At 41.8% G+C, this 144,179-nt stretch overlaps 1 protein-coding gene across 2 annotated transcripts; it reads left to right on the forward strand.

The window, feature by feature from the left end:
• Window positions 1–1,691: 1,691 nt before the first annotated feature.
• Window positions 1,692–118,663, forward strand: LOC124798452 (adenylate kinase isoenzyme 1). Of its 2 annotated transcripts, XM_047261872.1 has the most exons (7): window positions 1,744–1,859; window positions 73,282–73,427; window positions 82,481–82,556; window positions 88,826–88,989; window positions 95,561–95,677; window positions 102,853–103,038; window positions 118,028–118,663. In XM_047261872.1, the coding sequence occupies exons 2-7, from the start codon at window positions 73,425–73,427 to the stop codon at window positions 118,103–118,105; spliced, it is 624 nt and encodes a 207-aa protein (XP_047117828.1). In that variant the 5' UTR covers window positions 1,744–1,859; window positions 73,282–73,424; the 3' UTR covers window positions 118,106–118,663. The 2 variants fall into 2 exon arrangements, with proteins under 2 accessions (XP_047117827.1, XP_047117828.1); XM_047261871.1 differs by lacking the exon at window positions 73,282–73,427 and having other exon boundaries at window positions 1,692–1,803.
• The last annotated feature ends 25,516 nt before the right edge of the window (window positions 118,664–144,179 follow it).

Genomic DNA, 144,179 nt, shown 5'->3' on the forward strand with positions numbered 1-144,179 from the left:
CATGTCTGTTCGCTATATTCAAACGTCCGTTTGCTACAGCTACATGTAACAAGGTACGTCCAGACGTACGTACCTGCTATCTGTTCTGCACAGGTTCCACATGTTATGCCTCTTACGTTCCGTTTTGGAAGTTTTGACTCTTCATTTCCTTCGTCGTAACATAGTTCTCACCCGATTATTTGTTGCTTTCATTTCTGCGAGAGGTCTGTGAGTCATCTCGCACTATTCATCACATTTACTTGCGACGGTAATATATTCTCACCACGTGACTCGTATTCTACAGTCAGTGTATACGACAATTGCCAAGACCACAGAAGGAGAGCAGACACGTCAATGACCGGATGGACAGTTCATAAATTTGCGAAAAAAATGGGTCACGAGAGAGATTTGAACACGAATCTCCCAAATTGCCGTTCAACACCGTGACCACAGAACCACGACATTGTGGTTATTGTATGTCGCTCGTTGTTGCCCGTCTTGAACTTGGACCGTTCTTTGTTTCTATTTCCCTTCTTTTTACACAGTTTAGTACACTTTCTTCCTGTTTTCATGCTTGATCTTTGTTCAGTTTTTTGCCGGTCTATCCACTGGGCCATTTTACCACTAAATCTGAAGGGGAGGGATGGGGACTTATCCTTGTAAGTAGCATATATTTGTTCATTTTTACACTCCAAAGGATGAGGTATTCCAAACTGAACGAAAAATAAAGAACACAGCGAGATGAAACTTCCTGGCAGATTAAAACTGTGTGCCGGACCGAGACTCGAACTCGGGACCTTTGCCTTTCGCGGGCAAGTGCTCTACCTGCTTTCTTCCAGGAGTGCTAGTTCTGCAAGGTTCGCAGGAGAGCTTCTGTGAAGTTTGGAAAGTAGGAGACGAGCTGTGAGGACGGGGCGTGAGTCGTGCTTGGGTAGCTCAGGTGGTAGAGCAATTGCCCACGAAAGGCAAATGTCCTGGGTTCGAGTCTCGGTCCGGCACATTAATCTGCCAGGAAGTTTCATATCAGCGCACACTCCGCTACAGAGTGAAAATCTCATTCTGGAAACACAGCGAGAGTTGAACTGGCGATCTATGGACTACCCCAGCTTACGATTCTACAATGTTAACGATTTAGCCATACAGCCAGATTACAAAACCGTCTTCAGTTTAGTAGATGAAGCCCTCGGAAACCTTCAAAGGCCTTTTTCCCCCTGTCAAATTGTGAAAAACTTCCGCCACTTTTAAAAAGTGGCCCGCTTGTGTTTCACTACGAAGCAGGAAACAGCGTCAGCCATTTTCACACTACGTGTCAACAGCACGACAATCAGAGTACAACAGTACAGAGACTGTGACTCCATACGATTGTTCAAATAAAAACTTCATAGATAAAGAATGATTAAGAAAAACGTTGATGGCTGTTAATACTTTAGAATACCTTAAAGTTTCATTTATGAGTAACTTGATACCTAATACGTAAATAGGACCTGCTTCTAAGAGCGTAACCATACCTGTGGTTGTTTGTTACGATGAACGAAGTATAGGTGACGTGAAACCCCTAGCCGTTAGAGTGCCCTCGTAGCACGCGCGGCACTCTCGCAAGAAGTTTCCTCGGGCGCCGCCAGAGTGCGGGCCGCTCGCTCGCCACCCCGTCGCTCAGCTGGCCGCGACCGGCCGGCGTCCGGCGTCAGACACAGGCTGGCACAGTGCTGGCGATGCGCCCCCCAGCGCCGCATGCGACCGCGCTCCCTGCTGCTCGTCTCCCTGCTGGCGCTCGGATCCAGCCCGGCGCCCTTCTTCGCACCTAACCCCCGCACCGGGCAGCAGGTCTGTCGCCTACCGTAGCCAGCGTCGCCGCAGCAGCCGAGCTCGCCCTCTCCCTGGTAAAACCCGCTATTCGCACATCTTCTTCTGTAACTCTGTCCGAGGTAGACTCCTTGCTATCAACAAACATTGTTAATTTTAGAGCAATAACTAGTAATACTTATCTTCATTTGCTTTTCCATTTTGTAGAAGTATTTAGATTCATAACAAACCTAAAAATTCGTAGAACTGTAAAGTGTTTTTCTCCATAGATAAGCTGTTCCTAACAAAATGCTGAAACTCTGTTCTTCTTTCTAACGTACACGTAACAACTTTAAGATATTTTTTACTGTACAGACGCCTTGGAGCCTAGTTCGTCTTATGCTCGTAAGTACAGTCCCATAAAAAATATCTTTATTAATTATTTTTGTGTGCTTTACACTCTAATACAATTTCAGATCGAGTCATAATGACACCTACTGTGCCCATCACTAAATGTTGCTGGTGAATCTTATGGCAAAGCTACTTCTTGCTCACTGTAAATAGAACACTACCATTGGAAGAAACCTTAATTATTAAGTCAAGAACGTGGAGAATAGGATACTTCTCATACGCTGAACTATGATTACATAAGCGCTTTCAGTGTGCATCTTCCCTTTTGAAGAAATTTTATGTCAGCATAGTTAAGGGAAACAATAGTTCGACTTATAACATGAGAATTAGATACTTCTTTCAGGTATTAATTTAGCTGAGTAATATCAAAAATGACTTAGCGACGGCGTTTTAGTTCTGATTGGGCGTAATATGACAGTTGTGATGCTGACTGGATTACACAGACCTTCACAAGCACTTTTCATTTAAAAAAAAAATGTGTGTGAAATCTTATGGGACTTAACTGCTAAGGTCATCAGTCCCTAAGCTCACACACTTCTTAACCTAAATTATCCTAAGGACAAACACACACACCCATGGCCGAAGGAGGACTCGAACCTCCGCCGGGACCAGCCGTTCATGTTGAAGCGTATGACGCTTGAAGAAAATGTTTATTAAAGTCAGCACCATTTTACACCGTTTAGGTGCTTCGCTGTATTTCGTTTAGTAAAAGTGCAGTAGGAGAACATTTGTACGTAAAACGTACCAGCTTCATTAAAACTCAACTAGGTGAGTGATTTGCGCATGCAGTTATAGTTTTCCAAATAAAACATGTAAGCTACGAAAAATCTCTATTTTTCAAACGGTGTTGGCCTTAAGACTACACTGTTAGCCTACTTAGCTAGTGACTGCGAAAGTCCTGAGGCCGAAGAGAAAATTAGTTTACAGCGCAGAAGATGATCTGACGGAGAGGGCGACTGTTTACCGACGACACAGTGGTGCACGGGAACGCGTCATCTGTGGGTGGCTGTAGAGGGGCTACAGGATGACTTGGACGGAATTTCTGTTTGATGTGATCAATGGCAGATTGCTCTAAATGTAGAAAAATGCTAGTTAATGCTGATGTATAGGAAAAACTATGATGTAATATTCAAAAACAGTGTTAGCGGTGTGCTGGTTGACACAGTCACAAAGACACAAAGTTAGTGACAGATAGGAAATGGAACGAGCATTCAAGGTCGATAGTAGGGAAGACGAATGGTCGACTCAGATTTATTGCGAGAATTCTAGAAAAGCGTTGCTCATCTTTAAAGGAAATACCGTGTAGAACACTGGTGTGGCCGACTCTTGAGTACTGCTATAGTGTTTGGGACTCACACCAGGTCGGACTACTGGAAGACATCGGTTCAGTTCAGAGGCATTGGTTACCAGCAGGTTCAATCAATACGCGATATTAAGGAAATGCTCCGTGAACTCAAGTGGAAATAGTTGGAGGAAAGGAAGCATTATTTTCACAATTCACTATCCGGCAGGGTTAGAGGCTGGCATTTGCGACAGACTTTAGAACGATCCTACTATCACCACAGAAACATTTATCACAAGGATTGGGAAGATAGCCAACGGCCTTGCCGCAGTGGTAATACCGGTTCCCATCATATCACTGAAGTTAAGCGCTGTCGGGCTGAGCACTTGGATGGATGACCATCCGGTCTGCCGAGCGCTGTTGGCAGCGAGGTGCAGTCAGCCCTTGTGAGGCAAACTGAGCAGCTACTTGACTGAGAAGTAGCGGCTCCGGTCTCGTAAACTGACACACGGCCGGGAGAGCGGTGTGCTGACCACATGCCCCTCCATATCCGCATCCAGTGACGCCCATGGGCTGCTAATGACACGGCGGCGGGTCAGTACCGTTGGGCCTTCATTGCCTGTTCGGGAGTAGTTTAGCTTATCGGGAATATAAGAGAAATAGGGGCTCGTACGAAGCTTACAGGCTGATTAGTAGTAGCTCAGGGTACCCTTAGACACGCACCGTATGGTGGCTTGCAGAGTAAGGACGAAGATGCAGATGTTCATCTAATAGATTACACGTCTATGCACCTCCACCCTGCACTGCACAACGGAATATTCCAGATACCTTCTTTTCTGATACATTTCAATTTACATGTAGTAGCCGCGCGGGATTAGCCGAGCGGTCTAGGCGCTGCAGTCAAGGACTGTGCGGCTGGTCCCGGCGGAGGTTCGAGTCCTCCCTCGGGCATGGGTGTGTGTGTCTGTCCTTAGGATAATTTAGGTTAAGTAGTGTGTAAGCTTAGGGACTGATGACCTTAGCAGTTAAGTCCCATAAGATGTCACACACATTTGAACATTTTTGAACTTGTAATATCGTTTGCTTGGCGACGCTTCTGTTGTACAGGCTGAGCTGAGACAGACCACAACATATATATCCAGAATGAGTAAATACACTGAATGACAAAGAAAAAGTGAAGAACGCAGAACGGGAGGAGCAAACGAAATGAAACTTTGTAGTTTTGAGAGAATATGTGATGTTATTTCAGTGTTTACAAGATCGAGTCTAATTTGCAAACAACTTTACAGAATTAAAGCATTTATCAGTATGACATTGCATCCCCTGTGCTCTGGATGCACCCAGATTGGGAAGCATGTCATAATGCCGTTGTAACCTCGCTGAGGCATGCTGCTCACAAATGTGGTAACTGGTCGATAATATCCTGGATACAGAAAGTGGCACACTGTTTATATTCCAGCTGGTCCCACAGATGTATTGCCGGGGACAGATCTGGGAATCTCACTGGTCACGGGAGTAACTCAACGACATGTGGACAGTTGACAGAGACACGTGAGGTATGCGGTCGAGCGTTGTCTTGCTGAAAAACGTCACTAATATACGGTCGCGGGAAAGGTGACACGTGACGACATAGGATCTTCGTATGCATCGCTGTGCCGTAAGAGTTCCCTCAGTCACTACCAGCCTTGACCTAAAGTCACAGCCGATGGCTCTCCGTACCCTAGCGCCAGGAATAACAGCGCTATGCCTCGCCAAAACATTGGAAGAATGGGACCTGTTCCCAGGTTACCACCATATTCACCGACGGTGGTCATCCGTTGTATGCAGAACCACGATTCGTCGCTGAATGCAATGCGATGTCATTCATCAACAGTCCATGCTTCCTGGTCAAGGCACCACCCCAAACGCAGCCGTTTGTATTGCGGTGTTGACGCACAGTACGCATGGGACTGGCTTCTGCTAGTGTCGACCAATGATGTGGGATATCGCAGATTGTTACAGGGAGTCCATTTCGTGTCCTTGGATGGCAGGCACTGTTGTGAAGGGATTAAGATGTGCTTGCAGCACAATACAACGATCATCCCTTGGGGTGGTCACACATGGTCGACCAGAACCTTGACAACAAATATGCCTGCCCTCACAGTCCAACATCGAGCCATTGTAACATCCGAATGCCCCTCAAATGTGGGTACTGCACGATATGACCAGCTTCCAAATGGAGATCAACAATGACGCCACTTTCAAACTCCATCACGTGTTGATAGCGCTGTCTCGCAGGAGTACGCGACAGCTCCGTATTTTTCACAGTGGTCACTCAACATGTGACTCTATATATCCTACCAGGCCTGGTAACAACACTAAACTCGAACAGCACTACTGCATTCTGGTTGCTGTTCTACCAGGAAGTTTCATGTCAGCGCACACTCCGCTGCACAGTGAAAATATCATTCTGGAAACATCCCCCAGGCTGTGGCTAAGACGTGTCTCTGCATTATCCTTTCCTCCAGGTGTGCTAGATCTGCAAGGTTTGCAGGAGAGCTTCTGTGAAGTTTGGAAGGTAGGACACGAGGTACTGGCAGAATTGAAGCTGTGAGGACGGGTCGTGAGTCGTGCTTGGATAGCTCATTTGGTTACCGGCTCGGTAGCTCAGCGTGTTCGGTCAGAGGGTTAGCTGCCCTCTGTAATAAAAAAAAATTGAGTTAATGGATCAACGATGAACTTGAACAAGTGATATAGGACGACCTCACCGAACAACTAGAACGAATAATATCGAACAAAATGAGATTTAAAAGAAAGTTGGTAGAGGACTTGCGCGCGAAAGGCATAGGCTCCGAGTTCGAATCTCGGTCCAGCAGATAGTTTTAGTCTGCCAGGAAGTTTCATATCATCGCACATTCCGCTGAAGAGTGAAAATTTCATTCATGAAACCGATGTGTTTTTTACTTTTGGATATATTTTTTTCAGTAACAAATGGAAACGACATTCTACGAGGACTTCTACTAAATGCATCGAACTGATCTAAAATTAATACACAAACCAGAATCGCGCTGCCAAGAGAAAATGTCTCACAAACGTCTGCTGTGCTGTACCAATTGTCAGATACGATTCGTGTCTTTATTATGAGGATTATAATAAAGTCGTCAAAATATTTACCTTTGATACCTGCTATAATCCGATTGGCAACAGACAATACTGCAAGCTGAATTCCGTCTTTAGTTACTGCACAACAGGTCCGTTTTTTAAGCCATTTCATGTCTTCAGGGAGTGGAGGGTGTTTCATTGTAGGCCTCTTGCTTTGTTTTTTCCCGCAGATAAAAGTCCAAGGTGCTAAGTCCGGTGCATGTACAGGCCTCTTTGTGTTTCCCAAACAACCGATTCAAAGTTCTCCAAATGTTCTGGTGAGAGTGAGTGTAATTATCGGTGCGAAATGGTGCAGCGTGGCAGACGTTTTCGTCACCCCTACTGCAGATAGCGGGACAATGGGTTGCAGATGTGCTACCTTATTACTTTTTAATCAACTAAGACATAATTTATGACTTTGAAGACTTCTTCCAAGGCTCTTTCCAATGCTGCAATCCCTTTAAAAAAATGTATCACAATTTAGCACTTACACAGGATGATTCTTTTCCACCGATGAGACGAGACGAGACAAAAAAGGTCTAATGGACTTATGTCCGGGAATGGATGGTTTCCTTGCTAGAGATCATTTATCCAATCATACTTCGTTACAGAGACTGCGGTCTAATAAGCGCTGTACCTTGCAGCCACAGTTACAGTCTGCGTGGTTTCCTCCTATTCCTCATATGTCATGACCTAGCGCCCTCTCCTGCCATAGTAATTGATAATATCGTGTCCGATTCATTTCTCTTGCTGACTCACCTTGTAGGGATGAGGTACAGCGTTTACACAATGGTTCCGTATTCGATTCGAGAGCTTGCCGACATTGTGTTTACTTACGGAAAAGCAAATGACAGCAGGCGGTGGGCAGTAACGTTGTATCAGGAGACCTATGCCCGCCGAGAACCGCTACAGTACTCAATGTTTGCAACAGTGTTTCGCCGTTTGTCTGAGACAGGGCCATTTCAGGAAGTAGAAAATCAGTGAGGATGTACCCGAAATATTCGGACACCAGACTCCTAGGAAAATGTGATTAACAGTGAGGAAGGCGATCGCGGTGTCAGTACCAGGCAGTTGGTCCGACAGTACCGTGTAAGCACACGACCGTCCGGAACATTCTCCATGACAATTGTTACTACCCTGCTTTGAGGCACATGGAAACTATTTTCAACACATACTGTAACTGTGCTTGCATGGTACAGCGCGTATGAGACCGCAGTCTCTGTAACAATGTACGATTGAATAAATTGTCCTTAGGATGGAAACCATGCATTTCCGGACGTAAGTTCATTATACCTCTTTTGTGCCGTATTCTCACAACGATCAATCCCTAGTGGAAAAAATCACCCTGAATACGTTAAAAGCTAGTTTCGAACCTCGTAAAATTCGTAAAATTGGAAATTTGTGGTAAGGTCTTATGGGACCAAACTGCTAAGATCATCGGTCCCTAAGCTTACACATTATTTAACCTAGCTTAAACTAACTTACGCTAAGGACGATACACACACAAACCCATGCCCGAGGGAGGATTCGAACCTCCGACGGGACAGGAGGGGGGAGGGAGGACCGAGCGGCTACCCTGCGCGGCGTAAAACTCTGGTTGTTGTCCACAATAACTTAGCGAAACCTTCTCATTAATATACATGTTTGATCGAAAGTATCCGGACTTCCCTGTGTTAAGCAGATGTCACAAGAGGATGACCTACCAGTGTAAAACGAGGCGGGGTTGTCGTGTGTTGTCAGTAGAGAAGCAATAACCTATGGAACTTCACTCCAGATCTCAGCACGCAATATCACTGTCACAAAACGGTTCAGAACACTGCTGCAGAAAAAAAAGACAAATTAAAACGGACGCAAAATCTCCAAGATTGACGATCTTTTACAGAAGCTCGAAATTTATCGCGAAGTTCAATGCGAGATGCTTATAATAGTTTCCCTGACGAAACGTTGTCTCGAAACCTGGCAGAAAATCCAAAGAGATTGTGGTCCGATGTGAAGTATCTTAGCGGTAATAGTAATAGCAATAGCAGTGGAGGTATTTTTGAAGACAGTGCTGCCAAAGCAGAGTCACTAAACACAGCATTCCGAAATGCCTTCATCAAAGAACACGAAGTAAATATTGCAAGGTTCGAATCAAGAAAGCTGCCAACATGAATAACGTACAAGCAGATATCCTCGGAGAAGTGAAGCAACTTAAATTACTTAACAAAAGCAAATCTTCCGGTCCAGACTGTATACCAGTTAGGTTCCTTTCAGAGTATGCTTATACAATAGCTCCATACTTAACAATCATATACAACCGTTCGCTCGACGAAAAATCAGTACCCAAAGCCTGGAAAGTTGCACAGATCACACCAATATTCAAGGAAGGTAGTAGGAGTAATCCATTGAATTATAGGCCCATATCGTCAATGTCGATATACAGCAGGATTTTTGAATATATAATGTGTTTGAGCATTACGAATTACCTCGAAGAGAGCCGCGCGGGATTAGCCGAGCGGTCTCAGGCGCTGCAGTCATGGACTGTGCGGCTGGTCCCGGCGGAGGTTCGAGTCCTCCCACGGGCATGGGTGTGTGTGTTTGTCCTTAGGATAATTTAGGTTAAGTAGTGTGTAAGCTTAGGGACCGATGACCTTAGCAGTTAAGTCCCATTAGATTTCACACGCATTTGAACATTTTTGAACCTCGAAGAGAACGGTCTATTGGCACATAGTCAACACGGATTTATAGAACATTGTTCTTGTGAAACACAACTAGCTCTTTACTCACATGAAGTGTTCAGCGCTATTGACAAGGGATTTCAAATTGATTCCATATTTCTATATTTCAGGAGGCTTTTGACACTGCACCACACAAGCGGCTTGTAGTGAAATTGTGCGCTTATGGAATATGGTCTGTTAAGTGACTAGATTCGTGATTTCCTGTCAGAGAGGTCACAGTTCGTAGTAACAGACGGAGAATTATCGAGTAAAACAGACGTGATCTTTGACGTTCCCCAAGGTAGTATTATAGGCCCTATACTGTTCCTTATCTATATAAACGATTTAGGAGACAATCTGAGCAGCCGTTTTAGGTTGTTTGCAGATGATGCTGTCAAATCTAAAGGCCGCAAATTCAACCAAATACCTAGGAATTACAATTACAAACAACTTAAATTGGAAGGGATACATAGAAAATGTACATGTAGATGTAGATGTTCTCTGGTTTCGGCTCTCGAGTAAGAAGTAGTTGCCATTCCTCCACAGACAGACACCTCAATAACGGTATCCCCCGCACAGTTCGAGCCGTCGTAAAGGCGAATCATGGATTCACCCCCTATTAATGTTCACCAACAGGTGTACGGATAATTTTTGTCAATATAGTGTATTTGATTTGATTTTTTGATTTGATTATATCAGCGAAGCAAAAACAGCATTGGTCAAGCCCGCTGCTGCCCGCACAAAATGGTTCAAATGGCTCTGAGCACTATGGGACTCAACTGCTGAGGTCATTAGTCCCCTAGAACTTAGAACTAGTTAAACCTAACTAACCTAAGGACATCACAAACACCCATGCCCGAGGCAGGATTCGAACCTGCGACCGTAGCGGTCTTGCGGTTCCAGACTGCAGCGCCTTTAACCGCACGGCCACTTAGGCCGGCCCCGCACAAAAACAGGGTTTATTGTGAGGGACCGCTCCTTGTATCTATAGTAAATCCAACCAATGTCCTTGAAGAATGTAAGGAGATCCTTTACCAGTGCTTTGCTAGACACAATGTCTTCAGGTCTGGTTGATCCAAATTATCTGTGTCTTTCAATCTCCAGTGACTCGCATTCGAAGATCAAATGTGATGCGGTTTTCTCGCCCACACCACGCATCCTACATTTGGGGTCTTCTTCTGTTATCCCCATTGTATGTAGGTGTTTTTTGAAATTCCCATGGCCTGTCAACAGTCTAACCATGAGTGTCATTTCTCTTCTGTTAAAGCCTAGGATTGAGAGATTTCTCTTAGAACATGGCGTCGCTTTTGGACCTTAGCCCAATATTCTACATGCTGTCTCCTTGTCCAGTCTTGTAGTTTTATTTTGGTCACCGCCTTGGTGATTGTCAGGACAGGTTCCCGTCCAATAAATGGTGTCATCGCCGCCATCCTGGCCAACCTATCGGCTTGCTCATTACCACTAATCCCTCAGTGACCAGGGACCCACAATAGGTTTACCCTATTGTTTTCCCCTAGCTCCGCAAGGACTTTATGGCATTCTGCTACGATCTTTGATCTTGTTGCACAGGCTGCCAGTGCTCTCAGGGCTGCTTGGCTGTCTGAATAAACCTCTGTAGCATCTCCGCAAATTCTCCTCCACACACTCCCTGATAGTAGATATTTCTGCTTGAAACACAGTGGCCATCTTCCCTAGAGAGACTGCACTCTCCAGCCTTGGCTGCACTCTGTATACCCCGGCCCTATCACCTTGGTCTGTTTTCGAACGTCAGTGAACCAGACTATGCCCCCAGTGTATTTACTCTTTCTGGATGTTTTTTTGGGGTGGTCTGTCTTAGCATTAGAGAGGCAGCACGAGCTGCAATAATACAGCAACGGGGAAATAGGGAACTAAAACATCTACGTCTTTTCCAAAGAAGAATGTCGTCATTCGCCGTAACAGATCTACGAAATCTGCGAAAAATGTGATTCTAAAGGTCCGGGCAGGGACTTGGACCACGGTCCTTCTGAATGCGACTCCGGCGTCTTACTTAAAGAAGCCACATTTCAAACCACCAACAATTTTTCGTGGTTGATTTTCGTTGTCATAAATCTTTTTTGAAAAACATTGTGATCGTAAAACTATTTCTTTACAACGTCCGCTATTGGAATTTGGGTCGTTTGGACACTTTCAGGAGGAATACAGCAAAATGTTTACGCTTCACCATATTTTAAAATTGAAGAATGCCTCATACCTATACATATTAAGACCGGTGAGCGACTGATCTTCGTTGATGAACATCACTGAAGATGCTGGAAAAAGTCACCGCTGAAACAGATGCAGCGCGGTACTCGACTTATTAAACTGTGAAACACGAGTAGCATCTCTTCCCGAGGGATAGCACAGTTGCGCTTTCAGTGTCTTGTTGTAGCTCCTCCAGCATGAGAGGATTATTTGAGTACACCCCCAGTTTGCCCCACAGGTAAAAATAACAAGGGGAGAAATCAGGCGATCGAGGTGGCCAGGAAATTGCACTGCCTCCGCTGATTGTCCTGTCCGTCTTGCTATGTCAGTGAAAAGGTACCTAATAAACTCCTTATCTTCGTCATATATTATCGAGGGCGTGATCCACGTACAGATCCACGTACAGGTTAAACAGCTTCTAGACATACGGGTTAGTATTAATATCTTGATGAAAGAATCGAGTTACGATGTGTACACCAGACATTGCGGACCAAACTTGACCTTATGCACCAGATCTCCAAAGAACAGGTGAGGACTTTCTGTTACACAACGGCGCGTTTTCTGAGGTTATAGATACCAGGACAGACAGAACCAGGCCTCACGTGAAGATATAAGCGTTGATTTCAATTCAGTCAGAAACCACGAGTAGAACTTAAGACGCCAAAGTTCGTTTCGACGCTTTAATTGATGTGTAACAGTAAATTTGTAAGGGTAGAGGTAATGTTTAGACACGGCGATCTCTTAATTCCCTCTTGCACAGATATATGACGTTGAGATTTCGTCGGACTTTGTTCCAGGTTTCCTTCATTCGAGCAATTTTTTCTGATGTTCGAACTCTTTTCGGATAGTTAGGGTTTTCATTCGCTACTACAGGCTGCTGCGCGGCATTTTGCCACGAAGTATTGCGTTTCAGACTTTACTGGAGCTTTTGCCAAAACACTTCCAGTTTTCAACTATAACGCAAACAGTTTCTGTTCCCTGATACCAGATTGATTTCAGTACGTTCGGCTTGCGTTAACGACATCAGCGTTAAGGCCACCTGTGAAGGGGAAAAGCTATGCTCAAGTGAAAGGGCCATTGTTTGTCTCGAATAATTCTCTATTATCTCTATTATTAGAGACTGAGCATAATCTCTATTTGACAGGAACGGAAAAAGAAAACATGAGGAGGGACAGACTGGGATTGAAGTTTGGTATTCCCGAAATATCTTAACCGTTCACGACAGTGGAGTTAACACCCAGCAGAAATAAAAAACTTAAGAGTTCCACTCCGCACAATGTCAGCAATTGCTGTCTGTTGGTGGAATACTCGCCTACTGATAATTATTCAATCTTACCAATAATAGATGCTTTTGCCGATGCAGCTGTGCTTTACCAAAAGAAAACAATTTCCTATTTAAAGTAAATCACACAATTAAAAGAAACCAATATTGCATTCAGCGAATATGTATTTCCTCACTTCGCGATAGTATTTCGTCTCACTCGATATAGAATGAAAGTAAATGAAACTTAATTTAGTTCCTTGTAGTGTTTTTAATTTCCGGAACTTAGGAACTAATCGAACTTCTCATTTCCGGTACAGTAACCAACGAGTTTACATTTCACAATAGTCAGAGATATTATCTTACAAGGAGAAAACAGCATAGAGAAAGAATAAGGAATGATGGCGCTACAGACCAAAGCGCACCATAGACGGTAAATAATATTGGGCAGTATTTCCTAATGCGTCATAATCTGTACGCCGAACCCACGGGAAATACGAGGGGATCTGTAACAATTGTAGTCTTGCCCGATATATCACAAATGCTCGGCTACGTCCAGGGCCAGACGGGAAATCGTTAGGTCAGTGGAAAGGTACCTAATAAACTCCTTATCTTCGTCATATATTATCGAGGGCGTGAGTCTATGTAAACACGCAGATACGAAAGATTAATGTTGTTTCGAATTGTAACTCGCACCCTGCTGGAGACGATAGCTGCAGCTTCTAAGACACGTACTGCCATGTGCTGTGATGTATACCATTGGGTCTGTATCTCCCGTTGGCCCCGACTGAATATGTACGGGTGAGATTGAGAGGTTGCGCAATAATATTGAGAACATCAAAAACTTGTGAAATATATTGCGCTGCCTCGAAATTTCGGCAGTATTGACAACATACTTAACAGTCTTTTGCGTGCTACACAGACCACAGCGGTTAGGTTAGCTTAGGTTCCTTATTGTACGGAAAATAAGTTCAAAACAAGATGATAGGGTATTATTATTATTATTAGAGTATATCGAAATGTATAAATCATTTCTGGCATTGTGGGATGTTAGGGCAGAAGTGTTCAGAATCAAGAATCATATGAGTTCTTGCCCAGAAAATACAGGGAAAGAAATGAAGGAAGATATTTTTAAAAAATTAATTAAGGCAAAGTTATGAATAAACGTATATGTGAGTATGTATCTCTGTCTACAAATTACTTATCCAATACAATTCTTTAGTGCACGTGTTATTGTACGACACATTTCCATAACTATGGCTCAATGCACTAAATTTCAAGTTTTCGAGAGAACTTTATCAAGGTGTCATAGCGCTGACTAGGTGAATCTGCGTCTCTCATTATGTTATTTTGTATCCTGATTATGGGGCATGGGCATCTGCAGACATGTGTTCAGACGGGAGGAGCGAATGTCACTCTATGGGGACGCCAATGTATGGGGAGGACCAGTTCCACAAATGTATCAAATGTTGGACCATCAGTGCACAGAAAGAGATGACAATGTTTTTATTCCGTTCAACCACAATTCTCTTAACAAGTTTTCGCGATGATCTTTGACGCTCTTCAAACAATTTTAAACTAACCTTTTTTCCGCTTGCAACAAAATAGAGCAATTACCGAAACAGCAGCGCCTTTATCGTCTAGAATTCCGAACGCAATATTACTGCAAAATATTATTGATAAAATAGTTCACAAAATTATTGAGCAGTAGGTAGAATGTCAATAGTGTTGCACAATAATTACGGCACAATTACAGCACAATTATTATTGTGCAATAATGTTGGCCATCCAGGGACCGCTTTATGCTGTACTTTGCTCTGAAGCCGGCGCCGCAATGTTTGATGTCCCATTAGCAGACTACTGTTTACGACTGATTCTTGTTCTTAATTTCTGTCGTGTGCACGCATCATTTGTTTTAAATAGAAAATGTCACAGTGCTTTAGTGAATAGTACGGCGTCAGGAAGGCATATTTCATACTTTTCTGTCCTCTTAAATCTTATTTGTTTCAGTAATATTACACATTTCTTCTCGTTAATGTAACTTTCTTTTTGTTGTACGTTTTGAAGAACCAAGAAGAGAAATATGCGATACGAAAAGGCTGCTTTCGTAATATAGCATTTTCCTTAACATGGACAGATGGAACTGATGCTCGGTCTATATCTTCCTCCCGAAAATATTTTGCTTTGTTTGGTCGATTTGCAATCTTTATTTCTTAGAGCGTTCACCTAGAGAGCTTTTCGAGTAGAGTTGATAAGAACTCTAATGTCAAATGACAGAAATAAAACCAATGCAGAAAAAGTAAACAGCGTAAACAAAATCCATGTACATAAAAGTAGATACCGCTTGAACGAGTCCACTTACGAATGAAATGTGATTCTTCTATACTTCAGACTATAATAAGAATTATTAGTAGGCCCTACACTCGTAAATGACACAATCTTTAATTTTTGAACAAAACTCATCCACCAGAAGCTGATGTTTGCGGCAACCATCATGACGGACGCCGGCTTCGCGTTTGGGATGTCATGACAACTCCCCTTATTATATCTACATGGTAAACAGTTAATGTCTATAGCAGAGAGCCAGCTTGAAACCAAGCAGCGAATGTTATGTAACACATAATACAATAAAATAGTGTTCGTGTTCAGTCGTTAGTAAAATAATGAAAATTAATCCGAACCCCGAAGGGGATATCCCGGCAAGTAAATGCCATACGATCATTTCATTTCATCGCCAAAACGCTCCAGAGAGCGACGTTGGCCGCGTTAGTGCACTTATCCTGTACCATTTCATTTCGTCTCCGCACCGATAGTGAGTGGTTAGCGTGACGGATTGCCGTCCTACGGGCCCGGGTTCGATTCCCCGCTGGATCGGAGATTTTCTCCGCTCAGCGACTGGGTGTTGTGTTGTCTTCATCACCATTTCATCCCTATGCGGCGCGCAGGTCGCCCAATGTGGGGTCGAATGTAATAAGACCTGCACCGAGGCGGCCGGACCTGCCCCGCAAGGGGCCTCCCGGCCAATGACGCCAAACACTCGTTTCCATTTCCATTTCACTTGTTTACACGTTACTGAGAACCGTGCGCGGTGGCACAGTGGTTAGCGCTCTGGACTTGCATTTGGGAGGGCGGCGGCTCAAGCCCCCACCGACCATCCAGGTTTATGTTTTCGATAATTTCCATAAATCTCTTAAGACAAATGCAGGGCGGCCGATTTCCTTCCTCATCCGTCCCTAATCTGGGCTTCGTCTCTAATATACTTCCCTCCTTCCATACTTTTCTGAGTTACCAGCAGTGATAACTAAAATCATTCACTGCTTGATTATTAGCGTTAGCTGTCAAAAGCCTAATAACAACCTTTTGCAGCGCGGACCGCTGCGAGACGCACATGAAGAGAGTCAATGGGATTCCGGGAGGTACCGACAGGGATTCAGAGCCCTGCCTACTCGGGCGCCGTGGTCAACTGAGCTAGAGTTCTCGGTTGAGCATCCATAACGCGAACAGTCCGATCGAGGTGGTCCGAAGGATTCTCGGTTGAGTTTAAATCAGGGAAGTTTGGTGGCCAGGGGATTGTGGTAAATACTATCTGTATTCTTCGAACAGCACACGTACAGTGCGAGCTGTGTGACACGTTGCATTGACCTGTTAGTAGATGACATCGTGCCGAGCCGGCCGCGGTGGCCTTCCGGCTCTAGGCGCTCAGTCCGGAACCGCGCAGCTGCTACGGTCGCAGGCTCGAATCCTGCCTCGGGCATGGATGTGTGTGATGTCCTTAGGTTAGTTAGGTTTAAGTAGTTCTAAGTTCTAAGGGACTAATGACCTCAGATGTTAAGTACCATAGTGCTCAGAGCCATTTTGAACCAGCCATCGTGCCGAGGAAAAACAGACTGCGTGTAAAGGTGGACATGGATCCCAAGGATAGATACTTACTTGTGTTGATCCATTGTGCCTTCCAAAATGACGACATCACCGAGGGTATACCCTCCGGCATGCACTCCTCCGACGATTGATGCAAGGTATTTGCTTTCAGACGTTTAATGCTATACACACCAATGACCATCTGTCCGAGGATAATAAAATCTTATTATCTAAAAAGGCCGCCTGTTGGCACTCAGTGGACGTCCAGTTGCGGTATTACCGTGCAAATTGCAGCCTTCGTTGCCGGTGAATAGCAGTCAGCAGGGGTCCGTGAACCAGTCGCCAGCTGCGGAGGTCCATACCCAACAGCGTTCGCTGAACGGTCGTTTGGTGACACTGTTGGTAGCCTCTTCGTTCATCTCGATGGTCAATTGCTCAACTGTTGCCCGTCTGTTCACCCGCACACATCTCCACAGCCGTCGTTCAGCCCTGTCATCTATGACCATGGTGCACTAGTTGCCTCGACGCCACTTTCTGATAGCGCCATTTTGCCGTCCACGATATACTTTAACTGCGGCGGCACTTGAATAGTTAACAGACTTACCCGTTTCGGGATAGCTTCCACCCTTAGCGCTGAAGCCAATGATCACGCTCTTTTGGACGTAGGATAAATCACTGTGTTTCTGCGTTACGACAACGACTGCACTTTTTGACGCGTCTCCCCGACACTCTTTAACACTCTCTACTGCTTGTGCCGCCACCTGCTGTATGTGAGCGGTTATTGCACGTTGACATCGAACATAGGCGGTGGTCGCATTAACGTGACTGGTCGTGTATGTACTCCAAAAGTCAGTGTACAGTACATGACAAAAAGAGCACCGTACCAACATTATCGATTTTCTTTCATATTTCATTAGTGAGAGAAAAAAGACTGCCTGCATGCCTCTGTAAGTGCCCTAATTTGTCTTATCTTATTCTCATCATCCTTACGCGAGATATACAGGGTGAGCCAAAACGCACTTGATGACTCTCGATCTCCCACCATAACCGAGTCCATTAACATTAGGTAGCAAATATGAGGTAGCCAAGGAGGTGGAAACGTGAGTTCTACTATGCCAAGACTGCTTGCTAGCTACAACAGGAAAACACAATTAATTAGCCGGAGTACAAAATAAGAAAGTATTTATTACTTAACTTTGTTGTAGTCCATGATTTGTTGGTTGACAATTATAGAAGACGCGACTAGACTAAACGTCTGTAGAATGACATGATTTAAAAGTCACAAATCTTGCAGTGACGAATTAATCTCTCGTAATATTGTATGTCGAATCCGGTGAATTTGAAGACTAACTTGGCTGTTCACATGACAGAACGTAGAATTGTTTATAACTGCCAACTTAGTACTGTTGACTTTACTATAGTACTATTACGAAACTTTACAACTGGGCTACAAGACTTGATGGCAGCAACGACTGAGCTGCAGACGATGAATGACTAACATCGGCGCTGGCTGACCACTGAGCGCGGCTACGAACTGTAGACTGGCAGCACTGCACTACTCTCCTGCTACACATGAAACGGCCTAGCGGCGCCTCGCGGAGAGCATAAGTACTGCGACTGGCTGTGTACAGTCGTTCTTCTATTCCGTTTATCGAGAGAATCGCATGCGGCGGATCGATCTCTCAGACGGCGGCATGGTCGTATGACTGACGACATCATAACACTAATTCACGGAGTAATGTAACCAAGATGTAAAACTCGACACACTTGCCTGCGATGACATGGTGTTTTACTGAAACCAAAAAGGTTGCAAAACTTGGCCGGCAGATGGCGCTAGACAGCGTGGTGCGGCTTTTCAAACTGCCAGCTTGACGGGTGTGACGTATGTCGATATGTCACAGAATCGCATCATCCCTAGCCGGCTGTATGGACCACCTCGTCACACGGATGCAGCGCCAACTAGATTTAGTGGACCACTGGACCCACAGGAACAAAATAACGGTCAATGCAGAGAAAACCAAAGTTATTGTCTTCACTCGTCGGAGACCCATCGTCAATGAACGCCTACGGATATCAGACCAGCCACTCCCCTGGGCAACAACTGTAAAATACCTCGGGGTGCATCTGGACGCCAAACTGCTGTATAGTCATCAAATTATGGAGAAGAAGACGTCTGGCCTCAAAATGCTGGGAACTCTCCTCCCATTTCTGAAGAGCTCGTACCTCAGCCAACGCACGAAACTCCATTTGTACCACGCCACAGTCGAACCATCTATTTTCTATGGATCGACCTCTTGGGGTACTACGTGTGCCACTAACTACAAGAAGTTATAGGTTGTACAAAGCAGATGCCTACGATGGATCACTGGAGCCCAATGGTGGATCCGGAATCATGATATTCATCAAGCCTTAAGCGAATCTTACCTCTCAGACAAGGTCAAGGAGAAGGCACGAACCTTATTTCGGAAGTTGGACATGATACGTGACAGTACACCACAACTCACCACAGTAAGTACGGTAGAACCCTTACGCAACCACAAATATAAAGTACCGAAGGCGATAGTATTTGAGCCTCCGTGAATGATATTCCATGGTAATTCTCCATACTTTAAGGACATAAAGTCCTTTAGCACTTCTACACGCATGTTTTCAAACACACACCAGAAGCAGCGAGTTAAAGGACCCTTCTGTGTGCCCAAACTACAGCTGAAAGAAGGATAAATAAATAAACAGAAAATTTTTACCCTTTCCATTCCCTACGGAAGTAAAAATCAACGAAGTTGATCAGACTTCAGCACCACACACACACACACACACACACACACACACACACACACACTAGCCGACTGGTAAACACCCGCTCGGAGATCCAACTACTATGCAGGCTTGCGCTCCACCCCATCATATTGTTGCACGTGGGAAAGACCTTTTGCGCACATTGTTTAGAGCGGACTGCGCAATGAACAGCCACTTACGTCATGCTCGGCCTCCCAAGATAACCAGATCTCAGTCCGTGCCGTTACTGATTGTGGGTTACCCGAAGTGGGAAATCTACCGCGATCGCCCGATGCCATTAGGAACGCTAAAAGACAACCACTGACCGCAGTTTCTCACTATACGTAATGATATGTTGCAGAATGCTGTTCACAATATTGTCCGTCGACTACAGGTAATGTTAGCGAGTGACGGCCGACATGTTGAACATGTGACTGGCCAATGTATGTTCATAAGAGCAGGAGGAAGAGATTAAACGAAAAGGTAATTTTGTACTTATGACTTGAGAACTACGAATCCATATACCGATGAGGGGAAAGGAGCGTTCCTGCCTGACATACTTTTAGCTGACGTGCAATTTTACTGTAACTAATTGCAGGCGTAAGCTCGAGACGTTAAACCTAATCTTCCTTCCTTCCTTACTGGCCTAAGATCTTAGCAATCATATACAACAGCTCACTTGACGAAAGGTCTGTTCCTAAAGACTGGAAAGTAGCACAGGTCACACCAGTATTCAAGAAAGTAAATACGAGTCACCCATTGAATTACAGACCCATATCACTGACCTCAATTTGCAGTAGGATTTTGGAGCATATACTGTACTCGCACATTATGAATCACCTTGAGGAAAATTACTTGTTGATACATAACTAACATGGATTCAGAAAATACCGTTCTTGTGCAACACAGCTAGCTCTTTATTCCCATGAAGTAATGAGTGCTGTCGACAAGGGATCTCAGATCGATTCCATATTTCTAGATTTCCAGAAGGCTTTTGATACCGCTCCTCACAAGCGACTGTTAATCAAATTACGTGCATATGGAGTATCGTCTTAGTTGTGTGACTGGATTCGTGATTTCCTCTCAGAGAGGTCATAGTTCGTAGTGATAGACGGTAAATCATCGAGTAGAACAGAAGTGGGATCTGGCGTTCCGCAAGGTAGTGTCCTAGGCCCTCTGCTGTTCCTGATTTACATAAATATAGGTGATAATCTGAACAGACCCCTTAGATTGTTTGCAGATGACACTGTAATTTACCGTCAAGTAAAATCATCAGACGATCAATTCCAATTACAAAATGATCTAGAGAGAATTTCTGTATCGTGCGAAAAGTGGAAATTGGCACTAAACAAAGAAAAGTGACGGAAGACATCGAAAAAGTGCAAATAAGGGCAGTTCGTTTCGTGTTATCGCGCAATAGGGGTGACAGTGTCACTAATATGATACGCGAGTTGGGGTGGCAGACACTGAAACAAAGGCGGTTTTCTTTGCGGCGAGATCTATTTACGAAATTTCAATCGCCAACTTTCTCTTCCAAATGCGAAAATATTTTGTTGACACGCACCTACGTAGGGAGAAATGATCATCATAATAAAATAAGAGAAATCAGAGCTCTAACGGAAAGATTTAGGTGTTCCTTTTTCCCACGCGCCATTCGAGAGTGGAATGGTAGAGAAGTAGTATGAAAATGGTTCTATGAACCCTCTGTCAGGCACTTAAGTATGACTTGCAGAGTAACCCATGTAGATGTAGAGGCAGACCTTCAGGCCCGTCTGCGTAAACTTTACATTTTCCTCAGCAAGCAACAACGCACTTAACTTTTTCCATATTACAGTAGAAACATGTAAAATTCTCGCAAGATGCGTATGCAGTGGTCTGGATATGGGCTTAGAAACAAAATTAGTTGCAGAAAATAAATTGTGTATACAACAAAAAGTGTGATTGCTGCAACGTTTTTCTCGACTGATGTAAGATCGATGTACACTGGGAACAAAATGAAAAAAGTATCCACATGCCACATTTTTATATCGTTGTAATACTACTTAAGGCCCAGTAAAAATATATCTAGTGTTTGTCATCCCTGAATGTTGATACTAGCCTAGTGTCTACCTTTATACAAGGTGTTTGCGAAAGAGCGTGCAAAAATGTAACAGGACATAGAAAATGCTCCACTGAAGAGTTTGATGTAGGGAACCTGAGGTCGGAGAAGCCAGTTTAAGGGGATATGGATGCAAACTTGTCCTCCGCTTTGTCTAGCGTTACTTTTTCCAGCTTGTTTACAGTTATATGGTACAAATTTACGTGTACTCTGCTGTTTATTTACATGTACGTTCTTTATTTATTGCAAGGAAACGTGAAGGACGAGCTTGATTACTAGGAAGTATTTCCTAGTCACTGGATTGGAAGGGGGGTCCTATTCCATGGCCTAAGAGGTCACCTGACCTGAATCCCCTTGATTATTTTTGTGAGGATATGTAAAGTCACCTGTGTATGAGGCCCCAATGGATACAAGGAGACGGAATCAGTTGCAGAATAATTGTAGCTGCCTGCGATGTTATTTGAAACACACCAGGAATATTTGTCATGGTGCGTCAGAATCTTGTTCACCGATGTCATGTTTGCATTGAGGTTGATAGCCGACAGTTTCAGCATATTTTGTAAGATACAGTGTACGAGACAAACGGTACATTCATTGTATCAGTGATGGTATTTGAAGTGGACTGTAACTAATGTAAGTAAGACAATACACAGTACTGTGGTTTTATTCCTATTATCTCATTAAGCTGGCTTCTCTACTCCACGTTCCATACCTCAAATTTCCCTGTTAACTTTTTGCACGCTCTTAAGGAAACTGCCTATATACTGCACGGCCTTCCTGGAGTTTTCAGCGTAAGGCAGACATATCATTATGGATAACAGGACAGAGACGGAAGTGCTCGGGAGACTGTTGCTAAGCGCATCTCTGCATCGACGCGACTGCATCAGCCGGCGGCCATGTGGATCAATATCATCCGTTTATAGGTCAGGGCTTCTGTCTGGGACACCAGCCGTCTGCCAACAAACCCCCATCCCCTTATTTATACAGCCACTAACAGCATGTATATTCTTCTCATATTTAAATTAGATACTTACTGGAAGCTGTTTGTTCGATAAATCACTGTGTTCCAAAACTTCTAGGAATAGGTATCTGACAACATAAAACAGAACGTCAGAATCTTTGTAGCCTTTCTAGTACTGTCTTGTTACGGGTTCTGACCGTACAACATTGTTGCTTCGGGGGTACATTGATCGTGTCGTGGCAAGTAAGTAAAGGAGCCGTTAAAAGAACGTCTCCTAAGGAACTATGTCCGCCTGCGAAGGAAATGCTGCCGGAAGAGGCTGCCTTTATTTGTAGGTCAGAGGTCGCGCATCGATTCTTGCCCGGGAACTCGACTCTGGGCCTCTGCAGAACAAGGCGGAGGGGTGACCTTCTCAAGAAACAGCGGTCTGCAGCCAAAGGAGCAGGACGCGACGGGCTGCTTCAGTCCGCCCACTTCTCTGGTTGAGGAGAAGTTCATGAAATGCGTCCGCAGTACTGCCACACCACTTTTAACATATATTATTTTAAGAAAAGAATAAGTGGCACTAAATAATGAAGCTAGAAAGTTAAAAAAATTTAGAATGTGCAGATATATCTCACATTCAAGTTATAAATCTCAAATTGACCAGGGCAATATTTTGGTCAAAACTGGCATTTTTACGAAAAATTTGAAGGTGACACATTTCCATCGAGCTATTTACAAGTTGTGAGTGGTGAATGTTTTGCAGATTTAAAGCTGTTGTTTTAGTTCTTCATTCGGTACAGTACCAGTAAACCCCCGATTCTTTAAGCAATCGAACTGCCACTTCCAAAACAGATTCAAATGCCCAATCTCTTTACTAATGAGTTAATATGTTAAGTATTTGTCGTTAAGCATGCAAACGAGAATATGTTTAGAAAAGGTTTGAAATTATGCTTAAAGTTTGTTGGAAGTCGTTAACTGCTCTCATTATGAAACACTGGACGAATATAGTCTGCGTAATTTGCGTTCCATTTTCAGCAAAAGTAGCTTTTCAAGCATATTAATGATTATGACGTCACACTACCAGAACTATGTGTCATAAAACGATATAATTTTGCAGCTACGTCCATCGATATATATAGATACTGTCTGCAAATTGTGTAGCAAATAGTTAGTACTACAGAAGTACGCAATTTAAACATGGTACCTTATGCTCAAGTTTTACTGCGCGCCATTTTAAGCAGAAGCTAGTTTTTCCGCACATCTAAATGTTCATGACGTCATATATCCTGATCTATGAATCGTAAATGATATAATTTTGCAGATACATTCAATGGTATATGTGGTTAGTGTCTGAATACTGTGCTGCGACTAGAGTTGGTAATGAAGAAGTAATAAATTAAAACATCGTGTCTGATGCTGAAAGTTTACTGAATGAAAAGCGAAAATGTAGTAAGCTCTAAACTTTCTTCCTCTCGTCATTTTTTTGGTAGTGTCAACGAGAAGTAGTTTCGTAAAGGTTTGAAATTATGTGTCGAGTTTGTTGGAAGTCGCTAAACGCTCTCATTCTCAAATACTATTGAATAAAGTTACACTGCCTCAATACAGACACACAGTTTCTAACTATAACATTCATCTTACTGTGATAAACTTTTAACATATGTGTATGCTTCGTAATGAATAGATTATGACAGCCCTTTAAATTTTTAAATTCGCGAATTACAGAACATCTCATTTTCGTTGCCCCTGGAAACGGTTAGCTATACGACTTGGAACTGGTTCTTCGTTGCGGGACAGTCCGTTAGTGATATACATGTTATAAACACCTTCTGTCTTGTGTTAAGCTAGTGATAATTCCTTAATAAAATCGTGATATCCCCGCCATGTCCTTTTTTCACAAACTGTTTTGTGCTCTCTTGAAAACAGGCGGTTTTTTTAAGTCCAAATAAGTCCAACACTCAGATTCCAATTTCGAGGGTAGGACAGGAACGTCTCTCTGTTTTCTTTGGAAGGTCCTTATAAAAAAAAGAAAAAAACATTTTCCATTGTCTTCATTTGAGTTATCAATGAAGTATCAAACTTGAATTTGTACGTATGTATGTGTGTCCCACTGCGACCAATAGGGGAGGGTGTTGTACCTCGAAACACCTCCCAGACTTGAGTTTGAAAATGTCTTCTTATTCCATTTTGAAATGATAGTATTGATTTCATGTGCGCTGCAGTAGTTTTCTGACATTAGCGGAATTACTCCGGAAATGTAAAGTTTTTCGAAATATGAAAAACTGTTCCAGGGTACAAGGGGGCCACGCACACAGGAACAAATTTTCTATTCAAATTTATAAGTGTTACAGCCGAGAAAATCTTGTCTACACAGTATTTAATATACTGTGTCTTACGTTATTATTCTGCTACCCACCAGTAATAATCAGTAGGTGAAATTAACTTAAGAGGTGGTATTATCGGAACCCAGTTAAAAGTTTAAAACATTTTTAAATAGCAGCAGAATTTTACTGCCCGTGGAATTCTGTGACAAGAATTAACAATATCCTCAAAATATGTTTAATACTACACTTAAATGTGTAGAACTTTTAATGTTTACAAACGCTGCACAAAAAACAAACTCATGCCCACAACGATAAAAACAGTGCAAAATGACGGAAACTGCTTACGGCGATCTCTGGTGCGCGGTAGCTTTCAAGTGGTTATAAAATCGGTCACTCGACTGAAACGTCGACTACGAAACATTATGTGTTCCTAGAGACGCTATCCTCCAGGTACAAATTTCTCCCCTGCTTTTATTATAACTGCCATTTGCGAAGCCGTCGAAGATGTAATGAGAAATATCCTTGATTAGTGGTGACTAGTTTCCCATATTTGTCCCATTTAATGCCAAATTGACGTTTTAATAAGTCGTCGCGGAATATAAAAGCAAACGATATTTCTTAGTGAACGACACTTGGAAAATTTGGAGATTTGTGGTAAGGTATTATGTGACCAAACTGCTGAGGGTCATCGGTCCCTAAGCTAACGCACTACTTAACCTAACTTAACGCTAAATGTAAATGTCGTGTGACTAGGGCCGCCCGTCTGGTAGACCGTGCGCCGGGTGCAAGTCTTTCGATTTGACGCCACCTCGGCGACTTGCGTGTGGATGGGGATGAAATGATGATGATTAGGACAACACAACACCCAGTCAAATGGTTCAAGTGGCTCTAAGCACTATGGGAGTTAACATCTGAGGTCATCAGTCCCCTAGACTTAGAACTACTTAAACCTAACTAATCTAAGGACATCACACACATCCATGCCCGAGGCAGGATTCGAAACTGCAACCGTAGCAGCAGCGCGGTTCCGGACTGAAGCGCCTAGAACCGCTCGTCCACCGAGGCCGGCAAACACCCAGCCCCTGAGCAGAGAAAATCTCTTAGCCAGCCGGGAATCGAACCCGGGCCCCTAGGATTGACATTCTGTCGCGCTGACCACTCAGCTACCGGGGACGGACAACTTACGCTAAGGACAACAGACACACCCATGCCCCCGAGGGAGGACTCGAGCCTCCGACAGGGGGGGGGGGGGGGAGGAGCCGCTCGGACTGTGACAAGGTAGGTACCTAATACCGCGTGGCTTCATAGCGCGGCGAAGGACACTTGATTGAACATCTATACCAGTCAAATATACACTGACGAGCCAAAACGTTATGACCACTGCCCACCTCGAGTTTGAAAGCCAACTAGTGACGTTCAGGTCACGTGACGCGCCAAAGAAAAGACTTAAGCGAAACAGGGAGGGGTGGGGAATAATTCTGGCTACGATACGGGCCGCAAATGGGAAAATCCGTTGACGTATGCGACTTTGAAATAGGGCAGATTATTATGGACCGTCTGTTGGAGACAGCGTCTCGAAAACGGCGAAGTTTGTTAGCTGTTCGCCTGCTCTCTTGATTATCTATGGAAAGTACACTGGTCTGGAAAACTTAAAAACGAAAATAAATTTCCTATAGATGTGTCACTGAAAGAAATACGCGGTGGGATGAACATTAATGATTCTTTTATTCAGGCCCGACAATTGTACTGATGCCACCGCGATTCATGATGGTACCGTGGTCATTACAAAAGGCGTGACATAGCTCCTAATAGGATGGGTTGTCACCACGGGCGCCAATGCATGCTCTGCTGTGTGCTCCCATTCTGCCCACGGGACTTCTTGTGGCAGGACGTTTCATTCCTCCACCAGCGCGGTTGAAAATTGTTCGATCGTCGTTGATGCGTGAGGACTTGCTGTAATACGTCTCCCCAACGCATCCCACACGTGCTATATGGGATTTATATCGGGATAATGGGCAAACAACTCCATTCGCCGAATATCCCCTCGTTCCAAGAGCTCTACCATTTGTGTAGTTGGGAGCAGTCGCTCACTGTCACCCATGCCGAAGGTACCCTGAAAAGGTGCACATGGAGGAGGAGTACAGTGTCACAGTAACATTGACCCGTGAGTGTACCGTGTTCAAACATTTGGAAGTCAGGACGCCCATGCAGGATTATTCCCGCAACGGCACAACACTTGGACTACCAAAACGACCACGCTCAAAAACCTTCCTCGGTGCAACACATACCGACATATGGTGGAGGGTGGCGACGCATAATGCACCCAGGAATGTCTCTGTTGATTGCTACGTTTCCGATCGCGGTAAGCGTGTCCTGTGGTATTAATGGGGTGATCTAGAACGCCAATCGAGGTGCGGCAGTATGACTGAGTATTTATCAAACTAGGTGCGTATACGTCCAAGTATCTAGGGAGAAGGGAGTGTCCACAGCATACTCAGCATTAAGGTGAAGGAGAAAGGGTATATCTTTGGTCCCCGAGAATTCTGAAACAAATCCTGGTATGTGTCAACGCTAACCTGATTGAGACTCCTAGGTCACGGTACGAAACACACCCACAGAAGGTTACAGAACTACCTTCGGCCAGAACTACACTCTCACACATCGTGGCTTAAGGGGAGGTTTACTATCTTTGGCCCGAAAAAGGCATGTTGCTTGAGAATCTTTTTCTCGGGTTGTGTTATAGATATAAATTTTGAATTTGGTCAAAATGTTTATTGATATTTCCTCTACAAATTAGATTTTTTTCGACCGGAAATGTCGAATAGCAAAGGCGGAATTGCCGTCGCGAGGAAACAAAATTTCGATGTAGACCTCCACGCGCGGTATGTCACAGGTCAGCCGGCTCGTCTGACATCAAAATTGAGCTGACGTTAGCGAAGTATATAAGATTCTTTAGGAGTTGTACCTCGCTTAAGTTATTTGGACCATAGGAAACAAAATGGCGGCCATTTGAAAAAATAGGGTTCTTTCCATCGATTTTTCGAATTCGTCGGCCAATGGTTGATGGATCGGAATAAAAGTGATTCAACTCCTAGACAATTTAGTTAGCTTCGTCGGAAACAAAGAATCGTGCCAATCGTTTCAGTAGATTTGAAGTTACCACACCGCGCGATAAGGAAACGTCATTTCGAGAAAAACGCGTTTGAAGTTTTGACTACATATAAATGCAATATTATGCAACGTACGTTCAATATGCTATTCCGGGTCCATAAACTAGTCCTTCCTCTTCCTCACAGAGGGCGTTCTGCTCGAACTGGTCCATCCTGCTCTGCTCCAGAGCCGCTCGTACGGCGGTTTTCGGCCGCTTGAATCAGGTGGTCGTCCGAATGCTTGGCGAACTGCGTCGAGTAGAGTCCCAGGGTGACGTCCATCGGTGTCATGTTCTTCAGAATTGCTGAATATTCTTCGTTGAAGCTGCTCACTGCCGGGAAAGTCGCAATCTCCACAGTCTTTGCACCAGAATGCAAATCCTTGGGGGCTAACTTCAAAACACACGCGTTCAAACTTTCATTTGAATTTTGTGTGTTTCCTCCCAAGCACCCGTACAATAACTCGTCCTCCAAAAGAAAAAAAAACTGGTGCGTGAAAAAGGCCGATTTCAGGCAGGTGAATTTTTTTGTTCAGCTGTGAATAACAAACATTTCCGTTCCGTATTGGGAAAAACTGTTTCAGGGGTGGATTCTAAACACTTTTATGGATCCAAAAATGCAATTAAAAAATCGATTTCTTCAATCAAAAGATAGTAAACCTCCCCTTAAAGGCCTCATAGGATCATCTTTGCGCTCTATGTTTTGAATCGTTCGAAAAGAGCCAAAATCGCGAAAGTTTGACCACACTGCATACTTCTTCGTTAGCTACCGTCCAGTTTCCATGTTTTTTATGCCTCTGAAGTAGTTCAATTTTGTGTCAATGTGGACAAGGTAATTTGGCGTGGTACTAGATTCGCAGTGTCGAGTGATTACGTGTAGTTACCTTCGTAAAATTCGCTCGGAATCTGGGTAAGATGTACATTCAGGTGACAATCACATGGACAGCGATATGCACATATACAGGTGGCGGTAATATCACGTACACAAGGTATAAAAGGGCAGTGCATTGGCGGAGCTGTCATTTGCACTTAGGTGATTCGTGTGGCAACGTTTCCGATGTGATTATGGCTGCACGACGGTAATTAACAGACTTCTAACGCGGAATGGTAGTTGGAGCTTGAAGCATGGGACATTCCATTTCGGAAATCGTTAGGGAATTCAGTAATCCGAGATCCACAGTGTTATGAGTGTGCGGAGAATACCAAATTTCAGGCATTAACTGTCACCATGGACAGTGGAGTGACTGACGTCTTCACTTAACGACCGAGAGCAACGGCGTTTACATTGAGGCATCAGTGCTAAAATACAAGCAATACTGCTTGAAATAACAGCAGAAATCAATGTCGGACGTACGACGAACGTACCCGTTAGAACAGTGCGGCGAAACTTGGCGTTAATGCGCTATGGCAGCAGACCACCTACGCTAGCGCCTTTGTTAACGGCATGACATCGCCTGCAGCGCCCCTCCTGGGCTCGTGACCATAGAGGTTGGACGGCAGACGACTGGAAAACTGTGGCCTGGTCAGACGAGTCCCGATTTCAGCTGGAAAAAGCTGATGGTATGGATGAAGTGTGACGCAGGCCCGACGAAGCCATGTACCCAAGTTTTCAAAAGGTATTGTGCAAGGCTGTTGGTGGCTCCATAAATGTCTGGGCAGTGTTTACTTGGAATGAACTGGGTTCTCTGGTCCAACTGGACCGATGATTGACCGGAAATTGCTATGTTCGGCTACTTGGAGACCATTTGCAGCCATTAATGGACTTCGTGTTCCCAAACAATGGATGACAATGCGCCATGTCACCGGGCCACCTTTATTCGCGATTGGTTTGAAGAACGTTCTAGACAATTCTAGCTAATGATTTGGCCACCAAGATGGCCCTACACGATGGGCTGGGGTGGCCGAACGGTTCTAGGCGCTACAGTCTGGAGCCGCGCGACCGCTACAGTCGCAAGTTCGAATCCTGCCTCGGCATGGATGTGTGTGATGTCCTTAGGTTAGTTAGGCTTAAGTAGTTCTAAGTTCTAGAGGCCTGATGACCTCAGAAGTTACGTCCCATTGTGCTCAGAGCCATCTGAACCATTTTTTTGGCGCTACACGAATCCCGTCGAACATTTATGCACAAAGTCCTGCACCAGCAGCACTTCCGTAATTATGGACGGCTATAGAGGCAGCACGGCTCAATATTTTTGCAAGGCACTTCTATTGACTTGTTGAGTCAGTGTCACGTCGAGTTGCTGCACTACTCCGGACAAAAGAAGGTCCTAAACGATATCAGGAAGTTTCCCATGACTTTTGTCACCTCTATGTACTTGCATTCACTGAGAGCAGGAATTCCTGCCGGGTTTGAAGCCGAATGTCACTGACAAGGCCTGATTCTAGTCTCCTGTACCTGTCGGTTAGCGTCTTTCTACAACCGCTCTTCCTACGCAGTGTTACGTCATTGCGAGAGATATACCATTCCTTATAGACACGTTGGGAATCCGCCTTGATACACCAACAAGTTGGACAACTTTATTCACGATGTGGTCACGGACACCTCGGATCACGATAGTTCCTTCTCTCATCCTCTCACGTATTCACGTCAACCCATCCTAGTGCTCTGATTCCATACAACCGACCGGCACACACACACCTATTCACTGACAAGATTTACGACGTCGGTGAGGTGTCGTATGAGCGCCTGGTACCAAAGCGACCAGCGCGCTCTTTTAAGAATATGATCAATATTTTTTGCTACGAATTTATTCTCGCTTCGGGCTACTTTGAACTATAGAACGATTTATTCATCTTTCAACTCTGAATTCATAAGTTATCCCTTTGTGATGTTCTGTCTTTCAGGTGATAAGGCTGAACTCTTTTAAGATTTGATCCCTATTGTGTAGGTCAACAAATTACAACACGCTGTTTCCATTCTCTTGAATCGAGAATTTGTGATGAAGAACGGAATATAAACTTCCACAAGAACAAGACGCATCTCTGACTTTTATGTATGACAGTGCAGGCGATGTTTCCGCGTTTGCCAATTCCACGTGAGGTTGCCCAGTCGTCTGCTGACCACGAGACATCGGATTACGAGGCTTCCTCTCGCACGTGCTTACATGTAACACACAATCCACTTAGCATAACTATTCGGATTGCAGCAACAGTTTCATATTAGTGCTAAGAGTTTAGAATCCTGTCGCTGTTGACATTAACGTCAAACTTGATCACGGTGTACCACGTGCAAATGAGTGTCATATAATAGACTACAAAATCCTTAATCATCCACTATTTTTAGACAGTAAGATTCTGCAAACATGACAGCATACCTCTCCATACTAAGATGACAAAGGACACGAATTTGTTATATCAAGGCTCCCACGCAACGCTAATGAACAATTTATGAATGTTTGTTGGTTAGCTTCTGTTCCAGATTGTATTTCGTTCGTAAAATATAGCACTCTACACCACAAAAGGAAATACAGACAGTCTTATATTTCTAGTGTTTTGCCTCTGAACGCTAATACGTGTATTTTTTGGATTCCGTACCTCACTCGGTAAAAACGGAACGCTTATCATTTTGTTGTCCGCCCGTGTATCTGTCTTTCTGTCCGACTGTTCAAAACCTTTTTTCTCAGGGACGGGTAGACATATCTATACTTTCTTGGCGGTGTAAAAAACTGAAATTCTAAGCGAAAGCAATCAAAAGATATGGCTATTTTTGTCACATATTTTGATATTCGCGAAATCACTCCTCAAAACCTATATGGGACTTCCCGTTGACCTAGAATCATGAAATTTGGCAAGAAGCAAGGTTTCACACGATAACCAAAGTAAAAATTACAAAAATTGTTAATTCTGAATTATATCACCAGAAAAAAATGTGGTATCAAACTGTCAGCCCCTTTATCTCAGGAACGCGTGGATGCGTCAAGTTAAAATCTATGTCACGTACTGAGGACTATGGTCTCTTGGCTGTGTATTAAATGTTAGCTTCTAAGTCAGTGGAATGTACGGATACGGTCATTTGTGTCACATATGTTGATACTTGCAAACCCAATCATCAAAACCTACATGGTACCTCCGATTGGTCTATAATCATGAAATTTCGCAAGAAGCAAGGTTTCACAATACGACTAAAGGAAAAAACGCAAAAATTGTGAATTTGTAATTACATCACACGAAAAATATTTTTATCAACTATCTACTTGTCCATCCGTACGTTAAGCCCCCTGTTTCTCAGGAACAGGTAGAAGTATCATTTTGAAACTTGTGTCATACTAAGGTCTATAATTCCTTTCCGGTGTAGTAAATGAAACCAAAAGATATGTCCATTCGTGTCACATATTTTGACAGTCGCAAACTCACCCATCAAAACTTGTAGGGTGCTTCCCGTTAACCTAGAATCACGAAATTTGGCAAGAAGTAAGATTTCACAGCAAAACTGAAGGAGAAGATCCGAAAATTGTTAATATATCACACGAAAAAATTTTTTGTCACTTGTTATCAGACTGTTTGTGTGTCTGTCCGTCTGTTAAGACCCTTTTTGTCAGGGAAGGGTATACATATCAAGTTGAAATTTATGTCACATAGAGGTCTCTGTTCTCTTGTCGGTAAAAGAAACGTAAGCTTCTGAGTTAATGGACGCAAAAGATACGGCCATTTATGTCACATATTTTGAAGGAAACTCACTCATCTAATCCTGTAGGATATTTCCCATTGGTCTAGAATCATGAAATTTGGCAAGAAGAAAGGTTTTACAGTACAAGTACACAGAAAAATCCGAAGCTTATTAATCTGTAATTAGATGACACGAAAAAATGTTTTTCCGTTTTTTATTCGAGTGTGTTTGATCTTCCGTCTATTAAGACCTCTTTTTCTCAGGAATGGATGGATTATCAAGTTCAGATTTATATCAAATGGCTCTGAGCACTATGGGACTCAACTGCTGTGGTTATCAGTCCCCTAGAACTTAGAACTACTTAAACCTAACTAACCTAAGGACGTCACACACACCCATGCCCGAGGCAGGATTCGAATCTGCGACCGTAGCAGCAGCGCGGCTCCGGACTGGAGCGCATATTTATATCATATACTTACGTCTACGGACCTTTGATGCTGTAAAAAATTGAAGCTTCTATCAGTGCAGTCAAAAGATACGCACTCATTAAAACTAAGTAACTACTAAATGTGACCCAGGACATTTACTGAAGCATAATGCAAGATCAAAAATTACATTCCCAACAATAACAAGATCGTTTGCTCCGCATAACCGGTTGAAAATAAATTCGGCGTTGCTACATCGGCAGTCTGAGAAGAAATCGACAAACTGAGCGAGGTGGCGCAGTGGTTAGACACAGGACTCGCATTCGGGAGGACGACGGTTCAATCCCACGTCCGGCCATCCTGATTTAGGTTTTCCGTGATTTCCCTAAATCACTCCAGGCAAATGCCGGGATAGTTCCTCTGAAAGGGCGCGGCCGACTTCCTTCCCCATCCTTCCCTAATCCGATGAGGCCGATGACCTCGCTGTCTGGTCTCTTTCTCCAAAAACAACAACAACAACATTAAAACCTATAGGGTACTTCCAGTTGGTCTACAATCATGAAATTTGGCAAGAACAAGATTTCGCAGTACAAGTAAAGGAAAAAAATAGGATTATTGTTAATTTTTAATTATATCACAGCAACAAATATTTCTTTTGTAAACTGTTATCCGGTTTGCAACACAATCTTCAGTGCGCGAGTCCTACTAGCACCTGGCGAGTTTTTTCGGAAAGACGTGCTTCATACACAGTGTTGGTGTTGACGGAATTAACAGCACGAAGGCCCATCGCGAAGGTTGTAGGCTTTTTTTGTTGCGAAGAAAGACTGCTATTTTTTATCTTTGAACGGCGTTCAACAGTTTACAAACAATGCCACCTGTATGTAGTAGTCTGTTTGAATAACGCGAGCAGTGTTTGGACCGAAGAGTGAAGTACAGTAAAAACATATCCGGCCGCCAGCGGCGGCGCTTCGTGACGTCCCATCAGGTGTTTACAACCTCCCCCTCTCAGAGCAAGCAGCTGTCTGCACGAGAAACAAGCAGGCGAGCGCACGGAGCGAGGGCCTTCGTTCTTACAGGATCTGGAGGCAGTTTAACTACCCTATGAAGCAAATACGGGAGCTTCCTCCGTCAATGTCACAAGAATTTTAACACCCTATGAGTCCCGTAGCATCATCTCTGGCAGTAGTCAGTATCTTAGTAGTGTGTGCTGCAAGGTGCACATTACCCCAAAAAAGGGCCCGCCCGGTTAGCCGAGCGGTCTAACGAACTGCTTTCCGTAGTGAGAAGGAGCGCCTGGTCCCCGGCACGAATCTGCCTGGTGGACTTCGGTCGAGGTCCGGTGAGCCGGCCAGTCTATGGGTGGTTTTTAGGCGGTTTTCCATCTGCCCCGGCGAATGCGGGCTGGTGCCCCTTATTCCGCCTCAGCTACACTATGTCGGCGATTGCTGCGCAGCCGGCCGGTGGGGCCGAGCGGTTCTAGGCGCTACAGTCTGGAACCGCGCGACCGCTACAGTAGCAGGTTCGAATCCTGCCTCGGGCATGGGTGTGTGTGATGCCTTAGGTTAGTTAGGTTTAAGTGGTTCTAAGTTCTAGGGGACTGATGACCTCAGAAGTTAAGTCCCATAGTGCACAGTGCCTCCCCCCCCATGAACCATGGACCTTGCCGTTGGTGGGGAGGCTTGCGTGCCTCAGCGATACAGATAGCCGTACCGTAGGTGCAACCACAACGGAGGGGTATCTGTTGAGAGGCCAGACAAACGTGTGGTTCCTGAAGAGGGGCAGCAGCCTTTTCAGTAGTTGCAAGGGCAACAGTCTGGATGATTGACTGATCTGGCCTTGTAACAATAACCAAAACGGCCTTGCTGTGCTGGTACTGCGAACGGCTGAAAGCAAGGGGAAACTACAGCCGTAATTTTTCCCGAGGGCATGCAGCTTTACTGTATGATTACATGATGATGGCGTCCTCTTGGGTAAAATATTCCGGAGGTAAAATAGTCCCCCATTCGGATCTCCGGGCGGGGACTACTCAAAAGGATGTCGTTATCAGGAGAAAGAAAACTGGCGTTCTACGGATCGGAGCGTGGAATGTCAGATCCCTTAATCGGGCAGGTAGGTTAGAAAATTTAAAAAGGGAAATGGATAGGTTGAAGTTAGATATAGTGGGAATTAGTGAAGTTCGGTGGCAGGAGGAACAAGACTTCTGGTCAGGTGACTACAGGGTTATAGACACAAAATCAAATAGGGGTAATGCAGGAGTAGGTTTAATAATGAATAGGAAAATAGGAATGCGGGTAAGCTACTACAAACAGCATAGTGAACGCATTATTGTGGCCAAGATAGATACGAAGCCCACGCCTACTACAGTAGTACAAGTTTATATGCCAACTAGCTCTGCAGATGACGAAGAAATTGAAGAAATGTATGATGAAATAAAAGAAATTATTCAGATTGTGAAGGGACACGAAAATTTAATAGTCATGGGTGACTGGAATTCGAGTGTAGGAAAAGGGAGAGAAGGAAACATAGTAGGTGAATATGGATTGGGGGACAGAAATGAAAGAGGAAGCCGCCTGGTCGAATTTTGCACAGAGCACAACATAATCATAACTAACACTTGGTTTAAGAATCATGAAAGAAGGTTGTATACATGGAAGAACCCTGGAGATACTAAAAGGTTTCAGATAGATTATATAATGGTAAGACAGAGATTTAGGAACCAGGTTTTAAATTGTAAGACATTTCCAGGGGCAGATGTGGACTCTGACCACAATCTATTGGTTATGACCTGTAGATTAAAACTGAAGAAACTGCAAAAAGGCGAGAATTTAAGGAGATGGGACCTGGATAAACTAAAAGAACCAGAGGTTGTACAGAGATTCAGGGAGAGCATAAGGGAGCAATTGACAGGAATGTGGGAAATAAATACAGTAGAAGAAGAATGCTTTGAGGGATGAAGTAGTGAAGGCAGCAGAGGATCAAGTAGGTAAAAAGACGAGGGCTAGTAGAAATCCTTGGGTAACAGAAGAAATATTGAATTTAATTGATGAAAGGAGAAAATATAAAAATGCAGTAAGTGAAACAGGCAAAAAGGAATATAAACGTCTCAAAAATGAGATCGACAGGAAGTGCAAAATGGCTAAACAGGGATGGCTAGAGGACAAATGTAAGGATGTAGAGGCCTATCTCACTAGGGGTAAGATAGATACCGCCTACAGGAAAATTAAAGAGACCTTTGGAGATAGGAGAACAACTTGTATGAATATCAAGAGCTCAGATGGAAACCCAGTTCTAAGCGAAGAAGGGAAAGCAGAAAGGTGGAAGGAGTATATAGAGGGTCTATACAAGGGCGATGTACTTGAGGACAATATTATGGAAATGGAAGAGGATGTAGATGAAGATGAAATGGGAGATATGATACTGCGTGAAGAGTTTGACAGAGCACTGAAAGACCTGAGTCGAAACAAGGCCCCCAGAGTAGACAATATTCCATTGGAACTACTGACGGCCGTGGGAGAGCCAGTCCTGACAAAACTCTACCATCTGGTGAGCAAGATGTATGAAACAGGCGAAATACCCTCAGACTTCAAGAAGAATATTATAATTCCAATCCCAAAGAAAGCAGGTGTTGACAGATGTGAAAATTACCGAACTATCAGCTTAATAAGTCACAGCTGCAAAATACTAACACGAATTCTTTACAGACGAATGGAAAAACTAGTAGAAGCCAACCTCGGGGAAGATCAGTTTGGATTCCGTAGAAACACTGGAACACGTGAGGCAATACTGACCTTACGACTTATCTTAGAAGAAAGATTAAGGAAAGGCAAACCTACGTTTCTAGCATTTGTAGACTTAGAGAAAGCTTTTGACAATGTTGACTGGAATACTCTCTTTCACATTTTAAAGGTGGCAGGGGTAAAATACAGGGAGCGAAAGGCTATTTACAATTTGTACAGAAACCAGATGGCAGTTATAAGAGTCGAGGGACATGAAAGGGAAGCAGTGGTTGGGAAGGGAGTAAGACAGGGTTGTAGCCTCTCCCCGATGTTGTTCAATCTGTATATTGAGCAAGCAGTAAAGGAAACAAAAGAAAAATTCGGAGTAGGTATTAAAATTCATGGAGAAGAAATAAAAACTTTGAGGTTCGCCGATGACATTGTAATTCTGTCAGAGACAGCAAAGGACTTGGAAGAGCAGTTGAATGGAATGGACAGTGTCTTGAAAGGAGGATATAGGATGAACATCAACAAAAGCAAAACAAGGATAATGGAATGTAGTCTAATTAAGTCGGGTGATGCTGAGGGAATTAGATTAGGAAATGAGGCACTTAAAGTAGTAAAGGAGTTTTGCTATTTGGGGAGCAAAATAACTGATGATGGCCGAAGTAGAGAGGATATAAAATGTAGGCTGGCAATGGCAAGGAAAGCGTTTCTGAAGAAGAGAAATTTGTTAACATCCAGTATTGATTTAAGTGTCAGGAAGTCATTTCTGAAAGTATTCGTATGGAGTGTAGCCATGTATGGAAGTGAAACATGGACGATAAATAGTTTGGACAAGAAGAGAATAGAAGCTTTCGAAATGTGGTGCTACAGAAGAATGCTGAAGATTAGATGGGTAGATCACATAACTAATGAGGAAGTATTGAATAGGATTGGGGAGAAGAGAAGTTTGTGGCACAACTTGACCAGAAGAAGGGATCGGTTGGTAGGACATGTTCTGAGGCATCAAGGGATCACCAATTTAGTATTGGAGGGCAGCGTGGAGGGTAAAAATCGTAGAGGGAGACCAAGAGATGAATACACTAAGCAGATTCAGAAGGATGTAGGTTGCAGTAGGTACTGGGAGATGAAAAAGCTTGCACAGGATAGAGTAGCATGGAGAGCTGCATCAAACCAGTCTCAGGACTGAAGACCACAACAACAACAACAGTGCTCAGAACCAATTGCTGTGCAAACAAGTTCTCCACGTACGCGTACACCACCATTATTCTACCACGCAAACATAGAGGTTACACTCCTCTGGTGTGAGACGTTCCCTGAGAGGGTCCACCGGGGGCCGAACCGCACAATAACCCTGGGTTCGGTGTGGGGCGGCGGAGGGGTGAAGTGGACTGCGGTAGTCGTCAGGGGGTTGTGGACCACTGCGGTTGCGGCGGGCACGGAGCCTCTTCGTCGTTTCTAGGTCCCTGGTTAACATACAATACAATACCCCAAAAGACGAAAACCTGGCCGGGCTGCTGAAAAAGAGGGAGGGGACGTAGTAATATTGTACATTTCAGTATTATTACAATTGGAGCGCTGTAACTTCATACGCGTATACCGGGTGTCTCTCTTAAGAGTCATCACGTGCGTTTTCACTGGTGTATCGGCAGTTTTTTGCAATTTTGTTTTTGCAATGTATAGCTGCAGTCGCTCCGAATCGATGCTCTTCATCCCGCCTTTCATGCTAAGCCGTGTCAACGAAAAATATTGGTTTGTTTGACGTTACACGCAAAATGATTTTTAAAGCAGGATTTTGCATGCCAGTTGAATAGAGCGGTCCCATGTCAGTGCAGTATGATATTCGTTTCAGTGATGCGTGTCAACACGACAGTATAACGCGAAGAACTTGTCGTGGTTCATGTACCTCCCTGCCTGCGCTGTGCGCTAACGCCATCCAGCAGCTGAAGTTTGGATTAGCCTTCGTGTTTTATAGTCTTGTTAATACATATCGCTAAACCGAATGTCGCGCTAGACTAATTTTGGATCGCTGTATCGAAGGGGCACATAAAATTTCGCTTGAAAAATCATTTTATTTGTAACGGGAAAGAAATCGATGTTTTCCGTTGACAGTGGGCGTCGCATAAAAGACATTACGACCAGTATTTTTTTGGGGTAGACTCCAGCTACAGACTGCAGTTTCAGATGATACTATGTGTCAGGAGTTAGTACGTAAAATACTCCTTTCTGTGTTCCCTGAAGTGTAAACAGCTGTACTTCTGTTGCTTCTTTGTATGCCAAGCACACGACAAGAATTCTTCCCAAAACGAATTATAGCACATTTCGCATTTACGTTCCTTAAAATCCTCAATTGCGTATTACTCGCTTTGGAAACATAGACAATATGACTAAATAAACAAAGGCAGCTATCAACACGATGAACACTGGAAGTCACTGCACATGGCGAGCGAGTCATTGGCTTTATTATCTTACACTCTCACTTAGCCAAACACGTACGTAAATTCATATTTTTGACTGGAACGTATTATCCCAGAAATAAATATAGCTCCAACCGCAGCTTCTGATAGAGCTCTTTTGGGAGTTTTTCCTTAGTTATAAGACAAACGCCACAACCGGATATCCCTTGCGCAATATTGCCAATCGGGAATCCCCCTACACTGCTGCTAGCTCGTTGAGATTTGGCTGAAAAGAGAAGAGCTGTATAAGGGTCGGATCTCATATAGCCAGCTCCACTTGTTAGGTAGGACACTGAAACAAATCTAATAAAATAAAACGGTACGGAGTGCCACAACACTAAATAGCGTGTTTGCTACTGTCTAGGCATTCTATTTCTGTGATTTAACCACGAATCTCCGGGATACAAAGAAGGCATTCCAGCTGTGGAGCGATTAGCAGACTGCCAGGACAGCCAGTAGTGAGCTGCGTCTTACTTCACTGCTAAGAGTATTCATCCTAGCAAGCGGATCATACCAAGTCGACTGTTTCTGTCGAAACTGTGAATCATAACTAACAAACAGAATGCAAAAGATAGTGCTGAAAAATTCAGTCGATTTCGGAAAGGTAGAAAATTTTAGTGACTGGGGTAAAACCACAAAGGGGGCCCCACAGGGTTCAATTTTGGAACCACTCCGATTTCTTGTATATGTAAATGGCCTTCCACTTAACATTCAGCAAGATTGGTACTTATTGCAGACAATACAAGTGTTATAATAAATAAAATTAGAGTGAAAGCAACAGAAGAGTTATTAACTGATATTTTCCAGAGAATTATTAAGTGGTTCTCTGAAAATGGACTCTCCCTAAATTATGAAAAAAACAGACTACATTCTATTCTGCACAACAAATAGTCATACCAACAATTGATGTAGCACATGAGCAGGAGTCAATAAGTAAGGTAGAATGCTCCAAACTTTTGGGCGTACATAACGACGAAAATTTGAACTGGAAGTATCATATTACTGAGCTTCTCAAACAATAAGTTCAGTTACTTTTGCTCTTCGTTTAATTGCTAATCTTGGAAACAAACGTATCAACCTCCTGAAATATTTTGTATATTTCCACTCAATAATGTCGTACTGAATAATTTTCTGGGGTAACTCATCACTTAGAAAGAAAGCATGATAGCACAAAAGCGAGCAGTAAGAATAATATTTGGTGTTCACCCACAGACGTCATGTAGGTACCTCTTCTGGGAGCTAGGCATTCTAACTGCGTCGTCACAATACATATTTCCGCTAGTGAGAATCCTCATAAATAATCTGTCACAATTTGAGAAGAACAGTGATGCACATTCCTACAACACCAGAGGGGAAAATGACCTTTATTACCCATTTTTTAAACTGTCATTGGCTCACAGAGGAGTTCAGTATGCAGTAATAAATTTTTTTTTGTTTATTTGCTCAATAACATAAAATGTCTGACAGGTAGCAAAGCAAATTTGAAATCGAATTTAAAATCATTTCTCCTGGACAGCTCCCTCTATTCCATTGATGAATTTTCACTTAAAAACTGGCAGAAAAAAATAGATAAAAGTTTGTTTCACTTGTAGTTCCATGAGCAGGAATAAAATGATAATATGTTTATTAATGTTAACAGTAATCATATGCATCCATATCGTGTAAACTAACTCGTTCAACATAATTTCGATTAAACAATTGCACACATGATACATTGAACATGTAACTAAATAACTTATTTTAAAACTAATTAAGGACGTTATTTGAACAGGCCGACACCAATTAGTTCTTTCCTTAAAAGTCTAAGTTCATCTATAACTGAGACAGGGACAGAAGCATCACAAGTAGTGTTAGGCTGACTAAAATATGGAGGGGCTAATCGTTCGCTCGTCCTAAGAGTGCTTTCGTGGATGCGGACCAGGTATGTACGGCCTCTTTCAACACGTCACCAAGTGCCATGTCAAATAATCGAGATTTACCACGAGCACATCAAACTTTCTTCTCCGTCCTCTGAAGGTAATCAAGGAAATAACGATCCTTTGGGTTCAAACAAGTTCAAGGAATGCATTTTAGTAACAAGCAACACTTTACTCACATAACTGAAGATTTCTTGATTTATCTACGTAATCACTTTCGTTATTTAAGTATTAATCGTATTTTTCCATTAGTTGTAGAGTATCCTGGTCGTACTCGGCTGCTGCAATCCAGAAAGTCAGATACTCATCTCATTCTTCACACAGGTTTCAGTTCCTATGTTTCCCGCTCAGGGGTTTTTGAGTTTCCTGAAATGGTGTCTTCCAAGACTTCCTTCTTACAATAATCTATGATGATTGGACGGACTTCCGGGACGAGTCTTGTTGTGCACCTTTTTTAGTCCACTGCTGAACAATTCACACCACTTTCTGTCCACTATAAATACAGGGTGTTTCAAAAAGGGCTCTACAACATTGAAATCCTTATAAATTAATTCATAAATCCTAAAGAGGTGATTGTAGTGTCAATTTGCAGAGAAATACATCAAGTTTTGTCTCGCTTAGTTAGCTAGTGCCGAATCGCACCGTAAGGAGCGCTAGCAGTAGTTGCGTTAAAGATGGCTGCCTTCAAATGTTTGTGAATTCCTAAGGGACCAAACTGCTGAGGTCATCGGTCCCTATATACACACTACTGAAACTAGGTTAAACTAACTTATGCTAAGAACAACACACACAAACACACCCATGCCCGAGGGAGGACTCGAACCTCTGGCGGGAGGGGCCGCGCAATCTGTGACATGGCGCCTCAAACCGAGCTGCCACTCTGCGCGGCATGGCTGCCTTCACTGGACCCGAGCGTGCTAGCTGTGTGTTTTGGTTTGAAGAATCGAAGTCGGCGACAACAGTTCTGCGTAATTTCCGTAACAAATACGGTAACGATCCTCCTAGTAGGCCTACAGTTTATGAATGGCATAAACATTTTGTAGAAACAGGGTGCTCGTTGGACATGGGAAATCATTAGGTTGTCCAAGCACATCTGATGACGTCGTTGAGCGACTGAGACAACGTTTTCTCAACAGCCTTACGAAATCGACCCGGCGTGCATCTCGCGGACTCCAAATCTCACATACGACTGTTTGGCGTGTGTTGAGAAACCGTTTGCATTTGAAACCGTTTGCATTTGAAACCGTACAGATTGACGATCGTACAAGCAATAAAGAACACTGATAAAATTGCTCTCAAGAACTTCTGTGCGGATATGTTAAATTACATGAGGATGAACATTTCTTGGACAAAATCATCTTTTCTGGCGAGTCGACTTTTCACTAAAGTGGTAAGGTTAACACACATAACTGTAGGATTTGAAGCAGTGAAAATCTACATCAAACATTGTAACATGTTCGTGATATCCCTAAACCGAGCGTTTTTGTGCATTGACCAAGAACAAAGGTACGGTCCCTTTTCTTTCCGTTAAAGAACAGTCAACGGGATAGTCTACCTGGTATGTTACAGCAATTTTTGATACCCCTGATCGATGAGGATGACCAAGAACGAAATGTTTACTTCACACAAGGTGGTGCACCACCCCACTGCTTGGCTGACGTCCGGGATTTTCTCAGTGACTGCTTTCCGGGTCAATAGATTGGCCATGATGCGCCAATTGCGTAGCCGCCACGTTCGCCAGACCTGACACCACTCGATTTTTTTAAATGGGGATTCATCAAGGATATCGTGCTTGTACCTCCTGTGCCGGCTTCTCAACCTGAACTTAGAGCAAGAATTTACGCCGCCACTGAGCAAGTTACACCTTCAATGTTACGGGGAGTTGAGGAAGAAATTGACTTCCGATGGGATGTGTGCAGAATAACCAACGTAAGCCACATACAACATCTTTTATTTAAGGTAAAAAAACCTGATGTGTTTCCCTATAAAATAGTACTAAACCCAATTCTATATATTCTTTCAATGGATTTATATGAATTTTTAAAGTTTTCAAGTCATTTCTGAAACACCCTGTAGAGCTGTCTGTAAATTCCATTGTAGGCATTTCACCACCAGCAGATGTAGTGCAAGACGTTCTCGAAAGCAGCTGTTTCCACCGGAATGCCTCTTGGTGCGTCGTGATTCATCAGAAACAAAGCTGTTATTCCAGTGATTCACGCCTCTGCGATGCAGCTCCACTTATCGCACGATGTGTTTGTCACAACGTGTAACACGACTTTCGACAGTGATGGAAACCGAATGTTTGTCCAGCTTGGCAGTGAATGCTGCCTCGTGTTCACTCATCCCTGTGAAATCCAAACAATCTGAGGAACCATTGAAGTTTTCTCATTACGTCATCTGGTCGTTGCAGAAACGTTCCGTTTGACAACACAGTGTGTTACGTCGTCGAGTATGCAGCATTTATCTCAGTAGGCATTCGGAACCCTGTAGCTGAAATAACAGGACGAAAATGTTCGGGCGCACGACGCCTCCAATTGTTGCCTCTCCACTATGCTGTAAAGAAGTACTCGTATATCGCCGAACGCACTTAATGTTTCCATTAGAGTCCACGTCAGTTATATCGAGATGACATTTTAAAAAATTAAACCAGCTCCACCTTTGTTCTACATGCAAGCACCATTTCCATTTCAATCACACTGCTTTTCTCATCATCCTATCTGTTAACTTTTCATTATTCATGGATAGTATATGGAAAACCGTACGCTCTATCAGTTAAGAATCGCTTCTCTAAACCAAAAACGAGAAACGTTTATAAATATTTCATTACAACTATTATTGAGGTAAATATTTTAAAGTTCCATGTCAAATGCTTGTTAATAATAAGCTCAATAAAGCAGCAATAATAAGTTAATTGTATTCATTCTTGAAACTTATAAGTGGTTGCCAGATTCTTAAATTAGAATATTGTAACAAACAAATGATCTAAGGTGGTTTCAGTATCTCACCCACAGTGTCACTTCCAGACAGCATTACGCAAACGTCGGGGGAATTCTGGTGATACGCTCTAGAAAGCGCTTTCACTATACTGACCACACCTCGCTCTCATCTAATTATTGATATATTCCTTTTATACTGTGTTGTCTCTAATAAATTACATGGAAGAGACGAAAATGTCTCTACTGTCAAAAACTGTTATAAGTGCCTCTACTGCGGTAGTGGTTCTCCCCATGTGCTTACACGAACCGTTTCAGAAATATAAAAAATAAAACCGGCGCGATATCTGAAAAGATTAGTAACACTATCTTATCACCATAGATACACCAAAATCGCAAAATGCACTTCGCTGTAGAACAAAAATATTTCTTGCAATAGTTCTTGTTGGCACGCTGAATGAACAGTTCAGCGTTTCGTCTTGTTACTGCCTTTGCAGGTGATTCGATACGTTACTAGGAGGCTCATAAATTGCTGATAATGACAAATAGCTTTTTAACGACTTTACAAAACGGAAGTAACAAAGGTTGTATTCCTTGATGTGAATTTTTTTTTAAGCACGAAGACGCACACAAAACATGTTCTATTCTTATACCGACAAAGTAGGATATTTGTTGCTACAGAGTCTAGGTTGTCCTTGTTTCATCAATACATTCCACATTACACGCTTCTAATCTCTAATTCCATATCTGGCCATAGTTCCACTCTTAGTTAGTCGACGAAATTAGGTTTCATGTGTCAGAAACTATTGAAAAATCTTCATTTCCTGATTGGACGGCCCTTTTTCAGTACGTCGAAGATAAATGGCTCCAAAGTCACTTTCAGATCGGCAAGTGTTTGCTGCTGCTCTCTACGCCATATGCCTCACGAGGCCTTCATCGATAATAATAATTACGTAAATGCACGGTAGGTATTGAAGTGGTTGTCTCCTCTGCTAACTTTACTTGCTTCAGAGCTCGTCAGAAAGCTGCACATCCGGTTGTACACGTTATGCAATCAACATGAAAGCACAGGCGGCACATGAGGATAATTAATTAAATTGTTTGTGTTTATATACACAATTACTACACGTACACTAATGAGATAGTGAAATAGCCATAGCTGTCTTGCTAGCGAGACAGCCCTTTTGTGTCTTGGTGGACGCAGTAGCTGAGTTTAACATATGACAGTGATCACATCACATCCCACACAATGTTCGCGTGAGTTGATCGATAGATTATCGAGAACAGGCGTATTTATCTCGCCGTCTCTAGAAATTTCGGCTTTTCACAGCTAATAGCTAAGCGCAAGATGGAGTCCTTGTTGGGTTCTATACACAAGAAGCGAGTGAATTAGACCCACCCCTACCCATAATTTAGCAGAGATGTCTATAGCAGATACTGTTCACGGCAATTGGAAAAGAATCCCACTCAAAAAGGAAACATCACTATCTTGACTTGGTCTGTTAAGGAGAAAAAAGCACAATAGCAGGATATCAGCCCCAGCAGTCGATCCTGCTCGAAAATTTGGTCCGTACTTCTGATAGAACGCTGTTATGACATTCTGAATGTACAGCTTGTCTTCGTGCGTGCCTGTTTTTTGTCACTGACTCCGCCCTGTGCAGCCACCTGCTGCCCTAGCGCCAAGCACTATACAGCAGGGCGAGAAACAGCGTCCTCCTGTTCACTTGGTGCTGAAGGCAAGGGAAGGTTAGTGGGGAGGAGAACACATCTGCCGAAAGTGTTTTGAAACATTGTTCGAGAACACGATGTTTCGTTTTTCGGGAAAAAAGGTTACGTAATGTGCCAACCTGATGTCCACTCACATTAATGTGACCACCTGTTAAAAGCATTAATATCCTCATTTTGCAGCGCAGAGGGAGTCGGTGAGGTTCTGGAAGGTGCCGACAGGGCCGGGGAGTCATGCCGAGTCCAGAGCCGCGGCAAGAAGCGACAGGTTTCGCGGCTGAGGATCCTTAGCACGGACAGCCCGATCGAGGTGGTCTCACAGATTCGCGATTGGGTTTAAATCCAGAAAGGTTGGTGGGCAGGGTAATACGGTAAACTCATCCTTGATGTCTCCGAACGACGCACACGCACTGCGAGCTGCGTGAAACGTTGCATTGTCTTGCTGGTAGAAGCCATTCTGCTGAGGAATACCAAACGGCATGAAGAGGTGGACACGGTCCTCAAGGATAAGTACACACATGTGTTGATCCATTGTGTATTCCAGAATGTCGAGATCACCCAGAGAATGCCACTGAAACAGTCTCCAGACCGTAAGGCTCTCTCCTCCGGCCTGGATCCTTCCGACAGATGTTGTAGAGTGTTTGCTTTAAGAAGCTTCGTGCCCGATGGGGCATAAAACGTGATTCATCTAAAAATTCCAACCTGTTACCGCTCAGTGGAACTTCATTTGCGGTGCTGGCATGCAAACTCCAGCCTTCGTCGTCAATAAACAGCAGTCAGCATGAGTGCACGAACCAGACGCCTTCTGCGGAGGCCCATATAAAGCAACGTTCGTTAAACAGACGTTGAGGTGACTGTTGGTAGACCCTTAGTGCACCTGGGCGGTCAGCTGCTCAGTAGTTGCACGTCTTTTTGCCCGTACTCATCTCCGCTGCCGTCATTCTCCTCTGTCATCTATTGCCCATGGTGCCTCAGTTGCCTCAGAGCCACTATTGTATAGCACCATTTTGCCATGCACGATATACTTTAACCACGGCAGCAGGCGAGCCGTTTCGGAAATGGTACCTCCTTTGGCCCGAAATCCAATGATCCTTTTGGATGTCAGATAAATCTCTCCGTTTCCGCACTATGACAACGACTGCACTTTATACTGCGCCCCCCCCCCCCCAACCTCCCCCCCCCCCCTCCCGTCTTCACAACACACTTTATATATCCTCCACTACTAGTTCTGCCACCTGCCGCCTGTGAGTGATTATTGCAGGTTAACGTCGAAAGTAGGAGACCATCACATTAATGCGACTGGAAGTGTATATGTTCAATTTTTTTTTAAATTTTTATTTATTTATTTATTTTTTGAGTCATCAATCTTCTTATTGGTTTGATGCAGCCTGCCACGAATTCCTCTTGTGTGCAAATCTTTTCATCTCAGAGTACCACTTGCAAACTATGTCCTCCATTATTAGCTGGATGTATTCCAATCCTCCCATCCTCTCCCACCCATCCAGTTGCAGCGCCTATACTCTTGTGTCCTACCTGCTCTCCATCTTCACACTCTCCACACCCTTGCCCAAGGTGGCTTCCGCCAACTCCCCCTTCCTGAAGATGTCCTCGTTCGATCCATATACCTCTCCTATCAGCTCTAATCCTCCCCTTTCTTTCCTACCTTCCCCCTTTTCCTCCAGGGCTCCCTCTCTCCTTCCTCACCTTCCTTTCTCTCTCCCCCCTCCTCTTTCCCAGTTCTCCTACTTCCTCCCTCCTCCCCAGGCTCTCACACCCGACCCTGCCCTCTCCCTTCCCCTCACCCTTCCTTTCTCCCATTGGCTTCTTCCCCCCTCCTTCCCCCCTGCCCATCTCCAGCACCCGGTGGCATCCCCGCTCCCCTCCCCCAAGTCTCCTCAGTGTGTTCAGTGCGCTGAAGATCATCATCAATGTGCTACAGTGTTCTCTTCGTCTAAGTGCGTCATTGTTCTTCTTCAGTGTGCTCCTTCGTTCGCGTGTGACACTGTTTGTCTACGTTTGTGTGCACTGCAGAACTTACATGTAAAACCTGTGCCTTCTGCCTTCGTTTCATTTCTATTGTATGTCTCCTATTTTTACCATTCATGTATGTCTGTTTTTCTGTCTCCATGTTCACTGTCTGTTTTTCTGTGGCTGAAGAGCAGCATAGATAGGCCGCTGCCGACATACCTTTTGTGAGGTATTAAAATAACAATAAAGAAAAAAAATTCCAATCTCTGACTATCTGTACAATTTTTGCTCTCTACAGTTTCTTCTAGTACCATGAAAGTCATTTCCTGTTGTCTTAATACATGACCTATGATCCTGTCCCTTCTCCTAGTCAGTGATTTCCACATATTCCTTTCCTCTCCGATTCTGCACAGGACCTCCTCATTCTTCATCTTATCAGTCCATCTAATTTTCAACATTCGTTTGTACCACCACATCTCAGAAGCTTCGATCCTCTTTTCTTTACCGGTTTTCTCACACTCCATGTTTCATACCATTCAATCTGTCCTTCAAACGTACATGCGGAGAAATTTTTTCCTCATATTAAGATCTATGTTTGTTACTGGCAGACTTCTCTTTGCCAGGAATGCCCTTTTTGCCAGAGCTAGTCTGCTTCTGATGTCCTCCTTGCTCCGTCCGTTATTTTGCTGCCTAGATAGTAGGCTTCCTTAACTTCATCTACTTCGAGACCATCAATCCTACATTATGCCTCAAAATCTAAATGAATAAATCCAAGCAACTGAAGAAATATTATGAAAATGATTTTAGATTTACAATGTAATCACGCCAGTCACGTTGAAGAATAACGCTGCTCCTTCACTTTAACAGTGTCAGCTTTTCAATCCAAATAAAATAACGCACAACAGCGATTTAATAATTAAATAGCGCTATGCAAGTTCTTTAATGACACATTCATTTCCATTAATTCGCAATGCATTTGTGAAGCGCAACGTAAAAGAGTTCAAAGTAAAGAGAGCTGTGAAACCAGTTACGGATTGGAAGCCGCGTAGCTTGACACAGTGGACAAAGTAATATCGCTTGTTGGTTCAACAACATTATGAACACGAATGTCTTGCTCCACTAAACAGTACTATGCACTCTGACATTAAGAGAGTGAAGTGGGGCGGTGCGAGTGATGAGCAACCAGCGCACGTGAAGTTTAAAAGCGGTACATTCAGAATGTGATAACTGCGTATTTCAGAATTATGGCTCGATTTTCACACAGGATCGATTGCTTGGACTGATATTTTGCTAGCAGATTTTTTCTCCTTAAAGTATGAAGTCAAGGTTGTGATTTTTCCTTGTCAGCTACCAAAACAGCAGCAAAATTAAGAGAACTACACTGAAGCGCCAAATAAAATGGTACAAGCATGCGTATTCAAATACAGAGATATGTAAACAGGCAGAATACGGCTCTGCGGTCAGCAACGCCTATATAAGACAGCAGGTGTCTGGCGCAGTTGTTAAATCGGTTACTGCTGGTACAGTGGCAGGTTATCAAGTTTTAAGTGAGTTTGAACGTGGTGCTACAGTCAGAGCACGAGCGCTGGGACACAGCATCTCCGAGGTAGCGGTCAAGTGGGGATTTTACCGTACGACCATTTCACGAGTTTACCGTGAATATCAGGAATCCTGTAAAACATCAAATCTCCAACATCGCTGCAGCCGGAAAAAGATCCTGCAAGAACGGGACCAACGCCAACCGAAGAGACTCAGTCGACGTAACGGAAGTGCAACCCTTCCGCAAATTGCTGCAGATTTTAATGCTGGACCATCAACAAGTGTCAGCGTGCGAAACATTAAACGGAGCATCGTCTATATGGGCTTTCGAAGCCGATGGCCTACTCGTGTACCCTTCTGATTGTACGACACAAAGCTTTACCTCTCACGTGGGCCCGTCGATGCCGATAATGTACTGTTGATGACTGAAAACCTGTTGCCTGGTCTGACGAATCTCTTTTCGGTTTGTATTGAGCGGATGGACGTGTACCGGTATGGACACAAGTTCATGAATCCATGAACCCTGCATGCAGCTGGGAACTATTCAAGCTGGTGGAGGCCTTGTAATGGTGTGGAGCGTCTGCAGTTGGAGTGATATGCGACCCCTGATACGTCTAGATAGTACTCTGACAGGTGACACGTGCGTAAGTATCCTGTCTGATCATCTGCATCCATTCATGTCCATTGTACATTCTGACGGACTTGGACAATTCCAGCAGGACAATGCGACACGCCACACGTCCAGAATTGCTACAGAATGGCTCCGGTGACACTCTTCTGAGTTTAAACATTTCCTCTGGGCACCAAACTCTCTAGACATGAACGTTATTCAACATATCTGGGATGCCTTGCAATGTGTTGTTCAGAAGAAATCTCCACCATCTCGAACTTTAACGGATTTATGGACAGCCCTGCAGAATTAATGGCGTCAGTTCCCTGCAGCGCTACTTCAGGCATTAGTCGAGTCCATGCCACGTCGTGTTTCAGCACTTCTGAGCGCTCGCGGGGCCTACACGATATTAAGCAGGTGTACCATTTTCTTTGACTCTGCAGTGTATATCCTGGTTCGCTCACCTCAGTTTGTAACAGAAGTCTTGGACATATTTTGAATCAAACATAATGACTCATCTGAAAAAGAATACAAACAACTTACGTTCCAAAGAAATCTACCGCGTGAAAAAACTCGCGTTCTTCACATGTGAGAGTTGTAAGAGCCATGGATTCGCTGTTTCTAGATTTTCGAAGACCTGTAGATTCCATACCTCAGCGATGCCATCAGACAACACGCCCGCTTGTGACTGGATTGAAAATTTTACACACAGATCACAAAACATTGCTCTCGTTGGAGAATAATCTACAAACACAGAAGCAATATCTGGTGTTTCTTAGGGTAGCATAATAGGATCTTCACGGCGAATGTATATATAACAGAAGTAGAGAACAGTATTAATTAGAGCAACATATTTTTCACAGAAGAGGCAGTTCTCTACAAGGAAGGGTTTTCCAATGAACAGTTTAGTAATACTCTACCAAACTTGAGAAAATGTCACGTTACTACAACAACTGGACATTACTTCTTACTGTAGAACATCATAAAGCTGTAACATTCATAAAGATCGGTAGGCAGTATCCATTGACCGCCAGAATGAGTCAGAATTGAACTCCGTTACATTATAAAAATGTAATCTATGAGAGTAACATTGAGTAACCTGGAACATACCAAACAATTTGAGTTTTTCTATGAAAGAGATTGCTTGAAAAACAATTCTTTGGTTCATGCAGAATACTACTCAAGTGTACAAAATGCGGTTATAAACTGACGTAAACAAATTATTATTATTTTTCCTTAAAGCGTTTATTAACAGTTCTGTCAAAAGCTGCAGTTATTTGTTAGGTGACTACTTTCGAACCGTTACAGGTTCATTTTCAAGCCTGGCAGACTAAGGCTACAAAAACAACACATAGTTGTCAGTAAACATTGAATACAAAATTAGTATTACAAGAAAAAGTTCAAATGTAACAGAAATTAATTATTTGAATACCAACATACGTGCACTGACAGTGGCTGATCTTAATAATAAACAATGAGTGGCAACACATGTTCTATAAATGTTAGCAGGATGAATGCCACAATCCACACATGCCTGTCTCTTGTTACAGTTGGCAGTGAACTTTGGTTTCTTTGAAAGCCAACTTTTCTTCATTGTTTGTGGGTGGCCTTACTTATGCTTCTTTGCCCAAAGAGCATCGCGTCTTGTTCTTGGTTGATCGTCTCGGTGTAGCCCGTTCGTCACCATCTTTATGGGGAATAGATCCCTGTCACAGGGTTCCTGTTCAATGTTTGATTTGGGGACTGAGTCAAGAAACTGAAAAATCTTCTTGGTCAATCTGTTCTCGTACATTCATTTGAGGTGAGCGTAAAATAGGACAGTCTTTTGCAGACTGTGTCTGTAATTTTTTCTATTTTGCCATAGACTTATGTGTTGAATATTTTGGTTGGCAGCCGTTGTAAATGGGTCTAATGACTGGCATAACGATTCTGCATTCTCTTTTTCTCCAGTTCTTCGACTTATATGTCTTTAGGTGTAGGGCTGCGGCTGCGGAAGCCTTTATTTGCATTCAGAGACAAGGTTTTAGCTGCATATATAGCTATTAACTTAGAATCATTTCATGATGGTGTACCTTAGTGTTTTGTGATTGGCATTTTTGTTGTAGCGCGTGCGCGATATTTGGTGGATTATTTCAAATCAAGCAAAGCAAAGCTTAACGTTCTGGCCCTCATGGGGCAGTTGGGACTAACCGACCACCGTGTCATGCTACGGCATTGACGTCATTGGACGCGGTATGGAGAGGCGCGGGGCCAGCCCAAAGCATTCCCGGCCATTGTCGGCTTTCTTGATCGTGGGGCCACTAGTTCTCATTCATGTAGCTTTTTACTTGGCTTGAGCCGGCCGTAGTGGTCGAGCGGTTCTAGGCGCTACAGTCTGGAACCGCGCGACCGCTACGGTCGCAGGTTCGAATCCTGCCTCGGGCATGGATGTGTGTGACGTCCTTAGGTTAGTTCGATTTAAGTAGTTCTAAGTTCTAGGGGCTGATGACCTCAGAAGTTAAGTCCCATAGTGCTCAGAGCCATTTGGACCATTTTTTTTTTACTTGGCTTGACTGTTTCAGGTTTACGCATTGATTCCTTAATTGTTTTCTTGTCCAGTGTGTGTTTCATAATTATTTCACCCAGGTACTTAAATTTTTCTACTTTGTTGGTATCTCTTTATTCCGTCTGGAGTTTTCTAGGAAGCCATCTGATTCATGTAAATTATTGTCCTTTTTTTTTCAAATGATATGATGTTTGCAAGCCAGTTTGTTCGGCGGTTTCCTTTAATTGTCGAATTTGAAGACTAGCATTTTCTACGTCGTTTGACAGAATAGCAATATCATCTGCAAAAGCTAGACAATCTACCATAATTCCCTTGGATTTAGCTCCCATTCTCATCGGGATATGGTCGGTTTCCATCAGTCTCGTTCGCCAGGTCCTTATGATTTTTCCAAGAACACTGTTAAAAGGCACTGAAAACACTGAAAACAGCCCATCGCCTTGTCTGATTCCTGTTTCGATAACTGCCAGCAGTTTAAGGTCAATCCCGAATTCATTAAGGATATCTCATCACATTATGGTCTATTGAGTCGCAGGCTTTCTTGAAGACCACAAAGACTGGCACGCACCTTTCGGACCTACCTTATGATGCTTTTGAGGTCATGGATCTGTTAGACTGTTCAGCTACCATTCCTGAGCTCCCCGTGGTACTCCCGTATTTGATGCTCGACTTGGACTTCTAAACGCTCCAGGATGATATGGCAGAGAATTTTGTAGGTTAGCGGTAGTACCCATATTCCTCCGTAGTAGTTGATGTTTTCCACGTTGCCTTTCTTGTCCAGTGGCTGGTTACGGCTACTTTCCCCATCTTCGGGTAGTGTTTCATAAATCCACGTTTTTTTTTTTTTTTTTTTTTTAATTTGCTGTTGCAATATTTGAATTGATCTGTGAGGTGCAGCATTTGACAGGAACCACTGAATCAGGTGTTACTCTAACACCAGTGCGGCATTACAAGCTGAGGCAGTGTTTCAGAACGCGCTACTTCCGCTGACTGCCTCTCGGCCGCCAGCTGCCTGGGTGGCGGCTGTAACCGGCTGAATTGGAATGTAATGCGTACATCCGGTGCGTCACACCCCGCCGTCACGCATTCAGTCACGGCACGGAAATGTCAATTCTCTGCAGTGTTTTTCAGCTACCTGCAGAGCAAACAGTACAGCTGATCGCTACGGAAATTCCTCATAAGGAGTTAACAGTAAGAATGCAGAATACAGGAATCCTAACCTCCATGCTCTCGACCGTTTAAGCCAAGGATCGCCAGGAATGGGACAGTGTAACGACAGCACACCAATAGCACGAACGGAGAGGTTAGCCAAGCGAATGTTGCCGAAGTTTCAGTGCACTAAAACAGCAACTACAAGAGGCAATAATAATGGTTCTGTCAGATTTTTTGTGTTGAAAATTATCTATTATACTTTGTCGTACCAACAACATTCCGACATATCTTAGTAAAAGCGATATTACGTGCCCCACATGTAATCGTATTCATTGTTATTGTATTTTCAAGATATTTAGTATTACTCCAGAATCTGATGCAGTTGTCCTCACCAGTGAGGGAGTCTAGACACTGTCACTTCTTGGCAGTTTAAAACTGTTAGTCAGACTGGTACGTGAATATAAAAACTTACCTGTCACAGATCAGATTCCGGATTCAAATCCCAGTCCGTCAGTTCCGAAACAGGTCACAGTCCATTGTAGAGTGAAAATTTCATTCTGAAATATCTACATATTATCGCCGGAGTCAGTTCCATAGCAGGTGGTAGATAACAGATGATGTTCAGAAAACTTTTTTAACTTTGCATTTAACATTTTTCCAGCTTGTTTGCTCTTCCTTTGGCATTTTATGTACTCAACAGTGTCATATTCGGAGACTCTCAGAAGCTATATCAAAATATTATCGAATACAATGTGATTCCATCAAGTCACGAACCTTAGTTTGTAAAATATCGGCATATTTCACGTGTAAGACTACTTCACGTAGCAGTTCACAGCTTATTAGTTTTTTTTTGTGATTGCTACCCCAGTTCTAAAATAAGGATCAGTGAAGTTTAAGTCCTCCTCTGACCATCCGAAGTCGGCTTTTTACGTAGTTTTCCTAGATCACTACAGACAAATTCCCTCCCAGGGGACACCGCCTTATAGCAGGCACCTTCACTGCCGGGCGGGAGGGTTTGGGAGGGTTTGCGGGCTTCGTTGAAGTCGAGAGCTATGCCGGCGATAGAATAGCTACTGGCAGGGTCACCCAAGCCGTATTGGTCTCGATAGAGGAGCCAGACAAAGTGTGTCCCACAAGATAGGGCAGGGATGGCTCTAGAGGCATAGTGAAGGTAGCTTCCATAGAGGAGTAAACCTCATACAAATCCTGGTCCTCCGGGTTGGGGATTCGGATGATGGTTCTGACCACTATGGGACTTAACTTCCGAGGTCATCAGTCCCCTAGAAATTAAAACTACTTAAACCTAACTAACCTAAGGACATCACACACATCCATACCCGAGGCAGGATTCGAACCTGCGACCGTAGTGGTCGTGCAGTTCCAGACTGTAGCGCCTAGAACCGCTCGGCTACCCCGGCCGGCTGGGAGTTGGGCATGGGGCTAATAACCCCATACTGTAAAAAAAAAGAATTTTATGGAAATTGAACAGAAGCCTCGGAAACTGGATGGAAAGCATGTATCACGATCCCGGCAAAGGAAACGGATAAAGGATCTAACAGTAGCATCATGGAATGTGAGGACAAATGGCAGAGGATAGAATTCCAAAGAAAATGATGAAAGGTGTGATCCATTCAGTTAGGCGAAAAGGGAGACCTAGAAGAAAATGGATCGACGAGGTAATAATTGATATCACCAGTATGGGAGTCCGAGGATGAAAAAGAGCAGCAAATAACTGAGAAGTGTGGAGGAAGATTGTTGAAGAAGCCAAGGCTTTCCCAGGGCTGTAGCGCTACTGAAGAAGAACTACAGACAAATTGTTGAGCTGAGCTGGTGATGACGTCTTAGTTGACGAGACGAGAAATTTAAGACTCCTTTCGAGACCCTGATAGAACAAGAAAAGCATTGCCTGCCAGTAACGTTCAATATCTTCTGTGTTGCAGCATTCATCCTGCCTTTGGAAAATGTTTTGCACTTCATTTTTCCGATATCACTCATCCCTCAGTTCTTCCACACAACAATGATCCGCAAGCCACCGTACGGTGTGTGGTGGTGCATGTACGGTAGGCTTACATTGTAAATGTTTCTCCTTAACTGTTACTTTTGTGGATGGTGAGCGGTAAGAAACGTTGTTAGTATCCTGAGTATGCACCAACTGATCATAAGCATCCGTATAGTCCTATGTATGTGATATTGAGCACTAGATGTCACGAGACATGGACCAGCTATTACAAATGGAGGCAGGGAGTTTTGTGCTGTTGGCAGAGAAACAGTAACTGTATAATGGATCGGTCAGCGGAGCTCATTGACTTCGTCCTTGGACTGGTCATGGGATCTCACCTGAGAAGCAGATCCATCAGTGTCATTTAACTCTTCTAAAGCTGTCCAGATCGACTGTTGGTGATGCGATTGTGAGGTGGAAACGCTAGGTAACAAAAAAATATGGCATGAAACCAGCAGAAGCAGTCACTCGTGTGCTCCAAAGAGGTACCAGCAGTCCAAGTGACTGACCTTAGGGAGTGGATTACAATGGTCGATGATGTTTGGTTTTGTTGAGCGCTCAACTCCGCGGTCATCAGCGCTCATACAAAGTCCCAATTTTTCACACAGTCCAATTTCTTTCCTCAGTCCGATTTAGGCACTGTCGCGAATGACGGTGATGAGGAAATGATGAGGAAAACACAAACGCCCAGTCCCCGGGCAGAAAATGGTCGAGCAGTTCCTCTTAAGCCACACATTTCTGTATTCAGTACTAAGCGACGATTGAGGTAGCGTAAGGAGTGACGTCACTGAACAATGGATGACTTGAAATGAGCGATGTGGAGTGATGAATACGGTATACCCTGTGGTAGTCTGATGTAACGGTTTGGATAACTTCGTGATTACGGCCAAGAGCTGCTGACAAAATTTATTTATTTAACAATCAGTTTCGGTGCACGGATCATCAGGTTCCTGTATATCAATTGAAAGAAAGTAGCATCGTAAGACTAAAGTGACACAATCCTGTCAATTGGTGTAGCTAATAAAGTGTCACATATTAACATAAAGCATTTAGAACAACATATTAAGCGATACAAAATTATTGCCGTCAGACAATAAAATCCATGAATTTGTCACTGAAAATGAAAGTACTTTAGTACAAAAGTTCAACAGAAGTGCTAATAAACTATAGTTGCGTGTCCCACTTTTTAATATAGGCTTACATGTTCCCTCAAGAGTCATTTTTTCAGATGTGTTAAGTAATTACCCTAGCTCTCTTTACTTCTTTCTTGTTCTCTTCATAGCTGCGAACATCTTGTACACATTTACAGTGTATAAGGTTTTCTCTGCATCTACAACTACGAGGGTGAGTCAAATGAAAACATTAAATTTTTAATAACAAATTTTAATTTCGCGCTGTTATCCTGTAAGTTGGTAACTGTGATACAAACATCGTGCAGAATGGCCTGTGGGTGGCAGCATAGTGCAGATGCACACATACCGTCGCAGTATCAGTACAAAGATAGCCGCCCCACTTGCGACTTGCATTGTGGAAGAACTGCGTTCTGTTATTCGGTTTTTGCATAGCGAAGGTGTGAAACCTATTGAAATTCATCGACAAATAAGGTTCAGTACGGTGATGCATGTGTGTCACAGCAACAAGTCTACGAAGTTCGCAAATGGTGTGACTTAAGTGGAAGATGCTCCTCGTCCAGGTCAGGCACAACGGGTTGTGACTCCACAGAACATTGCAGCAGTTGAAGCCATAGTGAAGGAAAACCGCCGAGTGACACTGAATGACACTGCAGCATGTTTACAGCTTAGTGATGGGTCGGCACACCATATTGTCCATGATATGCTGCAGTTTCACAGAGTGTCTGCAAGATGGGTGCCGCGGCAGCTGATTCCTGAAATGAGAGAACGACGTGTTGATGCTTGTGAAGAACTTCCTCGGCGCTTTGAACGAGAAGGTGATTGCTTCCTTGCAAGAATCGTTACTGGGGACGAAACCTGGGTTCACTTCCACCAACCGGAAACGAAGAGAGTGAGCAAGGAATGGCGCCATTCCTCATCACCAAAACCAAAGAAGTTTCGAACAGAACCATCAGCAGGGAAGATTATGTTGACTCTCTTTTGGGACGAAAAAGGCATCATTTTGGAGCATTACATGCCTAGAGGGACCATTGGCACCAGTGCATCACACACAGATCTCCTGAAAAATCATCTGCGGCCTGCAATCAAATCAAAGCGACGTGGATTGCTGTCAGCAGGTGTCCTTTTGCAACATGACAATGCAAGGCCCCACACTGCCCGTACAACAGTTGCAACAATCACAGACCTGCATTTTGAGTGTCTTCCTCATCCACCATACTCACCAGACCTTGCCGCAAGTGATTTCCATATGTCTGGACCACCCAAAGACGCAATGGGAGGAAAGAAGTTCCATTCTGATGAAGAGGTACGCCACGCGGTGAATGACTGGTTGCGTGGACTACCAAAAGAATTTTTTTCTAAAGGAATTTATGCACTTTGTAAGCGCTGGAGGACTTGCATTGAGCATGGGGGAGATTATGTTGAAAAGTGATACAGATTTGTACCACTTCTGCACTATAAATCATATTTAAAAAAATATTTAAGGTTTTCATTTGACTCACCCTCGTATAATCAAGGTATCTCATTTTTCTTTAATATCCATTTCGCAAGTAACTGTAAAACCAAAAGTGCATCTGAGGTAGCATTATTTTACCTTAATGCTAAAATATGGTGTCCATGAATTCCTCAAACAGGAAAACAACTACTTCGCAAATTTAAAACTATGTCTGTCATGTTATAAAATTTTGATAATAATATCAGATAACCTTATGGTACTTTTATATGATAATGAATTCAGTACTTTCGAAGATATGGGCACTTGCTGCCTTCTTTGAAGTCTGATTTTAAGGGCACCATTAAATTCAGTCCTAAACAGTGAGAAGTTATTTCGTCCAAAGTGAATTGCTTCAGGCATATTTTTAAGTGTCCAATGAAATTAAGCCCTAAGCAATGAATAACTGATTTGATCCAAATAATTCATCTCCTCCTCTACCAAATTGATATTCGCTTTCTCCTAGTAGAAGCACTAGACGTGTTCTTGTCATCTACCTATTCTTTTGAATAGACAAGATTCCTAGAAAATGACTTATTTTCATTTTTTTTAATTTCAACAATTAATTATTGCTAGTGTCTGGTCAGCGTACTTGTCTGTAATTGGGGATTTTTAGTACCCATTATTTGGTTCCTCATTTGTTTCTAATTCTAATGCACACACCCAAAAAAGTTTTGCATCACTCCAGTTCCCAGTACTCCTGAAGACAGACGTTGACGGTGGCTACTGTATCACAGACACAGTCCCTTTGACTGTTCAGACATGTCACTAAACCCGCCCAAAGATGAGCAGCGCCCATTAGACGGAGGGGGCCCGACAGCCGATCAGTTCCATTCATTCCACCAGGAAGGAGGTACACGGCTGGTGTTGTCCGTTGTTCAACCATGTATAGACAGTCAATACCGCGATTCGCTCGTATCCGCATTGTTACTTTGTGCCAGGAAGGGCTCTCATCAAGGGAAGTGTCCAGGCGTCTCGGAGTGAATCAAAGCGATGTTGTTCGGACATGGAGGAGATACAGAGAGACAGGAACCGTCGATGACATGCCTCGCTGAGGCCGCCCAAGGGCTACTACTGCATTGAATGACCACTACCTACGGATTATGGATTGGAGGAACCCTGGCAGCAACGCCACCATGTTGAACAATGCTTTTCGTGCAGCCATAGGACGTCGTCGTGTTACGACTCAAACTGTGCGCAATAGGCTGCATGATGCGCAACTTCACTCCCGACGTCCATGGCGAAGTCCATCTTTGCAACCACGACACCATACAGCACAGTACAGATGGGCCCAACAACATGGCGAATGGATATCTCAGGATTGGCATTACGTTCTCTTCGCCGATGAGTGTCGCATATGCCTTCAACCACACAATCGTCGGAGACGTGTTTGGAGACAACCCGGTCAGGCTGAATGCCTTACAAACACTGTCCAGCGAGTGCAGCATAGTGAAGGTTCCCTGCTGTTTTGGGGTGGCATTATGTGGGGCCGACGTACGCCGCTGGTGGTCATGAAAGCCGCTGTAACGGCTGTACGATACGTGAATGCCATCCTCCGACCGATAGTGCAACCATATCGGCAACGTATTGGCTTGGCATTCGTCTTCACGGACGACAATTCGCGCCCCCATCGTGCACATCTTGTGAATGACTTCCTTTAGGATAACGGCATCGGTCGACTAGAGTGGCCAGCATGTTCTCCAGATATGAAACCTATCGAACATACCTGGGATAGATTGAAAAGGGCTGTTTGTGGACGACGTGACCCACCAACACACCGGTCGTTTTGGCCGATCGGTTCTAGGCGCTTCAGTCCGGAACCGCGCTGCTGCTACAGTCGCAGGTTCGAATCCTGCCTCGGGCATGGATGTGTGTCATGTCCTTAGGTTAGTTAGATTTAAGTAGTTCTAAGTCTAGGGGACTGATGATCTCAGATGTTATGTCCCATAGTGCTTAGAGCCATTTGAACCACCAACCACTCTGAGGGATCTACGCCGAATCGCCGTTGAGGAGTGGGACAATGTGGACCAACAGTACCTTGATGAACTTGTGGATAGTATTCCATGACGAATACAGGCATGTATCAATGGAAGAGTACGTGCTACTGGGTATTAGAGGTACCGGTGTGTACAGCAGTCTGGACCACCACCTCTGAAGGCCTCGCTGTAAGGTGGTACAACATGGTTTTCATGAGCAATAAAAGGGCGGAAATGATGTTCACGATAATCTCTATTCGAATTTTCTGTATAGGTTCCGGAACTGTCGGAAACGAGTTGATGCGAAACTTTTTTTGATGTGTATATATACGAATTGGTATTTTTATGTGAGTGCTGATGGACCAAGTGGGCCCCTCAGCCAGCCGAAGGTCGTTTCCCAGTCAAACCCTTATCCACCTTATTCTGTGCTTTGTCACAAAGGAAGTCGAAGTTGGCGAGACGTTCACACGAAACTTCCCTGCTTCCTGATGGGGATTAACGAGGAAACTGAAATTACGACTGTCCTGGGTTGCACTACAATACTCTTTTTATCTAAGCTTCACAAGAAATCTAATGAAAATCGATAATGTTTCGGAACAGGCATGCCGGACTTTGAGCGACATCCTCGAGTTTCACGAGTAAGTTTCCAACGGTGGGGTGGGTATTTATAGTTCTCGTGGCCCGAAAACGTTAGAAATGTTGCGCTATGTCTCCCGTTGGAAAAGTTTCAAGATCTGAAAGAGACCACTGTAGAGATAGCCCATAGGCAGTTGTGCAACACTCAGCCCGAAAAATAGTAATCGTTTCCTAAATTTAGTTTTAATAGGTCAAGCCAGCCAAATTGCTTACTTCGCTTACAAGCACCTAGAGGAAACATTTTCCTCGTTTTTCGTATTGAGAAAGGCGGCTAATTAAGGTCTCTTATTGCAACATTTGCTTCTAGACAGAGTAATTCATCGATTGTTCCAAGATTATGAGCGAGCTAATAAAACTTTCTCGAAGAGTCCAGTGTCTTCTTCAGCATGTTACTCGGCTCATTGCAGAAACCGAGTGACGTAACTCAGTGATTAAGGCGCTGGACACGTAATCAGTAAGAGCAGAGTTCAAATCCCCAATCTCTGATTCGTCATTCATTTGTTTTGCGGTTTCCCTGAACAACTTCAGTTGAAAGCAGGAGTGTTTTCTTCATAAAAGATGCGTGCTATTGTAAGCACCTTTTTTTGTTCACCTCTGCTCCGTCCCTAATAATCGAATCGTGGACGAAAACTTAAATTTCAACAGTCCTTCGATGTCATGACGAACCCACAGAAACAATTCGTCACAGTAACAATTCTTCACAAAAGAACGAAGCTCTTTTGCATTCCATGTTTATTTATTTTTTTTCATTTTGCACTTAACTTCTTTAACTTGTTTATATTAATTGTCACTCTACATCAAACTCTGTGACTTAATTTCTACATTTAACGCTTTTCTTGATTGCCACCTTTGTTGGTGAACCCTTTGGGTATGACAGATACTTTAACTTATACGAGCACAGAGAAGAAGTAAGACTTTCAGCTTATACGAGTACACAGAAGGAGTATTTAGTAAATGAAATACGAGCTTACCGGAGTTCGAACCTGACTTTGGACTAAATTCAGAACTTAACTAACAGGCAGAACTTTGACGTTATTTTTTAACTGTAAAAATCTACAGATTTTAAGGTAATATTGGCAGTACCCCAAGTGACAATTATTGGAGGGCTATTATTTAAAGAACTGGGTGTTTCAAAATGGATATATGACTTTGAAAGTTTTGTAGCATGTATTACATTCAACTTACAGTTACAAATAATACATCAAATGAGAGAACAAGTCAAGCAATTTTGTTTGTGTATCTGTGGGCGAAAGGAAGGGTATGGAACGACCAAGAATGACTGAAGAACGCGTTGAATGAATGAGAGTATTTCACGTAGGAGGGTAGTAGTGAATTAGCAAGTCCAGTGACGTCTGCGTGGAAATTTTTAAGGAGATGCTTACAACTATGTCCTTATTGTTTGGAGCTGTTGCTATATCTCAAGTCTATAGATTAAGGTTTACGTACCAATTTGCAAACGAAATGTTGCTGCCTGGCGGTGAAGATCTTCTAGATCGTGTCGTCTTCGGTGATGAATCAAAGTTTCACCTAAGTGGAAGTGTGAACATATTTAATGTGTACATGTGGAGGTCAGCAAATCCCCATGGGATGGTAAAGCTGCAACGAGATTCTCCGCCTCACTGGCGTAACGCAACACGCGATTGGTTAAACGACGTTGTATCCAGCCGCTGGATTGGCTGCAAGGGGCCGGATGACACACAATCCTCCCTTTACACACAATATGACACCGTGCGAGTTTTACCTTTGGAAGTTCGTCAAGGATCATGTCTGTATGCCTCCGCTACCAGCTGATCTACCGGACTTTATAAACAGCGTTATTGCAACAATTACTCCAGACACATTGATCAAATTTTGGGAAGATCTCGCCTACTGATTCGATGTCTGACGAATGTTGCTCACAATGAACACTCATAAGAGAAACTGTTTGAGTTGCCTTTTCATTTGCTCTAATATTTATAATTTTAAATTGAATGTAATAAATGCTACAAAGACTTAGAACCCACATATTCATTCTGAAACAGCCTTTATATACAAGTGACTCAGTCGATAACCTCAGACGCTCCATGAGACAGTTCGCAGACGATGCTGCTGCAACGCTAGAAGACTGTGGTGAGATGGGGAAGATTGGCGATTGATCCAAGAGCCGGCAGTTGACCCTGAACATAAATATAAAATATGTCTTGTGCTTAAATAGGCGAAGAAATACGGTACTGTTTGATTACGTTATTGATGATAAATCATAGTAAATACCGACTACCATAAAATATCCAGGATTAACCGTCCGGAGTGACCTAAAATGGGATGATACAGACCTATTAACGGATCCGAAATACTATACAATGTAATAGGTGGGACTAGAGTGCAATTTTCCAGAAGCCTCTTAACAAATCTTTTTCCATTCTCATTATTTTCAACTGATCGCATATTTTCTTTCTGTTTCATACCACTCTGTTGCACTGGGTGACTAATATAAAATTTGTCTTGGCGTTTTCGACCAAAAATTGGTCTTAACATTTACAACGGCTGTTCAGTGTAGTGAAGAGAAGTTTTTGATGTGGATGACATGTATATGGCAATTCTCACGCTCGGACAGACTGGATGGGACCTAGCCTGAAGAATAAAAAACAACGGATCGAAAAGCCATAATGTCGCTTCATTCTGAGACTTTCGGCAGCACTAAATACCTACAGATAGATCAAAAGTTCTAACCGATTTTTTTGTCGTCAGTTTTCTAGCTGGTTTGATGCGGTCCTTCATGAATTCCGCTTCTGTTCCAACCTTTTCATCTCAGAGTGAAGCTTCTACCTTAAGTCGTCAAGGCTGGATGTACTCCTGTCTGTCTTCCTCTACAGTTTCTACCCTCTACAGCTCTCTGCAGCACCATGGAAGTTATTCTCTGATGACTCAACACATGTCATATTATCCTGTCCCTTCTTATTGTCAGTGTTTTCCATGTGTCTCTTTCTTCGCCGATTGTGCAGATAACCTTCCCATTCCTTATCTTGTCCGTCCACCTGATTTTCAACAGTCCTGTGTAGCATCACATCTCAAACGCTTCGATTCTCTTCTGTTACAGTTTTTCCACGGTCCTTGATTCACTACCATATAATCCTGTGCTCCAAACGTACATTCTCAGAAATTTCTTCCTTAAATTAAGGCCTATGTTCTTTTGGCCAAGAGAGCCATTTTTTCCACACTGGTCTTATGTCCTCCATGATTCGTTGCTACACTCATTTTTGCTGCTTTTCACTACCTTTTTCTTGTTCACGTTCACTCTCATTCAGTATTCTGCACTCATTAGATTGATCGTTCCATTCATCAGATCCTGTACTTCTTCTTCATTTTCACTGAAGATAGCAGTGTCACCAGCGAATCTTATCAATGATATCCTTTCATACTTAATTTTAATCCCACTCTTGAATCTTTTTATTTCCGTCATTACTTCCATGACGTATAGAGTGAACAGTAGAGGCAAAGACCACATCCCTGTCTTACACCTTATTTAATCTGAGCACTTCATTCTTCGTCTTCCAGCCTTATTGTTCTCTCTTTGTTCTTGTACGTATTGTATATTACCCGTCTTCCCCTATAGCTTAGTCAGATTTTTCTCATAATTTCGAACACCTTGCACCATTTTTCAGCGTCAAACGCTTTTTCCAGGTTGATAAATCCCGTGACTGTGTCTTAATTTTTCTTCACTCTTGCTTCCTTTACCAGTACGTCAGAACTGCCTGTCTGGTGCCTTTACTTTTCCGAAAATCAAACTGATTTTCACATAACAGGTCTCTAATTTTCTTTTCCATTCGTCTGTATATTGTTGTTGTCAGCAACTTGGGCGCACGGGCTGTTAAGCTCCTTGTGCGATAGTTCTCGCACTTGTGTGCTCTTGCTATCTTCGGAATCGGGTGGATAATATTTTTGGTAAGTTTGATAATGTCTCGACAGTCTCATTGGCTGTACACAGCAGCTTGAATGGTAGTTTTGTGGCCCCTTCCCCAAGTGAGTTTAGCAATTCTGATGGAATGTTATAGATCCCTTTTCCCTTATTTGATCTTATGTCTTCCATAAGTCTGATTCATAACGGAACAAATACAATAAAGATTCATAACCTTTTTTTACTATATTCTGCCACGACGATCTTTCAATTCCCACTTCTACAGCTAACCGGCGTCGTTATCTTGTCTGCCTTTCCTGTAGGCTATCTCTCGCTTGACCAAGGCTTACTCATTTCTGACCGATTAGTGACAGATTTCTAATGATCTCTTTGCTATTTAGAATAATTTGTCCCGTAGTGTAAAAGACGTTCCGCATCAATTGTATTTTGATGACTGTTATGGGGTGTGACAGGCTTCATAGATTTGCTCTAATATTGTAATCTGATACTATGTACCTCTGTCTCTTCTTCATTGTGTTTATCTTAATTTATCAATATTCAAACAGAGTTGCCACTAAGACAGATGATGATAGTACTGTGTAATTTGTTTTCCATTTCTTCCACTATGTTGCGGATAATTATTCCAGAGCGTAACTGGTATTTTTGTTTGACGCGTGGAATACTCTTACCAGTTTTGGCCTTCTAGCACTAAATCTAGAAAAATGTAAGTTAATGCCGACGAGTAAGAAAAACAAATCCGTAATGTTCGGTTACAGCATTAGTAGTGTCCTGTTTGACACAGTTACGTCGTTTAAATATCTTAGCGTAGCGTTGCAAAACGATATGAAATGGAACGAGGATGTGAGGATTGTGGTAGGAAAGGCGATTGGTCGACTTCGGTTTATTGGGAGAATTCTAAGAAAGTGTGGTTCATATGTAGATGAGGACGTATATAGGACACTAGTGCGGCCCGTTCTTGAGTACTGCTCGAGTGTTTGGAATCCGTACCAGGTCGGATTAAAGGAAGACATTAAAGCAATTCAGAGGCGGGCTGCTAGATTCGTTACTGGTAGGTTCGAACAACACTCAAGTGCTGCGGAGATGCTTCGGGAACTCAAATGGGAATACCTGGAAGGAAGACGACGTTCTCTTCGAGGTACACTATTGGAAAAAATTAGATGCAGAACGATTTTGTTGCCTCCAACATACATTGCGCGTAATGACCACGAAGATAAGATACGACGAGAAATTAGGGCTCATACGGAGGCATAAGGACAGTCGTTTCTGCCTCGTTCTATTTGCGAGTGGAACAGGAAAGGAAATGGCTAGTAGTGGTATGGGGTACTCTCCGCCAAGCGCCGTGAAGTTGATGTAGATGTATATGTAGGTGCTGAACCGCAGGGTTGTACATCTACATCTACATCTACGTGGTTACTCTGCTATTCTCAATGAAGTGCCTGGCAGATGGTTCAATGAACCACCTTCAAACTGTCTCTCTACCGTTCCACTCTCGAAAGACACGCGGGAAAAACGAGCACTTAATTTTTTCTGTGCGAGCCCTGATTTCTCTTATTTTATCGTGATGATGATTTCTCCCCATGTAGGTGGGCTAAAATGGCTCTGAGCACTATGAGACTTAACTTCTGAGGTCATCAGTCCCCTAGAACTTAGAACTACTTAAACCTAACTAACCCAGGGACAGCACACACATCCATGACCGAGGTAGGATTCGAACCTGCGACCGCAGCGGTCGCGTGGTTCCAGACTCTAGCGCCTAGAACCGCTCGGGCACACCGGCCGGCTGTAGGTGGGTGCAAACAGAATGTTTTCGCAATCGGAGGAGAAAAATGGTGATTGAAATTTCATGAGAAGATTGGATCGCAACGAAAAACGCCTTTGTTTTAATGATTGCCACTCCAATTCACGTATCATGTCTGTGACACTATCTCCCCTATTTCGCGATAATACAAAACGAGCTGCCCTTATTCGTACTTTTTCGATGTCATCCGTCAGTCCCACCTGATGTGGATGCCACACCGCACAGCAATACTCCAGAATAGGGCGAACAAGCGTAGTGTAAGCAGTCTCTTTAGTAGACCTGTTGCACCTTCTAAGTGTTCTGCCAATGAATAGCAGTCTTTGGTTTGCTCCGCCTTCAATATTATCCATGTGTTGGTTCCAATTTAGGTTATTTGTAATTGCAATCCCTAAGTATTTAGATGAATTTACAGCCCTCAGATTTGTGTGACTTATCGCGTAATCGAAATTTAGCTGATTTCTTTTAGTACTCGTGTGAATAACTTCACACTTTTCCTTATTCAGGGTCAATTGCCACTTTTCGCACCATACAGATATCTTATCTAAATCATTTTGCAAGTCGTTTTCATCATCTGATGACTTTACAAGACGGCAAATGACAGCATCATCTGCAAACAATCTAAGACGACTACTCAGAATGTCTCCTATGTCGTTAATATAGATCAGGAACAATGTATGTATGTACTATACTCGATTTCGAGGCCGTTTCTTTACCGCACGCTCTAATGAACGTAGGCTGCAGCGTGTTCCAAAGCGAAGCACCACACGCAGCTGCAGTTATTTTGACAGGACTTGTGTCAAAAATAACTTGTGAAAATTTCGCGAGCCGGCGGCGAATGTGACTTTCTAAAGTTGCTGCACGTAGTAAGGCCGGTGCAATCCCTTGGCGTGCTGCCTGCACCCTTCGCGCATTAGCGCGTTTAGTGGTGGCGCAAACAGGACTGTCGCAGTCACGTGCTCCGAGCCCGTCCCTAAAGGGCGTGAACGTGGAGCGGTCGGAAACAACTGAGTTTGCCGTCAGGCAGCGAAGCCCGCCGGCTGGCATTTGTCCAGGGTCGCCCTGTGACGTCACACTGCGGCTGCGGCGACCTGCGCAACACGCGCCGCGGCTGGCGAAGAAGCGCGCTGTGTTACACCGCGCTGCAGGTCACGCCCCCCCCCCCCAAAATTGGGAAACTTATGTTCCTTTCAAGTTATTTGTGATGAGGAAGATAGCGGACTGTAAAAAAACAACCAATAATAAAAAGTTCAGGAATACTTCAAAAATAAGGTGACTCGTAAACACGTTAGGAGATCACTAATGGACAAATTGGAATTGAAGCTTACGTAGCAATATAAGACCAATGCTCAAGGAAAAGTAAGGAGTGAATATTCGGATTTAAGGTGCTGCGACGACGAGAGATGGAATACAGTATCAGAACGGCGACGGAAGCTGAACTGTACCGCTTTCTCATTCTATTACATTCTCAGTTTTTTTTTCATACATATCCTCATTGCTTCTCGCTTTCCAAATCCCATTTCATACTTATAAGCCAATTTTTTTCGAATAATTCTTCTTCCATTCTTCTCGAAATTATTTAATTGCTTTGTTGTGTTTATGCAAGGCGTTCTGAGGAACATGAGCGCGTCAACCGTCTGCTGCACTCAGTCTTGTTGAAAAAGGTGATATGCAAGCTTCAAAAGAAGAGCAAAACATTGTAGTGCATTTTCTGACAGGAGTGCGGAAAGCAGAAATTCATCGAAGACTGGCACAAGCGAACAGAGAGCACGGCATGTGTGTTGCAATTCTGATGCTCAATCAGACCCCCGCGGCATCGGCTGCTATCGTAAATCGCCGGTCATAAATAATGACGGCATCGAACCAGCTGGGCAATGGCATTGTTAGTGTGGTTTGGCTTTCCAAGCCGGGCATCATCGGCCGACAACCTTCGTCATCCTGGGCCACATCTTTACACTTGTGCCATTCTTCGAAGATTTTCCACTAAGTGCACTTCTTCCGCTGTCATCAAACGCGCCACACCCTTTTGCTCTTCTTTTGAAGACTCCATTTCACTTATTCACCACGACTTACTGCAGTGGACAGTTGACGAGTGCACGTGCTATTTCCGTCGTCTCGTGTGAATGTATCTGTGCCCCTCTATAGTGGCGAGTTTGGGATCTCAGCTCTCTTATATGGACCAAATCTTCTTCCGCGGGAAATGAAATTACGATTATTTCAGCGGTTTTCATTTTGCCGTCTGTTTCTTTTGGAATGCTCCAAATAATCACCCTCTTAACACTGTACCCTAGATGTTTTGGAGCGCTGTAAGTGGTGTAATGGTACCAGACGGGCATATGACTCTCCACTATAACTCCATCTACATCTACATCTACGTAATTGCTCTTTAGTTCACAATTGAGTGCCTGGCAGAGGATTCATCGAACCACCTTTAAGCTATTTCCCTACCATTCCACTCCCGAACAGCTCGCGGGAAAAATGAACACTTAAATCTTTCCATGGGAGCTCTGACTTCTCTTATTTTACTATGATGATCATTTTTCCCTACATAGGTGGGCGCGAACAGAATACTTTAACACTTTGACGGGAAACATGGCGATTGAAATTTCATCAGAAGTCACTACCGCAGCGAAAAACGCCTTTGCTTTTTAATGACTGCCACCCCAATTGGTGTATCATATCCGTGGTACTCTCTCCCCTATTTCACCTTCTATGAACTTTTTCGATGTCCTCCGTCAGTTCTGTCTGATGCGGATCCCACACCGCACAGCAATACTCCAGAAGAGGGCGAACAAGCGTAGAGTAAGCAGTCTCTTTTGTAGTTGCATTTTCTATGTGTTCTGCCACGAAATCGCAGTCTTTGGTTTGTTTTCGTCACAACATTATCTATATGATGGTTCCAATTTAAGTCATTCGTAATTGTAGTCCCTAGGTATTTAGTTGAATTTACAGCATTTAGATTAGTGTTATTTATCACGTAACCGAAATTTAGCAGATTCTTTTTAGTGCCCATGTGGCGAGTTCACACTTTTCATGATTTTGAGTCAATTGCCACTTTTTGCACCATGCAGATATCTTATCTAAATCATTATGCAAGTCGTTTTGACCATTTTATGACTTTACAAGATGGTAGATGACAGTATCATCTGCAAACATTCCGACAGGACTGCCCACATTGTCTCCTAAATCGTTGGCCGGGCGGGGTAGCCGAGCGATCAGGGGCGCATTGTTCCCGTGTGTGTGTGTGGCGTCCTTAGCGTAAGTTAGTTTAAGTTAGATTAAGTAGTGTGTAAGCTTAGGAACCGATGACCCCAGCAGTTTGGTCCCATAACACCTTACCATAAATTTCCAAATTTTCTAAATCGTTTATGTAGGTCAGGAATAAGAGAGGGTCTATAACACTTCCTCGGGGAACGCCAGATATCACCTGTGTTGTTCTCGATGAGTTTCCGTCAGTTATTACGAACTATGACCTTTCTGACAGGAAATCACGAGTCACACAACTGAGAGGATACTCCATAGGCACATAGTTTAATTAGAAGCCGCTTTTGAGGAACTGTGTCAATAGCCTTTTGAAAAATCTCAAAATATGGAATCAGTTTGGCTTCCCCTGTCGATAGTGCCCATTATTTCGTGAGAATAAAGAGCTACTTGTGTTTCACATAAACTATATTTTCTGAATCAATGTTGTCTATTTCTCAATAAATCGTCTTCTTCGAGGTGATTCACAATGTTCTGACACGCCGTATATGTTTCAAAATCCTATCGACATTAGTGATATCGGTCTGTAGTTCAGTGGATTACTCCTATTACCTTTCTTGACTAGGCTGAGATAAGTCATGACATCGATGTGGTACGTATGTGCCACACGATTGTTTGGAATTAGCGCAGTAAGATAGCTCGATATTGATGTCCCGACAGAACGGCATAGGAAAGCTTGGATGTGTCCATGACCACACCGTGAGTGACACTGCCCGATTTGTTTACGCATCAACCCAGACTGACCAATGTATCTCCAAGGAATGGTGTACCACTCCCACCCACGTAACACGGCCTATGAACAGTGTTAGCAAGAAGATCCTAACCGACTGGGTCTGGAAACGAGTGTCACATTTGTCAATGACTGTCGGTTTCAGACCCGACAGTAGCTGCCGCTCTGTGTGATTGGAAATCCACCTCATTCAGTTTCCTAGCCAGCACCGCGAAGGGAACTGCATGCAATGCACAGTTAGACCAAGTGTAACTTTTTCTCCTACATCTTCACCTTGAGTATGCTGTGGACGCTCTCTTCTTCCAAAAGGACAGCTTCCGTGTTCACTGGGCTACACGCGTACGTGCCGTAATGGTTAATGCACTGGGCTCGCATTCTGGAGTACAACGGTTCATATCCCCGTCCGGCTATTCACATTTAGGTTGCCTGAGGTTCCCCTACATCGCTTAAACCAAATGAGTAGGTGGATCCTTTGCAAGGGCGCGGCTGATTTCCTTCCCTAATCTGAGCTTGTTCTCCGTCTGTAATAACCTCGTTTTTCGACTTCACGTAAGCAATAGTTTTGCTTCCTTTCTTACGAACACTCAAGTACCCTATCGTACCTCGACTGGTCCGACTACTCGTGATAGAAAATTCTGGGACTACTTGGAACAGCGGGTGAAACATAGCAGTGAGCACCTCTGCAGTTCGTTAGGACTACGGTATTTAATCATCTAGGAGTGACTTCAGCAGAGTATTGCATAACTGAAAGAACTTGTGGACTCTCTTTCTTGCCGGATTAAAGTCGTTATAAAAACTAGATGCTACGTTATCCAGTGTTAACGTGATGTTTCCTGGGGGTCAAGTGCGAGTAGTTTAACACCCATTCCGTAGCGAGTTTGTTAGAAACGGAAGCAAGAGTTCAGCATTGTAGTAAGGCAAAAAGTTGCATTTTTTACTTTAGTATAAGAGATTTAAATTTAATGCTTTTTTGTCGAGAACTGATATGTTGAGACGACGACTGTGTGAAAAACAAATGTTAATTTTTACAATAAAGTAAAAAACAGCAACTAGTCACTTTTATAATGTTAATTATAAGTAACCAATAGCGCCGTTATCGCTTTCGAACCGAGAAATTCATCTTCAGATGATTATTCATATTTAAAATTACATTACTCTGATTGTGGCAAAGGTTACTTTGGATGCTGGTGTCCTGCATCGAAAAACAACGTAAGAAAATGACTGTTTCATTGTCAACGGACCTATTAAAGATTTATAGTAGAATAAACAACTTCCTAAAATAAGAAGCGAATTAGGTTTGTGTTACTTACGTCGTATCTGCAGCATATTTTTATTGAACTGCTGACGAGGCAATATTTAACAATTTCCTGGACTATGAACACAGAAATAGTTCCATTCATAGGCCGATTTATAATAAAATAGTCCTTTTACTTCCATCATTTTTTGCTGTAGGCCACCATCACCCAGAAGCATTTGCCACAATCAGCGAACATCACGTGTACAGAATAATGTAATTTTCAATGTAAGAAGTCACCTAAAGAAACTGTCGCTTTGAAACTGCGTGAAATCTCCGCGCTGTACTATACCCGCGTAAGAGTCTCAGTTTAGCCGCGATTTTCTAGAAAGTGGTGTAGGTAACATGCAATGTAATTTGTCATGGCTTCCCACCCGAGACTACGGTGGTTCAGCCAACGATTTCGAAGATAATCTTAATGAATCGACGCGTAGGATGACCTCCTACAAGTTTTCTGCAAGTCTCTCGTAGACGTCCCTCAAACGAGTTCTTGTAGCGCAGTGGATTATTTAGAAGTTGCAAGCAGGCTACCTGTGATTGTAAGTGGACATGCGGATAGTTAATTAACTTGAAATAATAAGACAGCAATAACGCAGTAGTCTGAAACGAGTCATCTCAAAAAGTTGATAAATTTCGAGAGCATGGGAAAACCGACTACCACATGAGAACAGGCTTCGAGTACATCGTCGTCGACTAGCTAGATTGGCTCGAGGCCGAAATATCTTGCTCACATCGTAAAACTTCGTAGCTCTTCGTACACCTTCAGTAATTTAACAATATTCACTTGTCTACTGCATTAACTGAATTACTGAATAGTGACGTTATGGTGTTAAAGCCCTGATGACGCGTAGGCTCCTGCTATTGTTTGCTATGCCAAAAGTGGACTCCAGTAACAAATATTTAGCAAAGAAAATTTTGAGTTTTGCGCCGGAACGCTTGTCGTTCCCTTACGTATTGACCACCAAAAAAGATTCACTCTCATTGCTCGCTTACTTTTCCTCACTGCCATGGTTCACTACCACGCTATGTGGTTCAATCGTCCTTTGTCGAAACCAGCTACTTACTCGCTGCTGTCGTATTCTGCAGCGCTGCTGAAGGCAGCGAATTACTCCTGCAATCTGCCGAGTTCTCGTGAATCTAAAATTTAGAAGATAAATAATTTCAGTACAGGAGGAACCTGACAGACGTTAACTGCCCTATTTATACCTAATAAATAACATTATAAAATGCCTGGTTGCCATTGTAAGAATTATCCTGTATGTGTCTTTAATTTGTTTACTTGTTAGTCAGACGGTGAATTTCGACGTTGTCAGTTCAGGCCTGAGTACAAGAATAATAGTTGTTACTGAGGTTGCAGCAGCAGACCCAGCGAATGGAGATGACGTCGTAGCAACTTCGCGTGACGTGGTAACAGGTAAGTTGCAGTACAACTAAACAGTCATAGGCGTGAGGGAGACGAGCGGTCACAGACCGTCGAAGAACGCCGTCCCCGGGTCCGAAAGCAGAGCACAACGGAGGCAGCTGACGACGGCCAAGGCTGCGGCCGACACCGCTGCAAATATAGCAGGCGCTGTTTTTATTTAAGCCGGGCCCGGAGCGGAGCAGAGATTGCGGACCTGCCGCACCGCAGAACGCAGCACGGCACATCATTCCGCCAAGAGCCGCAGTGAGCAGTCGCCGTCGCACAGCCACCAGCAGAGCGCAGGGTAGCCCCAGCAGCCCGCAGCCATGGTGAGTACCGGCCGCCACGCGACCGCCACAGCTCGGCTGGTGTCGACATCGTACCGCACTGGTAACTGGTACGCAACAGACAACACGCCTACTCTCCCTAAACACTAATACTTTGGGATCACCATCAGCGGTCGAGCTTAACCCTACATCCGCTCTGTGTCGCGACTACTACCCGCCTGTGTAATGCTCACTGTGGATCTGTTCGACAGTTTTCCTGCATTGCCACCTTGCCAGTAGATGCCCTATAACTACTACACCGATCTGTAGAACTCATTCTTAGATTAATTTTCCTGCAAGTTGTTGGTAATTAGTACACAAAACACCCACAAACCAAGTCTTTCAAATTTTATAATAACTGTCTCAGCAGACCTGATAACATATAATAGCTAGCTGTATGATCTGTTTCGATCTTTTATGACCATCTTCAGTTCATGCCGTTGATATTATTATATAAATAATTCTTCTAAATTATATTTACACGTGCCATCAGCTACACGCTGATGAGATTAAGACGTCTGAAAATATCAACAATTATGTCTTATTTTGGCCCCAAAGTGCAAAACCCATCATACAGCTTATTATTGCATGTGGTCAGTATCACTAAATTCTATTCTGAAAACATTTTCAAGTTGAATTTGATAAAAAAAGTTGTTGATAAATATCGCCATACACCGGTTTAGCTGCAGACAGCAACAATTATTTCACACGTACATGTACAGTCGGTGCCAGATGTACCCGAACATACATCTCTAATTGGACATGTGTTGAAATTCTTGGCGCAGGAAAATAAAGTTAATATGGTCCAAAACAAACGTTTCTGTACGTTATAGGAAACTGTCGTTCAATGTTACATCCTTCCTACGAAAATAAGGCATTATCACAACGAAAGTTGCTGGTTCTTGTACAAAGCTTCACGTAACTTTGTCTAGTGCCTGGCATTACACAAAAAATAAATAATTTCACTTGTCTTAATTGTCCTACTTCGGAAACTATGATAATAATTACACTGACTCTTTTTAGCCTTATGTTCCACAAAACTTTTGCTTTAAACTTACGTTTCGGCTAGTAGCTTATTTCATAGTATCTGTAAAATAACTTTATGCTTACTTCGTGTGAAAATAAAGTTTTTTTGGAGCGTATTACAAAGGAAATACCAACTCTGAATAATTTATTCAACCTTCTATTACTAAATAAACGCTTTTTTCGCTTAATTTTATAGTCTGTTTGCTGCCTGAAGTTAAATGCTTAGTACATAAAAATTTTGTTGTGAAGAATACAAATAATACTCGATTGAAATCGAATTGTCACAGCACATCTTTCCAGCGTGGTGAAAAATGTGATTAAATTGTGCGAAAATTCAGAACCAGTGAAATTTAAAATGGTTCCAAGGTCGCAATTATGTCCATATGTGAGACTGCCTACCGTTATGTTTATAAAATTAAAACTACGTTACTTTATAAGCTGCATTTCTTGGGACGCTAATTAACTACCTAACCATTTCCGAATTGTGGCCAGTATTATCGCTAGTGTTTCTTTTTATTTCGCTCAAAAATAAAATTAACAAAATATCCAAACACTAAACATTTGTTCCACATTGAAAAACAATAACTCTCAGCCAGTCGGGGAAACCAATCAGAGATATATTGAAGTAATAGCAGGTATGCAGGAATCTCAGAGCATTCGCAAATTTTTCGATCGCTGTGTTAGACTGAACTCGCCACGACCCCTACGACCTTTGGTGTTTGGTTTCCCACGTAACGGCGCTGCCGTGCCAGTTGCGGAGGACGGAAATAACGCTGACTCTACGTCTGTTTCTCCTGTCTTCTGTAAACTGTTACCTTATCATCCGATAAGCGTGATGAGTCTGTTATCGAGTAATTCGCGACACACGTACCACTATAATCAGTAAACAATCGTGACACGTGCTTGTCATGTGTACTGTATTCATGAAACAAAACAGTCAATCAGTCTGGCTTCAAAAGAAAACAAAATAGAGAAAAGAATAAGTTCAATCAATTGCAAATAAATAATTACTCTTAATGTAGTACTAGAAGTCGAACCATTGACACTAAGAACTAAAGTAACTGGACATGAAACTGCATTTTTTATGTCTAAAGAAAAACAATATGTTGGTATCTTCTCTGTGATCGAAGATAAAATACGAACAACAACCTTGTAGCGCTAATTTAATTGTTTAAATAAATGAGAAATAACAAGATTCTACTCTTACCTCCCATGCTAGATCCGTGTAATTCAGGATTCCAGTACTTGGACAGTCACTTGTAGGATGCACATTAAACTAAATAAATTGAAAATGTTGCATTTCTTCGAAATTTCTCTCAGTTTTATTGTAAGTTCAATGATAATAAACATGAACTTCATAAACTGTGGTTTAAATGAGACTCGGCGGATTTCGATTAATTCTTTTCCCTAAATTCTAGCGGTTTGATCTTGTGGTGTTAGAAAGTACAGACAAAGCTAGTTAATAGAAGTTAATAGAGTGAATAATTACACAGGAATATGCCATTTGGCAGTACGGCGTTCACATAGACAATCGACGGTTTCTCCTTCAGTCAGGAGTTTAATGAACTGTTAAATAAGTCATTGACGCAGAAACTACTTTTACTCTTTTGCCTTAGGAAATGTATCCCTCCAAGTCTATGGAAGTAAAACATTAAATGTTTTTACTGTTTAAATGTGCATCTAACGAATGACTGTGGCGTATAAACAACAATAACTCATTTCCATTGACAGATGTATTTTTTCTTCACTATAGTAACTTGTAAAAATTATTTCTCCATCGCTCAGTCACACAATTAAACAAAGAAACACAAAAGCATTGACGTTAATCCAGTGAAATGCCAGTTTCCTTGCGGCTGCATTTTTTTGTTTATTTTTTTTTTTTTGTTTTATTGTGATATCATATATGTATTTCTTACAGTTCCGTAAGTCAATCGGTAAGAACGGAACCCTTAGAGGATCACTTTGTTCTCCATCTGTCCGTACGATTGTTAAAAAGCCCTTTCCTCAGGAATGGTTAGAAGTATATAGTTTACATTTCTGTCAAATACCAAGGCCTATGGCCCCTTGGCGGAGTAAAAACAAGCTTCTAAGTCAATACAGTCAAAAGATCCGACCGTTTATGTCACATATTTTAATACTTGCAGACACTCATCAAAACCTGTAGCATACTTCCCTTTGGCCTAAACTTGTGAAATTTGGCAAGAAACAATGTTTCACAGTACAACCAAAGCGAAAAAACAGAAAACTGTAAATATGTAATTATATCACAGGAAAAAATGTTTTGTCATTTGTTAGCTGACTTTCTGTCCGTTCGTCTGTTAAGGGCCCCTTTTTCTCACGAACAGTTTCATGTTTCGAGGTGAAATTTAAACCACACACTAAGGTCTACTGTCCCTTGGCGGTGTAAAAAATTGAAGGTTCTAAGTCAATGCACTCAAAAGATACGTTCATTTATGTCACATATTTTGATACTCGCAAAATCACTCATCAAGACCTATAGGCTACTTCTCGTTAGCCTACAATCATGACATTTGGCAAGAAGCAAAGCTTCACAGTCAAACTAAAAGAAATAAAAATCCTTAATTACATCACACGAAAAAAATATTTCTTTTGTCATTTGTATTCCGACGTCAAACCTGGAAATTTAAACATTCTCGAAAATCTAGGACTCACTGGGATCGATATTTTATCACTATCAATGGCGATAACGAGCAGAAATGGTCGAGATCCTAGATTTCCGGAATGGATGAACTGTCTATACACATAATTTTGTACGGAACCCTCAGTGAGCATGTCTTACTCGCACCTGGCCAATTTTTGTATTTTAGTTTGAGTTTTATCACACATAAAGGGCACTTAAAAAGTGCCACTTATTCCTCCATGAGGCAGTATTAATCATCATCTGAAGAAAAGTTCTTATAATTATATGTCAGGAAACTAATAGCTGTTGAGATATACTTGCGGAGAGCATTGTGTAGTATCGGGAGGTGTAGGACGTCTTATTTTTGCAGTTCTTTGGGCACAGCTGAATCGTTATTATTTTCAGAAAAGCTCAGACCACCATGCTCGATTACAGTTCTGATAATGGCTATCTTCTACAGGCTGTTGATGATCCGCAGTTCGCAGCTTACAGTTTATCTGGAAATAAGATAGGAATCACAAGAAAAGTCATACAAAAGTACCACAAAGCGCTCGTATGGCCAGACACAAATCTTAGAGCAATAATAGAGGTGAAGCATTAGGAATGCTTCAGTACTGCTGTATGGGCAAGAATAGTAGTGACAGACTTACAGAGCCATACATTTTATCAAACAGATTCACAGGCGCTGTGTATCATCTATTTCTGCACGATGAATTACCAGCGCTGTTGGAGAACGTTACCCTTCCAGAAAGACATCTACTTCTGTTTACTACGGATCGTGCGATAATACCTCACCGAAAAGCGTAGTGGGCGATGGATTGGCCGAGAAGGTCCGGTAGCCTGGCCTCCCCATTCACCACACTTGACTCCATTGGATTTCTGGTTATGTGGACATTCAAAGCCATTAGTGTAAACCCAACCCGTCGGCAGTGTGTAGATGTTACAGGAACGTGTGACCAATGTATCTGACACAGTCCGAATCGAGTCACCGAGAAGAAGTACCGAAGGACGTGTCAGCATTTGTGATAACCGTATGCAGCACTGCATATAGTGTCTACGTAATAGAAAGATGGGAATGAGAGAACAGATAGGCCCATATCGGAAGACGTGACGGTATATGGTCATATTGATTGTTATCGGAACTTTTCTTTTAGTTTTGACTAATGCTACCTCCTGTAGGGATATGTGATACTTTTTAAACACTTAGTATGTAAAAAAATAAAAATAAAATAAAAATACACTTGCAATGGAATGTATATTCGTATAGAACTTATATACAAGGTAAATATCAAAATAAAATTAAAGTGCAGCCGCAAGGAATCTGTCTTTGAAAGTTTTGGACCCGAAAAAAAATTTATTGTTCAAGAAAGCAAGTTTTTTTATATAACTATTTTAGGCTAAATTAAGGAATTAGCCATTTCCAGATTCTTTTTTTTAGTGTACATCACGAACTGGCGGGACACATCGTCATCATTTTGTTTAAGGTGAATTGCTTACAAAGTTTTTTATAGTCTCCATTCGCCTGACTTGGACATTTGACTAAGGATTTTTTTGTGAATCTACAACTTTCAATAAACGCAGATCGCTTATATCCAATTTGTCTCTGTCAAATAGCAAGAGAATCTGGCTTTCATTGGAATAAATATATAACAGCTAATTTCCTATGGATATTTAGTACGTAGCCTAGTCAACGAAAACGTTCACGTTACGCCGAACGACTCTAGGGCAACTGCCACTTTCGTGCAGTTGCAGCTCAAATAATCGTTAAATAATACGATGTGAATTATAAAATTTCTTTTTACATCTGGTCGGTCACTGTATATTTTAGCAATTTGCGTGTACCATATTTAGAAACAAGGCACTGAGAAGTTCACTGCAATCGACCCTTACAACATTAAGCATTTTGTTCTTACTTGTTAGAGAAAATTTTGTTCTTACTTGTTAGCACAATTTGGAAGTAACTGGATGAGTCCGAAATTAAGAATCCGTAGGTCACAAATAAAAAATAATGATGAGTATTGTAGCATGTTAATTATATAAAAAAATGTGCCAGTCTTACTTCCGTATAAACACCTTCGTGAGTAAAGTACTTAGTCTCATACTTCATCAACTGGACCACGTATTTAACTGCTCCTTTGCACATTCTGGCGGCACGAAATGAACTACGTTTCTCACAAGTGCCCCGGTAATGCAGAAGAAACTTTTTGAACTACAGGTGTTGAGCACAGTAGTGATCTATGTGCCACACTCGGCATTTCTTCCAGCGCCATTGGGCAATTTGCCAGCACACACACACACACACACACCCCAAAAGAATCGAATTATCCGGTCTACGGCTCGTAATCACGTTTCGTTCCCCCATGTTCTGGGAACAGTCCCACAACAATAGGAACCGTATGTTGCAATATAACCTTCACGTTCAGCAACAGCCTCGGCGAATGTTGTCTTTACTTAAGCACATCTGTGACCCTGAACCCTCTAAGCTTCGTTTCAAGCTACTCTGAAAGATATCGAAACTTTACTGTCGGTGACACAACATGTGCAGTTTCGATCCCGCCACTGACTGAAATCTTATTCTTAGAGCAGTTCTTGCCATCTACTTTTACGGAGAGCTTTAAATACCATTAACATAAATTAATTCCTATTATGGTCTCATACAATATATGTAAGTACAAAAAGAATATTGCTAATGGACAGATTACCGAACTCAGGAATTCAGTTTCGCAAATCTTCTTTTAAGAAAACGTAGTATAACTCGAGCATCAAAAAATATTTAAAAACAAAACAATGCAATAAAGTGAAACAAAAAATCACAAACACGTGTCCGAAATAATCCAAAACAAAGCACAACAAAAACGAAGGTAAAGAAATGCCCAATACAAGCTAGGTGAAAAATAGCTGATAATTTCGGTAACATGTCTTGCAACAGAACTGACAACGTGAAGTACATCACTGCGAGTTGATGACATGAGTTATCTAAACAATCAGCAACCAGTTATATAAAGTAAATTTAATATCTTAACCGGTTTCGGGCGCTTGGTGCCCTTTTTCAGAAGGCTGTACAGTAAAAAAAACCACAAATAAGTAGAAGTCAGATAAAAATTTGAATATTAAGGACGAAAAGTTTAAAAATTTGAAAATTTTAAAAATTAAAGATAAAAAATGGTACATATTTTATACCTATCACGTTGTATGCGTGTGTCAAAAATGTAATGCATACAGCAAAATGCCGTAGTTCTAAAAAATACAGGAGCAATAAACAATCATCCTCACCTTGAGACCAACTTCAAGAAATGCATGTCAGTAACTGATTATCTCCCGTTCTAGCATTATGTCTGCACTTGTTGTTGCACTTCTTTATACCATTTTTGTGCAGACACTATGAACCACATGTAAGATCTATGAGCTCATATTGTATTAATGGAGTCAGTGTTGTATTACTTATTACTCCTGTATTTTCTTAGGATCACAGCAATTTGCTGAATGCATCTTATTGTTCACACTCATAAACAATGCGTTAGCTGTATCTTTTTACCTTTAGTTTTTAAAGTTCTTAAACTTTTCTTCCTCAATTTTATAATTATCTGACGTCTACTTATTTGTGGTGTATTTTCCTGTATTGGCTTATGAAGAAGGGCACTAAGTGCCCGAAACTAGTTAATAAATTAAATTTCCTGTATGAAATTGGTTGCTGTTTACTTCGATATATACAACTAGATGTGCTGAGGGCGGATAAAGTACTGAACATAACACGACTTGCGACTATCATTTCGTGTACATAAGAATATCACACATTTTCAAGACTAGGAGATTTATAAAATACACACACACGAATCCTCTTAGCCCCCAGCTTAGAAGAATGTTTCATTGGCTCAGATAACGAATTTTCAATAGTAATTACATAAAATATAAACATTACTTTACACATTACTAGAACTGATCGAAGACATATATCCTAGTTTATAAAGTAAAATGATACAAATCTATTGTAAAATTTTACCATTGATAAACAATTTTTGACATCTTCCACATGCACTTACTGGCTGAAACGTTTATTGGTATGTTAAATCATGCAATAGAACACTATGGCTTTAGTGCAAAGAATAATATCAATGTTTTTCTTTGTTTGTTTTATTCTGTATACACACGTTTTTGTTCAATTCAGATTAGTGAATCATAAGGAATTCACATAGATTTAAAATATCTCTGGAGTGAGCATTCAGATACGCAGAATAGATTTTGAGTTGCCAGCATGCAGTGCTATCGTGGTCAAGCGATCTCGTAGTGGCGTAGAACGGGCGTCACGTCACTGCACCGTCACATCAACGTGTATTTACACTTTACGTCACGTCAGTTTGCTTAGCCCAGTACCGTACAGCTGTACAAAAAGTCGTAGCATCGGAACTGAGTAACTAACAACAACAAAGTTTACTAGCGCTCAATGCATACTTCATAACGTATGTTCTTGATCAGTTATGTTTAATAATGTATTGAGAAGTGAAATATCATTTCAAAACATCGACATTCATTTACTAGGGAAAATAATATTTTACGTTCAAACACATGAAACAATGGGTACAAAGGAATAAGTGGATCCTTTTTACTCTGCTCATTAAGGTTTTTCTTGTGTAACTAATAACATTGTAAACAGCTATTTTTTTCCTTTGATAAAGCTGAACGTTTCAGTTAAAATGTAATGGAAATTGCTTCGTCAACATATGTTCTTATTTGCATACTTTGTGGGGGTGGCTCTGTTCCGTATTGCAAAAAGTAAATAATTTTTCGCTTTCAGATATCTGACCTCGCCTGTGTAAGAACACTCAACGGAGAAAAATATCCAAGTTGTCATGATACATTGCAATTTGCCACGAAAGCAAATGATAATGATAAAAATAAAGATAACGAAAACACAAACGCATGAAATCCACAACCATAACACGAGTGAGCGAGGCAAAAATACGTTAACTTACGATGTTAGTAGACGACAATGCCATCAAAGTTTTCTTCCCATGAAACGATGCAGACGTGACGTGACGGCCAATATGAATTGGCCTTAAGCAAACAATGTCAACCCGAGATAATGTGAAAATTTCAGCTTAATGTCGACAACATGCGCAGAACACAACCCTCACTTCAGAGATATTTCTACGCTATGGGAATTCGCGCAGATAACTATGGTGCTTACGCCAGAGACAGTGAAAATCTTGTAACACAAGAAACGTAATATCTCTGGCCCTGTGCCCACTTTTGTAAACAATGTATTGCAGCTGTTGCTGTGCGTCTGAGGTTCTGTATACCATTGCCCTCCATTTCTCATCCTGAGTTTTGCTTTACTACGAAAGAGGGGATTTCATAATGTCTTGCTAAATATGATCTTCCCTTATTGCAGGCAGACACAATCGAGAGGAAGGAGTATGATCTGGCACCGCTGAAGAATGCAAAGCTTCCCATTATATGGGTCCTTGGTAAGTGGTCATATTACATTTTTTAAACATTGCAGCAGACATCTTTATTTTGTAACTCATGTATAAAGGTTTCCCTATTCAAACAGATTCAGTGAACACTGTCAACACACTAAACTACAACTTCCAGTTACGTAATTTTAGAGTCATGATGTCGCTATTTTGTGGCTGCTAGATATGAGACTTAAACTGTTGTCATTGGTTTTGTGTCTGCACTAAAAGTTTGAGACAGCCTCCACCGCTACCAACATTGTTTTCGTGTTCCGAATGTTTTCTTTGAATAACTTACTGTATGGAAAAAATGGCACTGAGCACTATGGGACTTAACTTCTGAGGTCATTAGTCCCCTAGGATTTAGAACTACTTAAACCTAACTAACCTAAGGACATCACACTGGTACATGCCCGAGGCAGGATTCGAACTTGCGACCGTAGCGGTCGCGCGGTTTCAGACTGGGGCGCCTAGAACCGCTCGGCCACTACGGCCGGCTACTGTTTGGAAGATTAGATAAAAATTTGTTTTCTAAAAAGAAACAATTCGTGTGAGTACTTTAGTACCGAGTGTAGCGTGCCTTTTTAACGGTGATACTAGCCTATTGGCCATATACATAAATTCCATCAGTATGATATTAGTTTTTGCACTACTTTCACACAATTTAGTAAAACAGGCAAGTAGATCTCCAGTTTTGCCTCGGTGTTAGAACACAATAAGCGTTAAATTAAGGAGACACAGACGAGATTGCACTGTTCTGAAGTGGATGAACATTGACTGATCTCTTACGTTTTTGTTGAAATAGGCGAATCTCTAAAATAAAAAACGGTCTGCTGACGGAATAACTAATCCTATTTTTACTGGTAAGCCTTGTTAAATTGCACACCTTCTGTAGATACTAGAGCTGATCTCTCGAAATAAACAATTCTGCTAGGATAATGCTGTGTTTGGACAAACCTTTTCGAAATATCATCATAAAAACTTTCAAAGTCTACTTCTATCGATATTTCTCTGTAACACAGGTACGTAACATTATTGTTACGCTAACAGAAATTTTGGTCGGAACAGTGTGAGAAAGAGGTGACAGAACTAAATAACTATGTGAAAAAAAGGCTACTCGAAAATGAATGCTGTGTCTATTATTTCCTATGCCCCTTTCAGTTGCTCTTTTCGTATTTAGTACTGTACCAGAAAATGTAATTACTGGCTTCATTAAAAAGAGTACAAAAGATGAAACTAGTATCAAGAGCCTAACGAGGATTTGGGGCAAAGGATTGTGCTGTTATTGTCAGACTGATTATGTTGACGACATTTCTGGTGAACGCTCCACGTTTTCGTTTTCCCCCCATTCGGTAGACCTATTTTAATAGTACTACACCTATTTTAATAGTAGCCTCTGTAGATGTTCTCCGATTATTTCACTCAATATGTTTGACGAAAAATAAGTCGTCTATAGAGGCTACTATTAAAGTAGGTCTACTGAATGGGAGTAAAATGAAGATGTGGAGCGCTCATCAGAAATGTTGTCTACATAAACAGTCTAACAATAGCAGCACAAACCTTTGTCTCAAAGCCTCGTAAGGTTCCTGAAAGTAGTTTCATCTTTTATTCTCGTATTAAAGAGGCCAGTAATTACGTTTATATATATATATATATATATATATATATATATATATATATATATATATATATATACTCCAAAAGTGGATGCAGCAGTTGAACCTATCTGTATTTCGCACCTGATCATCCCAAACCAAGTCGAGTATTTACGTCGGTGTGGCTCTGAGTTCACGTGCACGATTTTAGCGCGTGGGGATCAGGGATCGAGTTTTGCGTCTGGCAGGATATACTTCTTTGTTGCATTAGATGACTATGTGTTAACATTCAGGGAAGGTTTATTATTTTATTTACTTGTTTCGCAATCTCCGCAGGTTTACAGCAAAATACAGTAAAACCAACCTCCCGTATTGTGCCACAAGTAAATAAGGATAAGCTTCCGAATTGCGCCGTTATTACATGTAAATAAAAAATGAGGAGACAAAAGGAAAGAAACTCAGAGCGAGAACTGTTTTTACTTTGTTACAATGAGGACAATAATTCTGTAAGTTCTACGTTTACAACAGATCACATTTACCAAAGGTGTTCGAAATTTGCACCGTTTGCTCGAATGCAAGGATTGCATTGCTCAGTCATCCCTTCACGCCCAATCTCAGCCGCTTCATGTGTGCCGAGGTACGCGATCTTGTGATGTCACGTGTTCAACATTTCTCATCCTTTTTTGGGGTTTTTCCTGACATTTGCGGCCCACTGTGTTTTATGTTAAATTAGTTGTCTCAATGTCTACGTCGCTACAGGGATTTTTAAACGACAGAGTCTGTGGATGAAACTAGTGGGGATGATAGATGACGTCATGGAGGTCAACTTTTACTAATGACAAAATGTTTGTTGACGCTTCCTAATGGCATGGTGTAGCACTCTGTGGCGTTCGTATGTAGTGTATGTCACTTATGATCCAGTCATCTGCTCCACGTGGAAAGGGTAGACGGAGCTTCTAAAATACCTTTCTCCGCTTGGAGACACTCATTCTTAATGTTTTCTTGTTGAAATTCACTGTCTCAATGTACTGAGGTAGATAGTACGCAACAGACCATCCTGGTTTGGTGAAATCTCATCGTCCCAGGGCTGTAGAATTCAATAACAAGACGCCTGGCATCACTAGGAACTGTCAGTGAACATTTTCCTTCTAACAAAAATTCTTCCCCATGAAGTGATATATCACTCCTCCACGTTTCATGCAAAGATTTTTGAATACCTTGTATATAAAGCAAAAAATATTTGTATGAATACATGTAGGCCATTCACAACAGTAACAATTTCTGTTCCGGAATTCTTCTGTATTACAGGAATTGCTAGGGAGAAACATCTTTAATCTATATTTTAAAACACTTCTGTTATCTGTCATCTAATTTATCTAAATGGGTGAATTGTGAAAGGATTTTATAGCTGTAATTTCATCCCTTTCTCCTTTTTTATGCCAAAGCTAGATTTATTAAAGAGTAATACAGATAATATTTCCTTCAGGTGTTGTATTTGTGAATATTTCTGTTACTCTCAAACTCAGATGGGTTGATGATAACAAATTTGATAAGTGAGTAAATGACAGTGAGGCTGTGAACCCCACACAAAATTCTAATTACCTTTTTTAGTGACGTTAATGCTTTTTGCCTAAATGAAATGTTACCCCACAATATTATAGCATAATACATCAGAGAATGAACATATACAAAATATGTTAACTGCTTCTATATCCGCAAACTTGGCAATTATTCTTATGAAAAAAGTACCCGAACTAAAATGTTTTAGCAGGTGTGTGGTATGGTTCCTCCAGTTTGTTTTCATCAACATGCACACCTAACAACTTGGAACTTTCTGCTCTGTTTATTCTAGTTGGTGTACTAGGTTGACAGGAGGTGAGATAATTCTGATACTACAAAACTAGATGAGCAGTGCTTTTGCAAAGTTTAGAGCTAGCTCATTTGTGCAAAACGAGTCGATGACTTTCACAAATTTATCATTTCCTAGTTTCTCTGTTAATACTTTTCAGCTCAGCTTCATGACAGTCATCAGCAAACAGGACTAATTCTGCCTCCTAATATCAAATAAAAGTGGCAGAGGATGTAATTTCTCCCCATGCAGATGTGTCCTCACGCACTGTATTACCAGAACAGCTTAGGGTAATGTTCTTCATTCTATTTCTTAAATGAAAACAAAAACAGTCGTGCCGAACTACGTTTGCTATAAAAACTTAACTTCTCTAACAGAATATTTTGATTTATGCAATCAAACGCCTTCGGTAAGTCACAGAAGATTCCCACTGAAGAAATTTTGTCATTTAAAGAGTTTATTACGTGCACAGAAAATGAATAAATAGCTGACTCCTTAGAGCGGTTCTTTTGAAATCCAAACTGTGATTGGCCAAGTATTCCATAAATACATAGGAGAACATTACCTTCTCAGAATTTGTAGAAACTGACCTAAGAATGACACTGAGCAGCAGTACTCTCTCACTCATCTCAGAGAGGTCTAACAATGGCATATTTCAACCTATCTGAGTATATACCTTGGGTGAATGATGCATTACATAAGTGTCTATGAACAATACATATTATAGGACCACAACATTTTAGTGTCTTATTGGAGATATTATCCACCCCATATTAAGACTCCATTTCTATCCTAAAGTGTGAGCACAAATTTCCTCATCTATTTTTAAAAACCAATTGTTAAAAGTAGCTGCTACACGCGAGTTGTCTTTCACAATGTTCCCATTCTGTTTAGGTAGTAGCTGAGAGGCAAATGAGACAGGATTGCAGCCTGTTCCCCAAGTTATTCGATTTGTACTTTGAACAAGCTGAATAACAAGCAAAGCAAAAATTTGGAAAGCAGATCAAAGTTCAGGAGCATGAAATAAAAACTTTAAGGTTCGCCAATGATTAAGTAATTCTACCAAAAATAGCAAAGGACTCGAAAGAATCACTTGAGCAGAATGGATTGACTCTTGGAAAGTGCTTTGAAGAGAAACGTCAACAAAAGTGAAACAAGGGTAATGGATTGTAGTGGAATTAAATCAGGTGAAGCTGAGGGAATTAGATTAGGACAAGAAGTAGACAAGTTATCCTATTTGGACGGGGGTATAACAGACGATAACAGAGGATATAAAATACAGTCTGATAATAGCAAGCAATATTTTGAAAAATAGAAATATTTAAATGCCAGGAACTCTTTTCTGAAAGTAATTGTCTGGAGTGTAGCCTTACACAGAAGCGAAACATTTCTAGCAATCAGTAAAGACAAGAAGAGAATAGAAACTGTTGAAATGAGGCGCTGGAAAAGAATTCTGAAGATTAAGTGGGTATATAAAATGAATAATGCAGAAGTACTTAATTGAGTGAAGGAGAAAAAAACATTTTCGGCAGAACTTGAATAGAAGGAGGGATGCAATCCTGAATCGTCAAGAAATAGTTGATTTCTTTAGGGAGGGAAGTGTGGAGGTAGACCAAGGGGTACTGGGGGCAGTTGGAGATATGCCCCAATATGATTCCTTGATTGTTCTTACCGAAATACAGAACGAACTAGAAGGCCAGAATGTCTGCCTGAATAGGAATAGATTGTAGATTATTATCAGCTCTGACGTCTGTCTTGGAGCCAAGGGAAAAGTATCGAAAACCTTGATCGGGAACAGAGAGATCTGGACAATTTCCAATTTATTTCTGGGACAAATATATCTGTGTGTGTGTGTTTTAAGCTGTATTTGAGTGGATGTTGTTGAGTTGTTGATGAGGAGACCTGCACAGAGTAGACTAGCAAGTAGAGCTGCATCAGACAACGACAACAAAAACAACATGGGGAAGGAAGTTATAACGTCGTCTCTCTCTTCTGATGATGTACGCTCCAGAAATTTCAAGGATAAGCATTTTGTGATGCGCATAGCATCTTCAATTAGCGTTAGCAAACATGTTTGTGTCACTCTCGCAGCTACTAAGCGAACTCGGGACGAAACAACGCTTTCTTTGGGTCGCTCCATTAATTCTACCTCATTGAGGTCGCGTAGGAGCAATACGTAAGAAGTAGATCAGTAGAGAGTTTTGTAAGCTACGTATTTCATAGTTGAACTACATTTCTTTAGTTTTCTTCCATACTTGAGGGGCTCGCGTCGAGGGCTGCAGCAATAAGCGAGGGGTAGTCACGAAGTTTTATTAATCATATCGAAAATAGTTAAGCTAGGTAATTAATTTTTTGCTTGTATGCACCTACGATCTGTAGTCGTCATATATATTTAAATCCCAGCACCACATACCATATGACGCCACTAGAGAACCCAACTCGTCTCAGTTAGCAGTGAACTACGTATTTTGTTGTGGCTCCTCTAGTGGCCTGCTTGATCCTGTGGATGGGAGATTTTAGTATGTATTACGACTGCAGACATTTAGCTGCAAAGAAACAAAAATTATTTACCTAACTTAATAATTTTCGAAGTGATAAAAAGCTTTATGGCTATCCCTCTTTTATCGCTGCATATGTCGAGGCGAGTCCCGAAAGTATGGAAGAATATTGCAGACATGTGCCTGAAATTAAAAAAAGTTAATTACGTAGCTTTGTTATTTGTTTCGATGTGGTGACTGGAACATTTTGACTGGCCCTCGTTCGTTCCGAGGACACACAGAGCTGCTTGGAATGAGCGGGCGCCTAGTCAGTATGTAGACTTGCATGTTGTGTTGCAGGGGGCCCCGGCTCTGGCAAGGGCACGCAGTGCGACCGCATCGTGCAGAAGTACGGCTTCACCCACCTCTCGACGGGGGACCTCCTGCGCGACGAGGTCAAGTCCGGCTCCAAGCGCGGACAACAGCTCACCGCCATCATGGAGCGCGGAGAGCTCGTGCCCCTGGTGAGTCCCACACCTCAACTCTCGTCAGCGTTTGTGGAAAAGAGAGACTCAGCTAAATAACATCCGTAGTCAAAATTGAGGATCTGTTAGATGATGCCCGGTTTGGGTTTGGAAAGGGTAAAGGCACCAGAGAGGCAGTTCTGACGTTGTGGTTGATAGTGAAAACTAAACTTAAGGAAAATCAAGACACGTTCATAGGATCCGTCGGCCTAGAAAAAGGGTTTGAAAATGTAAAACGTTTCAGATGTTCTAAATTCATAGGCATGTAGGTCTAAACCTATATACAACATGTACAAGAACCTAGAGGGAACAATAAGTTGGAAGACCAAGACCGAAGTGTCCGGATTAGAAAGGGTGTAAGATTGTAACGTAATCCTTTTCCATTACTGTTCAATGAACATCGAAGGAGCAGCAACGGAAACTGAAGAAAGGCTCAAGAGAGAGATTAAAATTTAGAATCAAAGGATATCAGTCATAAGATTCGCTGATGACACAGCAATACGCAGTGAAAATGAAAAAGAATTATAGGACCTACTGAATGTAATAAACAGTCTAATGAGTACAGAATATGTATTGAAACTAAATCGAAGAAATACGAAAGTAATGACGAGTAACAGAAATGAGTTTAGCTGTTGTAAAATTAGCAACAAAATTGGAAAGCACGAAGTCACGAAGTGAAGGTATTCTACCGTCTTTGAGGCAACATAATCTATGACGGACGAGGCAAGGAAAACGTACAAAGAAGACTAGCACAAGAAAAGAGAGCATTCCTGGCCAAAATAAGTCTATTAGTAATAAAAATTTACCTTAATTTGAGGAAAAAAATTCCGTAATGTACGACTTGAGCGCTGCATTGTATGGAAGTGAATCATGAAATGTGAGAAAACCGGGAAAGAAGAGAATCGAAACATTTTTGATGTAGTGATATAGAAGGATGTTGAATATTGCGAGGACTGATAAGGTATGAAATCTGAAGATTTTCCACAGAATCGGCAAGAAAAGAAATATGTGGAAAACACTGACAACAAGAAGGGCCGTGTTTACAGAACACGTGTTCAAACATGAGAGTACGAGTATAACTTTATTGGTACTAGAGGACGCTGTAGAGGGTAAAAAGTGTAGGGAAAGACAGAGATTGGAATATACCCAACAAATAATTGAGGACATTGTGTTAAGTGCTAATCTGAGATGCAGAGGTTGGCACAGGAGAGGTAGTTGCGGCAGGCCTTAGCGATCCAATCAGAGGACCGAAAAAAAGTCAGCTGAATGTGATCCTTTGTGGTCTGCAGCTACCAGATTCGTCCAGTCTCGTCATTTTAGGCTGTAAAGCTCGAAAAACACCTGTAATGGCAGTTAGAACCTACGGTTGGAAGACAAACCACTTCACATGTCGATGAAGCAGCTTAAACTTTTGGCAATTAGCCTACACAGTCCATAAAAGATACAATGAAACCTCATCATGTTTCTAATCACCAAACACCCGTTACAGTGCGGCATTTATTACTACCATTGTGTAATGAAACACTTAGGTCGCCATCGCAAAAGAAATGTATTCCAGAGACAAATGAAACTGCAGACATGAAACGTGACCTTCATAAATCCATCGCGCTGCAACACTAAACAAACTTGTAATTGTTGATCTAGTAACTCTAGGCGATAGCCATAGTGTTATTGATAAACCCACTATTAAAAAAATTGTAGTGAAACTTCTTGACAGAATAAAACTATGTGCCGAACCCAGTTTCAAACCTGGAACTGTGTCTTTCACCGATAGGGAAGTTACTAAATAAGCTATTCAAGCATGACTTAATAAAATTGCAGTTCTGCCAGTATATAAGGTGTTCGTTTTAACTTGAGACAACTAAATATTTCGAAAACGACAGATAAAAACAAGAAAAAATAATGGACGTGAAAAGTTAACACTGGTAAAAGGGGACATATGTCTGTGTTACAACTTGACACTCCCTAACAATTCCTCCTGCGTGGGCGGGATCAACTTTGTATTTTCAGAAGGGGAGCCCCCATTTTTATTTCATATTCGGATTCCACGCAAAATAGTGTTTTCCATTCGCGGTAGATGATGCTGTAATCGACAAATATCAAAAGTGCCTGTTTTTTCAATTAAGAACCGACACATCTGATCCTACATTTCGTTTACGACGTAAATGTAAACTTCTGTGTTCTAACGACTGATATTCATGTTCAAATCCTTTTTCAGTGCTGCAAACTTGTTTGTACAGTACAATACGGTTAGCTGTCTCAATGTCTGATTAGAAACCACGTTTAACACGATACAGGAACAGCGACACGGATGTAATAGTTTTCTGTTCCAATCGGAATGCATGGCTTAGGTGAGTTTCCTTGCCTCCCATCATTGGGGTGCTTGATTTCGGTGAGCATCCATGGCAGGTGTGTCTGTAACTATCACTTCATGGACATTTTTGCCTTTTTACAATCGTTGTGGTCTGTATTCCGCCTGTAGCCGCTTAGTGGCCAGCATGAGAGTAACGGCGGTTGGATGGAAACTCATCCCCAAATCTGTCACCCTTATGGAGGGGTTCGAGGGCGGTCACCGAAGTCAAGCATTCCGATGGTTTGGGGACCCACCACAATCAACGCCGTAGGGAACAGAAAACTATGTTACCGAACACTTAGCTTATTTGCCAGAAATGTCAATGTCTAACTATATTATCTGAACTGTACAGTCACATTTGAAATCTCAAGTAACGCTTGAATATCAGTATCAACCGTTAGAACACAAATGTTTACACTTACATAGTAAATGAAACGTAGAATCGTATGCGTCGGTTCTTAATTGCAAAAACACGCACACTTGATATTTGTCGATTACAATGCCATCCAACACAATGGAAAACAATGGTTTGAGTAAACCGTATTTTTGGCTTAGAATCCGAATATGGAATAAAAAACGGGCGCTCCGATTTGAAAATACAAAATCGACCTTACCCACGCTGAGGGGTGGTTAGGAGGTGGCTAGCTGTAGCACAGATAGATGTTCCCTTATTTATTTATATTATTATTTTTCCTTTATGGCCGTTATTGGACCACTTTAGTCAGTTATACAAAGGTCGTTGTTATTCATTAATGTAATTCAGTCCAACAGTATTCAATAAGACATTAAATACTAGAGTGGTTATACAACGATTATTATAATTCATTATTATATCAAGTATGTTTTGCTCTTCTGTTTGCCCAATACTTTTACATTTTTTCAGATATTTTCTTTCTTTTTTCGTCTGAGATCACTCTTCTTAGAGTCCTTTCGTTTATTTTCGTTTATAGTCTGTGTCTTGCATTACTCTGATTTTTTTTCTTTTTTTTTGGACATCTACCGATATTTGGAGTTCTTTTATATCTCTCTTAATTTCTGAGATCCATTAAATGTTGCTCTTACTATTCCGCAGTTTTTCTATTATTCTCTTACTAATTCTGTTTTCTGGTGTTGTCATTAGATGTTCAAAGAATGAGATATGTTTCTTCCTGATCGTACTCATTACTGGTTCTATTTTCTAGTACTGTTTCATTTGAAGCTATTCTCCAGTACCAATTTACTTGATATTGTTTATTTATGCATGTCCTAATTATTCTTCTTTCTGTCTATAGTATTTTGTCAATTTCCTCTGTTTTAGTTGTTTCGAAGATGGTTTCAGCTGCTTATGTTATTTCTGGTTGTGTAACTGTTTTACACTGAAGCGCCGAAGAAACGGGTATAGGGATTTGTATTCAAAAACAGAAACATATAAACATGCAGAATACGACGCTGCGGTGGGCAATGCCTATATAAGTGTCTGGCGCAGTTTTTAGATCGCTACAATGCCAGGTTATCAAGACTTAAGTGGGTCTGAACGTGGTGTTATAGCTGGCGCACGAGCGATGGGACACAGCATCTCCAAGGTAGCGATGAACTAGAGACCATTTCACGAGTGAATATCAGGAATCTTGTAAAACATCAGATCTCCGACATCGCTACGGCCGGGAAAAGATCATGCAAGAACGGGACCAATGACGACTGAAGAGAATCGTTCATCGTGACAGAAGTGCAACCCTTACGCAAGTTGCCGCAGATTTCAATGCTGGGCCATAAGTATCAGCGTGCGAACCATTCAACGAAACGTAATTGATACGGGCTTTCGAAGCCGAAGGCCCACTCGTGTACCCTTGATGACTGCACGACACAAAGCTTAACGCCTCACCTGGGCCCATCAACATGGGCATTGGACTGTTCATGAATGGAAGCATTTCGCCTCGTCGGACGTGTCTCGTTTCACATTGTGTCGAGCTGATGGACGTGTTCAGGTATGGAGACAACTTCACGAATCCATGGATCCTGCATGTCTGCAGGGGGACTGTTCAAGCTGGTGGATGCACTGTAGTGTTGTGGAGCGTTTCAGGTGGAGTGATATGGGACCCCTAATACGTTTAGATACGACTCTGACAATGACAAGTACGTAAGCATCCTGTCTGATCAGCTGCATCCATTCATGTCCATTGTGCACTCCGACTGACTAGGACAATTTCAGCAGGACAATGCGACACCCAACAAGTCCATAATTGCTACATAGTGGATGATGAGACAGAGAAAAAGGTTTACACGAATAACAGACAGATGGTCAACGACTTGCCTGACACGGTGGCGACAGGAAGAATATCCGGCCACAAAGTTAAAATAAAAATAAATTTGCCAAATCTTGAAAGACAGTGGACTCTGAACGATGGAATAAACTCTAGGAAAGAGAGTGACATTCGTCTTCGTGGATTGTTAGTCCCCCCAGATATGCAGGAGCACTTACGAGAAGTCTAAAGTCTGGCGTGTGGGAAAGAGGTACTGGCGGAAGTAATGTATAGCTCGCAAATTAGACGGGCCAGTCGGGCCTGATCCTGTCATCCTCTGCCAATGGCGTCATCGGATTCGATATGGTGAAGCATGCCGTCAGCACACCGCTCTCCCAGTCGCTGTCGGCTTTCGTGACCTTGGAACAGTAGTGATCTACCCTGATGACCAAAATTAAAGCAACAAACGGATATTTTGCAAGGTTGCGTTTATTTTGCCACAGAACAGTATAAACAGGCGATAGTAAAGTAGAAACAATGTAAAGAATACAGAACGTCAACAACTCCAACATGCTTATGTTCTGGAGATTATTTGAGCGATTCTTCTATTGAGATGATACGGAACGATTCAGTTAACAAGACATACACAGGCTGATTCAGCTGTCCTTACTTATGGATTTTATGCAACCCACAACGACTTCAAATACCATGAGTAAGGCTTTCATATTCTCTGTCTCATATGCGCAAATTTTTAGTCCTACCGAAAGGACATTTTTGAAGTAAATTTGATGTTAAATTTTGTACCGGTATACGTTTCCACTATAGGTCCTAGTTTTATTCAAGAATAACGTACAAAAGTGACCTTCAAAAGCTCCCACCAAAAACGGATTCCAGTACAAAATTTAGCGACATTAGATTTCTACAAAGAGGTCCTGTTCATTTTTTAAATGTAGAATTACTAGTTTGAGTGCAATGGGCGAGAGAATATGAAAATCTCGTGGATGGTATTGATGGTGTCTTGGACTGCATAAAATCCATTGCAGGGGCAGGTGAATCATTTTGTATACATGACTAGTGTTAACATTAATGAACATAATATTCCTTAGTCCTACTCATCTACTACGCTTAATAAATAGATTCTTTTACACGCTACCAGTTTTTAAATAAAAATCGGTCCACTGAATAGGAGCCTTCTAGGTTAGATTTTTATATTTTCTTTGGTACCTGTCAGACATTTTATGTTATTGGGCAAATGATCAAAAATTTTTTGTTGCTACGGTCTGTCAAGTATTTTATGTTATTGGGAAAGTTACAGAATTTTTTGTTGCTGCTTATTAACGCCCTTCTGAGCCACTAACAGTTTTAATAATGGGTGATAAATGTATTTTTTTCCTCCTGTGTCGTAGGTATGAACCTGTGACTTACCATCAGGATCTGTAGCAGAAATAAGTGGCTCTTTCTCTCCGAAGTGACACTGGAGAGTGGAACATCCGTGTCCCAGTGTTTGACGACAAATAATAACCACATGCTCCGAGTTCCTGCACTTACACAGCCTAATGTGCAAAATTTCAAACAAAGGTTTGGCACGTCAGAGACCAACACATTTTAGAGCCTTCGGCGGGCATAATAAGGCCGTCTGCTCTGCAAGCATTTAGAATTGCACCTCTCCGCCATCAACATTGTGCGTCACTGAAATATCCAAATCTTTTAGGTGGACAAACTGCGACAAAATGTCTCGCCAGGTCACACAAGGCCAATTAAAACAGTTTTCACTGTTCTTCTTATTATTTCCATAAATGTCTTATGGATGCATGAACTCGTCATGTTGTTAATCGTTCCAAAACTTCGATTACTGTTTCAGGTAGTATTCTTCAGGGCGACAATGTATACTATCGGTCTAGCAGACCTGCTGCTCCATATATATTAGTGCTTCTCCCTCCCCTTGTTATATCATACAAGGATGCTATGGCGCTACATGACGGTATTTTTTTTTTTACAGGAAGTGGTGCTAGACCTTCTGAAAGAAGCGATGCTTCAGAAGGTGGGCACCTCAAAGGGATTCCTGATCGACGGCTACCCCCGTGAGCTGTCGCAGGGCAAGACGTTTGAGGAACAGGTGAGTAACATCACGCTACTAATTCGTAGTTAACGCACAATGAGCGTCCCTTCCAGTAAGACCTCTCTAAAATCACTATGAGAACCCTTAGAAGGAAGTAATCTTTGAGGACCTCCTAGAGATTACGCAAGATTATCTAATTATATGTGGTCTGAGGCTTTTCCGGCGTATATACTTTAGAAATTCGCGTCACAGACAACCTCGTCAAGCAGGGACACTGGTTAAAACTCAGTAAGGCCTGGAAATCAATACTAAGCTCTATCAAGGAGCAACGGTGCAAGCGGACACGAGGTCATTATGCCACGGCCGCCGAACAGATACTGCGCTCATCTCCCACCATCGCCACCTACCTCAACACCGCTTCCCCCACCAACGGACACGCCGCGCGCCGTAAGCGCACAGAATCACACCAGGACCCTCGAGGGATAAATATTAACGGCAGAGAGTGGACGGCCATTGCATCAGCGCCACCTGACAATGCCCGAACGGCTATTCGCCGAAATGTCGTGAGCATCTGACGATTGTATCCGGCTGGACACCCGAGAAACCTTCAAACATTATTTAATTATATTAAAGCATTTTGGTGTTGACTGTGTTCGTGTTTTTTACCATTTACGGTAGCTTCAGTGACTTCAGATTTTTTTTTATTTTGCTGTTTGACTCTACACTAAGAATGTTAACCAGTTGTATGATAACCGATGATGACTGATCGATACTAGTAATCAATACAGATTTATTTCATCAGAAGTTGTTGGAGGTTCTTAAATATTATTTTCTTCAAATATTTACCACCTGGACAAAACACAGGATGTATGAAAAACAATCATACGATTTGCCACGTCTGTATTTCTGAAACTAAGAAACATATACAATGAATTTTGTTTTTTGGTGAACGGGAAACTCAAAACACCATGAGGTGCATGGCATATGTCAGTGCGGTATTCAGATTTTTCCCACATTACAGCGGGCATGTCTTGAGTTACAGCTTCCACAGCTGCATTTATGCGACGTCTCAGTTTATTCATCGAGGCACATAAACAGAGGCTTTTATAAACTTCCACAAGAAATAATCACATACAGTGAGATCCGGTGGCCTTGGAAACCAGTAAAGTAAGGCTGAATCATTTGGTCCAGTGCGACCGATACATCGTTCAGTAATCCTTTGATTTAAAAATTGCCGCGCTTCCAGATGCCACTGAGGCGGTGCCCCATCCTGTTGGTAAATGAAGTCGTTCGAATCAATCTCCAATTGTGGGAAAAGAAAGTTCTGAAGCATATAGAGATATGTCTTCCTGTAACAGTGTTCTCGGCAAAGAAAAATGGACCATACACCTGTTCCTGTGAAACTGCACAAAACATTATATTTTGGAGAGTCCCTCTCATGTTGTACAACTTCATCGGGTTGTTCCATATCCCATAGTCTCATGTTATGACGGTTCAACTTTCCATTTAAACGGAATGTTGCCTTGACACTAAACACTAAGCATGGAAGAAAACTGTCATCCTCCATCTTGCCAATAACGAAATTACAGGACTCCACACGTTGCTGTTCGTTACCGTCACGAAGAGCTTGCGATAGCTGGTTTTGTACGGTTTCGTGTGTAAACGTCGACGCAACACATGGAAGACGTACATTGGGGGCTAGTTGAGCTGTCGAGCTACATGGCGAACGGATTTCTGCGGACTCTTTGTGAAACTATGGCGCATGCGGTCGATGTCTGCGTCAGACACACGAGGACGGTCCGGCGATTTGCTTTTACACAGATAATCTGTTTCTCGGAATTGTTCATGCCATCGTCTAGTGCTCTCTTCTGTAAGAAGCTCCACACCATACCTAGTCCGAAAGTCACGCTGAACAGTTATTACTGACCCGCATTGCGCAAAACGTAGAACACAAAACGGTTTCTGTTGTCCCGACACCATTTTTACTAGAACTGAAGTGGGCGCACACTGCTGCTTCCTAACGGGAACCATGTAAAACTCAAGAGTTCGCTCTTTCTAACAGTATGTTATTCACGCACATATCTCAAATAACATAATAGTCATGATTTTTAAATCGGATGATTCTTTTTGATACACACTGTATATTACTAACTTACACATTGCCGCATTTACCTATTATACTTGGTGTCAAATATAAAATTGTGGCAGGAAAAGAACCCCCTGCCACGGAAAGTAGAAGCTGTTGTGAGCTGGCTTGCTCGAATGCAGCTACTACACAGCATTATCGCAGGGCTAAAAATGTTTAGATAGATTACAGCAATAGTAATGGCAACACAGATTATCAACGGTTTATTATAATTTGTTTAATGAAACTATACATTACGTAAATTAAGTATGAAGGAGATGTGGGACAATGTAGTTAACTGTTCACGTGCAATGATATCTATGAACACTGATCTAGTCCTGAATCCAGTGAACGATGAGTAATAGAGCGTACAGCTGGATTCTTCTTGGTGGCGACAAGATAGTTCTGATACTGCCCAGATAACTGTTGAGTGGAGCCAGGCATCTGCTTATATCCATTATGGCGGTTGAATATTTACTTGGGAAATCTTTGTTTTGTGTGCGCCCTCTGTGACGTCTGACCGTAATTATGTTGCGTCTCTCAAGAGGCTGACCATATTCGTGGCGCCCTCTCTGTACGGCTGTGTTTCGTCCCTTCTGAGGGACGCAGTATGCATAAAAATGTTAATGCTATGACTGAGTGTAAATGTGGGAATTCAACACGTTGTCTTTAGAGAAAAGAAGGTACATCGTATACTTCAGTTAGTGAAGGTACTAGACTCGCTTTCAGGTCAATGAAAGCACTCTGAATGTAGATAATATGCAGGGATACCCTTTCATATTTTCGATAATAATTTCCACGGTTTTTAAAAGTTTATTTTCGATAGACACTGGGAAAAATTTTCCGTCAGGATCCGTCGGACATATCATTGAAGATTTATACATTAAAGAATTTATCATGTATTTCAGCCTCAGATAACATAAATGGCATTGTTACTGATTTCGACTTGTTTATGAGTCATCAGCAGATGATTTGAACGTGTTACATAGTAACTCATCAAAGTGTAACTAATGATTTCTTGCTAATAAGTGCAAGGCGATAATGATGCCATTTATTTGACTTGAAGCTGAAATACAATGGATGACAAAAATCGTGGAGCACGCAGAAGAGGAGGTGGAAACGAGATGAAACTTCACGGGTGTAGGGTGATATTATTTCAGTGACTACAGCATCGAGTAAAATTTACAAAGAACGTCGCAGGGTGGCTCAGCTTAAAAGTGTGACGTTTCACCTTCTTTGGCCAGGATGCATGCACTGATTGGTTTTTATCCTCTCCTGAGGCAAGCTGCCGCAAAACTGTTGTACTGGGCCTTGATATCCTAGAGACTGGCACTGGGACGGAGTTGACGTTGGAGCTGGTGGCTGCGACTGGTCTTCAACCAATGGCGCAGAGTGACGCAGAAAGTTGCCGTGACCCCATTACTTGTTCTCGGGTGGCAGGGCAGATGCAAAGGGGTTACTATGTGCTCGGTACACAATATGGCGATCCTCCCTTGTGTTGGTCAAAGGTGGTCGACCGGAACCTTGCCCTCACGTTCCCCTGTTGTCCAACATCGGGCCAATGTCCCAGTCTAATGCCACACAGATTTCAATACTGCACGATTCGACCAGTCGTCGAAATGGAGACCCACAATGACGCCCCTCTCAAACTCTTTACTGTGCTGATAACCTTATCTCACACGCTTACGTGGCATCTAGGCGTTCTTCGGTTATCACCCCAAGCCTAACGCTGCTGACGCCCTTTATATCCCCTATAAGGCCTGGTAACAACACTAAACGTGGACAACAATAATGCAGTGTGGCAGCCATTCTATCTGCCTCAGAGAATTGCAACTCTAATCAGCACCATATCCACTGATGGTGGGTGTGTTGTACGAAGTTTCATTATCCGACAGTGTCTTTTGGGTTGCTTCACTGTGTTTGTGAGGCAGGTCGTACGGTAAAAAAATCCTTGTAATGTCTAGTCTGTGTAAATTTACGTGTTACACTGATAACTACGTTTAATGATCAAGTAAGAGCACAGGAAGGAGCGGAGTGCGAGGGGTGTCGGCCACACTGCAATACGATTCTTATGAAAACAGGAATACTTTTCGTACTAAGTATCCACTGAACTCAACTGTACACTGCAGGTCCCCGATGCCTATGTCCTATTCGTACATAGTACCCCGCCTCTGAACTACTCACGTCTGTGTAAATATAACGTAACATTTACAATACAAATGTGTTCATTTCTTAAACCTTTAGGTCTATATCCTGTTTGTGGCCATGAAAGCAGAATGTGTTAAAATGGTTCGAAACTGTGTTTCATCCGTACATGGCCAACCGTTGCACGGCACAGGATACACAAATTTCGAGTAACCACGTTTTACACTTACGTGCCACACACGCATATGATTAGCCTCGCGATAACCGTGTACGGGTGCCGAGTTTACGGACGCCACATACGTGTGAAACGACCTAGGGCGTATGTGTGTTCCACCTGCACTACTTAAGTTAGCTTGTCCATACTCAGCTGTGCGAGCGAAGCGCTCTCACTGGGGCACGGTTGCCTTCGCCCCCCCCCCCCCCCCTTTCGTGCAATGTGGATACCCAAGCGGCCAGCCACATCGCACAGCTCTGCTACCCGCTACCCGCACTACGTGCCCCCACAGCTGCTCAGCGTTGAAGTCGTGGCTAACGGTGCTCGCGAACAACCATGCTGACAGCTCTCGTGCCCACCCCTGGTTTACATGATCGACTAGAAGTGATATTGCGAAATCGATTTACGTAAACATGATTTAGAAAACCCATGTTAACTTATATAAGAAAATGTAAAAACATGTCCGAAAGAACAGACACCACATATAGAATAATTAAGCCAAAGACGACCAATGATCTCTTCAGTGCGGATGCACACACAATGCTAGAACTCTTACAGGAATCAGTGAAATGCCGCAAGTAATGACGATAATGGGCAAGGGGCACTACATCAGTAGTGTGTGGATAAGCTGAGAATTTGGGTCTGACGGGAGGCGTACTAGGATAATACGTGGATTTGCGATTGCCATTGTGTCCGGATGGCGCAGTGGCCACAGCAGTTTCCTAGTAAGCAGAAGGCCCGGCTTCGAATACCGATCTGGTACAAATTTTCAAATTTCCTCATTGACTTATATCAATGCTCACTAGTAGACAGTATCTGTAATTCATTGTGTCTCCTAACCTATTTTCCCCAAACCATGCTGCTCTGACCCGGCACAGTGTTCATAGTTACGTATCTGTTTATGTTCACATGTATGTTTCTAAAGGAATAATCTCAGAATCCATTCGTTTACAATTTTTCTTCTTGCTTTCTTCAGTAACTATTGACTTGAGTTTGTATCAAGTTTCATTTGCTTTCTGCACATAGATGTCACCCTGACAACTGATTTTTCTAAAAGGACGTGTAATTTTAAAATTTCGTATAGATTTATTCATGCCGCTTACAGACTTGGCTTTTGTGTCATTTTTTCGCATAGTAAATCAAGTTTTCTAGCTTGTAGTTGATTGGGTTGAATGCGACTTCCATTGTTTATGTGTAAGAATCTCATTTGATTCGATTTATCACGAAAATCGCTGCAACGTGTCAAAAATAAGTTGTTAGATTGCGACATAGACGCTTGCTCTGAGATCTGCTAGAGAAACCGGCAGGGAGGGTACAAACAGGGTATCCCTGATGAATGCTCACAGGAAACAAATCAAAGAGGTGTCAGGTCTTGACGACGCGGGGTCATGGAATCGGCGCAACTCGCTCAATCCATTTACATGGAAAGCGATGGTGAGGAATTCCCGAACGTCGACGAAGTAGTGAGTCAGTATACCAACTTGCATGATGTTTACGATACGTCCTTTGTTAACATTCTCAGTCAGCGAAATAAAAAAGTTTCCTAGTTTCATCTTGGAAAAAGAAAGGACCGTAACTTAGTCCTTGCTCAATATAAAAAGACGTTAACTTTTGGGCTGTCACGACCCTGTTCCAAGGTTCGTCTTGGATTTTTACCTTCCCTACCGTAAAGTCGTATTTATTAGTACTACCATTTCAGTGCAAAGTCGACCTGTCTCTGAAGATAATGTTTCCAATAAGATCTTCTTTACTCAATCGAGGTAACAATTCTACACAAAAGTGACCTTTTCAATGTCTTCTACTTCTTGCACCGTCGTTAATTTGTTCTCTTTGAGATTGCAATCTCTTCTTAACACACACCGGTCATATGTGGGACACCCACGCCAAGTCAACTCTTTGATAGTTAACAAAGCTTTGCCCTACTTCCCCTAAGACGTTGTCGAACTCATGTACAAGTGAGGAATTTTTTATGGCTTACTGAGCAGCTATTGTCAATAAAATACTTATGTCACTCATAAATAGTATACCTACCTGGAGGATCCCTACCGTAAACGGTACGGAAATTATGCTGCACAATCGTCGCAGAATTTGTTTGATTCAAATGGTTCTGAGCACTATGGGACTTAACTTCTGAGGTCATCAGTCCCCTAGAACTTAGAACTACTTAAACCTAACTAATCTAAGGACATCACACACATCCATACTTGAGGCAGGATTCGAACCTGTGACCGTAGCGGTCGCGTGGTTCCAGACTTTAGCGCCTAGAATCGCTCGGCCACTCCGGCCGTCGCAGACTTTTGTTCAGCAAACCAAAACACTCAGCGAGCTCCCTCGGGGTCAGTGAAGGTAGCCATCTCTGCTATAACTGTCCTACTGCTTGTCATTTGCAACCAGTATATTATGTGAGTCAATTGTTGAACTACTTTCTTACAAAATTACGCTACAACTGTCGCCAGCGCTTGCAGTGGTGAGATTCGGTACTAATGTACTACAAAACTACGCCTAGTCTAGATCTGTAACTCTCATGAATAGATTTGTAAGAATTTTCAAAATTATGAAGTGCTTCAAGAAACACCGTCTATTGACATACTGATCACTTGTTTATTTCTACACTAACTAGAGCAGGTTGTTAAAATAAATAAACTCGCATGCCTCGGCCCCCTGGAACATGCCAGTAAATAAATGCGCATGCCTCAGTCTTGGCTATTAACAGAAGCAGCGAATGACCGCCTGTGACGATGTGTGCAGATCAGCCCGTGCACGCTGGTCCTGAACTTCGACGCGAGCCCCGAGACGATGACGAAGCGGCTGCTGCACCGCGCCCAGACGTCGGGCCGCGTCGACGACAACGAGGAGACTATCAAGAAGCGCCTGCAGACGTTCCTCACCCACAGCAAGCCCGTCGTCGAACACTACGCCGACAAGTGCCGGACGGTGAGTGAACCCAGGGGTGGTGGCACCAGTTACCGCTACCAAATGAGAGCGTAAATATACATGCTTTGAAAGTTATCTGCCCTGAGCAAACGCAACCTTCTTCATTTTCCACGCATACATGTTTCGGTGATGTTTCACCATCATCAGTGAGTTTCCTTTATTTTTCTTAACAGCTCATACAGTTGTTCATGTAGTTGTCTGTCATGTGCAATATATCTGATATTTTGCTACAGTTTGTCGTCTGCATCTAAGTAATGATTTATCTGCAGTCCGCATTATCGTCATCAGTTTCCTGCTATTTTTATTAGCCCCATGTGCATGGCCATTGTTCGCGATTTCAAATCTCTTTCTTTCTTGTCTCCTCTTTCCTTCCACATAGCCTCTGCTTTATAAGCCCATCATGACTTATATAGTTTTCCTTCTTCTTTTCTGTACAGTCCACTGCTCTATACTTTACCTACACCTGTACTCCACTATGTATCTGACGGTGTGTAGCGGAGGGTGCAGCTATCTGATGCCCCTTTCCCTGTTCCATTCACGAATGGCGCCCGCGAAGAATAACTGTCGATCTATCTCCGTATTAGTTTTAATTTCTCGTTTGCTCGTTGTGAAACATCCCCTTTGAACAATTTATATAGGACTGTGCTTAACCTGACACACAATACTTTGTTAGCGCAACGCAATCTGACTTTCAAAATTCCCTACAAAAGAATGGCCCTGACTAACATTAAACTATACCTTTCACAAATCACTTACCTCACAAAAATCTTCGCTGCTCAAGCTACTGCAATACAGCAAGCGCCACTACTGCCAGCTAAATAAAAGATTCAAACTACTAAAGGCACTAACTACTGATAGGGATAGTTAGCAAATGAAAGATATTAATAGAGAACAAACAATGTATTTACCTTAATATCATCACAAGTCATAATATATATATCAGTTCATGACAAATTGCAAACCTCCGCCATCTGTCTCCCCACATCCACCACTGCTGGCGGCTCACCTCCAACTGCGCAACGCTACGTGCTGTTCACAGCCAGCTGCCTAACACTACAATGGCGAGTATTACAACAATGCAAAGCAGACACAGACTGCCCACAGCACAGCCAGTGATTGTCATACAGAGGTGGCGTTACCAATAAAAAACCTAAACAGCCTACTTACATAGAGAAAACATAAACAGCCTACTTACATAGAGAAAACATAAACAGCCTACTTACATAGCCCCCATGCTCCCCACAAAAATTTTTACAAATGGTGTTGGGCACTGGCCAATACAGATTTGACAAAAATTTTTCACAATTACAGTAACAAAGATATAAAATGCACACACTTATTAATATTATGTTGGTCAAAAGATCAAAATTTCTCACAGTCCATAAAGACAGTCCACATTGTTCATCACAGTAAAAATGCAGAGTTTTTCTCAAAGTCCAAGCAGTAAAAGAAAATGCACATAGAAGTAGTGGATTTCCATGCAGTCTTGAAGAAGTAGGTTGACCTTCCAACGGAAAGACAGTGCTGACTCTCGACATGCAGACAGGTAATGGGCCACAACAGAGCAAACCCACAGCAGAGTCATTCGAAGTTTGGAAGAATATTGGTAGGTAGGTCATCACAGAGCAGACCCACTGGAGTCCTGGTAGAGATTGTGGTATTGGTGGGCCACCAGAGGTGCAGACCCACTGCAGTCCTTGTAGAAATAATGGCGTTGGTAGGTCATCATAGATGCAGACCCACTGTAGTCCTGGTAGAGATTGTGGTATTGGTGGGCCACCAGAGGTGCAGACCCACTGCAGTCCTTGTAGAAATAATGGCGTTGGTAGGTCATCATAGATGCAGACCCACTGTAGTCCTTGTAGAGATAATGGTATTGGTGGGCCACCAGAGGTGCAGACCCACTGTAGTCCTGGTAGAGACGGCCAGCAGCCATCCGTTGCGACTGTGCAGGTGCACAATCACCATCGAAGATTCTTGCAGAGAATATAGCAAGTCCATAAACCACCACTTGTGCACTCAGAAAGTTTTTCTTTTAATTGTCCTTAGAACCAGCAATGCTGTTATCCAGTCCCTTGCTGAATTACCAACACACGTGCAAACACTATCAGTCCCTACTTCTCACATATTGTCCATATACTATGACCAACAGAAACGTGTGCAGTGAAATGGAACTTACAAGTTAATAATATCATGAACTGGTGACAATTACAATTTTATAACAGAAGAATACAATAACAAAGGTACAAAATACATCATTAAAGAACATAACAATACAGATAACATTTGTAGTAAAACAGGCGTTACAAAAGAATAGAAATAGACATATACGTCAGTGTTACAGGAATTATGACATGAGTACATACATAAAAGATCACAATAACTTTTGAAACATCAACTTCACACATTAGCATTAACACAAAACAGAGTAAATAATGTCTAAACATCTTTACCAAGTAAATAACATATTATTAATGCCAATTATATTCGAGGATAACAGTATTCCTCATCATAGTGAATGTAGCTTAATATTAAAAGAAGAAAAAATTCTATGAAACTACACAGAGACAGGAAGAAAACAAATACTCAAGGGTACACAAACACATAGTGGGATAACACAAAAGGAAAGGACAGGGTTCGTTTTCAGTGTAACATTTGGTACTGCAGTCCATCCCAAAACTTCATTCTATAGATCTTTCGTCTTATTTCAACCTTTGCTTCCACCAAAAAAATCTTATCCAAGCATGCTTTCTGTGTTCTGTTCATATTTCTTTCAAAATAATTATTTCTGATTGTACAATACTCATTTGGGCCCAAATCCTTTTTATATAACTTCGCAATGCATTCTTTACCTATTCTCCATAGTCAGTTTCTCATATAGTCTACCCCCTCTTAAGCTAACTTAAATCTACTGAGCTCAGATGCTAAACTAAGGGACGAGGCAATGCAGCAGCACAAAACAATTAACACAAACATCAATGACAAAAATACAAATGCCAAAGCAATTGCAATATTACAACTCATATAGGGCACTGTGCAGCAAAAAAAAATAAATCTGGCTTAGCAGAGTAACACAAATTAAAGTTCAGTAGCACTATGCCTGGCAAACAGCAGCTTATATCGAAACATGACATAGCTCAAGTAGAAAAAATAGTACACTAAAGATAACAATGCAGATAAGGCAAATGTATAATCACATCTTAATGTCTAAGTAATTAAAGTGGTGCACCACAAGAAGTTATTCTACCAAAAAGTAACCAATTACTTGAAAAGAAAATTATGAATGCAGTTACTAGTTCCTTCTTATTGTTCTTTCCTTTCCAAGTGCTCCTTTTTTAAAGAATGTGGATCATAAAATAATTATTTAATAGATCTGTTGACAGAAAGTGTTCACATTAGCAAATGCATTTTATTTTATAAAAGCAATGCTGCAACACAGCTGGAAAACAGTTGTCAAATGAAATAAGCAACTATGAAAAGCAAAGCATAAAAATATCATTCAGTAGTCATGTGACATTTCGTAAGTTAGTAGAAATTCTCTCAACTCTCATAGAAAGACGCTTGTCATAATCAGGTGTGCAGATGTAAAAATATTTCTTGTCATTTTATTAGGCATTTCAGTAAATATCGTAAATTAAGAGCTAGTGTAATCATATGTTTTCAAGTTCGACCGTGTCGTTTTTGCGATGCTTTCTCTAAAGGAATGACAATGGCCAGGATAATGGCCTTCCCTTTCTTTTTTTTTTTTTTTCTTCCTGTGCTCTGAAAGGCACGCGCTAATGACTTTTTCTCCAGGCGTCTGACACAGCTGGGTGCCCGCGACGCATTACGTGCAGGTGGTCACTTAACTTTCGTATGGAAATATTTACGACAGCAATTTTCGCTAAAGTGACAGTCTCACATAAAAATACTTCACAGGTCAAGAATTAGCGTTGCAAATCTGTAGAAACAAAATCCTATGAATATAACAGTGTCCAAAAAATGTTCAGTGGCATTGTGATACATTCACACATGATTCACACATGTCATAACTCTTAAAGTACGATTCTTGGTTTCCAACATCCTTTTTCACAAGTCAAGAGTCCCTACCCACTATTCATTACTCCTTACCTCATTATACATATACATGTTCGTCGACACTTCTTCAATATTTCATCGTGAGAAATACATAGCATAATAAACATTCCTCAACAACATAACACACATCGTCGTCGTAATAATAACATCATAACACTTCAGTCAAATCTCAAAATCGTCGTAACTTCCTCCAATAATTTCTAAGCCTAAAATAATTCTCTGCTCATGTCAAAAGTGTCAGCTGCCTCAAACGTACTTTAAAAATCATGATCTCATACCAAATACATCATTCAAAGCTCTCATAGTATCACAATGATTCCGAAAAAATATGAACAGTTTACAAAGCTCCTTGTGCTTGCCAAACACATGGTACACAAAGTAAGCGTGTACCCCCCTGAGGATTAATGTAATTATACCCTCAGGTGTTACGGATTACAGCAATGGAATGAAATGTATCACGGAAAACTTTCTTTGTAATTCAAAAAATCTTTAAAAATAAATGTTTTAAGTATAAAATTGATCACTGAAATGCCTGTCCTGTAGCGCTAAATGTGCATCTTGTTGTAAGATAATCTCTGGGAAGTGTCGTAGTTATTGTCCTCCGAAAGCTAAGTTCTGCAGAAGTCAATGTACTTACCTCATGATAAACAAAGTGAAATGCTTTGCGTATAGATATCATACTTATTACGCTTATTGCCGTGATGAAGAAAGTACTGTCCTGTAACGTATTGTTGTGCTACAGAAAAGGCTGTTTCCTTGTAGCTATACCACAATAGTCACCACTAAAACATGTCTCACTTTATAGAAGAATTCAGAAAAAACTGTGCAGATATAAAACAGATACACCGCAAAAGCAACATTGTAAATTGTCACGCATTAGCAGCGTCCTGATAAAATCGTGTAGCTGTTACATAAACTAACCACTGTGTCATCTGGCATTTCACAGAAAGCACCTCAAATCCAGGATCCACTCTCAAGCAAACCAAAATGTTGCATGAAAATTTCATTAGCAGTGCTGGTATGTTCTAAGTATGTGAGCCTTATAATCGTTACATAATCGTGCAACTAACAAGCAAGAATGTACAAATACAACACTGTGTCGTCTGTTCACTATAACAATGCATTCGTAATTTCTGTTTAAATAAGTTCTCTTGGTTCTTGACTGGATATTTCACTTCAAACATTGTTACATGTTAACAGATTCTAAATCTGACAAGCATACTAGTAATGTAAAGTGAAAAGTTTTATGGCAATGAAAAAGTTAAAAAGCAGATTATCTTTCAATAAACGGTTTTACATGAGAAACGTGGTGCAGTCCTTTACTCTTCAAAGTACTCAGAATTTCAGCTTGAACGCAATTATCATGCAGTATACGTCGGTAAAGAATACTGAAATTTTTCACAAGGTTAGCGTCAATGTTATTTTTCTCTGAGCCAGCCGGCGCACGTGGGTGCCTGCGGCGCGAGTCATTGTCTGTCTCTTTGTTGGCGCGCGTTGTTATTGGGATTAGGAGACCTAACTTCTACAAATTCACGTTGCCCAGAGGGTCCTGCTCTGTTTGAATCCCGCCAGTTCTGATGAAATTCACGTCTGTCATTTTGTCGGTAGTTTACATAGTTTCTTGTTTGTCGGTCATGTGGTGGAGAATTTCTCCCTGACTCGTAGCTCTGCGCCGAACTGTTGCGTCTGAAGTTATTCTGCCTCCCTCGATAATGCTTGTTTTGGTTCCCATATTGTCTGTTTCTCTGATTGTCTCTGTGATAGTCATTACTACGGAAATGCGATCTTTCTCTGTAACTATTATTACTCTGCCAACGGTTGTCGTACGGGTGGTGTCTATTTTGGTCACGATTTGTGTTGTGAGAATAGCCTTGTCGTGTCCAGTTATTACTTCTTTCATCGCGGATTTGCGACGGATGTGACCTGTAATTGTTGTGTTCCTGGTTTCGCGTTCCGCGATTGTCAGTGTCAATTTCTAATTCTTGTAACAGTCCCTGAAAAGCTTCAATGTCGTCTTTGCAACGTCCTGCTAAAATAATATGTCGTAAATGTTTAGGCAGTTTGATTAAGCAAATGCGGATGAGTTCTGAGGGGCTGTATGGGTTTGACAGGTATTGATTCTTGTGCAACATGTCTTCAAAATATTTCACAAGACTGGAAAATTCAGATTGTTCGAAGTGTTTCATCATTATGATGTTATGTTTTACACGGTCTTGTGCAGCTTGAGACCAATATGCTGAGAGGAAGGCATGGTAAAATTCACCCTCACTGTGGCAATCGTGAATGACCGATCGCATTCTTACAGCTGGTTCATTCTCTAAGTAGCCACACATAAATTCTAATCTGTGTTCTAACGACCAGTTGGGAGGAAAACAATGAGAGAATTGATGGAGCCATGCTTGTGGATGAATGTCGTTGCCAGAATTCTTAAATGTTTTGAATTTACGTGTAGTAATGAACAGCTTATAGTCAAAATCATCATGTCGGCGAGTCGCATATCGGTCATTGTTAGGTCGTGTCGGCCGTTCCATCTCAAAATTCGGTGCACATTGCCAATTTCTTTCATAACTTCCGAAATGCCCTGTGTTATTATTTTGTGTCTGTTCCGTATTTGTATGTCCCTCTTCCCGTATTGGGGCGCGAGTGTCCTCAGAAATACGTAATTCTTGTACTACTTGTGCCAACTGATCTTGCACTTCCCGGATTTCTCTTTTGTACTGTGTATTGATTTGATTTTGATTTTGTTTGAATTTTCTAATTTGTTCATACTCTTCAGTGTCCATGAAAGCTACAGGTGTTGTGTCATTCAGATCATCATCTACCTTTGTAGATAAGTTAGTGAACTGATCTGAAAGTTCGGCTACTTTATCCGATAGTGAAATCATTTCCTCTCTATGTTTTTCTGAACCAAGTTTCAGAGTGTCCATTTGTGTTGCAATCGTGTCTACTGTGACCTTTAAGTTTTCCTGAGTTTTTGCAAGTTGCATAACCGTATCGGTAGATGCAACTGAGTCAAATTTTGCTTGCAAGGTCTCATGATTTTCATGAACAATAGTTTGCAGTTCTTTTATAGCTGCTTCGTGATTCTGTAGTGCATTTTCATGACGCGAAAAAATAGGTTGGAAATGCTCACAAATTTGTGTTTTTACGTCATTACCGACTTTTTGACATTTCGATTCAATGTTATGTAACTCAGTAGTTAAGTCTTCACGTGTTTGTTCAAGAGTTTGTTCCAATGAGTCTAACTTTTTAAGATTTTGTTCCACTGTGTCTAACTTTTTGAGATTTTGTTCCACTGTGTCTAACTTTTTAAGATTTTGTCCCATTTGTCTCTGATTTTGTTCCATTTGTTGCATTAATTGCAATAATAATGTATTAGTGTCTGGAATCTGTTTCTCTACGCTTTTCGGCAGTGCATTTGCACCGGCAACATTCACATTTTGACAAGCAGAAAATGTGTCTTGACTTATTTGAGAAAACGGTGAGGAACCAAAACCTGAATCTACAGTATTTGCGAGATTGTTTCCTGTCATTTCGGATTCCTGAGGCGAGCTGTTGCCGACCGATCGTTCGATAATGCGTCCCTCTTCACTAATTGTTTCACTGTCCACGCCATTGTTTGCCGCCCGCTCCATTTCCCTATGCACAGTTACCAAATTACTACTTTGAATGTCTGTTAATTCATTACTCTGCGGCGCTAACACACTGCTTTCATCTTCACTGTCATTTCTCAGTTTACTTTGGAGCCTAGTATTACGTTTTTCACACGCCATTATTGTCACAATATTTCACACGACAACACAGAAAAGCACAATTTGAAGAGCAAAAATAAGAGAACACATTAACATAACACTGAAAAAATATCTAGTTAATTGCACGCGCTGCTGAGAAATACTTGGTGTAAAACTGCATGCATGCTACAACTGTTTTACTGTACCACAATGAAAGACTGCAACTACAAAGGAAATTCTCTCTATAATTACGCGCTAGCAATAAACAAAATCTACACTAATTGCACAAACTACAAGAAAAAAATCAGAAGATTCCAGTGAGGTATCCTCGGCTAAGGGTCGACATATGAAACATCCCCTTTGAACAATTTATATAGGACTGTGCTTAACCTGACACACAATACTTTGTTAGCGCAACGCAATCTGACTTTCAAAATTCCCTACAAAAGAATGGCCCTGACTAACATTAAACTATACCTTTCACAAATCACTTACCTCACAAAAATCTTCGCTGCTCAAGCTACTGCAATACAGCAAGCGCCACTACTGCCAGCTAAATAAAAGATTCAAACTACTAAAGGCACTAACTACTGATAGGGATAGTTAGCAAATGAAAGATATTAATAGAGAACAAACAATGTATTTACCTTAATATCATCACAAGTCATAATATATATATCAGTTCATGACAAATTGCAAACCTCCGCCATCTGTCTCCCCACATCCACCACTGCTGGCGGCTCACCTCCAACTGCGCAACGCTACGTGCTGTTCACAGCCAGCTGCCTAACACTACAATGGCGAGTATTACAACAATGCAAAGCAGACACAGACTGCCCACAGCACAGCCAGTGATTGTCATACAGAGGTGGCGTTACCAATAAAAAACCTAAACAGCCTACTTACATAGAGAAAACATAAACAGCCTACTTACATAGAGAAAACATAAACAGCCTACTTACAGTTGTGGTTATCTCGCTAGATGTATTTGGGAGGAAAGTAAATATTTTCCGATTCTTCCCGAAACTAAGCCTCTCGGAATTTCGATTGTAAACCTCTGCGATGCACAACGCCTCTCTTGTAGCGTCTGCCACTAGAGTTTGTTTAGTATCTCCGTAACGCTCTTGCTCCGTCTGAACGATCCCGTGACGAAATGCGCTGCTATTTATTGGATCTTGTCCATCTCCGTTTTTAATTCAACTTCGTTAGGGTACCAGACTTATCAGAAATACTCAAGAATCGTTGGAACTAATGTTTTGTAAGCCACTTGTTTAGCGATGAATTATTTTTTAAAGATTCTGTGATCTCAGTCTAGCATACGTCAACTGTATGCTAAGCGTGGCCAACTGAACTGAAAGCAGGCGTTTTTTGGGGTTGGGCAAATACCCGTATATCAGCGCAGTGACCGTAATGTTCCCGCCTCAGATGGCACAGCCATGGCGCGCAGTTAGGCGAATGGAAATATCTCTCTGTTCCACCCCCATCACTAGGCGACATCTGTTATTTCCGGTAGAAAAGCTACCGGATACCTGTCTATGCCGTAGGGTTGGCCGAAGAGTATTTTGATGGAGCAATACGGGAAATCACCGAATCCGCTCGATCGAGACATGCTGTTCGCGTTTTAAGCAGATATCAGATATCTTAATATTCGTGTACCTCACTATCCCAAAATGTTAATTACTGGAGTATCTCGTTTTCAAACTATCGCTAACGAAAATTAATCCTTCCTCTTCTTTGGTCGCTCTGCTCTTTCCGCTGTCCTGTGTGTTTTTCTTAATCTAGTGGTATGTAACTTCATCAATTTTTTATCTGATCCAGCATTCGATCCCGTCTTCTTCTCGCTATCTTTCCTTCAGTCTTCCCTTCGATGAATCTTCATTGCAAGCAGTTTCTTCGCAGTGTGGCCGATATCTTTCCCATGTTCTTACTATTTGCACTAATCTTTTTTCTCCTATGTTTTGACTTCTGCCCATTTAAACATCTTTTCCAAAACTGCATTTCAAAATAGTCTTCTTCTTTCTTTTTGACTGTCAGAGGTTTACTGTCACGTAATGCAGTACTCCATGTAAAATACTTTGCGAATCAATTCCTTAGTTCCACTGGAATTCTTACTGCTGACACAGACCTTTTAACTTTCCAAAAGCATTTTTACCCATAGATTTCAATACGGTATTTTCTCGACATTACGTTCACCTTCCTTCGCCAAACTTTTTAAGTAACTGAAAAATTTTATCTATTAAACAATAATAAAGGTTTCGAAACGAAACGAATTCCCCTAGGACAGTGCTCGTGGTCCAAGTTATCCGAGCACGTACTTGCAAAGACTTCAGCTATGTGGGTTGTAGGGCATTTATTCTCAGACTGTCGATGTAGCAACGCCGAATTTATTTTCAACCTGTTATGTGGAGCAAACGGTCTTGTTATTGTTGGGAATGTAATTTTTTATCTTGCATTATACTTCAGTAAATGCCCTAAGTCACATTTAGTAGTTACTTATCGATTCAGCATCAGTAGGTTATATCTTCGCCCCAATATGCCTTTTTTTATATTGATCATTAAGAGTAATGGAAGAACTCGCCGCACAGGATTAGCCGCGCGGTCTCAGGCGCTGCAGTCAGGGACTGGGCGGCTCGTCCCGGCGGAGGTTCGAGTCCTCCCTCGAGCATGGGTGTGTGTGTTTGTCCTTAGGATAATTTATGTTAAGTAGTGTGTAAGCTTAGGGACTGATGACCTCAGCAGTTGAGTCCCGTACGATTTCACACACATTTTTATTTTTTTTTTATTGAATGGAAGAACAATCGCCTCACTGAGGGGTGGAACGGCTTCGGTTGGTCGACGTGCGTTTATTGCTACTTGTAAGTAAGACAAGAAAATTGCATTGATAGGACGGAAGTTATGAGCTATCACTGTATTATTTACAATTTTCACTTTAATGGCCAACTTGTCAATCTGTCTATATAATTTAAGAAAAATCATTTGCATTTACTTGTACCGAAACTAACAGCAACCCATATGCGTGCACCCTACTTAATATAAGATACAAAAGCTGAGCAATACAAGCTACACTACAATATCCTTCCAGTTCAGCACAATAATGCAACAGTAATAAGTCTCTTTGGTGGCCCCACCTATCCCCGTTCGAGCGTAGATCGTGCGTACATCATCGCCGAAGTGACGCTATGTGTAGACACCTCCAATTCCATTTCACCTCCTAGCGGGTTTTCATGATGCATAGGCTGTTCCGCGTTTTTCACAGTACAACACTAGGCTCAATGGGTTGTTAAAATAGCTGAAGGCTACGAGGAAGTTTCAATGCCCTGATCTGCGGTTGTCATCTTCGAACGAAACTCAGCGCAGGTAGTCACCCACAGAACGTTACGCGGACCAGTAAGTAGCTCTGGAAGCCGTTAGCCCATAAAGAAAGGTAGCCTACGTCACAAGGGACATCTCAATTCCATTTCCTCTTTGCGTGTATACTAACATCAGCCTACAGGGACCTGCTTCACAACGACGTCGTTGACGGCACCACGTTTTCTAACATGTACCTAGCTCAACAGTCGGTGTGTCAGTCTGCTACGTGAAGGACCCGGGTTCGATTTCGGATACTGCCAGAGATTTTTCCTTGGTAGGAGGGCTGGAAAGCGGTACACTCAGCCTTGTGATGCCAATTGAGGAGCTACTTGAAAGCGAAAGAGCGGCTCCAAGATCCAGAAAGTCGACAACAACCGGGAGAGTGGTGTGCTGACTCGAAGTCCCTCTACACTGCATCCAATGGCGCCATTGGCAGTGGATGATGCGGTGGTCGGTCAGTCGCGACTGGCCCGTGAGGGTAAAAAGATGGAGCTTTGAATTTTTTTACATCTCTTTCATCATACTTTGGCAACAAAACTTGTTTTTCAGCATAATCTCCGTTCAGTGCCTCAGTCTTCCGCCACAGTACGGGGAAAGCCTGTATGCCCACATGGTAGTATTCTACTGGTCGACGTCGGAGCCTACGTCAGGCTGCATCAGTAACTTCCCCATCATCAACATACTGCCTTAAGCGGGGTGCAACCTTTATCGGGCCAAACGGTTTTTTTTTTTGCCTTTTTTTGGAGACGAAAACGCTGAAGTCGTTTCTTCAGTATCATGAGGGTAGCGTAACACACTTCAGAGTTGATCGGTGCGCCATGAGGGAGGACATCAAATGGAATTACCACTTCAGAGTCCCAGAAGATCGTCGCCATGACTCTAACGGCTGAGAGTTCAGCTTTCAACTTTTTCTTCAGAGGAGAGCTGGTGATGCCGTTTTTCTGTTCGAATTGATGAATGAACCCATTTTTCTTCACCTGCGACGATGTTCGACAAAAACATGTCACAATCAGCCTCGTAATGCGCCAGCAATTCCGCACAGACGCTCCATAGTTGTTCTTTGTGTTCTCCTATTAGGCGGCGAAGAACCCAGCGTGCGCGCACCTTTGGGTACCCAAAACTGGTGGGCGAGTGTGTCAGCACTACAAACAAAGACGTCCAACTGTGTAACGAGCTGTTTTACTGTAAACCGTCTATCACCTGGAATGAGAGTGTCCGCACGTTCTAGCATCGCAGGAGTCACAGCTGTGTACAGTAGGCCGGCACGCGGGAGATCGGACAGGTTTGCACGATCTTGTTGCGACTATGACAGACGTCTCGCCCAACGACTCACGTGCCCTCGTTCAATGCCAGGTCTCCGCAGATATTCTACAAATGCCTATGAATATCTGCGATGCTATGGTTTTTCGCCAAAGCAAACTTAGTGACAGCTTTCTGCTCAGAACGCATCTCCGTTACATACGCCATTTTGAAGGCTACGTATAGCGCCGCCACCTATCGTAATGTCAGGAAACTATGGGGACTGAAGCGGGAAAAACAAAGTCAGCATTTTTTCAACCGAAATTGGCCGAGAAAAATGTAATATTTTTTAAACGCCCCTCGTACTTTCCAGAGAGTTACAGAAACGAGTAATACTTTTTTAAATAGGACGTTATTTTCTCTGTCATGTAGCTGATTTATTTAAACCAACTGTATACAAGTCAGTTACAATCAAATCTCTATCAGTTTTAGTTAGGGAGATAGAAACGTTCAGAGCATGCTCTACATAGCTCGCTGAATTCAGTTGTGTGTTCTAGTGGGGGAATTTTCATTTAAGAGAACGCCCATTTTACTGAATGTACGATTCAGTGGGCCTTCCAAACGACGTATCTGCATCGGCGTACCTGCACGGCGGTAGGCTGATAACCACTTGAAAGTGGCGTTGGTGGCCTAAACTGGTCGTGATATCAGAAAATAAAATAGCTACAGGTGCTGTGATTTGTTTTCAGTTATTTTTTACAGTTGCGGATGCACCGAACCACCATGCTGGATAAGAAAAAAGGCAGACATATTGTTCACTCGGTCATATAGCCACGTCACCCGTCTCGAATCAGGAAATGGGCTTGTTCCCAGGAAAGCAAGTGTCCACACGCACAGCCCAACGAAGTGTAGAGCAGCACGCATTGTCAGCACAACTACCATCGTTGCGGCTTCCATTGCCGCGGCAAAAGGGAGACACACGAGGGAAATCGTACACGCAAACACACCACTGGATACAGGCACAGAACTACGTCCTCTTTTCGGACGCGTCCCAGGACTGCGTACAGCATTGAGCTGGATACTTCTGCTTGACAAGGCGCCGAGGAGACTGCTTTCGTCATCATCGTACGGGCCCAGAAAGTGGCGTGATGGTATAAGGTGTCACTGCGTTCACCTCTGGTTCACAGGAGCTGTAATTTGGACAGTAGTTACGTTTCTGATGTGTTAAGGCCGATGCCTATTTCCATCTCCTAGGTCTTCGTTACGTTATCTTTGAAAAAGTACTACATGTTGTCCATGCTGTCCTGTCCTAGCTCGACACACAGTGTTGACTTTAGCCCCAACCAGAGAATTCACCAGATCTCACACCCACTGAAAACATTTGGCATCCTTGCTGAGTGACGTACGCGCCACCACGCGCCCTCCACTACGCTACGACAACTCTGGTACAGAAATGACGTTGCTTGCAGGGCTTCGAAGCGCACGAGAGAGACAGGCCGCAGCGCGTACATCACGAGGGTATTAGACCTGAGCTCGCTCTCTCAGAACAGCAGACGTACTGTGTTTGCACATCTGTTAACTCGTAATTGGGCATTTATGTACAAACGAGAATTGCATCTTCTACTGGAATGCTCTATTATGGAGTCTTGCTGTTTAGTAGTCCGTAGACCTTGTACTAATTTATTACCACTGTAGTGCGTACAATAAAATTAAAATCATACCAAAATGATCATCTGTTACATATGGCACTACTCCTTATGTGAAATAAGCACTGGTAAGCAGAAGAGACTTAATGGCATAGACAAGCCATTATGCCTTTTATGTCAAGCACAGATCTTAAATTACAGCTTACTCCAAGGTAGTGTGTTTCGTAGTAATATTAGTAATCAGTATAAGTCCATAATGGCGCATTGCAGTAGAAGATGTAATTCTCGTTTGTACAGAAATACCCTATTACGACGTGTAGAAACGCAGTTCGTTTGCTGACAAGAGCTAGCGAGTGTGCTTAGGTCTACCCTCGTGACGTACACGTCGCAGCCTGTCCTCCTTGTGGACCTCAGCAGGACTTGGAATGATCCATGTCTGATATGCAAGACTTTTCCACTCGATGTTCGCCAGGTGGGAGTCACTGTTGCCGTCAAGAGGTACCAGCTGTGTGAACAAAATTTCACATCCTGTATGCCGCCAAATCATATACAAATTTAATCATGCAGTCTTCCTATTATATTGTAAGCGCACAGTATTCGAAATTTCATCGTCGTTTTATCCTTACTGGTATTTCAGTTGTAATGGTCTGAAGTGTACTTGATACGTGAATACAAACAATATATTGTTTTTTTCTCATCTCTGTACAGTATCCATTTCAGTTACATTTAAAACTTCAGTAGAATTTAAACTTCTCAGGTTTCTTCAGGTTGCTTCAGTGGATGTTGCAGTAGATCTATTGCAAGTTTAAGTTCGTGAACAGAAACTAGACCTTTTTTTTTTTTTTTTTTTTTTAGTGGGAGACCAGCACAAAATACTAGTTGTGCCCACAGGTTTACAGGTGATTCTGAAGCACTGATATGTCTTCCTGTGTGCTCTTGTTTCAGATCAGCGCTGAAAATGACCCGGACGTGATCTTCAACGAGGTGCAGCAGTGCTTGGACAAGGTGGTGGCCAGCGCGTAAATCGTCGCTCTCCACGGAAGTTCCCACTGTTTCGTCTTTACACAGCAACATCGTCACTAACATCCAGCAACAACTTAGAAACTTACATTGCCTTCGTTGTACCGAAGACGGATCCTATATCCTTTCACGCAGAAAAAATGTCCATTGCTGATCTATTGCAAGACTTATATCGGCACAAAGCTTTCGGTGCAAATATAGGACCTTACTGTGTAAGTTGAGGCGTTCTGCTACATCGAAGACTGTTTGATTTTCAAAATTAGTGTAAGCATGCATCAGTATGACTGTAGTTTTGGGTAAATTTCCCATGTACCAGCACGCTACAGGAGGAGGAGCTAGGTAAACTCTGCTGCAGTTTCTGCCACGGCATTGTAATGCATGATGGCAGTGATTATTATACGACACCGCCAGTACCATTAACACGAAGTTTGTTGCTTCTCTACAATCAAACACATTGACTTGTTACTTCATTAGCAATAAAATCATTACACATTTCACTTCCATTCACAACATGTTCCTTGCTCTACTGTACATTCGCCAATAAAGAATGAGGGACATACATTTGTTTGTTTTATTTAACTATAATTCTCTCTATTTCCTATAAAACTCGAGTTATCTTCCGACTAATTAACTGCAATGCTAGTCAATAAAACAATTTCTGTTTTCGTTTTTTGTTTGTCTCGTACTAGGGAAGTTTCTCTTCTCATGCGTTACAGCATACACTGATATTTTATTGCTGATAAATTGAGGTGTTTATTGCGTAATAAATCCGCTCCAATCAACGGAGCTCCATTGAAGGGCACTACCTAAGGACTCGAAAATATTAATAAGCATTTCAATGCCATGAAAAAATCGTTAGAAATAAATGAGATTCATTTAAATCTGTTGCTATCGAACAATGCTAAATATTTATTGACTATATCGGATACATGATGAAAAGAAATTATATGCAACAGATGAAATAATATTAGTATTGGGATTAGATGGCAAGACTAACTGGAAGCATCCGTGAATAGTTCGTCTGAAGATGGGAAGAGACGATGGGAGAAATGGTAGATGTTGAAGATTTGGATATGCAACGGAAGTCATCAATACTGGATAGATAATGAAGCTGTCAGAAGATGAGACAAAAACAAAATACAAGAACTTACTAAGCAAAATATTGATCTGTTCACAAATTTTTTCTATACAATTTAATATCAAATAATTTTATTAAATTATAATTTTTAGAATGCTCTGATGCAAACAAATAAAAAGATTTTGCTCAAAATAGACTCTATAAACAGTAGTTACGAATTATATAGTTAGCAAGTCGTTTCTGTTTCTTACTGAAACCTAAACGAGTAACACCAACAAGTCATGACGCACACAGGGTAATTAAGTGTTAAAGGGAAGATGTGGTTATAACAGCAGTTTCGTAGAAAACTAAACGGAAATCAATGACTCGTCAGACTCTTTGTTTTCCCCTCAATCGATGAAAAGCAAAACTAAATATTGGTTACCTGTAACCTTCCGCTGTATAAAAACACGTCATAAGGTTCCAAAATTATTTTTCAATCATTTATTTCCGTTTCCTTTACAATTGTGGTATGTAGTTACACTGTTATTACATAACCTATGTTAAAAATGATACAATAATATATATGTGAGGATTCAACGATGGATGAAATAAACAAAAATATATCGATAAATCTGTATAAACAAAAATGTGAATGTTCGTTTGTTCAAAATCGTGTACCTCTGAAAGTTCTTAATTGAGTGCCTTGAAATTTTGACACAACGTTCAAATTTAATATGAGCGCGTTTTTAGGTATCTAATTCTTTAATACATTATGTATAATATATGTGTATGTAATTTTTGAGGTTTTTTGTAACAAAGTTCCCGTTTTATTAAATTTACATACATTTTATTACATATATTTAAAATAGACAAGTGAATACACGCCCGTATACAGTGGAACGTTGTGTCAAAATTTCAAAGCAATCAGTCAAAAACTTTCTGAGATTTGCGATTAAGAACATCAACGTTTCTTTACAAGTAGAAATTTAGGTGTTCGTTTCTTCAAAATCTCAAACCCGTGAAAGTTCTTTATGGACTGCTTTGAAATTTTGACGCAATGTTGAATCGAATACTCATGTGTTTATACCGGGACGCCATTTGCTATATGTGGAATATATATTGAATAAAAGCGGAAACGTTACAAAAATGTAAATGTTGGATTGTTCAATATCGTTAATCTCCGAAAGTTCTTGACCATTTGTTTTGAAAATTTGATACGTTTCATCTGCATACGGGTGTGTTTTTATTTACCTATTTATAAATGTATGTAAGACATAAGTTCATGTAAATTTAATAGTAGGGAAACGGTATAAAATATAAAATAGTGGAACGTTGTTAGCAAACAGGAAAGTTATATTTACGGCTTTTTGGCTTATGATTAGACTACTACTACAGGTGAGTCAAATTTTTGAGAGGGGATTTCTCCGTGGAGCACATTACCTGTTTTTGTTTTGTGGACCAAAACAAACAAGAAATATTAATTTATTTTTAAACAAATTAAATCAAATCTGAGGAAAGAACGTTTATTATACAATTTAATGTAATAAAATCTTAGTGGGCTGACTGGCTTTGTTTGACTGAACTAAATGAGACAATGTTGATGTCAGCTGAAGTTGTTGCCACACGCAGTGTTTTCTAGGTGATCATCAATAATTCGTGTTCTATTTGTGATTTGATGTAATTTATCCAACTAAAAAGTTGTTCATATTTGTAAGTGTCTATAAATAATGAAATCATTTTTAAAGCGTATTTTAAAACCCCGGATATTTCTTCTTGTCCAAATATGTTTTATAGAACTCTTCCATACCAACCTGATTAAATTTGCCTTTTTAACTTTGCGTCACATTGCACTTCGCAGCATTCCGTTTGTAGTGAACTCATGTCTACGGAGAGTGGCGCAGCGAATACAGAAAGAAGCAGACGATGTTTCTTACAATCTTGAAATCGGTTTTCGAGTTCGTATTTCAAGTCAGATATCAAAGAAGCGTATTCAATCGCTGCTGGCTGGGTGACGTCCGATTGCATTGACAGTGTAGGAAAATGTGTGAAGTTTTTTTTCGTAACTCTTGTTCCCAAAGCCGAAGTTTCATTTGGCATCCGGAAATAAGATCATACATGACGTTAATAAGCTGATCTTTTCCTTGGAGTCGATATTAACGTCATTTAGATGGCTGGTTATTTTGACCAACAACGCAAAGTCGGCAAGCCATTCTTTACCTTCGAACTCCAGGAGTTTCTTTGACTTAATTTCAAAGAATGATTGTACTTCTAGCTTCAAATCAAATACTCTTTCCAACATTTTCGCAATATTTTAGGCATATTACTTCTGTGTAATTCGAAATGTTATCATGCCCTGAATCGAAAGACTTCAGAAATGCCGGCAGTTGTGGCCGAGTGGTTCTAGGCGCTACAGTCTGGAACAGCGGGCCGCTGCGATCGCAGGTTCGAATCCTGCCTCGGGCATGGATGTGTGTGATGTCCTTAGGTTAGTTAGGTTTAAGTAGTTCTCAGTTCTAGGGGACTGATGATCTCAGATGTTAAGTCCCATAGTGCTCAGAGCCATTTGAACCATTTTTTGAACTTCAGAAATCTTTGGAACTGACGGTGAGTCAGTCCTTTCGACTTAATAAAATTCACAATTTTGACAACTACCCTCATGACATCTTCCATTCTGAGGGACATGAGACATAAATTCTCTTGATGGATAATGAAATGAAAGTTTAGCATGGACATGATGCCCACTTTCCGGGCCTCGTTTCCAATCAACTAAATTAAACAGTCGTGTTTCCCAGTCATTGCTGGAGCACCACCCGTTGTTAATTCCGATAGATTGTTAAGTCCTAACGAAAAGCGCCTTAATGTTGATAGAACTGCTTCCAACAAATCTCACGAGTTCGCGGTATCCTTAAGTGGATACAACGCCGCTAATTCTTCGGTTTTGTTACAATTGGCATCAATACTTGTGACAAAATCGCCACATGAGTGGTAGCCGCCATGTCTGTGCATTCATGCAAAGCTAGAGAATAAAATATTAACTCAGATGCACCATCTTTTAAATTACCTTAAATCTGTCGTCCACACGCCTAGTAATAGTTTGACGATACAGGCTTATTTTTGGGAAATCCTTTTTCTTTCCTGGACGCACAGTTTCAACGACAGTCTCTAGGCATTCCTTAATCATGTCGCCATCTGAATATGGCTTTGTGATTTTTGCCAGTATAGCTACTGCAGAACTCGTTTTCATATTGCGTGTTGGCTCTGAATGCGTCCTTGTAAAATTTGCTGTTGCGCAGGAAGTTTCCTTTTTAAATCGTTTACCTGGTCCTGTCGAAATTGTCCCATATAGTCTCGTAATGCTGTTTGATGTTATATTCTTTTGTAACCGAGACAGATTCATTGCATATCAGACATAAGGGTTTTGTTTTATATTCCGCAAAAAAATAGGTTGCAGTCCGCTTGTCTTGAAAAGTTCTCAACTCCTTCGTAACTTTCTTCTTCTTAGGTCCTGTTTGTTTACTAGCTGACGCCGTAACAAGTTTACGTCTTGAACTAAAACAACCATTTTATTTACTGTAAGTCGGAAACCAACAGAGACCACACGGTAATTGGAGTTTTGTAATTTTTTATGTATATGGTACGTGAAGTTCAGAATCAACAATCAGTTACGTAAAGTTGTTCGATGCAACTCTCAAAAATTCCCTACAACATCTACTTTAAAGTTCCCCTAGGTTGTTTAACATCGTGAAGCAAGTTGACTGTTTTGATGGGCTGATTGGCTCTGTGGTAGGATGCCCAGCTGCCACATGGGTGGCCTTCGATTCCCAGTTACGGTAAATTTTTAAACAAAAGTTCATGTTCCACGAGCATTGCCGTGAAGCATAGGGTACATGAAGATGGAAAAAAATTAATGTGCAACGTTTTTCTGTTTGTAAAACTACCTTATATATAGAGAGGATCACTGATTAGGGATTTTTATCTGCAATGAAAACTGGATTTTTGTGTGTGTTGTGTAACTGTAAATAAAGAGATGTATTTTTCATAGAAATACAATTAAATATGTGCTAATTAGCGTATATTTGTATGACGTAGGTATTCGAACTGAAGGGAAAAAAAGCTAAAAAAGAAAAGATCGAAACTAGACTCGATCTAGCAAGCCAGCAATTACCAGTCACGAGCGCTGGTTTTCTCAGTCTTTATATATTTCGCGCTTCACGGAAATGCTTGTAGAACAAGCAACTATGTTTAATAAATATACATGACCTATTTCCCACCTGGGAATCGCATCCTAGTTCTCCACATGGAAGGCTGGCATCATGACACAGAGCTACACTACTCGTCAAGTTATCAGCCTTTCATTTGAGTGTTATACGCGTTTTGGAAACTTCAGAGCCGGTTCTTTCGAAAGCTGAGAGTAGTATTTAAGTGCTTTAGGAAATTGATATCTTTGTTCTGAACGTCATCTATCATAAATATAAAAAATTACATGTGCTTCACTTACCATAGCAGGCTCACTTTAAAATTTCGACTCCCATTTCGACTTCTTCTGTTATGAATATTTCTTAAAAATGGTCTACGTTTCGAGTCGATTAGTAGCTGTAAATAAGAGAGGAAGACAGGTGCATTAAGTTGCACTATGGGGGTCCCTTTTCTATCTTTCCTTAAATGTCATCAATAAAAACACAGTATTACAATTAAGTATTTATTTACTTTGTACTACTAAAATTAAAAGCAGGTACTGAGGCAGAAACATTGCTAATATCTGTTAGTGTACCTACTCACCATAATTGAACGCATAAAATAAATGCAAATCTACTAAAATTAAAGAAACGCATCACAGAGTAATTGTAAAAAGATAAAAGCTGCGAGCGAATGTGCACCACGTATGTACACGAAAGGCAGTGACTTTACGGCCGATGAAATATGAAATGTATTGGCTATGTCTGACACTTGTCTCTCTCTCGCAGCACGACAAACGCATCTTGTTGGCGCAGTTCACACTATTGCTGATTGTTGGTTACATATCAAGGCGAACCGTATTTTCCTCAAGATGGCGCGCGGGCTTCTCAAAATAAATCCAACATAGCGATTTTTTTCAAACTGGAATATAGACGAAAATCTAACGATAGTTGAATCAATGAACTAAGATAATCCTGTTGTAAGTGGGTATGATACGAAAGACGCTTGATGGAATGCTCTTTGGGGGCTTTTACCTGAAATAAAAGCTAAATTTTACTTTCATATGAAACAGCTGAGCGGGCCGCGGATTGGCCACCCCTGGTTTAGATGATCGCCACTGCAGTTTTTGTAAGAAATGATTTTACAATATTTCAGGCAGACAGTCGTAGCTGTGTCTAGGAAAAGGTAGTGGCCAATAGCAATGTCCTTGGCTTAGTTACGCCAGATGGGCACGTGCCAGCCAAGGACTCAGACAAGGGCGCCGCGTTGTGAAAATAACACGTGTAAGCGCGCTAAAACTGCCGCGGCTGTTGCGTGAATAGGCGGCCACGAGATAGTGCGGGAAATTAAAAAAGACCTGCTCTCGGGTGACGCAAACACTGTACCTCCAATCTCACTTCATCAAAGCAAAACCTCTGTACCAGAGATTGTGGTAACTACTGTTATGTCAAGACAGCCGTAACCCTATTGATTCCCCACGTTTTATCGCTCTCCATGGGAAATTCGTATACAGTTCTAGACAAACTGCTGGCGACTAAAACTGTAGCCCATCAAGGCGGTGTGCACGTCAAATTGGCATGAAATGTACTGCATGGATGTTCGAGTATATGCAAATGATTATCATTTCAGTGCAACTTCTCATAGTAGGTAGGAGAAACACCATCTACACTGAGGCGATGCAAGTCACGGGATACCTCCTAACATCGCTGTCGGACCTCCTTCCGCCTGGCATACTGCAGCAACTCGTCGTCGCATTGACTGAACAACTCGTTGGAACCCCCCTGTAGAAATATCGAACCATGCTACCTCCATAGCCGTCCACAACCGCGAAAATGTTGCCGGCGTAGGATTTTGTACACGACCTGACCTCTCGATTACGCCCAATAAATGTTTGATGGCATTAATGTGAGGTGATCTGTGTGGCCAGACCATTCACTAGAATTGTCCAGAATGTTTTTCAAACCAGTCTCGAACAACTGTTGCCCGCTGACATGCCGCATTGTCATCCAGAAACACTGCAGTGTTCTTTGGAAACATTACGCCACGAATGGCTGCAAGTGGTCTCCCAGAGGACTCAGTCCAGTCCTTGTAAAAATAGCCCACACCATTATGGAGCCACCGCCAGCATGCAGAGTGCCTTGTTGAGAACTTGGGTCCATGACTTCCTGGGGTCTGCGCCACACTAACCCTACCATCAGCTCTTACCAGCTGAAATCAGGACTCACCTGACCAGTCGTCCAGGGTCCAAGCGCCCTGTAGAGGCGCTGCACGCACTCGAGTAGCTGTCTGCTGCCATGGTCTAGTAACGCCAAATTTCGCCGAACTCTCCTAGCGGATACATTCTCACATTGATTTCTGAGGTAATTTCATGTAATTTCAGCAATTAGAACTCTACGCAAACGTCGGCCACTGCGTTGTCCATGGTGAGATGTAATGCCTGAAATTTGATATTCTAGGAACGCTATTGACACTAGCGATCTCAGAATATTGAATTCCCTGACGATTTGTGAAATTAACTGCCCCTTGCGACTAGCTCCAACTATCATTCCGAGTTCAAAATTTGTTAATCGCCGTCGTGTGTCCATAATAACATCGCAACCCTTTCACATGAATCACCTGAGTACAAATGACAGTTCCACCAAAGCACTGCCCTTTTATACCTTGTGTACCCGATACTACCGCCATTTGTATATGTGCATATTGCTATCCCATAACCTTTATCATCTCAGTGTATGACCTGTGTATAAAAAAAGGTTACAAGGTGGATTTCTCATTCAGAAATCTCATTTGAAAATTGTTTGTGAGAAGGGAAACGTACACCAACACTTGTCGAAATTCGTCAGCTCTATCGAGATTGTGATTTACAAGTCTTCATCACCGATTCTCGCGTTGCTCGGCATCCCAGAACTATCATGCGAATGTGAAAATGATCTGTACAGGAGAACCATACTCAATACGATATAAGATCTCAATCAACGCACGCGATTAGCGCACGAGAGGTCGGCCATACTATACACCCGGTTGCACAGGGTCGTACAAACACGTCACGTACTTTGAGTCAGGCAGTGGGTGTGTTTACAGTAATACAAGTATCAACATGGACAATTGCGACGATATCTGGAGCACCACGCACTGACAGCACAGAGGCCAGGCCTGCAGCTTCCTCTGACGCTACGGAAGCTGAACACAGGAGTGACACCACGTCGTCTATTCAAACGAGTCCGGATTCTGCATATAGCATCACAATATTTAATGCAATCGTGGATGCAGCGTCCGAGGAGACCTTACGTTGCCAGATTCCTTTCATCACCTTACGGGGTGCAGTACGTGGCCTGTATAATATAATTTTTAAAAATCTAAATAAAAAATTTAAAGGTAAAAGGCATGAAAGAAATTCATTGGTAATTGTCCTTTCGCTTGTAATGAATAGAGAATATTAGCACATCTGTATTATTATGAAATGTTCTACGTGTACAAAATTGTACTATTGTTCATTCACTTTGCCTTGCGTCCTTTCTTTTTCTGTGTCCATCCCTATACACATATTAACTATATTTCTCGTCTTCTGAAAGCTTTTCCTTCCGTTAATTTTACGAAAATATGACCGTGGACTTCTTCTCCTCCATATCAATTGTAGATGTAGGCAGCCGACTCCAGGAAACCCAGTGACTCTCAAGATGAAACAAAATATGAAGGAATTTTTCTTGACTTGGTTCAGTTTCACTTTAATAAAAATGCTTAACACTGTTATTAAGTCTTCTCTTACTCGTAAACACATATGATACAAAAGACTCGTAGCCCGTCATACTCCGAGCAGTACAGGGTAACAAAACTTCTACATACCAGACAGCCTGACTGAGACCAAACTGAGACTGTCTCAAACAAAATCATATACAAATCATTGAACGAAAGTCGCTTCATTTGTCTGCGCCCCACCGCGCATCCACAATTAATGTGTTTGCCAATGCTTACGTTCAATCGGTGTTTCATTTTTGCTTTGTTCTTAAATAAATATTAACTTTACGCCAACCTGCGGGTCTTTCATCATATACCTACACAACTGCCCCTACACTGTACGTTGACATAGTATGAAGACGTACAGTGTTTTGTTTTGTGTTTTTTTTGTTTTTATTTACATTTGCCGACAGGGGTCGATGCCCTTTATTGGCGGTGCTTCTTTTTTTATTTAATGGAATGGATATATCATCTTATCCTATTAAAATATTATATACATAACTAGTTATACCCGTCGAACTTCGTTCCGTCTCTGAAAATCTTTATATGGTATAGCTGACCCGGCAAACGTTGTTTTGCCATATAAATTATCTCTAGGCTATAAGAATAATGTATACATGTAACACAATGTATACCCGGCGAAATTCGATGTATACGTGTAACACAGTAGCCGTTGTTGGCGGGAGCTCGTGACACAAACAATAATACTGGCCGAAAACTATGTAGGGGGGGAGAAAAGGCTTGGGGGGGGGGGGGGGCTGTCAAGCAGTATCGGCCACTATTAGTTCTAGCGTTTCTACGGTAGATCGCGCGGATTTAACAACTGCAGCCGATACACGGCTCGTACATGAGCATACAAACATAGCGGCAATTTCGTGTCGAAACGTGTTCGTCAGCATTATGTATAAGGCCAAGCGCACACTCATCGATTTTTATCGTACGTAAAAATATTGTACGATTAAATTCTTTTAGAGGAACAAAGGAGAGTATAGGAACTTCTTTGTTCCACTAAAAGAATTTGATCATACGATATATTTCCGTACGATAAAAATCGATACGTGTGCGCTAGGCCTAAATGTCGGTTTGGCGAATGACACGTACTACCTAGTTAAAATTCTCGGTCCAGTTGCGTCGATTCAAAGAGGGATATTCGAGTCGTTGCTTTTGGTACGTTTTCATCAATTACCTATCTGTCGAATAGTGAAAGAGTATCACCGTTAGACACCTCTCGGGGATAACTGGTCAAGTGATAATTGATCAGTTATCGACCGGGGTTGAAAATTATTAAATTATTAAATTCGCTATTAAAAATAGGGGTTGGTGGTAGAAGGGTGAAAATTTAGGGTTGCGTATATTTTGTAATGCTACATCATAAAAATAAAAAGTTCTGTCCAAAAAATAAGAAAAAATTTTTTGAGGTCAACCACCCTTACACTTAGGGATATGAAAATCGGATTTTGACCGATTCTCAGACCTACCGAATATACATGTAAAATATCATCAGAGTTGATTGACCCGTTTTGGAGGAGTATGGCAACTAACACTGTGACACGACAATTTTATACATAAGGATATGTGAGTCTATTACATATTTAAATTTGGCGCGTTAACAATAATGTCCAGTTTGCTCCATTCTCTCTGACAGGTTCCGCGCTGGCGCACTGGTCGATTTGGCGGCAAGAACTAGTTGCCAACGGTCAACATGCTAGACATGGGCAAACTGAAACACATAACTGTTTCGAAACAAATGAGACAGTACAGTATAATGTTTCGAACAGTGAAACAGTTCGTGTTTCGTAATTGTATAGGCCCACACATTATATTATATTGAGTGTCTACTATACAAATATTGCCATATAAACACAAATAAGGTGTGAGAGCGCCAATCATATCGCTGAAAGTATGAAAATTTCACTTAGGTGTCTTGGCAGTCTCGTATTTCCTACAGCAAATGCGCTGTTTTCGTGTCATGTGACTTTCATATTTTCAATTGGCTCAGGTCAGAGTTTGTATGTTTGACATAACAGATTTTGGCAACCTCGTTTCCCTGTATTCTAGTGCCTAATTTTGATAGGTTTCATGAGAGATGATCTGTATGTGCTCTTCATAAGGCATATCATGGGATATAATTTATTGAGATAGCATTCTGGGAAGCGAGGCACTGAATTAACATTTGAGTCTGCCACTCACACTTTTCTTACTCACAGTTAAATTTTCCATTGTTTGCGGTATATTTCCTTGAAGTATAAAATCCAGTCTAAAATTTAATACAATCCATACAGTGTAATGCCTTTGTGAAACATATATCATGGCAGATCTGGCTCTACACCACTTACGATTCTTGTTAAGGAAGTTTGTTAGAAGTACAGGTATATGCAGTTCCCTCAAATACTCACAACAAGCAGATATATTATCATTTTATTACAAACTTCCCCAGGAAATCAGAGATAAAGTTAAGTTGCTGTCGAAATGCAATTTTTATCACAGCATATGAAAGCCAAAAACAAAAGTATCAAAGTACTGTTGTTGGTTTGCCCGAGAATTACCTATGATACACAAGTATTAAACTGCCTATATTGTGTAATAACCAAACATAGCACATTTACAACAGACAAACATATACAAACATAAATCAGGTAATTATTCTCGAACACATAAATAAATAAATGTACTCCAAAAAACTTAAACTCACTGAATGGTGAGCAAATACGGAAGTGTCTTCTGCGTGCAACAAATCTGAGAAAAATGTTCGTATAAGGCAGCTACATCTAAGATTTAGTGGAATAAACAAAATCCAGTCAAATACAAATTCAGTGCATATTTTCCAGAGAAGAACAAAATCATCTGAAATTTTACTGTTTCATTTCTGTGTAGATCTACTGTACCTATTCTAAGTTGTAGTTTAGAAATATCATTTTTTATACTTTCTAGCTTGAAAGACGGGATCGTCTGTCTGTTATTGTTCGTCCCTGCTTTGAAAAGACGCGCCCACGTGGAACAGAGGTGACCATAACACAAATACGTCGTTTCATTATTTCCAACTTCGTAGGAAACAACACACAATTTTCTTTCCACCACAGCAATGGATCTTGTGATTCGTGTATCGGTACCATCTTCATACATTTATCACGCTCGACTGTAGTTGCAGCACGTGTATGTTATAAGAGATGTGTAATTTAATTGAATGTTTTTCACACTTTTATTATTTTGAAAGCGAATAATATGCGTTATTTTATTGTTTGTTGGTGTTTATAAAGCAGATACTATACCATTTCGGAATAGGGCAGTCAATTAGAAATGAAGCTTTATTTTCGGAAACCTTAAGCTTCGTGCTGTCGTGTGTCAAAAAGATTTCGACACACTTGAAAGTATTTCATGAAGTGAGATGTTAATGTTTCAGTATCTGTACCGTGCCCGAATCTCGTCCGAGACAAGAGCAGAATGAAACGTCACTGTTTCGACACAATGAGTCCCTTCCAAGCACAAGTGGACTGAAACAGCATTATTTTGAAACAGCGATACAGTTTCTGTGTCTGGCTCGAGATCGAAACTGGTCCCGGTATCCGAGACAGAGCGGTATGAAACACCACTGTTTCGAAACAGTGAAACATAGCCGTTTCGAAACACTGAGACAGTTCCACGTATCGATACACTGTATCGAAACATAGAAACAGTGGTCATGTCTACAACATGCTATATGCTACCGTTGCACGAGCGTGCACTCGTTTTCTTGGTGTTGACGTCACATCGAGTGTCACACTTCCACTTGAGTGCCACGTATCGAAGAATTGCTGTGGCGTTTGTCTTCATTCTGGGTGCAGTGAGTGTGTGCCTACTGTTCCAAAATCCGACGCTGTGGCAGAAGATCTCCATTTTACGGCCCGGGCGTCATTACTATCCGTCGTACTCGCATTTTCAGCAGAGAGAACCTGACCAACAGCATCCGTCGATGAGGTGAGTACCTCCTCGAGCAACTATGGTTCACTTGTCCATGTATCAAGCGTTGTGAGGCTCAATATTCATAAGTTATCTCGTTGTACACGCATATTCATGTCACCACACTTGACCGTGCACTTGTTGAAAGACACATATAGCCGTCCAAAACATTCTATAAATTGCTTGTCTTTGAAGTTCATTTTTTCATATAGATTTTGGTTCCCAATGAAAATTCATACAAGTATTGGGTTACAACAATATACATAACATGATACCTTATACCTATGGCTCACATTCCATCCATTGGTTCACGGACATAAACTTCTAAAGTTTAAAACGTCATAAAAATTTTCATTAACTGGGTTCTGTTACTACAGTTTGTTTGCTTCGACTTATCTTCATTCACATCACATATACATATTAATTACATATCACATTTTTATGACGCAAAACCAGCATATATACATTTTTGCTACATTTTATAGATAGGCTTGTATCACTTATAGGGGCTCAACTCTTTCTTAGGTAGAGGAGAGAGAAAAAAAAACATTGGAAATAGGACTAAAACATCGCGCATTGCTGGCCTAACTACGCTTGACACCGCCTCCTTTGTTTGGAAGGGAAGAAAGGAAATACTCATCTACTGGTTCAAGGATTTATGTGGAAATGTTACTCGTACAATCATGGACTAGTTGCCAAGAAACTTTTGCTTCATTTAAATAATGTGTATCGACTAATCATTGACGAAGTGTCAGGTTGTTTCTTCATGTACTAGCGCTGTTTACTTCAATTCACGTGTAGCCTAGAGTGAAATCTAATGTTTTAACCATCGTATATTTATCTTTCTCAAATAGCTGGAAATGTCATTATTCAAGAGTTCATGTGTGACGATAAAAAATTAATTGGTTTTTGTGAAATCTCATGCTTAAATGTTTATATGTACTCTGCAGCGGATAGGTAGTGATAATTGTCACGTAGGCACACTGTGACAATGCACATTCCATTTTTCATTTGCCATTGTAAATATCCTTATAACTAAATTGTTTACTCGAGATGTGGTCCGTTTCTTCACTTGGTACCTGCTACTCTCGACGTAATTCTCTTCTTCTGCGTCGTGACGATGCACTGGCCGCTGAAAGAAAAAAACTTAAAACTAACTTAAAAGTAATTGCATTTTGTAGCTCGGTGGCCATAGGTGCTTTTGGTCATTGCATACGTCAGCAGATATTTCCATATTTTGTTTAAATTCAGAGACATTTGTTTATTCTGTTACACTTTATGATCATTTATGCTTCAAAGGAAATTATTTGACAACTCTCACGGTATTTTGTCGTTAGTCCTTAGCTTAAACGTCTCGTTTTTATAATGCTTCCTTTCGGTTGTAAATATGTTGTATATACACTCCTGGAAATTGAAATAAGAACACCGTGAATTCATTGTCCCAGGAAGGGGAAACTTTATTGACACATTCCTGGGGTCAGATACATCACATGATCACACTGACAGAACCACAGGCACATGGACACAGGCAACAGAGCATGCACAAGGTCGGCACTAGTACAGTGTATATCCACCTTTCGCAGCAATGCAGGCTGCTATTCTCCCATGGAGACGATCGTAGAGATGCTGGATGTAGTCCTGTGGAACGGCTTGCCATGCCATTTCCACCTGGCGCCTCAGTTGGACCAGCGTTCGTGCTGGACGTGCAGACCGCGTGAGACGACGCTTCATCTAGTCCCAAACATGCTCAATGGGGGACAGATCCGGAGATCTTGCTGGCCAGGGTAGTTGACTTACACCTTCTAGAGCACGTTGGGTGGCACGGGATACATGCGGACGTGCATTGTCCTGTTGGAACAGCAAGTTCCCTTGCCGGTCTAGGAATGGTAGAACGATGGGTTCGATGACGGTTTGGATGTACCGTGCACTATTCAGTGTCCCCTCGACGATCACCAGTGGTGTACGGCCAGTGTAGGAGATCGCTCCCCACACCATGATGGCGGGTGTTGGCCCTGTGTGCCTCGGTCGTATGCAGTCCTGATCGTGGCGCTCACCTGCACGGCGCCAAACATGCATACGACCATCATTGGCACCAAGGCAGAAGCGACTCTCATCGCTGAAGACGACACGTCTCCATTCGTCCCTCCATTCACGCCTGTCGCGACACCACTGGAGGCGGGCTGCAAGATGTTGGGGCGTGAGCGGAAGACGGCCTAACGGTGTGCGGGACCGTAGCCCAGCTTCATGGAGACGGTTGCGAATGGTCCTCGCCGATACCCCAGGAGCAACAGTGTCCCTAATTTGCTGGGAAGTGGCGGTGCGGTTCCCTACGGCACTGCGTAGGATCCTACGGTCTTGGCGTGCATCCGTGCGTCGCTGCGGTCCGGTCCCAGGTCGACGAGCACGTGCACCTTCCGCCGACCACTGGCGACAACATCGATGTACTGTGGAGATCTCACGCCCCACGTGTTGAGCAATTCGGCGGTACGTCCACCCGGCCTCCCGCATGCCCACTATACGCCCTCGCTCAAAGTCCGTCAACTGCACACACGGTTCACGTCCACGCTGTCGCGGCATGCTACCAGTGTTAAAGACTGCGATGGAGCTCCGTATGCCACGGCAAACTGGCTGACACTGACGGCGGCGGTGCACAAATGCTGCGCAGCTAGCGCCATTCGACGGCCAACACCGCGGTTCCTGGTGTGTCCGCTGTGCCGTGCGTGTGATCATTGCTTGTACAGCCCTCTCGCAGTGTCCGGAGCAAGTATGGTGGGTCTGACACACCGGTGTCAATGTGTTCTTTTTTCCATTTCCAGGAGTGTAGCTTAGTATTTAATTAAATCTGTGTGTACATATATCAATAGGTTCCTTAGTTCTTAGACAGTAGATGTATTTGCGTAGTATTTCCGTTTACTTTGTATTTATATTAAGTTCACGTTGCATTCTTACTCGTATTTTGGCTGCGCCTTCAGCCAGTCTGTCGCGTATGCGTATAGGTCAATGCCTCCTCTCCTGCTGCTGACGTCAGCGCGTATTGTTGAGCGGGTGACAAGTGAGCTATAAGCTAATTTACGTTTATACGAGTACTTTCGCTTCGCGTGAAGCGGTGGGTTACTTCTCATTGCTGTTAATTTTTATGCCTACATGTACAAATCAAAAAGAGTACTTATGCCTATACACATTACTTTATCTTAAAATACACTCCAGAAGAAAATTACACTTAGAATTACGTACAATTATCTTGTGATTAAAAAAAAATTTGTTATCACGCTTCGTCATTCTATAAAGGCTTTTGTATCTTCGTGAGGATCGAGACTCTTGTCTCTTCCTGTTTTCTCATAGGCTAATCTGTCCCAGTATATGGTATTTTGGAAATTACATATGGCCTGAATAGAGTAATTGTCACTTCTTACACAGTTTGCCAAATTTTGTCGATTTAGGGTGAATCCGGAAGAGGACTCGTTGCCTTTCAAAAAAGTGTGTAACACGTTTCAGTTTCTTGTTACAAATTTTCTTTCTATACTTGGCACTGTTTTCTAGTGTAATCATGGCTTGTTTCATTTTGTCTTGTAGTGTCATTTCTGTAGTGAGTACCTTTGGTATGGGCGACTCCCACTCATTCCTTTGCTTTGTCTGGAACATCAATTCGTTAGGTGTGAAACCTGTTAAAGAATGTGGTAGGTTATTGACAACTTGCGTGAAAGGAGTTACGTATTCTAAACATGGGTATGTTTGTGAGGGGTGTATGTCCTAATAAACCGATTAAATTCTTTAAAGACTCGTTCAACTGGGCTTACGTCTGGGTGAAAAAAGCTTACTAATATGGGCTTTATGCCCTGTGTGGTCATAAATTGTTTCCACTTCCGCCCAACGAAATACGAAGCATTATCGGTTAGTAGTACCTTTTGTTTATTTCTCTTCTCAAATAGTCTCCCTCAATTCTTTTTCTGATATTTGTGTCTGTTGCATTTTTAATGGCATACATTTTGATGTGTTCCGAGAAAATGTCATATAGTGCTACTGCGTATTTTACTCCTCCTTTACTTTTTGGATGTGGACCAGCTGTGTCCTGGGATACGATATCTCGAGGTTTTTTTTGTGAGTATTAGGTGTAGCTCAGTATATTTTGACACATTGGACTGTTTTGATTTTTGACATATTGTACGCTTTCTTAATACCTGTATGACTAGCCTTCTCAAATTTGGAAAACAACAAAGTGTTGCAATTTTTGCAGTACATTTGCTAACTCCATAATGTCTCCATACTTCATGTGTGCGTCTTATAAATTCGTCGATGTAATCTTCAGAAATACGCACACCCACGGATCATGTTTCCTATGAAACAAAACGCCCTTGTACTCCTGATACCATTTACTTACCTTTCCACCTTCATCTTGCTTAAGGTTTTGCATGACTTTACTTCATCTTCGATCTTGCTGTTGTATAATTTTCATCTGCTTACAAATCTTATGATAATCAGACTGTTGTGTTGTACCTTGCATTAATAATGTTTTCATTTCTGCATCGTGCTCTGTTAACTCACAAAATTCCTCTAAAACTAGCGGTAGCCTAGACAAGGCGTCTACAATCATGTTCTGACTTCCCTTAATATAAAATATCTCAAAACTGAATTTTTATAAATCTAGACACCACCTAGCTAAACTACGGTGCAATAGTTTACATGTTAAAAGAAATGACGGTGACTGGTGGTCACAGTAAACTTTAGTATTCTTGCCCCACAAAAAATATTCAAACTTTTTAAATGCCCATATTACCGCTAAACTTTAGAATTCTGACACTGAGTAAGAAATTTCTGCTTTTGAAACCGTACGACTAGCAAAACTGATGACCTTGGGTACTTCCTTACCTTCTTCCTCTCGCATCTGGAATAAGCATGCCCCCAGCCCTTGAGATGAGGCATCTGTGCATAGACAAAAATCCTTGGACATGTCAGGGTGGCCAAGAATGTTTGCGTCGACTAATGCGTGCTTAATGTTATTAAAGTCCTCTTGACATTTATCATTCCACAAGCAAAGCCTATTTTTTCTTAACAAGTTGAGCAACGCATCACTGTTCATCAGTTGTTGTGGTACGAATTTACGAAGAAAACGAAGCTAGTCCCAGAAAGGCTTTTAGTTGTTTTTTATTCCTTGGAGCTGGACAATTGCCTATGGCATCAAGTTTTTTCGGATCAGGTAATATACCTTGAACTGACACAACATAACCTAAAAGTTTGACTTGCTCCTTACCAAAACTAGGCTTTTTTAAATATGCTGTTAATTCGTAATATGCAAATCGTTGAAGCGCCTGTTCAATGAGCCTTATATGTTCTAACCAAGTGGGTGTGGCCATTAGCGGGTCGTCTTCATAGACAGTGACTTTGCTAAGCAATTCTGGTCCTAAAACCTTGTCCAATGCAGATATAAACACTCCTGCGCTAACGTTCAGTCCAAAAGGTAGAACACAGAATTCGTAACTTCTGCCCCCACAAACAAATGCAGTATATTTTCGACTTTCTTCGTGGTGCTTTATTTGCCAGTAGGACATTTTGAGATCGAGTATACTGAAATATTTTGTATTGTAAAACTTTAGAAGCTATTCGTCCAAATTGTCTGGTCTTATTCGTACTGGTACTATAATCTTATTGATACCTCTAGCATCGAGAACTTATCTTACAGAACCATCTGCTTTGCTTACTGGTCATATTGGACTACAATAGGGTGAAAATGAAGGTTGTATAATTCCCCATTTAATCATACGATCGATCTCTTCCGTTACTGCCTCTCGCTTTGCCCATGGAGTAGGATATGACATTACACAAAATGTCTCATGTGGATAGACCTCAAATTTATATTCATAGTCTCTGATTACTCCTGGATCCTTACTGAAAACACTGGCATACGTAAATAACAAGTTAGAAAGTTCTTGTCGTTGCATCACATTTAGTACCTGTGATTCACTTAATTTCTGTTCTACCATTTCGTAACTAACCTCAGTGTTCGCTTCTTGTTCAGTATCAAATTTATTTGTGGAATACACAGCTGGAAAGGAATGTTCTACTACGACATTTAACTCTGGTTTGTTTTTCTTACTTTCATCAGGTGTTTTGACTAAATCAATAGAAAATATCTGATCCTTTACATAAAAATGGCATTTACCATTACCTATGTCAATCTGTGTTTTGTACGTCCTAAACGTGCCCATGCCAATAAGACAATTAACAATAAGTTTGTCAATTATAAGAAGTTGCACTCCACTGTAAAATGTTCAATCTGTACTGGAGTAAGTGCCTGATGCTTAACTAATTTAGTCTTACTGCCTGTCGCAGTTTGCACCTTGCAATTTTGTACAGGAAAAGTTGGGAACTTGCCCCTCTTCTTCAATTCACAAAAAATGCATTTGACATTAGGTTGGTAGTTGAACCTGTATCTAAAATTAACTGTGTATCTATGTTAAATATTTTCACCTTAATGACTGCTTGCACTTGTTCTTTCTTGACTTTATCTACTATATCTAACTCATGCTGATACAAATCATCCTTGATGTCCCCTCGTTTGTCAAATCTTATAAAACATGTTTGTAGTTCTACTTTGCCCCCACTCCCTGAGAGGTCAATAGCCTGGGGCTTAACTACGACCTGTTGGTGTTTTCCGACGGCGTAGTGAGACTTAGTTCATTACCTGGAGAAGTTTCAGTGAGTTGCACTGTGTGTGTACTTCGCTAATTTGTGTCGTTAGCTGATGTGTAGTTGCTCGTATTTTGCTGCCGAAAGGTCGGCTACGATACAGCGTAAGGCATGGCAATGTTGCTGCGCGTCGGCCACTGCCGCGGCTGACAGTTTCTATTCATATTCGGCATAGGGCCTTGTGATGGTGAATTGTAATTCGCTCGGGCGTTGAAATTACCCCTGTTCTGTTGGAAATTTCTTTTAATTTTTTCCGTTCCCGTTACCGTACTCATTACTTCTGGGTATGGTTTGTGGTTTGTGGAATTAAAGGGACCACTTCTGGGTATGTAATTTTGCTGTTGTGTGTACCAACCTTGCTGCGTGTTTAAATCACGTTTTACTGACTGCTTTACATAATTATATTGTTGTTGTGCCTGCTTTCCCGTTGCTCTATGGGTTACAGGTCTTTCCTCATAGATTAAGTCGATAGAATCGAGCACTGACAGAAAATATCGTCGTGCTCGGGCATTGTGACTAATTTTTCTCTAATGTGCGATGGTAAACGACTTTTAAAAATGTTTAACACGTCTACCTGTGATATTGGGCTTGTCCAGCAGCGTGTCTTGTTCAGGTATTTTTCAAAGTATCCACGTAGACTACTGTATTTGCCATTGAATGGTGCAGGGTTGAAAACCTCGCGTCTGAGTTTCTTGCACTGCTCCTTCAGACCAGTATTTGTCGAGGAAAGCTCGTTCACATTGGGTATAAGTGCTGCAACGTTGCTGCAACTTCAGTTGCCCATAAGAGGGCATCGCCTTGCGTATATCCCACGACAAATCTGATTTTCTGTGCTTCTGTCCAGTTGCGTGGAAATACATGATGAAAGCACTAATAAATACTACGGGATTCATTCTTTTACCTTCGGTAGTAAATGTAGGAAATTGTCGATGTCTCAGCAAACCTTCGTCTGCAAAAATAGTTGACAGACTCCTGGCATTTTCCATCGTATTAATGTTGTTATTGTAGTTACCTGTAATTCTGGCTGGTAATTGTTCAGGTATTGGAGTTGTGGGTATGTTTACATTTTGCAGAGAACAACAGTCACTGGTATCTGCTGTGGGACTTGTGACAATTTGTGAATAGATACCAACAGGTTGTGGTTTGTTTACTGTAGCCTGTGTATTATTTACATTCATATTTCGAGATACGGTAATATTTTCTTCTAAAAGATTGCGGATCCTGTTTTCCGCAGCTTGTATGTTAATATTTACCGTGTTCACGATTTCATTTTCCTTTTTCTGAATTGCCTTTTCTACTACATCTCTGTATAACTTACAATCGGTTACTAACTTCTCTGCAATGGTGTTACCCTTATCTAGCGTACCAGCTTCAGCTTGACTAATGATATCACTCAGATTTTCATTAATCTTCTCTCTCTCCTTCTTAGCACATGCTGAGTCAACTTCTAATGTTGCTACCCTTAAAGTAAGCTATTCTACAGCTAAAGGTACACCTACATAGTCTCTGTTTTGTTGACGACAGTGGTTACCTTTTTTACTGTCGAAACCAACTGGTTCTCTGTGGCTTCAATGTTTGTGTTTGCGTCTGCGATTTTCTTTATATGTTGTTCTACTCGATCGTGATGGTCATCAAAAGAATCTACCTTCCCTTTTACCTCCGTAATGCTACTGTCAACTTAAGAAAGTACCTCATGCTTTATCTATGTTTTCATATCATTCAATTTTTTCTCGATTTCAGTGCGAAAATTTTTGGCTAAGTCATCGAATTTCTGTGAGACCATGTCTTGCAAATCCTTGAATACTTGTTTTGTTCTTGCTTCATTGTATTTAGATCTTGTGTAACAGTGTTTTGCTGCTGTTTTACCATGTTCATATCTTGTGTCAAATTACTGAAATTCGTGTTTATATTGTGTTTCATATCATCAAATTTCGCATTTATATTAGATAGTAGCTGCCACTGCAGTGCTTCAGTTGTACTACTGTGGCTGTTGTCAGCTGTACTTCCCAAGTTAATGTTTGTGTCGTGACCAAGTGGTGTTTGTAACGTGTTGTCGAGATTCATATTTAGATCGCTCTCCGACGTTTCATTCATGAGCGGTATGTCACTCTGGGAGACGCGTGACGTTGTCTCGTAAATTGTAAACATTGTGTCGTCAAATTTATTCTGTTGTGGAGCGTCGCTATCACTCCTGCGATGCTCATCTCTGATCTACTTAAACTTTCTGCAGTAGGCATGCTTGGCGCCTGAACGTCAATTGTTCGATCTCGCAATTCTACGCCATCTTGGCTGATTGCGTTTTCGCTATCGCTATGAACAACGGGCGTATATTTTTCGGCCATGTTATATAAGGTTGCAAAAAATGGAAATTTCACAAAAATGTTAAAAATTTCATACACTAATTATTACATTTGCTGAATGTAAATTATGTAATGTTAAAGCCTGTTTTACGTCTATTATGATGCTCACACTATTGTGTCACAAATCTTTATGTTTTATTGACAATGTGTATCACACTGAAAAATTTCTGCAAGTTTTTCGCCAGTAAACTTCAAGGAAGGAAATAATGAGGAAAAGGTTTCTATGTACATCAAAAGAGGCACTACCAAGCGTAACCATGCAAGCAACTTGCGTAGCCGTCCTACCTTTGCTGCCCGGAATAAAACAGCTTACTATGGAAAATTTTACGTGACCTGGGTCCAGTTTTTATGCCTTTCAAAATTTTTGTCCTCAACTTTTGCCTTTTTGTAATACTTGCTCCCCGTTGTGATTCATGCAAATAGAAAATAGAGACAATTAATTTTTATGACTAATAACAATGTCCTAGAAATTTCTTATGATAACAATAGTTAACAAACACTACCAACGGCCGGTGCTCAGAAGTCCTGGCACACAGTTCGCCAATTGTAATATGATAAAAAGACATAATTAAAAATTTTAAAGGGAAAATGAATGAAGGAAATTGATTGGTAATTGTCCTTTCGTTTGCAATGAAGAGAGAATATTAGCACAACTGCATTATTATGAAATGTTCTACGTGTACATAATTGTACTATTGTTCATTCACATTACCTTGCGTCGTTCCTTTTTCTGTGTCCATCCCTATCCATATATTAATTACATTTCTCGTCTTCTGAAAGTTTCTCCTTCTGTTAATTTTTCGAAAATATGACCATGGGCGTCTCTTCATCCATTTCAATTGTAGATGCAGGCAGCCGATTCCAGGATACCCAGTGACTCTCAAGATGATGCAAAATATGAAGGAATTTTTCTTGACTTGGTTCAATTTCACTTTAATAAAAATGCTTAACAGTGTTATTAAGTCTTCTCTTATTCGGAAACACATATGACACAAAAGACTCGTAGCCCGTCATACTCCGAGCGGTACAACGTGACAAAACTTCTACATACCAGGGAGCCTGACTGAGACTGTCTAAAACAAAATCATGTACAAAAAATGAACGAAGGTCACTTCATTTGTCTGCGCCTCACCGCGCATTCACAATTAATGTCTTTGCCAATGCTTACGTTCAATCGGTGTTTCATTTTTTTAAAAATAAACATTACTTTTACGGTATCCTGGGGGTCTTTCATCAAGTACCTACACAGCTAGTGGTACTGTGTGTCATTGGGAACACACCACGATCGCCTCTGGTTCTCATAGTCGGCAGTTGGACAGCAAGCCTTACATTTCTGACATGGTAAGGCCGGGGGTTGTGCCCTACCTTCGATGACTCGTGACATTATCGTTTGATAACGTAACGTAAGAGGGCAAGTTCCCCTTGCTGTCCTGATCTAACTCGATGTAAGGGGGGTCTCCGATCTTAGGCCTAACTAGCACGTTCTCCAGGTCTTTCACTCACTGTGTACATCTGGCCACGCATTGTTGAGAGACTCGCTTGCCACGACTCGTCAGCCACAACGATTGAAGAAGTTTTGCGTAAAGTTGAAGCAACAAGTCATAACATCAAATCGACTAGATGTACAGCCGGGTTGGAGGTACTCTTACTTCGTATACTAAATTAAAGCACGATTTCTACCTACTATGTCGCATATGCACATTAAGTAAAATTTCGTTGTTTGCTATCCTTCCTGGTGTAACAGTTTCAATAGGTAGCAATGTAAATATTTCCTATGTAGATTCCTGTTTTTAATCTCTGTTGTAAATCCCGTACAGACACCAAACACTATAACATTGTGAACATAAATCTGACAGCCGCCCTCAGCAATCTGTCAGGGCATTATAATGCGAACCAGATAAGATTAAACTTATCTAACAGAAATTGCTGTGCATTCCATTTACGGAACTGAGAAGCTCGTCGTGAACAACATACTGTATGGGCAGTAAATCTGTTACAGTACTCTCACGCTTCAAAACACCTGGCACTAAATCCTACCTTTTTAAAAGAAATCGTAAAAACTGGGTCCGAACACGTCTCGGACGGCCCAAAGGCACCGACCGACCGCCGCCTCATCCACAGCCGTGAGGCGTCCCTGGATCGGATATGAAGGGGCATGTGGTCAGCACACCGCTCTCCCGACCGTTCTGTTTACGTGACCGGAGCCTCTACTTTTCCATTACGTAACTCCTCAGTTGGGCTCACACGAGATTAGTGCACCCCGATTTCCAACAGCTCTCGACAGACTCGGATGGTTACCCATCCAAGCCCCAAAAGCCCGACAGCATTTAACTTCGGTGATCTGACGGGTATCTTGTTACCACTGCGGCAAAGCCGTTGGCACAAGAAATTGTAAAAAATCAAAAAACGCGAAGTAATGTGGTTCACAACTGATGGAGTGAAAAAGGGACTCATATTCTCGAACAAGCCCTGCGTCATCAACGGCACTGTGTTTTCCTCTTGTGAAATATGCTACCACGGTCTGGGATAGCTCGTGTATTAAGCAGATGGATTCATTGCTCAATGAAATGGGTATCCTACTTACAGTTTGTCTCAATCCCATTCCAACAGGTACTGTCTTTACCTATCTAGAATAGCACCACCCTCTGTACCCAGTGAAGTGGCTGGTGATTGGGAGAGGCTTAAGTAAAGCTGAATAGTACCCACTCATTGCATGGGGGTACTTCTCTTCCCCAACGACTGAGCTCAAGGGAGGGCTCTCTGTGATCATCTAAGAAGCATACCGCACCTCCCAAGAAGGTGGGGCTACAATTGTGAACGGGGAGACCACCGCAACTCTGCAGATGGATATAGCAACCGAGCAATTACCCCCTGGACACAGTGAAAGGTGGTTGAAATGGAACTGGCTAAACGGATTACAATACGAAGAGGTAAGACAGATGGACAATATGAACAACAGGAAGAATGTCGATCATAAGTACTGTGAAAGTTAACAGGAGCAAACCACTCTCCAAGTACTCCAGTGCTTTCTGTGCTCAACATCCTGCACAAAAGTTGATGTCACTCATACCACTGCGAGTGCCTAGGAGACTGCGAAGTCCTGAGTACATCTGATACAAAGATACAAGTTCATAATATGTATTGCATTTTCCGAACATACATTATCTAATAGCGGAAGAAAAGGCGTATATACCGACGTTTAAAAGACTCTGACTGAAAAATGGGATATCAGCTGTCTCATTCTACCTTCCTCAGCACCTTTAAAAAATGTTCCCAAAAATTTTGGCACGTGAACATATTCATGCTCTTTTTAACATACATCTCACCTCTCTCTCCCACAGGCTCCCCTAACTGTGACTCGCTCATACTCGCTAGTCGATCTCTCTAAGCGTCTCATACCCATCCACTCCCATTTGTTCATTCGTTCACTCATTCATTCAGCCCAACTCACTGTGATTATCTCTTTGTATCTCTCTAATTGTCGCTGTCTCCAGTCTCACAGCCACAGTCTCCGTCGTTCTGTCCTGCTTATACTACACTACTGGCCATTAAAATTGCTACACCTGAAGATGACGTGTTACAGACGCGAAATTTAACCGACAGGAAGAAGATGCTGTGATATGCAAATGATTAGCTTTTCAGAGCATTCACACAAGGCTGGCGCCGGTGGCGACACTTACAACGTGCTGACATGAGTAAAGTTTCCAACCGATTTCTCATACACAAACAGGAGTTGACCGGCGCTGCCTGGTGAAACGTTGTTGTGATGCCTCGTGTAAGGAGGAGAAATGCGTACCATCACGTTTCCGACTTCGATAAAGGTCGGATTGTAGCCTACCGCGATTGCGGTTGATCGTATCGCGACATTGCTGCTCGCGTTGGTAGAGATCCAATTACTGTTAGCAGAATATGGAATCGGTGGGTTTAGGAGGGTAATACGGAACGCCGTGCTGGATCCCAACGGCCTCGTATCACTAGGAGTCGAGATGACAGGCATCTTATCCGCATGGCTGTAACGGGTCGTGCAGCCCTGTCTCGATCCCTGAGTCAACAGATGGGGACGTTTGCAAGACAACAACCATCTGCACGAACAGTTCGACGACGTTTGCAGCAGCAGGGACTATCA

This window comes from Schistocerca piceifrons, chromosome 5, assembly GCF_021461385.2.
Source record: "Schistocerca piceifrons isolate TAMUIC-IGC-003096 chromosome 5, iqSchPice1.1, whole genome shotgun sequence".
Classification (NCBI taxonomy): domain Eukaryota; kingdom Metazoa; phylum Arthropoda; class Insecta; order Orthoptera; family Acrididae; genus Schistocerca; species Schistocerca piceifrons.

What these genes read in the sequence shown, in the direction of transcription:
- LOC124798452 (XM_047261871.1), top strand. Translation starts at nt 1,711, where the DNA reads ATGCGACCGCGCTCCCTGCTGCTCGTCTCCCTGCTGGCGCTCGGATCC. An exon ending in ACCCCCGCACCGGGCAGCAG is followed by an intron (nt 1,804 to 82,480) that starts GTCTGTCGCCTA and finishes CCCTTATTGCAG; the next exon opens with GCAGACACAATCGAGAGGAA. An exon ending in GCAAGACGTTTGAGGAACAG is followed by an intron (nt 95,678 to 102,852) that starts GTGAGTAACATC and finishes CGATGTGTGCAG; the next exon opens with ATCAGCCCGTGCACGCTGGT.